This window comes from Alligator mississippiensis, chromosome 4 (assembly GCF_030867095.1).
Source record: "Alligator mississippiensis isolate rAllMis1 chromosome 4, rAllMis1, whole genome shotgun sequence".
In the NCBI taxonomy this organism is placed as follows: domain Eukaryota; kingdom Metazoa; phylum Chordata; order Crocodylia; family Alligatoridae; genus Alligator; species Alligator mississippiensis.
The window spans coordinates 35,659,487-35,803,665 of record NC_081827.1 but is presented as its reverse complement, the minus strand read 5'-3'; positions in this window follow the sequence as shown (position 1 = coordinate 35,803,665).

Sequence of the window (144,179 nt, the reverse complement as noted above, 5' to 3'; positions counted from 1 at the left end):
AGGTGGAGGTGTGCCTGCAGTGATGGTGCTGGCGTCTACCCAGCCTCTCCTACCACGGGCGGGTCCTTATTGTCAACAACCTGGCAGGTGCAGCATTATGGCACCATTGCGTTGCGTTGGACCCCACTGCCGGACCTGCTTGAGAAGCTCCAGCGACTGCTTGTGGGTTTCTTTTGCGATGAGCATCACCAGCTTCCCTGAGCCATTCTTTATTTGCCAGTGACCAAGGTGGGCCAGGGCTTGGTTGACCTGGTGGGCAGGGTGGCAGTCTTCTGCCTACAGACCCTCCAAAGGCTCCTCTACTGTGAAGACCTCCTCCCCTGGCGGCAGCTAGCTAATTTGTTTTTGCACCAGGTGGGGGCCCTTGATTTCAACCAGGAGCTGTTCCTTCTGGACCCCACCCTCTTGGACTGGGGTGTCCTCCTGCCCTTCTATTGAAGCATGATATGGTCCTGGTGAGCTGCCTTCTGCCTCCTGCCCAAAGCCAGGCATCTGTGTTTTCCACAGTTACTGCAGGAGCCCCTGGTCCATAACCCAGCCCTGCAGCACACTTTGCCAAGACTCACCTCTAATAGCCTTGTTGACTCCCTCATCCGGTCACATAACATCTGGCTGGGATACCTCTTCGACATGACCCAGTCAGACTGGTTGTCAGCTGAGGCTCTGGCCACCCACTTGGGCATACGCTCAGTCCTCTGTGCTGCCTACTTCCTAAGGCATGTGCAGGCCATTCTCCTGGAGGATGCGGCAGCCACCCTGGAGGAGCACCTCTGAGCACAGAGAACACTCCCTGCTGGGGATGTCCTGGGTGAGCCCTTTCCATCACTGCCCATTGTCCTGGTTGTGGATAGTAACTTACATGGTGGGTCTGCCACCTTACTGGCTCTCCCCGTGTCTCCAGGGAGTGGTACTGGGATCCACTTTGACACACTCGCCCAGAAGGCCCTGTATCTGTGGGTAATTCAGGTCCACCACACCCACGTCCTTGATACTTGGCTCAACACAGTGTGGCAGAGGTATGTAGCAGCACGGGCGCTCATCCCAGCCCACCCTCTGTGGCACACACTTTATGAGCTCCCCATCTCCAAAAAGACTGGTGACCTCCAGTGCTGGTTGCTACATGGGACACTGGCCACTGGCACTCCCGTCCGCCACATGGACCCAGCTACATCAGCAGGCTGTCCCTTTTGTCCAGGGGGAGTGGCGGAGGACCTTAATCATGCCTTCCTTGGATGCCACTCGGCTGTCACAGCTGTTTGCTGCCACAGCGCTTTGCTTGAGGCACTAGATTTGGCCTTCTCGGAAGCAACTTACTTGTTCTCCCGCCCCTATCGGGTAGCCAATGGGGATACCATCTGCCTGTCCAACTTCTTATTTGGCCAAACTAAGATAGTCATCCTTAAGAGCTGCAGGAACTGGATTGCCAGGGCCAGCTCAGACAATGCCCTGCAGCTCTTCTAGTTTTTGGTGCAGGCACGCCTATTGCTGGAGTTTGAGCACGCGGTCCTCCAGCAGTCGGTGCCCGCCTTCCAGGCATGCTGGGCAATTCAGGGGGTGCTCTGCAGTGTCAAGAGTGGCCATTTAGTCATCACACTATGATACTTATCCCACACTTCCTGGGGTGTCAGCAGATATACTGGATATATTTGTTTTTAGACTGTGAGGGCAGGGCTTGCAGGTCATAGCCCTAGATTCTGTGTCTTGTACCTGGACAGTGTTTTATTACTTTCTTGGGTTGATACCCCCTTTTCCCCTCAATAAACCTTTATAAAAGTCAAAAAAGTCTTTCTTTCTGTCTGTCTGTCTGTCTTTCAGAATGACTCTCCTGACACATCAGGCCCAGCAAGTTCCAAAGCCAAACAAGGACAGCCTAGTTTTTCTACAGCAGTTTTAAACAGCCTTTGTGGAAACAATCTGGTAAGAAACACAGCATGACTCAGTATTTAATGAAATAAACCCAAGACTCAAGACCAAAACTGAATTTAAAAAAAAAATTGACTAGAAGTTAAAAAGCAAATTGAATAAACTAGACAAGAACTTGGCTAAATCTAGAACTAATAATAATGGAGCCACAAATCAGTCACTATAAACAAAGCCAAACTATCTCTGTACTTGCTCTAGCATCTAACCAATATGCTAGAAAAAGAAGGAAAAATCAATCTGCAATAAAAATATATTTAAACTGAATGGTGCAATTGGCTACAGGACAATATTTGCTTCCTACATTTTGTTTTAATATGGCCCTTTCTCCTTTTCTACATATGGTAGAATTTATCAGCTGTTTTGAAAAGCTATGCTTTAGTTTGTTCAGAGAAAATATTTTAAAGGGAACTTTTAATGATAATAGCCTGCTTAAAATTTGTGGAAGGTTGGCTGAGGTCAAGAAATAATGGCAACATTGGTACACACTTGACATGTACCATAATTTTATTAAAAATCTCAGAGAATACACTCGCTTTACAAGTTCATTATGTGCATGGCATTAAGACATGAATAGTTCTATTTATATTAATGGGATTCTAACATTGCTTTCTTCTATTTCCAATATCATCCTGTCTTCTATTCCCTATGCCCTACTAACACCATCACCTTATCAGACATCTTGACAGTATAATTGAAAAGCAGTATCAGGAAGGAGGGGACTTTGTGGGGAAAGCTGCATTTCATTTGAGTCTTTCTTCACAACCTCTCTGTTAAAAGGTCATACTTGTACAATCAGATTGAACAAGCATGTTCATCTGTTTCAACAACCCTGGCAGATGTTTGCAAGTTTCTTTTCTTGAAAACTGGGACTATTCCCTTGCCTAATATAACCTTGAGTGATTATTTTTCTCTTTTAGAACAGTAGAAACATCATATTTTAATTTAAAATTTGTCTTCTTATGACCAGATGGCATGCAAAGATTACCTCTATCAGTTTTTGATCAGTAAAAACATATACAACAAACTGTCATGAGCATAAGCATTCCACAGCTCATATTATGCTGCACTTTATTCAGTTACAGCCAAGTCGTTTGGAACAATTACATTATGCCTTACATTTCAATGTCACAGGGTCTGACTTCAGAAGAGTTCCTTTGCTGTTTCATTCTTTTATCTTTAGTTATAAATTTCTGCAATCACCATTTCCAGTGCCACAGTGCTCAAATATCCCCATTCCTTTTGTGCACATTTGTATTTCCAGCACTACTGTATAGCATTTACATCTTATTTCAGTATTTGTCTCCATCCCCATTTTGTTTTATTTACAGGTCTTGTTTCCTTACAGTTATTGCATTCCACTTTTTCTGCCTTTTATCATATAATTTGTTTTCCAGTAATTTCATTTTCTTTTCTTTTCCTTTTTTACCTTTTTTTCTTGGATCAGTCTAGCATAGCCTGCATGATTTAGTACTTACTGTTAATGTTACAAGTTAAATTAGTAAGATATCACATTCAAATAAATAATGCCATCCCGATTGTTCTCCATACCCAGTGAAATATGCTTAAAGTCAGAAGAATAGCTGTGCAGTTTTTGACACCAGCAGTGGCCATGCTAGGAGTGGAGGCTGTGGCACTAGACTGGCAGCTACTACTTTTGCACTTCCCACCAGGTCGGTGCCCAGGGCCAGTGTCTTGCTTACCACTCCTTCCCCTTCTTTCTCATGCTACTGCTTAAAGTAATTATCCACTGTATGCTTGAATTATGCTTGGAGTGGAGTTCCAAACAGGCAGGCAAGCAGACAATCTGATCTAAATTTTACAAATTATTTTTTTATTACATAACAACAGGTTTTCATAACAGGGAGAGATGTTATTCTATCCTCATAATTGTTGATAGTAACTATTCTCTGGTTGATTAAATAACCACAAGTGGATGCAAATTATTAGTTTTGTCTTAAATTAAAAGAAGGATGAATTAGCTAGTCAAAATTCTTGCACTTTAATTTTAGTATACAAGTTAGTGCTACAACCTTCAAATTAAATACATTTAAAAAAAGATGAAGCAATACAGTGTCATCAAAACACAAAATGAGTTCAAAGGTGACTGAATACTCTATTGGGTCACTAAACTGACAAATGTGATAGTTTATCTGTGATAACAGCTGAAGTCTCATGTGGTAGAGCGTAGACTCACTAAATATAGAACGCATTGAACACACAGGACTCAGTGAGAAAATGCTTTCCAAGGAGAAAGAATAAACATGTTTAAAAAGATAATATTGTAAATAATTCTGTTCTGAGTTATAGTATCAAATCAAAAGCTTAATACTGAGTTACAAAGAGAATTATCATGTGTGGCATCATCTTGACTATGGCAGGCAGCAGGACCCAGTAAATGGTGTACTAAACAGGCACCACACCAGGATGCTTGACATCAATTCCTAGCTCTGCTACTGGCTACACTTCAATTTCTCATGCCTGACTTTCCCCATTGTTCCCCAAACAATGATGTATTATACAGTAAAAGTGACACTCATCTTTTCTGTATAGCACTTTGAGATGTAATATGACAAATTAATTAATGATGTTCTAAACAGGTGCTTGTCCTGTGGGCTTTTGCAGGACAGTTAGCTCCATTATTATAGTTTTATAGTCCTGAAAATAAACCAAAAATTCTGTCTTCTCTGGTCATTAGAAGAGCCACTTTCCATTCTGTTTTTTTTTTTGCCCCAGCACACCAGCATAGCTTCCCTTCACACCTTGCTTCTCTTTCTCCCTCCCCCTGTCATTTTCTTCTCTCCCCCCACTGCCCCACCCTGCCTCTTTCTCTTTCCCATCCCTCTGGGAACTTTTAAAGCTCCCAGTGTGTCATTTTCTCATTAGCAGAATGCTCCATGCCTGAACTTCTGTAACAGGGCCAGATACCCCTTCTTAAGGAGACAGACCACCCCATTTCAGGCACCTACTTCTGCAGCATTTTTCATCAGTAAACCTCAGTTTGGTATAGACAAGGTAAATATCATTATACTCATTGTAGAGAAGAGGAAATTGAAATGCAGCAAAGGGAGGTGATTTGCCCAAGGTCACCTAGTGAATCAATAGCAGAGCCAAGGATAGAATCTTGGTCCCTTGAATGTAACATTCCATCTACCTGTTAATACTCCTCTGAGAAGAAATGTAAGCACATAAGCACTAGTTATTACATTGGCACTGGCCATGTCTACACAACAGACTCGTTACTGCAAGTTTATATAAGTTTATACACAACACTCTGGCTGGTAGAGGGGCATGGAGAGCACTTGTGTCTCCCCTCGAAATTGGTTCTGCTGGCAGGACATCGGTGAGGAAAGTGCCGCCGCCGCCATGCTGCATGGAGAAGTGCCGGACCCCTCCCCCCCACCAGACTTAGGAGGCACCAGTCACCCATGTTTAGTACTCTACTGCACAGTAGTAATGAGCTACTGCACAGTCAGCATCTCGTGTGGACGCAGCCCCTGTGTTAGAATAAACTAGGAATAACCATGTACAGAACCTGGCCATGGCAAACTATTAACATTTTTCTATTTCCAGTGCATACTTGGCAGTTTTATTTTACCTTGACCTTTGGTATCCTTCTACAGATGTGTGCCTAAATATTTATTTTAAGGAAAGCAAAAACAAAGAAGGAACAGTTCACTGCCTAAATCTGGTTCTTTAGTTTATCTTCATAGTCTTACTGGCACAGAAGCTACAGAACAATCCTCATGAGCCTTTTTTAGGTTCCTGGAAAGCCAGTGGACTTGCATTCACTTACCAGCTGTAACATTTTTTTAGATTTAAAAATTATGAAAGGGACCTGAGCTAGGATTTAGGGAAATGTTCTTAATAAGAATAATATTATCAGATGGGGAGACCGTTACAAAGGTTGTTGCTATACATTTTATATTCTGCACTCAGATAGTTTCTACCTTCCAGAGTAAAGCTGGTAATGGATGATACTGGTAAGGTGAACCATGGTATTGGTTAATATAATATGCGAACGTTTGAGGTAAAAAATAAAAATTAGGTAACCAACTTCAGAGAAAAAAATATAATTGCAGAAATTTTAGACAGCTTGCTACTTAAATCATGCCAAAGTATTAGCCCAAGAGTCCACCTGTCATTTCATAATTTCCCTTCTTTCCCAATTACATGTCCCTTTCAATTATGTAGAACCTAAATGAACCTGGACCTAACTTGGCTATCAGAGAAGATCCCATCTGGACTTCTTTGGATCCCTTTCAGTTAGGTATTATGTTATGGCTTTTTTCCTCTCCTGTCTTTACTTATCTATCACACTTTCCACAATTAGTTATTTTTCTTCTGGATGCTGTCTTTCTAAAATAGAGATCCTAAACTTCTGTTATTAAATTTCAAATTCATTTGCAAATTATAGGCAACCCACTTATCATATTCTATATTAAAAATACAATCCTGAGTACAAGAAGGACATTTTACTGCTATCAGCATTTTACCTCTAAATGAATCAATCTGTATGCCTATCTTTAGTGCTGCACTGAGTCAGAACTCACTACCTGACATATTCATTGCTTCTTGCCAATCAGTAAATAGAAGCTTGGCACATTGCAGAGAAAAGGGGGTAACAGCACTGTAGAAAGTTCACAACAATAGAAAGTTGTTTTTATCAAATTACCTCCTATCAGAAGAGGAAAGGTCTGAGATCCTGAAGAGAGAAAAAGTGGCCCAGAGCAAATGAGAAGCCTAACTGAGCTCTTTATTGTGTTGGAGAAAAAGAGATGATGAGGAAGATAAAGGAAACTATGAAGGCAAAGACGATGAAAAAGCAATAACTACAGAAGTTTGCATTGTGTTTTACCAAGGTCAAGGCTTTATATCAGCAAACTAAACAATTTTTCCACTTGATAGAAACTGTATCTTACTCTAGGCGAAGAATGCCTAAATTAAGGCCTGGCCTGCAGAGCCATGTTGCTTTGCCCATAGGGCTCATAGAGACTTAGGAATTTGAGGTTGGGGTGAGTGGCAGAGTCTGCCACCAAATCTGGGGGACAGAGCACTTTTGGGGACTTAAATGTAGCGGGCAAGCAACAGATTTGTTAACCCCTATGGCTACTGCTGCTGCTTTCCTTGTCTATGTCCAGACCCAGGCCACAAGGAGTGCCTGGGCAAGTTTGACATCCTTTCTCCAGGAACACCAAAACACTGACAAACAATCCTCCCATCCACATGCTGGGGTAGCAAGAGGTAACTGGGGTAGTTGGAGTAAGGTAGCAAGAAGTAGCTGCACCAAGATAAGACCAGGAATTACTTTTTCTCTATAAAAGGAAAATTTACAAATTTTAAACAGGAAAAGCGCAAGGACAATGAGATGCATAAGACTATTGAATACAATCATGGAGTGTTGGAATCTCCGTTAGTTTGTAGGCCAAACCTGGACTGGGCAAAACACTAGAGAGATCATTCCTATTCTAGAAGGAACATGAACAACATGACCAATTAGTTTTCCATCCTACATTTGTCTTATCTCAAAATATGTCTATAATTGTATTTTTATGTGTTCTTCTGCATATTTTAGCACAGATGACAAATTCTGATGATGAAGAACCTAGCTAAAACTGCAAGTAGGCACCGCCTGAAGAATTATTTGGCTTTGGAAATCCCAACACTGATTATTTGAGTATTGTACTTATTTGGCGGTTAAAGACAGGGAGATCTCTCACACTTGGAGAAGTATCCATTCACTTCATGCATCTAAATGGCAGTACTAATGCTGCATAGCTGCAGTTGTTAGCACTTACGCACAGATTCAGATTTTATTTTGCCCTGCATGCCTGTGTGCATACTTGCTGGAAGCAAAGTGAAAGAGTAGAAAAGCCCCTTTCCCCCAGAAAATTTTGAACCTGCATCCCCTTCTTCCCAAAAGTGTGCTATAACTCTGAGACCATAGTTTGGACATAATTCATTCTCTATGTCTCTGTCTCCTGATACTGTGCACCCTGTATTTAATAGCAATCAGATAAACAAAACTTGGGAAACTTCTGCCTGTAACAGGCTGCCTGTCTTCAGTGTCTTGTAGCAGTGTGCATGCTTTCAGGAGCTGAAGCCCAGCTGCAGTTAGTAAGCAACTGATTGCAGGTTTGCTAGGAAGACTGGTCCAGCTACAGGGGATAATTAGCTGGTCCTTAGCAAGCTAAAGGCTCCCAGGGAAGTCAATCAGGGAAAGATAATTGAGGGAGCTGGAAGACTCAGATTGATGGTGCCAGGAAGCTGAAACTGAGGAGAGAGTTGAGAGGGAGAGAGCTGGGAGCTCAGCTCATGGAGGAGCCTAGGGATCAGGCCAAGAGTGCCTCTATCCCAGAGTGGAGAAAAGAAACTGCAAGTGAACCTTTTCTGTGATTGGAGGGACTAGTTGAACAAAGGAGAGCGTGGGCAGGTGGTGGCAGAACCATGCCTGAGGACTCTCTTTGGGTCTGGGGAAGGCCCTGTGTGGTATAAGTTCTTGGCTTACAGACTGAGGTGTTTCTATTGACTCCTGCCAGTAATTCATTTAATTCCCCCTAGAATTTTCCCCAGAGTAATAAAGGCACTGGGAAAAGATGGTAAGCAAACTGGAAAGGCTATGTATTTTAGCTAAGCAAATCCCTGAACCTGCTATATAATCCTATTATGATTAAGGGCCAGTTAGAACCCAGGATCATCTCCTATCCTGGGGAGCATCCATTTGCAGTGCCACACACCCATTGAATTGCTTCTCCTCCTGACCCCACATCTCCCTTGCTTGGCTGCCCAGGGGTACATCTTCAAGAAAAAAGCTGGTGCAGGCCCTGGATAATGCCTAATCCATGACCGGTTGATTAGAGCACAATGCTGGCAAGTGGCTTATTTAGGTTGAGAGACAGACTGCCCTGTTCCTTTGATGAGTGTCTTAATTTCGAGGCGCTTGAGCCAAAAGAGATTCCAAACCTTAAGAGTTATTAGATCTTGCCTGGCTACAATTTTAGAATTTTACTTGGTCTTACGTAAGTACTTAAGTGAGCATATGTCACTTCATAGCTGTCCTGCCAGAGCACAATGCTTTTGAGCATGTTCAGTGAGTACATGTACAGAATCAAATTACAAACCATGCAAAAAGATAAACTGCAGTTATATAGCTGTACACATGCCATGTAGGTGCATAAAGTGGATTTAATACTCTTCAAAATAGACATTTTTATGGAAAACTAAATTGCCTGGAATTGAAGTATAGTCATTTCTTTAGAAGCTTGAAATGAACAAGGTCTTCCCTAAAACTTGGTCCTTTTAAGTTCCAGACCAGTTTTATTTATCTAGGCTGTACTGAACAGAGGTTCACAAATGGGAATGTCCAATCAAGCAGAGCACATATGGACTGTAAAGACAGAGTTCCAGCTCTACCATCTCTTTTTTGCTCCACCCTCCCCACAGCACATTTTAATTTCTAGTTTTCCTTCTGAATTTTAAAGTAGGGTGGTTCAGCCAAAAAGTAAGGCAGAAGAAATAAGCATATATTATTAATTTTACTGTAGGGATGCAAAGGGTAACAAGAAAGGTTTCTACAAGTGTGTCGGTAGCAAAAGAAGGATCATGGAAAGTGTGGGTCCCTTACTGAATGGAGGAGGCAACCTTGTGACAGAGGATGCAGAAAAGGCTGAAGTGCTCAATGCCTTCTTTGCCTCAGTTTTCACAGGCAAGATCAACTCCCAGACTAGTGCACCTGGCAGCAGTTTGGGGAGAAGGTGAGCAACTAACAGTGGTGAAAGAACAGGTTAGGGACTAAAAAAAGCTTGACATATACAAGACAAGGGATTGAATGGGATGCATCTGGGGGTGCTGAGGGAGTTGGCTGATGTGAATGCACAGCTGCTGGCCATTATCTTTTGAAAACTCAAGATGGTAGGGTGAGGTCCTGGATGATTGGAAAAGGGAAAATATAGTGCTTATCTTTAAGAATGGGAAGAAGGAGGATCCAGGGAACTACAGACCAGTCAGCCTCACCTCAGTCCCTGGAAAAATTATGAAGCAGGTCCTTCAAGACTCCATTTCTAAGCAATTGGAGGAGAAGAAGGTGATTAGGAACAGTCGGCATGGATTCACCAAGGGAAAGTCATACTTGATCAACCTGATTGCCTTCTATGATGAGATGACTGGCTCTGGGGATGTTGGGAATGCAGTGAATGTAATAGGCTTTGACATCAGCAAGGCTTTTGATACAGTCTCCCACAACATTTTTGCAAGCTGAGGAAATACAGTTTGGATGACTGGACTGTAAGGTTAATAGAAAACTGGCTAATGCATTGTGCTCAGAGGGTAGTAATCAATGGCTTGATGTCTAGTTGGCAGCCAGTGTCAAGTGGAGTGCCCCAGGGGTCAGTCCTGGGAGTGGTTTTGGTCACTATTTTCATCACCGACCTGGAAGATGGCATAGAGTGCACCCTCAGCGAATTTGAAGATGATACCAAGCTGGGGGAAGTAGTAGATCTGCTGGAGGGTAGAGCTAGGATTCAGAGTGACCTAGAAACATTGGAGGATTGGACCCAAAGGAATCTCATGGGTTTCAACAAGGACAAGTGGAAAGTCCTGCACTTAGGATGGAATGATCCCACTTACCAGTACAGGTTAGGAGGACTCTGGCTGGGCAGTAGCATTTCAGAAAATGATCTGGGGATTACAGTGGACAATAAGCTGTATATCACCCAGCAATCTGCCCTTGTTGCCAAGAAGGCTAATGTCATCCTGTGCTGCATTGGTACAAGTGTTGCCAGCAGGTCAAGGGAAGTGGTTATTCCCCTCTAGTCAGCACTGGTGAGGCCACATTTGGAGTAGAGTGTTCAGTTTTGGGCCCCCCACTACAGAAATTAGTGCTAGGGGTATGTGATTTATGAGGAGAGACTGAGGGAACTGGACTTATTTAGTCTGCAAAAGGGAAGACTGAGAGGGGATTTGATAGCAGTTTCCAGCTACCTGAAGGGGGTTCCAAAGAAGATGGAGCTAGATTCTTCTCAGTGGTGGCAGATGGCAGAACAAGGAGCAATGGTCTCAAGTTGCAGCAAGGGAAGTTTAGGTTAGATATTAGGAAGAATTTTCTCACTATGAGGGTAGTAAAACACTAAAACAGGTTTCCAAGAGAGGTTGGGTAACTGTCGCAGGAACACAAATGGGAGGACCCAAAAGGCTAAGGGGGGAACCCCGGAAGCAGAAGTTGGGGGAAGAACAGAGCAAAAAAAAAGCAAAATTAAGAAAGTGTACTCACCCTCAGCGAGACCCGTGGCGAAGCAGGAGCACCAGACGGAACCTGCGCAAGCCATCAGCCGCGCTTTCATACAGTTGCGGCCGGCCGGTGATGTCAGCGGCAATTACCGGCCGGTGGGGATAAAGGGGACGGCCCACAAAGAGGTGGGGGGCAGATGCCGGAAGAAACCCCAGCTGGAGGGGTATACAGGAGGCTCGGAGTGGAGCGAGCAGTACAGGAAATGGCAGTTCCCAACAGAGGAGGATCCGATGCCTCACGCGGCAAAGGCGGAGTCGCTGATGGCGGCGAAGGTAAACCCGCACTCGGGCAGGAGCTCTGGTGCGGAGAAGGGAGGGTCAGGAAGACCAAGGCTGGAGAGACCCCGAGCCCAGCAGCCACCGTGGAGAAGGGGGAGGCACTAATCTTCCCCCCAGACTCCAACCAGGTGGGATGGTGGAGGGATTTGGGGGACCTGAAGGTACACCTCAGGGAGAGCAGCATTGCCAAGAAGGCCCAGAGAGAGGGCAACATTATTGAGAAGACCCAGAGAGAGGGCAACAGTATTGAGAAGGCCCAGAGAGAGAGAAACATTACCGGAAAGACCCAGAGAGAGGGCAACATTACTAGGAGCCAAAGGGGCAAAGGCGAGAGAGACCAGGGATAACCCTGAGGTCTCACTACCACGGGAGGAACTTTAGATAGCCCCTAAATGGGAAAGGGGTGCTGGGAGGATAGGAGTGGGCCCTAGGAGCCGGATGTGAGTACTGAGGGATACCTCAGGGGAGGTAGGAACATGCGGTTCTGGTGGAGGGTTTTTTTGTAAAGTATTTTGTGTTTCCCCCACGTCTGGAAGGGTTGGGTATAGAGGGACGAGAGGCAAACCGGGGGAGAGGTGAGCCTCAGGATTAGGAGACATCAGCAAAGAACACCAGGGGCCTGAAAGCCAGGAAAACATTAGGCATCCATCATGCGGGAGAGTGGCCGCAAGACCAACAGTGGCCCGCCAGGCTGGGTATAGGGCAAGGTAGAGGGGAGGTGGAGCCTCACAGAAGACCGCCAGAGAAACAAGTGGCCCATGAGGGACTCACAGCAGTACCGAGATCCCCCCCACTGTAGTAAGATTCAAAGTCGTGGCAGGCAAGATAGGGGAGAACTGCGTCACGAGTAAACACCTCCTCAAAGGACCACCTGCAACGCCAAGGCAGATACCTGTGTACACCCATATCAAAGCCGCTCAGGACAAGATGTTCGAGGCCAGGTGGGCACACTAACCTTCTTGGAAGTTTTTAAAGATGCGTAGCTGGGATGATACAGTTGGGGTTGGTCCTGCTTTGAGTTGGGGGTTGACCTAAATGATCTCCTGAGGTCCCCTCCAACTCTAGTTTTCCCTGGGTTTATGATTCTATTCCATTTGAAAGACAATCAGCCTTCTAAGTCCTCTTGAACATTTTTTTATTTTTTTATTTTTTTTGCTATTTGTATTCCTCCTTAGGAACAGTATACAGGCAAATGCTAGGAAAAAAATATGCACCAGATTTATAAACTGAACTTCCATATATAGGACCATTGCAATCGCACTTTTTTTTTCTATCAAGGGATGGTATATCTTCTCTGGGAGAATAATAGTATTTTTTAGTAGCTCATCATAGAGGAACAGCAGCTCCTTTGAGACAATGAAACAGACCTGCAGAACTGGGTAATTCTATTAATGCTTGGTCTTTAGTATTCATTCTCTCTTCTAGTTTTGCCTCCATGTGACCAAGAAAAGGGCCTACCTGCTTTATAGATATTTGCTCAATTACTGTAACGGGCACTAAATGCATTTGGGGACCCAGAGGTCTAACTGTTGTAGTGTCAAAAATAGCTAGTTTCCTTTCCCAACTCTTTCACAATCAGTGAATTAAATTCCATAATTACTGAAGCCAGATAAAGGACATTAAACTATTATGCTGGGATCAAGCACTCCTTTAGTTTGACCATAAATGACACAGAGACCAAGACACTAGAAAAAATTCAGACCCTAAGTTTTTCCTCTCCATTACTTCCAGGTCTTAACAGATAGTTCGGAAACAACAAAGAACTGTTCTGAAATTACTGTAATTTCAGAACAGGTGATTGTTAGAGCCAGGTTCATAATTCAGTGTTATCAACACCCACAGCCAGGAAGAAGATTATTATATTTAAGTCTCAGCAACTATATATTTAAAAAACAATAATATTCATGATTTTAATCAGAAGATCTATAATGCAATTACCTGAACCTTAGAACAATGAATGTTATATGTTAATGTCAAGAAACTGAATTTGAAGTTCATACACTGTGCAGTATCACAAAAAAAATCAATATTGCATTACCCAAAGGCACTGATGAATGTATTACATCTGCTAGAGGTAGGTAAAAACAGATTTTACAAGGCAACATCTGTGCTTATTAGTTTACCTGATTGAATTGCTGAGCCTGATAACATGACTACTTGCAGTAGTGAGATACCCAAAAACCCATGGGATAAAGGATGGAATGGATACGAGAGTGAGCCAAAATACATTTTCGAAATTAAGGCAATAAGTGCTTCAAACCTCACATGGCATAAAGGAAAACAGAAAGGCACTAAGAATCTTTCTTTTCAGTCAACCTAATATGTAATTAACTTAAACAACTACAGACAATAAGTTTACAGCTCGCCTCTTAGAACCACAGACTTCCTAGCATTAACACACTACAGCTACATTTAGAAAAATATAAAATCATAGCACAATCCAGCATAAAACAAGTGACTTAAAGCATTTGCCAACCTCCTATGTATACCTTGTTCATATTTTATGGCATGGTGACTTTTGAAATAAGGAGAATTAAAATAGGTGTGATGAGTGTGCATTTTTAATCTGAATGTTGAAAAACTTGTATTTGCTTTATAGTTTAACACATATGTCTGCTCTAAATTTAGAAGAATGTATGCGGGTTAATGGCCCTGACTTTTAACAGAGGTTTTTATATATTTTAGATATTTTATCTTTAGAATTTTGGAAGTGTCTGTTACTCTGACAAGTGCATACCCTAGGTTACAAGAAACACTTTTGAAAATAGGAAAATCTTAAAAAATCTTAAAAAATCCACCCCCCCCAAAAAAATCATATTTATGCAATGAATACAAACATGGAGGTGGCAGATGAATGATGTGATATTCCTTATTTTTATCATAACTTTATGGAGATACATTTGTCATGAATTCCCCATAGGAGCACTTTCTTGGGAACCTAGTTGTATAGTCTCTTAGAGAACCTGCTGAAGCCAGGTTTTGGTGTAGTTTCTATAATGGGTGACCCTCTGGCTCTAAACCCTGCCTTTTGGTCATGACCTTCCACCTAGTTATCCATTTCCACTCCCTGCCCCACTTTGCTCCTGAGCTATCTTGTGGTTTAGCTCTGGGAGAGGGACTTTACTTTTTCAAGGGGTGGAGTGCACCCAAAATCCTAGAAATAAAGTGGTCAGCTCTTCTTAAAATAAAACAACCTTTATTGGTCTACAGTAGTACAATGTGCAGAATCCCTCTGCCCCAAAGCCCAAGTAGTTTCTGTCAGGATTAAACATCTGATTGTTCCCTCTGAAGTCTCTTGGGTTGCTTTCCTCCTGCCCTTCTCTGTTTTTTCTTGCCTCTAGGCATCACTCTGGTCAGGATCTTCTTTCAAGTTTACTGTTCTTCTTTCATAGGCCTCACAGTCACCAGAAAAAATAGTCTCCTCAGGTATTTGGTTGGCATCTACTTGATATGCCAACGTAGACCAATTAGCTCTTTGTTATTTGATGAGTCATTACCAATTATGCTGGTTTACTCTGATTTTAAAAAATAATATCACAAATTCTCTGATAAACCCCCCCAAATCTGTTATTAAAATTAAAAGCCCTCTGCACCCTCCCAATGCCTCCCCCAGCCCTGCTGGTGCCCCTCACTGCCCCCACAACAGCCCCTCCACCCTACTCATGCCTCTTACCTTCACCCACAGCCCCTGCCCCCCAGCCCTGCCAGAGGGGTCCACCAGCTGCCAGGGCTATGGGGCCAGGAACCCAAGTCTGCAGCTCTCTGCCCCCGACAGCAGGCAGCTGCAGCAGAAGCAGCATGAAGCCAGCTCCCCCACTGCTGCTGCCTGCTTGAGTGCGGGTGGGGCCAGCTCCTGGCTCCCTCCAGCCCTGCTGGTGCCCCCAGGCATGACCTGCAACTCCCCAGCCCTGCCAGAGGGGCCCCCAGCCCCCTGCAAGCTCCACTTACCTCAGGCTTCAGGAGCGAAGAGTGAAGCTGAGCTGAGCAGAGCTGTGGCTGACTGAGAGACTCAGGTCCTGCCCTTCCCCCTCCCACTTCCCTTCTGGGCAGGGCTGGGGATTTCCCACCCTGTTTGCAAACAGCTCTTGCAGGCTGGAGCTCAACCAGACTGCAGAGCTCTTTGCACAAGCAGGGAATCCACAGGTTTGTCTGATAGAAGGAGAAATCTGTGTTTTCTCTGATAAAAGGGGGAAATCCATGGTTTTCTCTGTTTTTCCATGGGAAATGGAAAACCCAGATCCCTGGTCATTACCCACTAATATAACACTTAGGCTGTCTTAACAGATCTGTTTCTGAACACAATTGATTCATCCTTTCCCAGGGTACAGCTAGCCAGAGAAATTGGAGCATGCAAACTTATAATAATATAAACAATTTCAAGCCACAAATGTTACAACAAATGATAGTTTATCATATTATCTAATATATTATCTAAAATAAATAGAATAAATACCAAAAAGTGAGTGCTGAATTCTGTACAGTTAAAGAGACAATGGTGAATCACTGGACACTTGGAGGGGTGGGAATATGGGTCAAAAATTTCTGCCCACTTTTTCACAGGGGTACTCGGGTGTATGGAGTTAATGAGAAGTAGGTGGAGGGGATGGGAGAAGCTGACCTTACAGTTTCTCCACAGCAGGGTGATTCTAGTTTCTGGAAGTTACTGAATTTGAAAGGAACAAGATCTCTTCTTAATGCTTCCCTTCCTCCTTGTCCCTGGGAGGAGTCAAGCTGTGGGCAAGTGCATAAGAACTCATTATCCTAAGAGAAAATCCTCTGGGAGTGACTTCTACCTGTTTGGAGTTGGGTTATTTTTCTCCCAGAAGTGCCATTTTTGCTTTGGGGGAACAAAGCTGGGCTGCCTGTACATTTGTTGTTTCTACCATGAGAATTGCCACTCTCCTGGTAGAGCTGGTATGTCTGTACATGGCCTAAGTGACAACCAAACACTACTCAGGGATCTTTTAGGCTCTGTTCTGCCTCCTTATGCACATAGACAAAAGTTTAAATCTTGAATTATTAATTTAGATTGCCAAAGCCATCAGGAAAGCTCTTGGGCTGAATTCTCTGTGAGTATCTAAATGGCAGTTTTCCAGCTACATAAATGGCATTTTTGGCACTTACGCACAGTTTGTTTGTGATTCTATTACCATTTCAGGGTTGATACATAAGTGTTCACATAGCTGCTGAGCATACACAGTAGACTACATCCTGGCCAGATAGCTAAACGACTACATGTGTACATATGCTGGACATGTATAAATCACAATAACACCTGATGTGTGGCTTATGATGGCTAGAGAATTATATTTAGAAATTTGCTCTTAGAAATTGGCTAGGACTAGAATGATGGTTTGGGGAATGGCAAGGGTTAATTGGTTTTTAAAGTCTGTTTGTGGTGCAGATTCACATTCTCAGCATTTTAGCACCCAAGGATCTGAAACTATCTGACAGACAGGCACATAAATCCAGGGAAATTGGAAGCATGCAGCAGCAAAAGAAGCACTAGGAACCGATAGCAAGAACCTATAACTACAGAATTAGCATCAGGTCACAACAACCAGCTGTAACTTGGTGAACAGCTCCTGGGATCCCAGTTTTGGTGGAATGACCGAATTAGACCAGGAATGACCACATCACATACATACATCTTAATTTGTTTAAGAAACAAAGAATTATGCTGACAGGGCAGAACATGAATGGTATGTCTACCACAGGAAAACCAACCAATGGTATCCAGAAATGTAGAGTCAGTAGGAGAAATAGAATACAAAAGGTGGGATCCTGAGGCCACCATGGGTGGAAGGCACACCACCAGCTTGTCTTGCCCACCTCACCAGGGGGAAAGGGGGAGAGGGGGAGGCATAGACCCCTGCCCTCCACCTCCAAAGCTGCTGATGTCCTGATTCAAATAAGAACCACGAGGTGGTGCTCCCATACCGGCTGGATGTACCATCTCCTTGTGAAACCCTAGGGCTGGTAAATGAGTAGGACTGTATAGTCATTTTCTTGCTTTGCTTGCATTGGTCTTATTTGCTATCGCTGTGTATCAATAAAATTTGCCTATTTTTAAATAGAAGGGGTCATGGTCAGTCATTTGGAAAGGTTGAGGCCACCCAGAACAACGTATGCAGACTGGTTCATAAATACAGTGTGAACAGCTTAATAGTTAAAACCCTCAGCTAGGTAGTAGAAGAGATGCTACCTGATCCTGCTTCCTGGGTAAACACCCTAACCATTCAGGCCTTGGGGCACTTCCTCCTCCTCCATCTAACAGCTGCTAATGATATTGTATCAAACCCCATAACCCAAAGAACTGGTGCAAGAAGCCAGCAAAGGAAGATCCAAATTTTATATGAGGGATGCTGGGGATTAGGTTCACAAGTCAATGGGCTGACAAGAGAAAGAAAAGCAGGTAAATTAAATATTGACAGTAAGGTACATACACTTAGGATCCAGGTAACAGGTAATAACAGTGGGTGCATCTAAATTAATATGCTTTACCGTGGAGCTGATTAATTAACTCTGCAGTAAAGCATCACCTGTCTACATGTGTGCTCCTATTGGGTTGGAGTAAATGAATTAACTCTGCCATAGGACAGTACTGTCCAGCACAAGTACTGGAGGTACTATGGTGGAGTTATTTACAATGCATGGGTAGATGGTGATTGGGGCTGGCTGGGACATGAGGGTACTAGAGTATGGGGGCTTTTTATTGGCTAGCCCTGCACTGTAACAGCCTCATGCCCCATCCAGCCCCACTGCAGCACATTGATATGGTGGGGGAGGGAGGGTGAAGCAGCTCCAGGCTGGCAGGCCGACCCTTCCCACCCCCCCACCCCCCCGCCAGCTGGGGCTGTACTGCCACAGCTCAGCATGCTGTGGTCCCATGCACATGTGTAGAACTCCTGTGCCATAGTTTGTGTGGAATTAATATTGGGTGACACTATGGTGAAATAGCCCAAGAACAAGTAACATGTAGAGAACATTAATGCCATGGCATATACACTTGAGAAACCTTAAACCCTCCCACAAATTTTGGAGGGACTCCCAACTGGCCTCTGGTTTCAAAAACACTTAATTGCTATCTGCCAGGGCTCCCACTCCTGAGCCCAGCTTCTGCAGCTTTCAGTCCTGGCTCTGCCCTTCCTTTGAAGTCTCTGGCCATACTTTTCAGCCACAGCAACCTGCAATCTCTTGCTGTTTTTCTGTTTCTTCCCATCCTCTGCAGCTTTCTAGGAATTGTAGTGCACATTACAGTTCACTCCTTCAGTTCCTTGGAGGCTTATAGGAGCTCTATTTCATGTTGTAACATTACAGTGCATGACAATCATCATTGCAGTCCATTACAGTATATTTTTTCTGGGCAGACTTTTGTGACCTACACACACCCAGTGTATTCATGTGCATAGGTGCCTGGCCAGTTCATGGTATACCAGCTATGATTACATGTCCACTCCACATAAATACTTGAATTGCAAACTGTGTATAAGTGCCAAAATTTTCTAGCCACTTACATGGCTAGAAAATGGCCATTTAGACACACAACTTAAAATAGAATTCTGCTGCAAATCCTTGCTAATCATGAGTAAATCTGCTACCTGAAAATGCAAGTAGCAAATTTACTTTTGATTAGTAACACCACAGTAGCACTCGTATAGATGGCTGACCAGAAACAAATCTGCTCCTTGTCAGCCATCCACCAGGTGGCAGATTTGCTTCCGGCCCCTAGGAGCTGCTTGCTACTGGGGAGGGCTCCAACCCTAGAGCCCGGGTTGGGAGACTAGGTCCCCTTGCCTTGGCAGCAGGGAGCTCTGAGCCCCTCACTCAGACATTGTGAGTGGGAAGAGGCACCTGAAAAATCCTTATCTTCCAGCCCCCGCTCTGCCATTGCGATGAGAGAGAGGGGGCTGGAAAATCCTTATTTCCCAGCACTGGCCCTACAACGGTGGAGATGGTCCTGGGAGATAAGGATCTTCGAGCACCAGTCCAATGGTGCAGAGCTAGCTCTTGGAGCTCCCTGCTGGCAGGGGCTGGAGATCAAACTGGGGAGCTTGTTCCCTGCTCAGGTCTGCACTTGTGGAGCTGAATGGGGAACAGGTTTCCTAGCCTCTGCCTCATGCCCTGATTGAAGCAGAGGGCTTGGAAAGAGCTGCAGGGCTGGGGTGGGTCCCAGGCCCTGATCCGGCTAGCTGCTACCTGCTCCACCAGTGGACCAGGGCAGGGGGCCTGGGACCTGCCCCTTCCCTGCAGCTCTTTTCAAGTCCCTTGCCCCTAATTGGGAAGTATCTGGAACTATCTTTTTTTTTTTTTTTCTTTTTAAATGCTTAGTACCTATAATCATGGCCTCTTTGAAGTTGCTCAGAAAAATCCTTCATCTGAGCTCTTTTGAAAAATTGCCCAGTTCATTTTCAAAGTGAGAGCAGTATATATTTAAAAAACTTAACCAAATTGTGGGAACTGAGCTCTTCCAAAACTGAAGTCATAGACCTCCCCAAAAGCAAATCAAAATTGTCTGAGAGAGTACCAGGATTGGCACGTTTGCAATCAATGATTAAAACTTAGTATCTAGAAGAATCAACAATTATGACAACAGCGGTTGTTTGACCACATTATATAGAATAATAATTGCTTTTTGTATATACCTAATACAATTGCAGAGATGCAAGCTTGCTCTTGCTCTCACTCTCTTGCTCCCAGAGTAGCATGTACACAGATTACATAGCTGCATTGATGTGCCCATCACTTTTGGGTGTCAGCATGTGTGTTCTCAACCACCTAGAACTCTTGTCTTCCTCCAGAATTATCAACTTATTTTTAAATAATTTCACAGCTTACCTTGCTCTCCCAAGGTTTCTTCCCTTGATATTGCATAGTAATGCAGCAAATATGGTACTTTCCTGAGGGAAAGGGAAATTTAAACATGGATAAAATGTCCCAAACCTCTGTGTGTGTGTGTGTGTGTGTGTGTGTGTGTGTGTGTGTAAAATATGTCTAACAGGAATAGTACACATACAACATGACAAGTGTGCCAAAACTCTTTCATGAAAAAAATGTTCATAGCTATAAAAAATCTATTAGGAAAATGAATCATTTTTACTCATGGAAGAGCTTAGTATTCCTCCCTGAAGTACTCATTCTGCTTTCATTTCCTATGCTATTTCCTTCTATTTTCTTTCTGCTCCTTTATATAGAACTTCTATTAAAATATATTCTATTTTTTCTGTTACTGTCTTTCCTTCTTTTAAAGAAGAAAAGCCAAAGAAGCACACAGGAGAGGAGCAGTAGGATATCCAGGAAAGAAAGGAGAGAGAGATGAAACAACACCTTATTCTTCTGCAGGTTTTGGTACTCACTGTCAGTAGGGTACTGATTGCTGTTAGAGAAGTCAATTGCCTCTCTGTGTTTTTTCTGTATTTTTTCTTTTTAACACTTTGAAGCCATGCTTTGCTACATGATGCCTTGTGTCAATAGTGGTCACCTACAATATGTTAAATTAAAGATAACTTGTTACTAAATTAGGTCTGGACCTTTTTTCTTAATGTTACTTGTGCCCCAGGAGGGAAATATCAACAATAAAAAGTACTTGAACAATAAAAAGTACTTGTCGTAGCCTTTCTTGTCCATTTCTGTAAGGTTTATGGATGAGGTTCAATATATAATACAAATAAATGGGAGTCCCATAATATATGGTATTATGTGATTTTCGTGAAGGTCCAAGACATGATAGTGCTGTCACAGTCATTTTCTACCCCATTCATTTCTTGTGATGAAAGTCTTCCTTCTCAAGTCAAATTTAAACAACATTAAAACAAATTATATAAGCACTCATTGCTGGTATAACCTTTCCCCAATCAAAGTCAGTAGTAAAGCCAATTGCTTTTCCAACATCACAGTCATCAAACTCTTGTTTACAATTCTTTTATTTGCCATATTCACAGTGTAAATTTTGTTTTTTTGTTGCCTCACCTATGGTCTCTCACTTTCAGTGGTATCTTGATGTAAACCCTGAGTTGATGTGTTTAAAAAAAAAAGTTAATGCTGTTATCAAATAGCAATTATTTATGCTTACTCTTTTATACAAGTCATAGCCTCTGATGTTTAAAGAAAACCCTTCCCCCTACACCCCAACCTGACCCCAGTGATTAGGGTGACATCAGCAATAAGTGTAATGTTTTAAATGCTGAATGAGGGAAATAGTCTATCAAGGCTAAATTATGTTGTGGTAAATTCAGGCAAAGCTAGGGACATTATAAGGACAGATGACTGAGGATAGAAAGAAAGAAAAAAGGATGTTATTTAAATTTTGGTTTCATTTAATTGAATTGAATTCTGGATTTTTTTAACTAGTTGTGGGCCACATGCTGATTTAAGTAGTGATCCAGGAAGCAGGTTTTAGGCACCTAGAATAAAAAAAGCAATTCAGGATCACTACTGGTGACTGACAAATCCTGAAGGTGCCTGAAATCGAGTGGCACTAGTAGGGGTGTGCAAAATGGGCCATATTCAATTCTGATTTGGATTCAGCCCAAATAAGGGACAATGATTCGATTTGTTAATTTGGATCACTGTCCCCAATTTAATTCGGCCGAATCCGAATCAGAAGATTCGATGCTGATTCAGAGAAACAGTGATTCGGCCATAGACACAGCTTTACATGTTTTTTCTACATACCTCGATATACCAGGTGTGGCTTGTGAATGCTGTGATGCTGGAGCAGATGGAGCATTTCACAGGAGTGCAGGGGGGACCCCTGCATACTTGGCAGTGAACCCGGAAGTGGACTAGAAGTAATTCTGGTCCACTTCTGTGTCCACTGGGGAGTGTGCTGGGGGACTACCTCATGCCCCCCTGGCTTGGTGATTGGCTGTAGGGGGACCCCAGGTGCCCCCCCAGACCAAAGAAGCACCAGTTGCCAAGCCAGGGGAGTATGGGGGTCCCCTAATGCGCTCCCTGGAGGACCCAGAAGTGCTTCTGGTCCACTTCCGGGTCTGCTGCCGAACATGCTGGGGAGTCCCCCGTGCTCCTGTGGGATGGTCCATCCACCCCAGCATCACTGCATTCACAAGCTGCCTGGTATACCTTGAGTTGTGTAGAAAAAACATTTAAAGCTGTGTCTAAGGCCAAATTTCCAAATCTTTCCAAATCTCTCCAAATCAACTTGAAGGGTTCCGATTCGATTTGGAGAAACTAAAGGGTCTCCTGATTCAATTCAGATTTGGAGATTTGGCCACTGAATTGGGCCAGATATCCACTGAATCGAATCAGGGACCAAAGCTTTGCACATCCCTAGTGCCTAGAGTTTGAATTACAAAGATCCATAGGTTCCTAAATCTGTTTGAGGATAATTTGGATTATTTCTGATTTAGCCATTGACTAATACTGTGATTCTCAAACTCCAGTGTTTAGTATTTCTTACTGGTTTCCTACTATGTTTTTGAGCTCTTTGACTTACCCTTCTGATATATTTATCTTAACCGTACAGGGAATTGTCTAAGATTTTCCTTGAATCACCTGCTGGAGCCAGGTACATAATGTTTAAGTGTAGCAATGCTTAATTTGTAAGTACCAAATGTGCCTCTCTGGATCTAATTTTTAATACTTTTTTACATATACATTTTAAATATTTATCTTCTTCAACAAGCAACTTTGGTATTTGCCAAACAATTGTTATGGGACTACCAAAGGGACAGGAACATTGTCGTGATTATTTATTATTGGATGAGAAGGTAAACCAAAGTATTTCAAGCATTTCAAAGTATATCCTAAATATTTCAAATAATGTTTCCTTCACCATGTAAGTAATTATTTCTTTATTTTTATTTTTTCCAGTTTTTAATCACTAAAATAACATTCAAACCAGAAAATGGTATAGGGAGATGTAACCACAGATTATGGGGTCGATTCAATATCTTTTAATGCCAATGGTAAATCTCCTTTTAAAAATAATAAATTTTAAATCCAGCATTCTTGTTTCCATAATAAATAGAGAAATCACAAGTGCTAAGTAGTGATCTGGCTCTGCCTTAATGAGTATTTTCTGAGAGAGATGGGTTTGAATATTTTTGTATGTCCTTTTCTCTCTCTTTCCAAATTGTGGGTTTGCAATTATGTCATGCTTTTCCATTTCCACTGCATAAGAATTGCATCTAATTTCCAAGGAATAAAAACAAAACTAAAGTCTTATTCATTACTTACCAGTTAAATGAAAGTGACTAAATTTGATTTAAAAACCTTTGTCTGTCTTTTTAAATGTGTTGCAGCAGTTGATTGCTTACTCCGTATTCTATTCAAATGTCTAATTCAAATTTGTTACCTCTACACATGCCTATTCAAATAATATACTTTAGAAAGGTATGCAGCCATTTCCTGAGACATCTCTGAAAATCTAATTCAAATCATTATCTCCAGACATGCCTTGGGCTCTTTTTTAATGATTCATTCTTTACAAAGATCAGAGACTTGATACATCTTTTAAAGTTTTTTTTTAAATCCAAATTAACAATTAAAAATCTTGTAATACAATTCTCAGAGCTCTTTCATAAAACTATATTAAGTGCTACTGGCCTGAGTCCCACTGCTGCACTGCCATAAAAACAGTGTAACTCCTTTATCTTCACCAAGACAAAATCTAGATTTACGATACAGCTCTACTGTGGATTATCTAGGGCAGTGGTGTTCAAACTTTCTAGTTGTGGAACGCTTTCATATTGCTTCTCCTGTTGTGGAAGCCCTACCCCTGTGAGCTGGCATAGTCAAGGGACCTGGCCTAGCAATAGCAGTGTACCAGCTCCTGACCTACTCTGCCACTGTCTCTTTGTGGCACCCCTGATGACCTGTTGTGGAATCCCAGGTTTCCGTGTAACACAATTTGAAAACAATTGACCTATGGCATTATGGGCAGACATACTACTAAGAAGAAGCTTGACCAGTGAGATTTCTGAATTGTATGCATTTAATCTAAAAACCTGAGTGTAAGACGTAGTGGAAGAAGGCAGATTAAAGAGGACCATTTCCTCAGTTTTATTAGGCCTGAACCACAGTGGCTCGAAGACCTATTTCCACTTGTAATGGCCACAATTCTTGGAGGTAAGATGCACAACGTTCTTTCAGAAAATGAAGCCCTTCCATGTGGACCTTGCTCTGTGCAGTAGAACATAGAGCTAGTTTATTTCATGTGAATCCAGATCTTTGGTGCTTCAATATTCTTTTTACATAGAAAATACTTTTAAATGAATGATGTTTAGTTGCATCAGGTGGTGAATATTTTATTCTCATTGAAAATTTTTATTAAAGCAATATTTGGATCTTCACTAAAACTTTTCTTCAAAACTAGTCAGGGTTTATAAGAAATGATATTTTGCATGAAGATATTGATTTTTGTTTCCTTTTTCATTGTAGGTTTAATTAGAAATATAGATATAAAGTTGAACTCTTTTTCTGTTTTCTGAAAGCAGAGACTGGCATCTTGGAGAAGTTTACAATAATTCAAAGTGAAGAAAGCTGCTATAGATTATATTAAAAATGTGTAAACAGTCACCGTCCAAACTGACTTTCTTTGGAGCCTGGATATATGGTGTACTACTCTCTTATTTCTTGTGCAATTGCTTTCACTATGATTAATTCTGTAGAAATTGTGTTTTTGTTTCCCCTTATAATATCTGTCTGTGATGTATGATGAATGCATTATGAGGTTAAGACACAGATTTGAGTGAAGGGAGCAATTTTTTTTTTTTTTTTTGCCTAGAAAATCCTGAAAGTGGTTACTACTTATACTTTGTAAATTAACTAACACATTTGTTGTATTCAGGATTCACAAATAAGATGCTAAGGTGAGTCCAAGCTATGCTGTCCTTTCCTTCATTCTTACTTTCCTTTATCTCTTGTTGAATCCTCTTCCCCTACTGTTGTTCTCAGCTTCATGTGGCAGTCTTTCCTCTATAAACACTTACTTCCTGATATGCCAGGTTTAATTGTAAGGTGGGGTAAAATACCGGTTCCATTATATTCAGTGGAAACTATATTGTTAATGTCAGTGGACCCAAGATTTCACTGTAGTATTTGGAGGGTGCAAACATGTCATATGCTTCTATGGCCTAATACTAAGGCTAGGTACAGACATTGAGTTTCTCTTGGGGGAGTTCCTGCTCTCCCAGGAGAAGCCTTGAGTACACAGAAGTTGAGGATTTTTTTCCCAGAGTAAAAATGGCTACTCTAGGATAAAAACTATCTGGAAACAACCAGGGTTAAATCAGACCCAGGAGAGTTCCTTTTAGGGTACAACCTACCCTTCTGAGAGGAGGCATAGTACAGCCCTCCAGCATCCCTGGGTGCTTTAGCATTGCAAGATCTCTGCCCTCAGGGGCATTTGAATATCTGTTCAGGCATCTCTGGGTAAGCTTTTTTTCTACCAGGGGAATAAACTGAAGAGAATTCTCCCAAGTCATTTAAACGTTTGTATACAGCCTAACTCCTGTCCTCCCATAAAGCTGTATTGGAGACCAATAGTGTCTGATCCTGAAAAGGATTCAGGATACCATCACAATACATGTGGTACATGATGGTAATAAATGATGCCTTTCTTGTCATCTTTCCTTGGGTAAACTATTACAAATTGTAACAACCTATTGGAGGAACCTTTTAAACTTTTCATTGGGAAAAAAAAATGTGAATATCTCTAGTTAACAAATTAACTGATCTCTACAGTTTTCTTTGTTACCAACATTTCCAGAGAATGATTTCTCTTTTAGACAAAGTATGAACATGTAGTGATGAAAGGAAATTAAAGACAAGAGACTACTGCTTTTCTTTCATACAAAGGTTTTGACACATAAACAAGGAAGTCATACCATATTGAGAAAAATGATATAGTTAACAACGGCTTTAGTCTACATTTTGAATTTCCGGGCTTTTGTTTGTATTGCATACAGCTGAGGGTGTCATTCTGATCTTCCTTTTCTTATGCTGGTTTGAATAAAGAGTTGCTACAGTAGAATAAGTCTATGATAAGACTGTTGCATGGTCAGAGTTGGATTCTTTATAAGTTCAATTCTTTCACTGTCTCTGATTAGAATCTTTTAATTAAATCTTTAGACATTAGATAAAGATATCTGCAAGACCAGAATGGTCCTTTTATTCCACAGACTATGGATAATGACAATTTCTATTTAACATTATAAAAATAATTCTCTACAAATGAGCTTGAATCAGAACTCAAAATGTTCATTTCTCCCTCCCCACATTTTGGCATTAGTCATTTCACAAAGGATGAGTCTGGAGCTAACTTCCAAAATCCAGAAAAGGTAGTTTTTGGGGTGTTTTTTTTTTGCTTCCTCTGCTCAGAGTAAAGATTGCCTTCCATTTGTGCCCTTACCACATCAAGAATTGTACCCTTACTTTTGACGCTCTTAGTCACCTCCAAAGAATATAAGTACTTATTCCTCACACAGGGAGTGCTCATTTTCTTCAGAGGATGCTATTGCTTAGTTCAGTGTTAATCTCTTGCATGAATATCATTTAGTTCAAATGGTCCATACATGCATGGGGTAACAGGAAACAGCAAAGTCACTTTTACTTCCTGATCCCTTGAGGGGTAGGAAAGGGTGTTCAACTTTGCTTGCACCTGCATGTATCTTCTACTTTCAGTTGGATGTCATAATACAACCATATATGCTTCTCTATATGCCATGAAAGGAGTTATAGAATAAAGGATACATGACATATGGTGTTTTATTTGTGATTTCCCATCCCCTGATAAAGAAAACAATAAGAACTAAACCATATGTGAATGTCCTTCTTAACCTTTGGATGAAATCTTAACTTCTGAACATTCCAGTTAGTTCATATTTATGTGTGGGTAATATACAAGAATTAATTTGCAAGTCAGCTTTGTTGATTGACAACATATTGTAACATTTTGCAGTGCTAAACCAGTGTTTGCAAAATACCATGAATAACATCAATTTTGCTTTTAAGAGTAAGAAGTACTGTCATTTAGAAAATGTGTGACAGTTCTAGTCATCCTGAACTCTTTCTTTAAAAAATGTTCAGTTTTATGAGTAATTACGAAACAACATACAAACAGCATCCAATGGCTTCAAAAAGTTAGAATCCAAGAAAAATTCCTTTCAAATTGTTTTTTTTTCCTAGTAAAGAGCTTGTTCCTGGACTGAAGAAGCTGGGTACTTATCCCCAATCTCAGCAGATAGTTACAAAAGCCTTATCTTTCTGCAGATACTCTTTACCATTTTGGAGCATAAATTATAATCAAATTCTGCTTAGTTTTCCAGCCACATATCTTCCATTTTTTGACACTGGCGCGCACACATCTGTGATCCTACACAGTTTCTGAGCATGTGCAGTAAACAGTATATGGCTCTGCCTATCCTGGGTGTCATAAAATCCCATAAGTGGATGTTTTAGATGGACAATGGCCCTCATAAGATTTAACCTTAATAGTTGACTGGTTAGGACACTTGCCTACTTGCTCACCCTGGTGTTCTGCACCCAGAAGTAGTTTGAATTTGAATCTCTCTGAGTTGCAAACTTAATATGTAAGACAACATGCAAAAGTTTAGGGATTATCCAGCCTCTTCTCCAGCTTTCCTTTTGCACCTGGACCACTGGGCAGCCAAAAGCAGAAACATCCCCACTCACTTCCCCAATAATGTAGAAACTTCCCCACTGCCCTCCATCTAGTGAATAAGAAATGCAAGGTCTAGTGGCTCAGCCTCAAGAGAAGGGCTAGAGAGTGTACTAGCCTTGTTGCCTAGCCTAGTTGTTAGAGGACTGTGCTGGGAAGACACAAAATGAAGCCTCCTTCAGCTGATGGATGCCTACAGTTTTCCTGGGTAAGTGCCTTAACCACTTGCCTATTGGGCTAAATCGTGCTTTGGGAGTAAGCAGAGGGTGCTTTCATTCGAGTGGATGGAGTGGTTCTTGGGCTGCAGGGGGGGCTGGTGCTTCATTCCATGGCAGTGTCGGCTCCCCCCAAGGCATCATCCACCCGCAGACACCCATCTCAGGTGGTCCCAGGGGGCACCCCGCACAGTTCAGGCAGGCAGACTTCAGGAGTGGGGGAAAGGTCAGGCTCACCAGATTTTTTTTTTTTTTTTTATTGGGTGGAGTCTGCCTCACCAGGCTGGTGCCAGGCTGCCTGCAGGGCTGGCTGCACAGCTCCTGAGCTGCACGGAGCCTGGTGCTTCACTCCATGGCTGTAAGGCAGGAAACTAAAACTCCTCGGAGGAGTTGTAAGCATGGGGATGCTGATGCATGAGATGCTGATGTCTGCTGGAATGCAATAATTACCAAGCTCCAGGAGACTCAATTAATTGACCCTGGTCTGAAGAACTATAATTACAGCACATTGGAGCAGCCTCACTGCTCATGTATAGGCACCCAAAGAGCCTACAGATCCATGCACCTGCCCAGATAGAGTGCAGTTTCCTGTACATTCACAGTAGCTGTGTAGCTGTTGATGCATCTACACTATATGGAATAGTATCACAAACTGTGCATAAGTGCCAATACATTATTGGAAGACTGCAATATATGTGTGTAAAATGAAATAGGATTCTACCTTTTGACTTTCTACCATGATTGAGCAGGAATAGGAGGATTTGAACATATCTTAGCTCCTTTCCCATCTTATACATAGAAATCTCAGAGCATGCAGTACTTCTGTTGAGATTTTTTTTCCCTTCCCTGCCAATAATTGAGTTAGCTTTTGAACTATGTCTCTAATTCAGTTGTGAGTTTATTTGAGTTTGACCAATTGCCATTTTTGGGGGGATCAGGAAGGAGTTGTTCTCTCAAGAGAAGATTAACAAGATGTGCTCGCTCTCGCTCTTGCCCCCTGCCCCGTCTCTCTCTCTCAATTTCTGTCTTCTTTGCAGCATCCTTGAGGTCTAGATTTAAATTCCAAAGACTATGGATTGCCTTTGTAAGTGGTACATTTGTAACTGATGTTCATATTTTTTTCATAGCTAGCAGCTGGGGTCCACTGTAGATGAGAGCTAAAAAAAACAAGCTTCCAGGGGTAAACATGACATCTAGAATAATGTTGTTGGACCACTTGCCTGCAAGGAGAAATGGGCCTGAATTTTTGCTGGCTGGGTTATCCTTTGGTTATGTCATTCATCTTATGACCAAGGTGGGGAAAAAGATTCAGAGTCCAAGTGTATTAAGCTGAAGGGGTCCTATGGTACCTCTGAGGCTGCAGAAGCCTAGAAACTTCAGAGACTAATATAATGAAATATGACTATTGGCACAAAGGCCCTAAAACAAACTCATTCTGGAACAAAGAACTGACAATTTTTTTTAATAGTCCCTGCCTACATGTTTATCAGGCATGCTAATAGACTGGTCATTATTTATGATATATATTTTCGCTATAACACTTTTGCCCTATACAATATGTACTTTGTCTTTTAAAATCTGGTAGGTCACTGACTAATTCATTGTTCTTGAGAGAGAAGATGTGTAGGTGCTAAATTGAACTCAAACCTGCTGGACTAATCACAGTGAATTGGAAGAGGAATGAAACATTAAAACCTTGGTTTGAGGAAACAAAACACACATTGCCACCCCAAGAAAAGGACGGTTAGGTGCCTAAAACTTAATGGATTTCCATGATTGGAAAGTAGTATCCCACACTGCAAAATTGACATAATTAAAATATACTATATCAATCTAATTTAATCTGACTTTTACTCAGTTCATTCAAAATAGAATAATTCAATTCCAAAAGAAGAGTATTTAAATAGTTTTATATTTAAATGACAAGATGTGTGAATAAAATTAAATGTATATATTTTGATGCAAATGTGTATTTGGCCTAACTACAATATAGTTGTAGATAAGCTTTGGGCTAGAACCACAAATAGAACATAGATTAGTATTGCAAAGGCAAATTTTAGCCAGGATGTTTACTGGAATTCACCACCCTTAATTAGACACACAGATCCTTACAATACATGGGAAAGTTGTGCCTAAGAATGGGATCCACAGAAGTCAACATACAAGTAGGGAAAAATCAAAACTATCTAGTATGAAATGCTGAGGAGAAGTGAGCCACTGGAGTGTGAGTACCTTAATGACCCAACATGGATTCTGGTTGTTCTCCCTTTGTAGAATAAATATTAAATATTTTACCAGAAGTGCAAGAAAAGGAGACACTGGAAGACTCAACTCAAAATATTCTATATATCAACATTTAAAGATAGGGGATCTAAGCTGATATCCTTACCCCTATTTAATTCAGACAAAGCAGTGCTATATCCTTGGTAAGTACATGGAGGTTGATTTCCTTGCCTCTGAGATCAGGTATTATGAGAAACAAGCTGTGTTCTGAGAATTCCTGGTAAATCAGTCACCACAGCTGAGGTAAAGAGGGGAATGCCTGGTTTAAGGATCTTGCCTGGCTAGAGGTGCTGAGCAGCTCAGCCTGTCAGGGCTTGGGAGCATGTCCACCCATGAAATTTAGGCTCCTGAGGTGCCTTGCTGGTACAAAATTAGGCAGCAAAGAAATATAGATGTCTTGATAGCTGTTTGGGATTTTGAGAATCTAATTTCTGAATATAGTTGCAAATCTAATAAATGACTTCAGCCCCTAAAAGTTAGCCACTGAAACAGGAACATTTCGACACCTACTCTGAAATAAGAGTGGAATCCAGAGCCTGTCACCCTCTATATCTATAGGGAGAGTTAGGTACCTTGGAACGGGATCCAGAACAACACAATTTTTGATTAGGGGCCACTTGAAGTCAGAAGACTCAGCATATATCTTCTTATAGCTAGGCAACAGGGACATTATAAGGCTAGGGAAATCCAATCCCTCAAACTCCTCCTTTAGAACTGCAAAAAGGCAATTCCCTTCACTCAGGCTACAGACAGACATCAGCTTTATGCCACCATAAATATTTTTATGTTGTCACAAAACCCAAATGACATGCCCTTTGTCAATTCACAGTTCCCTACACTTTGTGACTATAATGGCCCTAGTTATAATTTGGTCTGAGCTTTTGCAACTAACATCTGTTCACTTATGGCTGGAGAGTGCAGACAGCCTGGGGCAGCCCATACTCTTCAGCCACTATGAGCAGGAGCTCCCAGGGCTTCAGGGGTCTGATTCTGCGAGACAATAGTCCATGACAGATGTAGATATAAATGAAGCAGATTGGCTGTGCCATGACACATTGCAGCATAGGTGTTCATGCTCCAAAGATAACATCTTTGTGTGGCCTCGGTTCCCACAGCCTATAACATTCTTCTACAGGTTTTCTTTTCAAAGAGCTGAAGAGGGATTTTTTTTTTTCATTAAAAATGGAACCAGAGAAGATGGAGAAAAGAAGGTATATCCTGCTCTTTATATATGAGCCTAATCACTAGAGCAGTCAGCTAGGAAATGAGGGAATGAGACTCTAGTGGAAACACTTTGTAGTCCTTCTTGGGAAGCAAGGTCACTATGCTAAAAAATAATTCAAGATGCATTAAGCCAGAGAAAAAATGTGGGAGTAAGCATAACACTATTTCCAGCAATTAGAACAGTTGCTTGCCATGGAAGAAACCTGGGTTTGACTCCAAGGACATTTTTGCATTTTATGAAATAATTGTTTAATATAAAATATAGAAGCTTGGTAGGAGGTACAGTAACAGCTCTGTTATCCAGTATGAGTGGGGAATGGGGGGTGCTGGGAACTTAAAAATGCCAGTTACCTGAAGCAGGGGTTTTTGGCCAGATGCAGAGTGGTGGGGGTGGCGGTGGCTGCACGCAGAGTGGGGGGGAGGCAGCAGGGGGAGGGGTGGGGCGGGCAGCGGCCGGATGTGGAATGGCGGCAACACAGGGTGGTGGGCTGTGGCACCCCCCTCCCTCCCCCTGGTGTCTGGCCGGCCAGCTGGAAATTCCAATTAATAGAGTGTCCCAGATAGTATAATGCTGGATAACAGAACTTTTACTGTGCCTATTTAGGGAGGTAGAACCTGGAGTTTTGAATACTGGAAGCAGAGAAATGAATTTTAGTTTCTAACTTCCAGGGAAAATGATGCAACCCTAAGCTATGGATGTTGTTAGGCATTACCTCTCTCACGTGTTAAATGCTCCCAAGATGGGAGTGTCCATGCATTAAGGCAGGAAAAAATGAGCTAAGTGTCCCCTGAACATCTCAAAGTTATGCCTCTCTAGGCAAGAATTATCTCCAGCTGGTGTGAGACTAATTGCATTGCAGTAACATCAGCCTGTTTTGCAGAGCCAATAACAGCAATTTGCATTCCTCCAGTATCCCAGGATGCACTTCTCTCAGTACACCTACATAGATGATCTGTCATCCATAATTCTACTGCCTCAGACTTACAGAGAGCAGAGTGAGGCAGCTGTGGGTGGATGGAGAACTTCCAGGGAACTGTGGGATGTGGGGTGAGGCAGGGCTTGCTGGAAGGCTAGAGAGCCAGGCAGCCACAGGGCGGACTTGGTAGGCCTTAGCAATGCCCCTACTCACCACCTCTTTAGTGGCAAGTCAGAGCTGTGCACACTAGCGAGTGCAACTGCTTGCAGCACGCACTAACTTTAATACCACCTAACGTTCCTTATAGCTAGCACATGTGAATTGTAATATGTAACAAAACCCTACTACGTAAAAGGTGGCCATCACCTCAGCCTTCCCTACACTATGCTTAAAAGAAGGTGGTGACCACCACTGCATTTTGTGTCCTTCTGCTGTCAGAGTTTATGTTAGGTGTTATCTTAGAAAAGTGTATAGGATTTCTAATAGATTTAGCCTAAATGGTGTCTTAGGAAAAAAAGTGCTTTGCTTCTGGGGTTAAACATGAGATAAATACTTATCAAAGCTGAGATTCTTATGTCCATGCACAGAATTAATGCTTTAAGACACCAAGGTAAGTTAAAGATTAAACACTGCACCACTTATTTCAGAGTCTCATAATTTAAAAAACTACTACATATCCAGAGGAGTGCAGATGTGCACTATGTGGCACCACAGACATAGGCGGTGGAAGGTTGGAGCTAAAGGGGCTTAGCCTGCCCCAAATGTGGGGCAGCAGAGGCAGTGCAGAGGGCCACAGGGCAGCCTGGGCATGGGCTCCTGGCGTGCAGCAGGGGGGAAGGGGTGCACACAGATTCCAACATGCAGCTGCAGCTGTCAAGCAGCCAGGGTCACAGCCCAGGGGCTGTGGAGCACTGCCCAGTATGGTAGGCGAGTCTGGGAAGAGGAAGAGGTATGGGGCAGGGGCAAATTGAGGCTCCCACAGTGAGGGAGGGAGTAGAGCACAGGCAGGAGCAGGGGCTGAGGTGAATGGGGCCCCAGAGCTGGTCGTGGGACACTCAGAGCCTGGGCGCCTCATCCAGAGACACGGGCAGGAGGGGGCTCCTGCTGCTGTGCTCACCCTGGGGCAGGCATGGGGGGGGCACACGTTTCCTGGATTTGTGCATGGAATAGAGGCAAGCTGCCACTGGGGTCTGGGGCTCTGCGCCTCTCTGCTGCCTCCCTGAGAGCCACGCAATGCTGTGTGCATCCCATTGCTGGGCTGCTCTGCATCCCCTGCCCTCCTCGCAGTGGTAGGCACATGGCATCATGTGGCTCCCAAGCCAGCAGCACTGATGTGCAAAGCTCAATGTACAGTGGCAGCTCACCTCTGACCCACACACAAATCCAGGGGGCACATGTGCCCTCTGCCCCACTCCCCAGGGTGCACACAGTGGTGGGAGCCCCCCGCGCCCCTGGACCAGCCTTCTGGGCTCTGACCGACTCGCCACCTGCCCTGGGGCCCCATTCACCCCACCTTCTGCCCTTGCCTCTTCCACACCTCCCTCCCTCACTGGGGGGCCCTTGATCTGCGCCCCCCCCATGCCCTTTCCCTCTCCCCATGCTCCTTCACTTCCAGAGATTTACCTGCTGAGCAGTGTGTATGTGTGGTGGCAGGGGTGTGTGTGCTCAGCCTATGGCCTCTATTTTGCAGTACAGGGTTGTTTTTTTACCCTGGGAGATCCCCCAAAAAGTGGGGTGGTCCATATTGCAGAAGAATGCACCTTCCAAAACTGGGAGCCTGGCAGGCTGCTGGAGCATGGTGGTGCATGGTGCTGCCACTTTTGCCACCCTGCTTTTTTGGGGAATCTCCCAGGGTCAAATGCCCCCCCCCCCCCCCACACACACACAACTGTACTGCAAGATAGCATTGTGGGGCACACCTGCATGTGCAATGAGTGGTGCTGCAGGTGGGTCTACAGCCATAGGTAGAGGGAGAAAATATTATTTGGGTAGGCTGAACACACAGATCCTGGCTGGCTGCAGCCATGGTCTGGCTGCCCACCAGGCTCTCAGCTGCAAGATTGCCATGGCTGCAGCTCCCTGAGGCCCCCCAAGACCCCAGGTAAGGCTGCTGGGGCCAACACAGTTGTCCCCAGCCTCCTCTACCCGACCCAAGGTAACCTGCCACACACCAGAGCTCGTGTGGCACAGGCATTTGCCGGGACACCTTGTGCCACTGCTACTTGTCTGCAGGGAAACAAACGACCAAGTTTGTCTGGACACAGCCTAAATTAGGATTACAACTTTGCCACAGAAATTCTGTCCAAATCCCACGCTAGATCTTTAAGTCCTTTGTTTGGCTCTAGCACAAGTCCTTTTGTAGATCTAACCCGTTCTGATCAGGACAGCTGAACACCAAACATCAGCAAGTGTGTGTGCTTGTTTGTTCATTATGAGGCAAATACAATAGCGCTGGGTAAGGGAAAAGGTGCTAAGTAGCTCATTGTGATTCTGATGAGGTTCTGGCACATTCAGAAGCATAATGCAAGTAAATGACTTTGTATTGTATATTATAGCTTTTATCATCAGCACATCAAAGAGACAGACAAATTGTCCAGCTGTCTCTGTAGTATGCCCAAGTGTGCTTTTAGTAAAGGAAATTGTTTATGATTTTTTATTTGATTTGTTTCTAGCAGTGCTTAATTACAGTCCTTATCATTTTCATTTAAAAAATCATGATCCAGAGCTTAAAAATGAACTACTGAAAAGTTAAATTTAGTAGCAATGACGTAAAATAATAAAACAGGCAAAGTTTTCAAACTGAAACAATCATTTCCTTTAAACTTTTGTTGTATATACTAATTCCACCACTACTGGCCTTTTAGAAACTGAAAGGAGCATATCTACCCTGCCTTATGAATTGCTGATCAGATCCCAATATGATCAAAGTCTCTAATCTGCAAATACCTGCCTTTATTTCTGCAGAACACAATATCAGTGTTTAATTTTGTGTTGTTACATGCAATATACAGGAGTACAGGAAATGAGCAGGAGTTTGGGAGGAAATTATTATTTTTTGTTTCCATTGAAATTGTATCATTTAGTTTATCTTGAAAATGTTAAAATTATTTTGTGTATGCTAGTTATTTTGAAGTTACAGCGGGCCATGGTCAGCAGTATAAGCGAGTTATAGACTACAGCTTACTGGAAACAGTGACACATTGCAGTCATGGACCCAATACAATATCTCATCTTCTAATAGGCTGTCTAACTGGTGGACCATATGTAACCTGAAAGGAGCTAAGTTGTGGCCCCTAGGTTCTCATCCTGCTGCTGCTCCTATCACCCCAGCTGTAACAATAGTCATAGTCTCCTGGCTCCCCTTCCCTCTTCCAGTTGCTGCTACTTGTTCCCACCCCAATAAGATGGGGTTGTACAGTTCAGGGTGGGGAGCAGAGTGAGTCTGAGCTGCATGTGAGATGGAAGAGCAGGGCCTCATGGGGAAGAACAGCATACATGCACAAGGCAGGAATAGGGAGGGTGCGTAGGTCAGCAATGGGGGCAACAGAGGGAGTGTCTGCATGGGTGTGCAGAGCAGAAGGGAAAGCATCCCAGTGACGTGTTGCCTGGTGTCCTGATGCTTGCTTGGTGCAGCCCAGCCCACATGGTGCACAGTTCCTGCAGGTGTGGTCCTGTGACATGTGGCCCTCAGGGAATTATAAGTTGGATAGTCTTGTAGTAGTGTTTAGGTCAAAACCACTTCTATAAATGGCTTTGCATCACACCAGTGATAGAAAGCTGACTTAGAGCAAGATCAAGAAGCTGAGAGAAGATGTCAGCTGTCCATGCTGCTTTAACTCACATGGAAAAATACATGTTCCACAGAGCAGCTTTAAGATCAAGGAAATGAACAAGTACAACCTTTTCACTTTATTCAAGGTTCTCCAAGCAACACTTAGCTGCAGCTGAAGACCTAACCCTTTGTGTTAGTAAAATATTAATTATAGCACTGTGATAAATCAAAGCAGATAATTTACTTGACAGATTAACCTCCTCTTTTGGTAATGGAATTCATTAATTTTGAGGCCATTATGATTGTCCGGCCTGTTGCATAGCACAAGTCATGGAATTTCATTCAATAAGTCTTGTATCTGGGCCACAACCATATTAGGATTGCTTCACATTTGCTAATTATTCAAAATTAACTTGGAGCATCTGAGGTTTTACATTCTCTCTAAATTGATTAGAACAGCCAATTATTTTGATATCCAACTTTTGATCAATGTTGGTGAATCACAAGTCAGAGAAAGTTATGCCTCATAACTACCGTTTTTGAAAGTTATGCTCACATAGAACTTTGGTTCACATAGAACTCAGTGCGAGAGACCGACCAGGGAGATCTCATCAGAATGTTCTGTTTTCTATCATTCTGCATTTTATTAGTATACATATTTATAATCATGTATAAAGTGTATACATGCAGAACATGCTTGAAACATAAAGGGTAGCATTCGGTTCCCTTCTTTGAGATCTAAGTGGCTCTTCTTTTTTTTTTTTTGGTCATCTTTATGGTATTTTAGCCAGTTACACGCAGATGGGAAATCTTCTTGCCACCCTAAATCTGCTCACATAGACAACTACAACTACATATGGACATAGATTGGGCATGCAGTAGTATACAAACTGGTTGTGTATGTGCCTGGGTATAGGTATGTGCCTCATGTGGATGTGTGTTGGTGTTTAAGAACCAAAATATAGTCTAATGACTAATGGGTATAAGACCCTAGAGGAGGACAAGGCCTCCTCATGTTTTGCTGCAATAGCTGAGGGCCTAGAGCACACACCTAGGAAACCAGCGACCCACACTTTTGAGAGAAACCCACCCTTTGGCTTGCTTTCTTCCTCCAGGCCCCACGTGTCTCCACTGTGTGTCCCAGGGGAGCAATTTCAAAAGCAATGTTGGACAGGGAACTAGATAATACTATAGTTAGAGTGCTGAACTAGAAATCAGAAAGGCTGAGCTTCATTAAGGCATAGCAGGGTAGCTGTACTCCCAGGGTGACCATAACACGAGGCAGTGCTGTCTCCGGCTGTGCTGATTGTACTGGCATGGTCAGCTGCTGCTCCAGTAGAATCTCCCCGCCCCACTCAAGTGATGTTACCAGAGTTCTTGGCAAAGGGGCCAAAAACCCTGGATCTTCAGCTTCCCTGTGGGGTGCCCTAGCTACTCAGCTGTTTAGGAAAAAAAGATGGCAAGGCCCCCTCTTTCTCCATTTTGTTACTGGTGCATGCCCCGGTATGAATGTACATAGGCATCTGTATCCCCAGGAATAGTATTAGAAGGGGAAAGAAAGACGGGAGTAGAAAACCACTCAATATGAGTGTATTACATATAGTCAATTGCCCTGGTTTGTGTTGAGTTTGAAACAATAGCTACTGTTAGGAATTGCCTCATTCTTTTCAGTGATACAATCACATCATCATTATTAAGTACCAGTCATAGAATCAAAGAAAGAAAGATCAGAAGGGACCTGTTGGATCATCAAGTCATATGACATAAGAGAAGAGATGAGAGGAGGAGGTAGTGTCTACATTAGGAACACTTTACATTTATTGGAATATATAACACTTTATATGCTTTATTATAATGGCAAAGTGCTTCTAACGGGTGGAGCTAAGCTGACCGTTGTTGCTTGTACTAGTACAATTAAAAAAAAAACCTATGAGGAAGAAATCTGTTCTTGAAAAAGTATATTTCTGCCAGTGAAAACACATCTGTACTGAGACTTTCTTTGGGCCCCATACTGTTATGTTAGTCATGCATTCAGGTCATGTTTCTGATCAGTGCAGCTGTGCCAGCAAAAACCTGAAGATCAGACCTGGCAAAGTAATTTACAGCAAAGTGTGGGTCACATCACAAAGGATTATCTAGGAGGCATTTAAGATCTGGAGGCATTAAAATCAGGACTTGGTTACTGGTTTGGAGGCACAGCTAGTTTCATTTTCAGATGAACGACACATTCTCAGTCTTCAAAAATTTAGGAAGCAGTTGTTCAGGGAAAGTTTGTGGTTATGGAGAAGTAGTAAATTGAACCCAAACAGTAACAACAGATCAGCATTTAATATTTTGGAGTTGGGAAATGTGTTATTTGCTTCCTAAAATGAGCTCAGATTTCATCTTGGCTTCAGGGTCCTGGGACAGGTTGTTTGCTCCCAATGTGGGAAATATGTTCTATTCAGCTACCTGTGAAGAAGATAGAAGAATAGAGAATACCTTCAAAGAACAGGGATTTAAGGAGCTTTTGGTGATGGTATAAGTTATATCTTACCACTTCCCTAGATCTGTAGTAAATGACACCAGTCTTTCAGAAAATTGCTTCACTACACACTTTCCCTTGGCCATCTCATGATGGCAGCTACCTTGTATCCACACAGTTTCCTGAGTATTAAAGACCAAGGGCTCCTGTATCCTTTCCTGTAGTTGGTGGTTGGGTTACAGTTGGTTCCTACATGAGGAGACAAGATCATTAAGTTGTCACTTCTCTTTCTATCCCCACAGGAGAGATCCATTGAAGTCTCTTCCACTCATACTGCTCCTGTTAGAGTCTTATTAAATCTACAGTTTATATCTCTGGGGAACTGAAAGAGATTGAGGAGGGCGGGAAAAGTTAAATTACATTTTACATTAGTAAAATGACAGTTTGGTTTCTGCATCATTAAAAATATTCTTTCACCTTCTCTGTTACAGAGGTCATTGCTTGTCTGAACAGAAAGAGAAAAGAAACTGTCTGAAGTTGCTTAAATAACAGCAATTAGAGAGCAAACTGATGGGGATATGTTTGGTAACAAGCAAGGAAGTGTTGATCATTATATGAATGTGAACACAAAATATTTTTCCTACGTTTGTTGATCTAATTTTCAGTTGCAGGGATAACTGTGTGCATGGTGATAGGAGTATAATTGGGCAGCACATCCCTTATTTTCAAGTTTATGTATCAACTCTGTTTCTGAAAATAGTTCTTCTTTTGAATTTAACGTCTTTGCCCTAATTGTATGCTTACAAATGCACTGTAAAGATCTAGCTAGAACCATGGAGAGATGCCACTCACTTTGCTGTACCATGTATAATCACAGCATGTATTTAAAGAAAATTTGCATTTTATAAATATGAGGTACAGTGAGTCCTTTTTAAATGAGCAAACTATCGTGTCCTACATAGGAGTAACTATAAAGCTTGAAGCCAGATGCAAAACTACCATTTATTTCAGTAGCGCAAAAGAAAATCTTAATTGGAAAAAAAATGTAAAGATGAAATGTCAGTGGAGTAGACCGTTGAATTGCTCCTCGGGTATTTGTAAAGTGCACTACTTGGTATGTTCACAAGGGGTATCTTTGTTATGTCCTTAAATGTGCTTTGGCTAGATTAGGAATTGTCATAAACAGCCTGTCAGAGTGACTACAGTTGTAGTGTCCCCCCTCCCACCTCTTTAAATTTATGCATGGCCCTTAATTCTAGCTACTTAAGAGTATTTGACACTCTTACTGACTTTTTCCAAATATTCTTCTCAACAGTTCATGAACATGAACTCTGCAAGGAATTGGTAGAATCATGAGGGAGCTCCTTTTCCTCCTCCAGCACAGCTGAGCTGTCTGAGAGCAGTCATTGACTGTTGCTGGTGGACGTCAGCAGCTAATTACAATACCCTTCCCCCTCCCCCCCCAACCCACAAGGTAAGAAGGAATAGAGGGAAAGAATTGTGACTTCTGATGGAGGAATGCTTCTCCCTGGAGCAGTGCAGGGATATTATTGTCCAGAGCTATATTTAAAGTGCACCTAAGGTCCCTGAATGTGTTGGTCGATGTTCTGGTTTTTACTTATACGGTTCATTTTACAAAAATGAAACTAGGATATTAAGACAAAAGAGGCCTGAGGTCAAAGATAAAGCCACAAGCTGAATGGACCTCAGAAATCTATAGTAATAGTGTGATTGGTTTATGTTGTATGAGATACAGTGAAAAGCTGAAGCAAGAAAATGTGTTTCTTTTTCTTTTTTTAGATAGAAAAGAAGCATAGTTGTTGTTAGGGAATAAGTGAATCTCAGATTACAATAAAACAAGTATCTTAGTAACAGATTTGTGAACAAAGAAAGTGGAATTTCTTTTTGAGTACAATTTGCAGAACATGGTGAGCACATGACTGCTCAGATGCTGCAATTTCTCTTCTTTGCATGAGAGAAAGAGGCTTGAATAATTGCAAAGATTCTTATATAGTATGACCGGTAGTGCTGGCTACCAAAAGGGCGGTAGGAGTCCATACAACTATAGGTTTCCAACTGCTACCAGCTTCTTAAAAAGAGAACAGAAGAAAAGCAGAGTATCCTTGAAGTAAACAACAGGTTAGATATGGCAGAAGGTAGGGCAGGGTGGTACCTAGTCTAAGTGATGTCAGAGAGAAGGCTTTGTCGAAATTAATCCACCTTCTGTGGTGAAGAGAAGGCCATACAGTGTGAGTAATTGTCATCTCAGTAGACATGGAAATGGTCAGCTAGGTTAGGAAGGAGGAAATTAATTAAAAGCTAAAGGAGAAGGTGAAAACAAATTAACACTAATTTACCACAAATTTAAGATACTGAAAATAAAATTCACCATGATACCAAAGGGCACAGGGAAAAGAGATTTTTTAATTACCTATATACCAACCTCTAGGAACCTTTGCAATAAACAAGAAAAATTGGAATGGCTCATTTATAAGCCATGGCAGGAGCTATTTTATGGTGGGATATCATTGCTAAGAACCTACTTAGTAAGGACTGATTGGGCAAAAAATAGAGGACCTTGGTTCTCTCATTACTTGCTAGTCAATAGGTGTGTCTACACGTGCATTTGATGTGGGAGCAGTCTACTTGTGAGTAAACTATTCATGAGTAAATGCTCCCAGGTAGGCATCTATATGTGCAGGGATCTGGGAGAAGATTTGCTGTTCCTAGCAGCAAACTGCTTCCACTTCCTAGGGCCCTCCAATAGGCCCCTACTGCCACCAGAGGGAACTGGAGGCTCCAGCTGCAGCTGCCTGCAGCTTGAGGCCATCTTTAAATGGCAGCTCTGCTTCCTGCTCTATGTCCAGCTCTGTTTCTGGCCAGGAGCAATGTAAAGATCATGGAAGCAGCGTGCAGCAGCAATCGTGCCACAGCCTCTGCCTCCCTGCACCATGGCTGCTCCTGCCTCCACCCCTGGCAGTGAGGCTTATCACCATGGGCTCATGCTGGCTGCCATACTGGCCCAATTGGCCCACCGCATCAGCTAGCTGCCAACTGGCCCATGGCCATCTGGGCCCTGTTGGCTCCTGCATACACAGCGACCACCTGCCTGACTCCACTATCCCAGGGCCGTCACCACCATGCAGCTGCTGCCTGGACCCCATACAGCTGGCTGGACCCCAGCATGGATGCCGATGATGGGCTCCTGGATGCCACTGCTGGAGCTGTCCTCTCAACTCCTGGGCTTCCGGACCTGCTGCCTCTGGGCCCACCAGGCCAGGCAAGACTGGTGGCTCCACATAATCCTGCTTTTCTTCAATTCTCTTTTCAAGAAACTGGTAGCAGTTGGAGTCCTGGGACATGAGAAGTAGTTGAAGGCATTCTGTGTGACCTACCCGGACCTGCTGCAGCAGCTGTGTCCACACCTGGGGCAGCATGACACGAACATGCGGCCACCCCTCCCCACAAACAGTAAACTACATTACTGTGCAGTAAAGTATCTCATGTAAATGCACCCATTGATAACTAAGAAGCAAATTACCTTAAATGCTTATTGCTCAGATTCTTAAAAAGTCACAAAATCCTTAGATGCAGGTGTAGCAGTGGATGTAGTCTTTCTGGACTTTAGGAAGGCCTTTGACACCGTCTCTCACCCCATTCTCATTAAAAAACTAGGAGACTGTGGTGTCGACACCTACACAGTCAAATGGGTCACTAACTGGCTGAAAGGCCGCACCCAGAAAGTGGTGGTGGACGGGTCTTATTTGACCTGGAGGGATGTGGGCAGTGGGGTTCTGCAGGGCTCAGTCCTTGGGCCTGCACTGTTCAACATCTTCATCAGCAACTTGGATGAAGGGGTAAAAAATACCCTGTTTAAATTCACAGAAGACACTAAGATGTGGGGAGAAGTGAGCGTGCTAGAAGGGTGGAATAGGCTGCAATCAGACCTAGACAGGTTACAGGGGTGGGCAGATGAGAACAAGATGGGTTTCAACACTGGCAAGTGCAAGGTACTGCACCTGGGGAGGAAGAACCAGCAGCATATCTACAGGCTGGGGAACTCCCTTTTCATCAGTGCAGAGGCAGAAAAGGATCTTGGAGTCATTATTGATGCCAAAATGAACATGGGCTGACAGTGTGGGGACGCGGTCAGGAAGGCCAACCGTACCTTGTCATGCATCCACAGATGCATCTCAAGCAGGTCCAAAAAGGTGATCCTCCCACTCTATAAGACACTGGTCAGGCTGCAGTTGGAGTACTGCATCCAGTTCTGGGCACCGCACCTCAGGAGGGATGTGGACAATGTGAAGAGGGTTCAAAGGAGGGCCACCCACATGATCAGGGGGCAGCAGGGCAGGCCCTACGAGGAGAGGCTAAGGGACCTGAACCTGTTCAGCCTCCACAAGAAAAGGCTGAGGGGGAATCTAGTGGCCGTTTACAAACTAGTGAGGGGGGGACCAGCAGGTATTGGGGGAGTCCCTGTTCCCCTGAGCACTACCAGGAGCAACTAGTAATAACGATTACAAGCTGGCAGAGGGTAGATTCAGGCTAGACATCAGGACGCGCTACTTCACTGTCAGGGCGGCTAAAATCTGGAACCAGTTTCCAAGAGAAGTGGTGCTGGCTTCTACCTTGGGGGTCTTTAAGAAGAGGCTGGATGAACACCTTGCTGGGGTCATTTGACCCCAGCATTCTTTCCTGCCATGGCAGGGGGTCAGACTTGAGGATCTGCTTAGGTCCCTTCTGACCCTACCAACTATGAAACTATGTAAGATGAGGTTGTAGTTCATGAGTGGTACAGACTACCAAAACATACTAGGGGACAGAATGATTTGGTCTAAAGTGTACTTATCTATGATGTATATGGAAAAAAGCTACTTTATTATTGAAGAACACTAGTCTGAGTGGATGCATCTACACATGCCATTAAGGCAAACAAATAATCTCCAGCATAGTTTATGCCAGAGTCCATTGCTTCTGGGCACAGCATCTACATGTGTCCCCAGGACCACAGAACTTTGAGCCAGAATGGAGTAGCCACAGATTGGCAGGGGGCACAGATGGTCAGCCCCAGGCTCTGGGTGGTGGTGTTGGGCAGCAGAGGGGCTGGCTGGGGCATGGGGCATGGAGCATGAGAGTGCTAAAGTGAGGGGCTAGGCAGCAGGCAGCCTCCACACTTTAGCACCGTTATGCCACAGCCAGCCCCTGTCACCATCTATACAAGCATTTTGGTGCAGTTAAATACTCCACCATAAGATAGTACTGTCCATGAGTTTATTAATTTACTGTGCCTAAATGGCATACATGTAGATGGTAACATTTTACTGTGGTGCTAATTACTGTACTACACAATAAAACACACGTTTAGATGCACCCAGTGACATGTATTTGAGGATTACCATGCTGCCAAGATGGAAATGTCTTTGGAATTCCTAAAATTATACATGACAGCTTACTAAGTCAAAAAATATTGCATTGAACAATTATATTAGACCTTTCAGGATAGGTTAAGAGGAATGTATAATAGGGCATTTTAAAAAATAGCTGTAATTGAGGCAAGTGCAATCATTATTTGGTTGAGTTTTTAATTTTTTTAAAGAAAATAAAGTACAATCCAGTAATATAGATAAAACAAAGACTTTAACACAGCTGAAATTACAAAGCTGAGATGACTTGGGCACATCTACATGTTCATTAGTGCGCCATAATTATAGTACATTCAATTAATATCTGCGGGTGGTTGTACACATGAGGGGGGTTTCGGTCCCCTGAATTGAAATGGTGGGTTTTTACTTTGTGGGTTTTTAATTGTAACCCATCATTTCAACTTAGGGGCTTCTGTCCCTGTAACAGAACAGTGACAACCCACCAACAGCTCCTCCCCCTCTCTCCCCCCACCACTGCACATGGACAGGGGGAGGGAATGGCAAGGGGCCTGCTTTTTCTTTTCTTTTTTTTTCTGGCAGAGCCTGCCTGCCTTTTGCATAGCCAGGGAGTGAGCTGCCAGTGGGCCCTAAGTTGTGGGGGGCCCCAGTCCTTTCCTCCACAGTGGAAATGCCTCCCAGGTGGCTCTTGCCCACTAGCAGCCCACCTGGGCAGCTGTGGGGACAGCTACCACCATGGAAGGAAGGCCTGGGGCCCTGCAGCTCAGGACTCACTAGCCATGGAAAAGGTGTACAGGCTTCACTGGAAAAAAGAAAAGTGGGACCCTGACTGTTTGGGTTTTTTTCCTCTGGCAGTCTCTCCAGCTCACAGACAGCACCCAGCCCCATCCAACAGTACATGGGATGCTGGAAACCTGGGTGTGAGCAAGCTCGGGCTTGGCAGGCTTCCAGCACCCAATGGGACAGTGCAGGAAGGTGGTAAGAGGGTGGCTAGGTGTGCTAGTGGCTGGAGAAAGCAGCAGAGATGGTGCATGAGGCACTGGAAACCTATCAAGCATGAACTTCTGCAAGCCCGCCCAGGCTTCCTGCACCCTGTGCACCATTCCCACTGCCTTCTCCAGCTGCTAGCACCAGGGACATCCCTAGTGGGGGGCAAATTGGGGCAACTGCCCTGGGCCCTGTGCTTTGGGGGGCCCCATGGAGAAGGGCAGAGTAGTGGCAGTGCGGAGCTGGGTGGAACACCGGGTCTGCATCCAGCCGCTCACTACTTCCCTCCCCCTACTGCTGATCCTGCCACTGCCAATGGCAGTGGCAGCTTCTTCAGTCCAGGGCCCATGTAATCAGAGCAGGGGTGGAACCTTGCATGGGCTGATTTGCTCCAGGCCCCACACCCTGCTCGGGTCAGTTCTGGCCAGCATACCCATGTAACACGTACACGTGCACATTTTTTTTATCCATAACAGGACACTTTGGCCTGATCAAACTAAAATACATCAGAGGAGGTCTAAGTTGCCACGCTCAAATAAATTTTTACACGAAAAAAAATTGTGGACCTGTATATGGTGACACCACTTTATTAGACATATGACAATTTCTTGTCACTTTTTCTCATGTGTAATGGCCCCACCATTACGTGTACAAGCGCCTTGTAATAGCAGATCCTAACTGAATGTGCCGTAATCAGCACTACTGGTCAGTAGTGCAGTTGAATACTTTTTGTGTGACATGTAGTGCTCATTGGACTAATCTACTGCTCATTAGCAATGTTTTTGCCTGCTGTGCTAATGCACAGTAAAATTAGTCCAATGAGCATTAAGTATCTTGTGTAGATGTGCCCCTTATGAACCAAATCCATATGTAGAAAGAATTTAAACAACACCCCCCCTTAATAATTGTGAATTGTTTAGGAAAATTTTATTAGATGCCCCCAAAGCCACAATTCCATAATCAAGAAAGGAAGTTCCACTGGTTAAAAAAACAAGTGTGTATAGAAAGAAAGTAACTGTAGATAACTACAGTAATAATAAGAATATATATGCTAAATGAAAAAAAAAAGTTGATGATCATGGATAAAGAGTGAAAGTTAGAAATGGTAGAGGATTGATAAGGAAGCCAAAGAGAGGCTTCCTGTGCAAGTGATTTGTGGTTCAGGGTGACCTGGAAAGGATTTTTACCCCAAATCTTTGCCTAAACACTGCTCCTTATTCCCTGCTGAGAAAGCCAGGACATGGCATTGCCTGACCTGAAGCTCACATTTTTGCATGCCAGCCTGTCTCCTGACAGACCCCAGGCCTGTGTGGTCTGTTCATTGGAATAAGGAGCTGTGTTTGGGCGGGAATTAATAGTGAAAATCTTTTTCAGATCACCCCAAAATACACATCGCTGCTACTGGGAGCCTCTCCTGAGGAAGTCTGGACAGCAAAGTTCAGAACTGTTCTGAGTAGGTTTGTTGTTGATGTTGTTTTGTGTTGGTTTTTCCCCTTGAGTATATTAGGAACAAAAAGGAATGCTAGGAATAATACTGATTCATTACAAGATGAAAATGATAAAAGAATCAAGAAAAATGCAGAAAAGGCAGAAATGTTCAATAAATACTTCTGCTCTACATTTGGGAAAAATCCAAAAAATGTAATCACATTATGCAATGATAGCAATGAGGAGGAGGTACTTTCCATTCCAAATAGAACTAAGGAAAATGTTAAACAGCAGATATTCATGCTATATATTTTTACTGTTTAGCATTAGATAACTTTAGCATTTAGATCCAGATAACTTATATTTAAGAGTTTTGAAAGAAATGGATGAGGGGTTCTTTGAATTATTAATGCTAACTTTCAATAACACTTAGACCACTTAAGAAGTTCCAAAGGGCTGGGGGAAAAGCAAATCTTGTGCCAATCTTTAATAGCCTGTAAGCATTACATCAATTCCAGGAATAATAATGAAGCAACTAATATAGTACTCAATTAATAAAGAATTAAAGGGAGGTAATAAAATTAATGCCATTCACTCTGCATTTATGGATAGTAGATCTTTGTCAAAATAACATTTATTTTTGTACTATTGCAAATGTGGTTGATAGGCATAACAGTCCGGTACAATATACTTCTTTGATATTACATGATGCTTTTATTGAGAAAAATAGAAGAATATAAATCAACACAACATAGGTTAAATAGATTAAGCACAGGTAACTGATATGTCTGAAAATGTCATTCTAAACATAGAACCATCATTGGCCAGGGGTGTTCCTTTTGGTTCAAGAAATACTGGCTAGGCATCCCCAGTCCTTGCTTTCTTTAAACATTTTATCGTTGAGCAAGGCACATAATCATTACTGATGAAGTTTGAACATGACACTACCATTGGGGAATGATACATAATGAAAAGGAAGGACCATTGATACAGATCAAACTAGATTGCTAGGTAAACAGAAAAGGAATTGTGGCAGTAATAGTGGTAATCAACTGAACTTGAATTCCCTATCTTGCACTGTGCCCCTGAAGGCTAACGTGATACTTGGAACGCTGAATAAGGATATTATATTATCTCTGTATTTTGGTACGAATGTGACCTGTAGTACTGTGTCTTATTCTGGTATAAAGAACTGAGCAAGCATATTCAGAGAAGGAACAAATGACAGATGTACAGTCATATAGCTCAGTGCATTCCTGGAAGCTATTTGATGCTACAGCATATATCTACAGATTTACAGACCAGAATAGAACAGAGTTCAGGCAACAAGTCATGGGAATGATTAAAGTACTGTAAAACATTCCTTACTGTGAAGGAACTTGATTTGTTTAACTTAACAAAGAGAAAGCTAAAGGGTAATTTGACCACAGTCTGTAATTATCTATATGGAAAGAGAAATTATATGATGAAAGTTTATTCAGTATAGCAAAGTTATGAAATGGGCCAATGAACAAAGCAAAACTACTGGGGTCTAGGGTCTTTCAGGTCAAGCAGAAGGGCAACTAAGGAGTTTGAATACCCCCAGGGTAGATGGCTACTAACCAGAGAGTTTGGGTAACAGTTTTTGACTTAGGCACCAGAAGTCTACCTAAATTCATTTTTAGACGGATAACTTCCTTTATGGATCTGGCCTTAAATAATTGGTTTTGTTTTGTGGGGTTTGGGGTTTTTTTTTTGTTTTGGGGGGGTTGGGGTGGGTTTAGAATCTAAGAAACCTGATTACATTAAGTACTGCAGTTCTGATCAAAGCCTACAAGAAAGAGTGGTAGAAAACTCAGAGGGACCTACAATTTTTATATCATGAAACATCAATTTCTTCCACTTCGTAGATTTGGCCCACTGAGCTAATGGACTGGTGGAGCATCTTAGGATCTTTACTTCATTTATTTTCACAGCGCTTCTATGAGGTTGGAAAATACTATTTATTCCAACTTTACAGGTGGGAACTATAACTAAGGCGTAGAAAAACTAAGTGGCTTATTTATAGTCATAAAAGAAGGATCTGGCAGCGTAGGGACTCAAAATTGGCTTTCTAAATTCTAGGATTATACTCTTTGGTCCATTTCCCTCTCTTTTTTAACTTGACCACTCACTGTACCTATAAGTGGTGGTCAACCTTTTTAGACTCGTGGCATTCCCTCATTTGGCTCAAAGCATCCCTCAGAAAATGCCAGCTCTTTGTTTTCACTCTTTTTTTTACTACAGAAAAATAATAGATAATTCTTGTGTTGCAAAGAACTCAGAAAGACCATAGCAAGTCAGAATGTTTTGACATTATGGATTTTTACTTGAAATCCCTGGGTTTATTATGTTGGTACATCTAACATTGCTAACATTGCGTGGCACTCCCTGGCACCCTTGAAAGCATCTCAAGGCACACCAGAATGCTGCTGCATCTTTGTTGAGAACCACTTACCTAGTTAGATATGCAAGATGTATCAAAGGAAAGATAATTTCAGCACAGTAGTATTGATCAGAGGTAGCCATGCCCATAAGAAACTAGATTGTACTTTTTCACACCCTTGCTATCTACTGACTGGCAATGTGTCAACTCAAGTACATATATCTTAAGATGTATATACATATATCTTAAGATATAGATAGATAGATAGATAGATAGATAGATAGATAGATAGATAGATAGATATTAATGGACACCAGGACTGTCATAGCCAGGGCTCATATCGTACAGGAAAAAAAATCAAATCAAATCTGTGGGAATTTTTAAATATTCCACATATTTGAGTTGAGACATTGCCAGTCAGTAGACTATAGATATAGTTTAAACATTCTACTATAATAATAGCCGTAGTCTGTCTATCTGTCCGTAACACTTTATTCACATTCTGATTGGTTGTCTCAGTATCCAATCACAATGCTGACTGAAACAACCAATTAGAGTGCTGCAAAAACTTTCTGGACAGGAGGCGGTGGCGGCAGCATTGTGGAGCACCACTGTGATGGTAGGGATGGAGGTGATGGAGTGGGGTGCTGGCTGAGGGTGATGGACCCTCGCTGGCCCTGGTCCTGGCAGCAGCAGCATGGGGTGCTGGCTGAGGTGGATGGAGGGGACAGCGGGGCAAGCTTCCTGTCCCCCCTGCTCCTGGCAGGCAGCATTCCTGACAGGCATTTGGCTATTGTTTAAATAACATACTTCCTCCAGTATACTAGGATTTTAATACCTTAGCTAAATATACATCTTATTCTATGTAGAGACCTTAATGAGTGAATGAGTTAATGACCTTAATGAGTTAAGAGACTATAAAACCCTTTGAATCAGTTTAATTAACCTTCTTGCTAAATTTTATTCCTTGCTTTTATGTATTTACATATTTATTTTGTGCTTAGCAACCAAGACATCTAGTAGCCAGATCTGCATTTTACCATGTTTATTTCAATTTCACATTTGACCAAAAGCATTTAGAAGAAGCACTTATTCAAAGGTTCAGGGCAAAGGAGAATGAGGGGGGGAGACAAAGAGATTCAGTCCTGTTTTAATGCTTCATTTAAGAGGATAAGTCCTTGCCTACTACATTTCTGTCAGAACAGCCTCACTGCAAAAATACAAAGCATTTATTTTTAACTTTCATTAAAAATAACTTTAGTGACTATTTCTTGATTTGTACATTTTGTACTGGCAAATTAACTATTTATGCTCTTACTGAGTCGTGAAGGCTTTTATTATCTGCAAAGATCACAGTGCGTGGTTTATGAATAACAAAATGGGACTTGCACAGACTTTTATTCGGAAGAGAAGTGGGTATACAAGTAGGCCTTTTCTGTTTTGCTTGTACATGTGATTTGTTAAACGGTTAATGCATTTTTCAGGGTCTTTTTCTGCTGTCATTTTTCAGGACTTCCAGTGCTACTCTTTTTAAGTTATATCATCATAATGTCACCTGGGAGCATGCAATGGGTCAAATTTTCTCACTATCATTTTCTTCTTCCAATGTTTGAGTAACATGCCTTTGTGGGGTTATTCATTGTTAGATTACCAGAACTGTCTGGGCCTTACAAGAAGAGCCATGCCAATTTGTTACCAGTCAGTGGTGCATTTTGTTGTAACACAATGGATAAAAAAGTTTTGTGCTAATTAAGGATGCTCACGTCTTCACAGCTGATGCAGTCAGCAGTACATCTACTTCTAGAAGTGGTGTCGCATTAATCACTGAGATCTGAGCATGAGTATTTCCATGTTCGTGCAATTATTATTGCAGAACAATAGCTATGCTAAGCCCAGTCTTCAAGCTAAATAATAGCATATATAAATGATGTGTCAAACTCCATTAACAGCCTGTCACAGCAGAAGCTAGTGCAGATCCTCACAGAATGGCCCCCAGCAGAAAAGAAAAGACAGGTTTGTTGTTGAGAAAGGGATCCACAGACAGCAAATGCAGTATCAAAACAGGGGTTAGGTTAACTGGAGAGGCAACCATAGAAAAGAGCAGGGGAAGAATTCTTGGATCACAACCTCTTCTATAGTGCCCTTAGTATAATTAAGAAGTGTCCTCTTCAGCTGAATATCTGAGAGAAGTTGATGGTGGAAGCTTCACCTGTCCTCTTCAAGATTTGAAAGAACGGGGGTGCACTTTTGATTTGAACTACCATGCAGGATGTGAGCAAACAATTCAGTGAATTTTCTGTTCACAAAGGCTAAGAAGGTTATGAAGTGTGAGGCAGAAATGCTCTAGCTTTCAAGCAATGAATGAATAGGGTGAATGGAAATGAAATAATTGTTCAGAGTAATCTGGTCTGAAATCTAACCTGGCGGTGTCTGGGTGACCCAGTGGTGCCTGGGGAGGGTGCCCAGTTGATTTTGAGGTGCTTGAGTGGGGCGTTTGAGTGACCTAGCAGTACCTGGATGACTCAGCGTTGCCTGGGTTGGGTGCCCAGGTGACCCAGCAGTGCCCAGGTGCGGTGCCTCAGCAACCCTGTGGTGCCCAGATGTGGTGCTCAAGTGGGGTACCCAGGTGACCTGGTTGTGTCTGGGTGACATGGCTGCAACCCACCAGGTCACCCTGGCATCCCACCCAGGGAACACAGAGACACCTGAGTACTGCGGGTCACCTGGGCATCGCAGATCACCCAAGGAACAATTACCACACACACACACACCACCACCAGTTCAGTCCTACATACACACACATACTCATTGCCACTCTATTAGCACACACACATACACATACCCACCACTCCATTTCTATACATTTTCTACCATTTCATTCACACACACACACACACACACACACACACACACACACACACACACACACACTTGCCACCACTCCATTCCCCCAACACACACTTTCACCCATATTCCCAATCTAAACACAGCTTCATGTTCAGTGGTATGTGCATAGCACACAGGCCGCTGTCATTGGGCAGGCTGGCACTCAAATACTGGGCTTCAGGTCAGGTAGGGGCCTGCCAAGGTTTCCTCAAGAGAGGCTTCCTGTGCAAGTGATTTGTGGTTCAAGGTGACCCAAAAAGGATTTTTACCCAAAATCCCTGCCTAAACACTGCTACTTGTTCCTTCCTGAGAAAGCCAGGGCAGGGAATTGCCTGACCTGAAGCTCACATTTTTGCATGCCAGCCTGTTTCCTGACAGACCCCAGGCCTGTGTGCTATGTACATGGCCCCCAAAAGCAGGGCCTATGGAATCTTATCTCAGTATCTGAATTAGGTTTTTGTTTTTTTTTTACCCCTTTGTCTATATTTATTACTCGTATGCCTTTCCCTATGCTGCCCCCTCTCCTCCCTCTCTCCCTGACTTCTGCCTTTCAGATTGTATTCTAATCACTTTGTCTATTTGATACACTGTTCTGTGCATGTCCTTTCACAGCATCTGATGAAATGAGCTCTTGCTTACAAAAACTCATGCTACACATCTCTGATTTAGTTAATCTACAAGGCTGCCTTCTGCCTGACTTCAGACTAACATGGCTAATTACATTTCTCCTGAGATTAAAATCTGATATTTAACAAGGCTGCTGTGTCTGATCTTGTTTTTTTTAGGCTTGGTCAGATTCCATTTTCTCCATCAATACTCAGATACTACACTTCTTTTTATTTCAGGTCTTCCTTTAATGTATGGGTGTCAGAATTATTGAACAGTGCAATCTTTACAAATGCCCAGATGGGATAGATGCAATCCACACACTCAGCGATCATACCAAACAATGGCTCATAGATTTGGAAGTTGATATTTGACTCCAAACAAAAGAAGAAGTGGGACCCTGGAGCTGTGGGCCAAAAAAAATCCTTGGGACATGCCAGGTGTTTATTAGGTCCCTACTGGCTGCTAGTAGTATTTCAATGATCTGATCTGTGTTGATTTGTGTAATTTATTATATGGATCATGTAGTAACATTTTTTTCATCTCTGAATTAACTGATGTATTTCTTGAAATGGGTGCCAATATTCAATGAGTTTTTCTTAGAACATATATATGTGAACTGGCAAGATTATAAGGAGATTGCACAGGGCGCCTCAAAAAAGTACAAATAACTCCTTGACACAATAACATATTCCAGAATGTACTTTTTCTTTATTTGTGCCACAGGCTTTAAGGAAGCTATTTAAGAATACCATGCAGTTGGCCCAATAAAAGTTACACGCACAAGAATTCTCACATCTTTAAAATACCTTGGAAATTTTAAATGTTCCTTATGCCTTCAGCTAGCCTTAATCACAAGTTCAACTGCACAGCCTATAGAGGGCAAGAGACATTTCAACTAATAAAGTAATACTCTGGTACAAAATAATTTTGCCTCTCAATCTTGGTACACACTATAGCTAGAATTAAGTCTTTGTATTACACTGGAAATAATAGGATGCTGCCATGTCTAATTCTTAAGTCTTGAGACCTTATATTTATTCGTGATTCGGTGATGGCTCTTATCTGACTAGGTGACTGCAGTTTTATGGAAGAAATTCTACAGTTGGTAGAAGAAGAAAAACATTGTTTCAGGCATTCCCCTTTTAATGACAGCTATTTAAACCTTGTCAGAGATTGAACGGTAAAGTGATCGCCATGAAATAAATTAGGTTCAGATTCTGCTCTCTCTCTAAGATCCCTATGTGGCACTTATATTATATTCCTGCAAACTGCGCATGTCTACACCACTGGAGCAGTTCCTCTTTCCCTTCCCCCTGCACAGTACCCCCCTCATCTGTTCCTACTTGTTTGCTCCACCCTAGAAATGTATCACTGAAAACCACTCAGGGTAGGTTTCCCTTCAGATACTCAAAACCCTAGTCTGGGAAGTGCTTGAGACCATCTCCTGGGGATGACCCCAAAGCAGCTGAGCTGGAGCATAAGACCAGGAACAGGTGGGTAAAGCACACTTGGGAGCATCCCTGCCAGGCCAAGCTGATACTGTGGTGTAGCCATAAGTTATTAAATGTGATCTTATTCCACATGGCAAAATTGCCAAAATTCTAAAATGCCTCAATTCCTTATGGATCTCCATTTTGGCTTGTCATGATACAATACAACCATTTGGCGTTTAACATCATCTAAGCTCTCTTCTAATCAAATCCCATGTAGGAACACATATAAATTGGAAGTTCCCCAAACCTTATTTGGAAAAACCTTGTTTAATGCACCAGGTAAGTGCTTATGGCAGGGGTGGGCAAAATACAGCCCATGGACCAGCTCTGGCCCACAGAGGGACTTTGTCCAGCCTGTGGTAGATCCCTTGGTCCAACATGACCCAGGCACCATCTGGCCCATGGTGTGTAGTGGGGCTGGGGCAGCTCCACAGCTGCAATACATTTCTAGGCAGCCCAGATGATAGCAGCTCCTTCTGGCTGCTGCCATCACTGGCCACAGGCAAGGACCCACACGTACAGCCCTAATCCTGGCCCACCCTGGGGAGGTTGAGGGATCTGGATCTCTTCAACCTTCACAAGAGACATCTGAAGGGAGACCTTGTAGCCATCTATAAGTTTATCAAGGGAGGGCAACAGGGAATTGGGGATGCGCTATTTACCAGAGCTCCCCTAGGAGTAACTAAGAATAATGGGTGGAAACTAGTGAAGAGTAGATTCAAGTTAGACATTAGGAAGAAATGTTTTACAGTAAGGGTGGCCAGAATCTGGAATGGGCTTCCAAGAGAGGTAGTAGTATTACCTAACTTGGAGGTCTTCAAGAGGAGGCTTGATACTCACCTGGCTGGGGTCATGTGACCTTGGTCCTCTTTCTTGCCAGGGGCAGGGGGTCAGACACAATGATCCTTTGTGGTCCCTTCTGACTCTACAATCTATGAATCATGACTCCACTGCTGTCACTGCTGCCTCTGGGCCACCCAGTGGGGCAGTGGTGGCAGTAGAGCAGAGGCACAAGTCAGCCCAGGCATGGGTTTCAGGTGGCTGCAGCAAGGAGTTGGCCACTTTTCCCCCATGCCTAGCAGCAGCTTCTGCTGCTACTGCTACCACTGAATGTGGGCAGGGGTTCCAGAGCAGGCATAAGGTGTGCTGGTGTCAGGGCTGGGACTATAAGCTCAGTCGCTGCTGGGTGCTGATGCTCGTGGCAAGGAGGAATTGCAGGGCACGCAGGATATGGGATATTGTGGGGGGAGAGGGGAACTGACTGGCTTGTAACAACTCCCCAGAACTCCCCGTGGGCCCAAATAATTACCTGTCCTGGCTTATTTATTCATGCAGTAAGTGGGAGACCTCGGATCTAGGCCTACTTCACCCAGAAAGTTTTAAACCAACATCATTACTTCTTAGAGGAGTGCTCTAAGTACCAGGCCATGGTGGAGAACCAACTGGGCAGCCAGTAGTCGAAGATTTATGCAATCAGATGCAGAGCCCAGAAGGCACCCTAGCTCTGTGGGCAACTGAGGTGTGTACTACCTTGCAAAGAAGCGAGCCCTAGCTTGCTGGCTTTTACTTGAAACACCATTGATGCATGCTGCATTTGCTAGGCATTGGAAAGAAAGTATATAACTATCATTGGTGGTAGGGAACGGACTTCTTTATAGGGTGCTACATTTTCTCCCCTGAAAGTTGATCATTCTCTTTTACATTTTGCATAACTCAAAGATGCTGCCTGGCTCAGTTAAAAGTTAAATGATGCTTTCTGTCTACTAGAGGCACTGGTTATGGTAGATGTCTCCCTTCTGAGGAGCTAGATCCTCATAGGATTTCTCCTTGCTTAACTGTTTAGATTGAGTTAGACACACTTGGCTAAGGCAATCCCTTGAAAGAACAGAGAGCTATGTATAGGGAGAATAAAGACTTCCTCCCTGGGTAGATTAGAGACTTTCTCCCTTGGGATATAGAATCAAATAGATCTCCCTGTGACAGATTGTGCTATTGTTGTATAATATTTGTGGGTTAAATGTGGCTTTTTTGTGTATTTTTTGTTTGCATTAATGTTGCATTTTTCAGTTTCCCTGATTTTCCTGTACAGTTTTATACTCTGGGAAAGAACTAGTTAATGTACCTCTGGAGTAGACTTGGACCTCTGCATTAAGGGGCTGCACCCAGATGAGTGCAAGCATTTGGTTCCCTGGAGACAAGTACAGCAGTGCACCTTGCACTGCCGCTAGTTGTCCCTGGGAAATGCCCATACCATGTGTGCTTTGATGCAAAGCAAGTTACCCTGGGAGCAGTAGGGAAGGCTGGGGCCAGCACTGTTCTGGACCCAGCAGCCTGACCTGGGGTCCTGGGAGGCTCTCAAGGCTGTGGCTGTGGTGATCCTGGCCCACAGTCACAGCACAGCTCTGGGCAGCCCAGCTCCACTATTCAGCCACACACACTGCCCATGCGTGTGCTGCTCCATTCTTTTTCACACTTTTTTTGCCCCCTGGTTATCCAGGGATAAAAAAAAAAAATGCAGAAAAAAATAAAATGGAGTAGTACATGTATGGGCAGTGCACTCTTGCAGCATGGAGAACAGCTGACTGTGCAGTTTGTGGCACTGCAGACATGTTTGTGGTACAACATATCGCATAGCCATGCTCATCTGGATGTGCCCAAGGAGTCTACATATATGCTTCAGAGTGGATGGGGAAGTGTGGGTGCTGTAATTAGAGAGGCTTTCAGAGCCACTTTAATTAAAGCACCTACAGCATCATGCATTGTGGCAGTATGGGAACTCCCTGACCAGCCACAGTGCTGGTTTCCCCACCTGCCTCTGGGCATGTGCTGCCCACCACTCTTTCTTGCCATGCCTTGCTGATATCTAATTAGGATGTTAATTAGGTGGGAGGCTGCCCATTCTTGCCGCGATGCCAGGGGGTGTTAACTGCAGCTCCGTTCCTCCCCTACACCGCAGCTCAAGCCTTGCAGATGGCATCCAGGTGACAATGCTCCCAGACTACAGCCGGACCAAGCTTAGCCCTCATTGTCAGGCATCAGACACATGCACATTCATACCGCCTTCCTCTCACTAGGGTCTCTCACACTCCAATCCCTCTCACAGGGTCTCTTTCATGCCTCAACAACTTATAACGCCTCGGCCCCTTTGGCCATAGGCTTTTTGTAGCTCACACCTTGGATGACAGATATACCATCTTTTGGGCCTCTCCTGTGACCCTCGCCGGGGTAGTGGCCAGCCAATTACCTGACCGGTGCCAAGTTTACCCTGCCCCCTCCTAGGGCAACTCTATACGCTCAGACATACTGGGCTCCCAGCCCTCTGGTTTTCCCCTCACTGGAGTCCTCATCTCCATCCCCCTCATTGAGGCTCCTCATCTCTGCCCCCCTCACTGGGGCCACCCACTCACTGCATCCATGGGGCTTCTCTTGCTGGTGGGTCTCAGGTGGCCGTAGCCATGCCTGGCCCTTTCTGGGTCTTACACCCTCCCTGGGCTCAGGCGGCTCCAGCTGTGACTGGCCCCCCTTGTACCCACAATGTTGTAAGGGCTAGGGGTTAAGGCACCCCAGCCCACCTTTCAAAGGGTGGTAACTGGCCTGGTATTTCCTAGGGACTCCTGCACCACTGGGAGCCCCACCAGACCACCCACTCCCGGCAGGATACAGTTTTAGGTCATGCCTAGGACCAGGAGCCTCCAAGCCATCCCCTACAGCTCCCACCATTACCTCCAGGATGTTGTATGCAGCATTACGTCCAGGATGCTGTACGTTTTTGCCTGGCCTGCCAGCAGTGAACCGCTCTTTTTATATAGGCGACCAGCGATATAAAATGGCCGCCACAATCAAGCACCTGCTGGCTGCTTAGCTCAGCTCTTAAAGTGGCAAGCACCAACAGTGCCCTGTCACTTGTATATTCAGTGTCCTGCACTTCAAAATGGCAATGGGGGCACTATAACTAAAGCTTGTTCGATGAGCTTTAGTTAAAATGCCCTCACTGCCATTTTGAAATATGGGGATGCTGAATACACGACATGGAGGCTGTTGGAGTGCATTGATTAGCACACTCCAGCAGACTCAATTAATTGAATCCAATCCAATGCATGTTAGCACATGTTGTAGCAGAGTTCTGTCACATGTATATGTGCCCTTAATATCTCAGGGCATTTATACACATATGTTTGTCTGCTCCAACACCCTGGAAATCCAGCATGTTGGAGCAGACTCGGTTAACTGATGCCACTGGTGCTGCATTGATTATATTTGTATAAATGGTGAAATGCACATGTATGTCAGTGCTAAGAAAATGGTGGCAGTGCACTTTGAAACTAAAACACCTTTGATGTTTTTGAGTCGAAAAGTGCACTGCCACCCATGTTTTCAGCACTGACACAGATTTCACAATTTATACAAATGCATGTGATGCAAAACCAAGCGCTTTAAAAAGTGCCTGGCACTGTGTTGTATACATGTGTGCATGTGCCCTCAGCTACTAGGGAGTAGGCCCTTAGGGATATATTTGGGCCAAGCAGAAGCTAAGTCCTCATGCTGTGAGACAACTTACGTGCCACTAGACCGGTGGTTTTCAATCAGGGTGCTGTAAGACCCCTCAAAGTTTGACAGTTCCATCACTATTCATGTTACTGCTGCTGTTGTTGATGCTGCTGTTGATGTTGCAACTGGTAGAAGTGCCCACATACACCTCATGCAGAGCTGGACTGGGAAGTGGCTGTGGCATTCGGGGGCACTCTTACCTGCATTAGGTTTATCTCTTGGATGCTCTTCCTGGAAACAGAGGCAGGCGGGCCAGCTCCATCTGGCAGCAGTGGTGACAGAGCAGCTTGGTCATCTCGCCAGGTGCCAGGGGATTGGAAACTGGCTAATGTAGTCCTAATTTTCAAGAAAGGGAGGAAGGAGGACCCAAGTAAATATAGGCTCAGTGCTCGGGAAGATCTTTGAGAGAATCATCGAGGAGCACATCTGTGGGGGCCTGCAGGGGAGATCATGCTCAGAGGCAATCAGCATGGGTTCATCAAAGGTAGGTCCTGCCTGAACAAACTGATTGCCTTTTATGACCAAGTAACTAAATCCTTGGATGATGGTGTCATCATGAACATAGTGTTTCTAGACTTTAAGAAGGCCTTTGACACTGTCTCTCACCCCATCCTCACCCATAAATTAAGTGACTGTGGTATTGATGCCTACACAGTTGGATGGGTAAAAAATTGGCTGATGGGGCACACCCAGACAGTAGCGGTGGACGGGTCATACTCAAACTGGCAAGATGAAAGCAGTGGGGTCCCCCAGGGCTCGGTCCTCGGGCCCACACTTTTTAATATCTTCATCAGCGACTTGGATGAGGCAATGGAAAGCATGCTGTCTAAGTTTGCTGATGACACTAAGATGTCGGACGAGGTGGACACACTTGAAGGGAGAGAGAGGCTGCAACTAGATTAAGACGGACTACAAAAGTGGGAAGATTGGAATAGGATGGGGTTCAACGTAGATAAATGCAGGGTGCTGCACCTTGGGAGAAGGAATCCACAGCATACATACGGGCTGGGGAGTTCCCTTCTTGAAAGCACAGAGGCGGAACGGGATCTTGGAGTCATTATTGACTCCAAGATGAACATAAGCCGCCAATGCCAGAATGCAGCCAGCAAGTCCAGCCATACCTTGTCATGCATCCAAAGATGCATCTCAAGCCAGTCCACAGAGGTGATCCTCCCCCTCTATGACATATTGGTCAGGCCACAGTTGGAGTACTGCGTCCAGTACTGGGCGCCGCACTTCAAAAGGGATGTGGCCAGCCTGGAGAGGGTTCAGAAGAGGTCCACCCATTTGGTGAGAAAGCAGCAGAACAGGCCCTATGAGGAGAGACTGAGGGACATGAACCTGTTCAGCCTCAGCAAGAGGAGGCTTAGGAGGGACCTGGTGGCTGCCTACAGGCTCATCAGGGGAGATCAACAGCAAATAGGTAGAGCCCTTTTCTTTCAAGCATGACCTGGGGTGATGAGGAACAATGGTAATAAGCTGATGAAGAACAGGTTTAGGGTAGAGATCAGAAGGCAATATTTTACAGTTAGGGTGGCCAGAATCTGGAACCAGCTTCCCAGAGAAGTGGTCCTTGCTCCTACCTTGGGCAAATTCAAAAGGAGGTTGGACGATCACCTGTCTGGGGTCTTGTGAACCTAGCATTCATTCCTGCCTGTGGCAGGGGGTCAGGCTAGTTGATCTGTTCAGGTCCCTCCTGACCCTAGCAACTATGAAACTATGAAACTATGGAGGAACAAAGGAAGCACACAGATAAATCTCAATGTTGCTGCATTGCCACCACAAGTCCCTCTGTTTCTAGAAGAAGAGTGGGAGGTAGGACCAGGAAGGGCTGCAACAGGACCTGGCACTCTTGCCTATAGTGATCATGGAGTTCAATAAAGACAGTCAGACTTGAATGAGAAGAACTAAACAAGTTTTATTGTGGAGCGGTAAGCAAACTTCTGCAGTCTTTTAGTCCCTCTAACAGTTACTTCCTGAGGGATCATCTCCCAATTCCCAACTCTTCTACATTAGGGAGCATCTCTAAATTATAACTTTTATCATAACATGACCTGCATTAGGATTATCATTGAGAAGAACTGAGGTAAGTTGAGGCAGTACAACAATGGGTTGGTGCTGGTAATTTCAAAAAAGTTATGGAGTGGTGCCTTGACTGTAAAAAAAGTTTAAGACTCATTGCACTAGGCTTAGATTGTTATGAAATATCCTTACCTATATTTTGCATTACAAAATGAAATTTCCTCTGACTGCTACCCTTTGGCCAGATCACAATAGTCATAAAAGATTTTTATGCCAATAAAATCTTGATTCTTGAAGAAAGTAATTAAAAAAATGCTACATCTCTTGCTTAATGCCCTTTTTAACCTTGATAATATAAACTTGTTTCATTTTCTTGTAGGCTCTTCTCATGAAGAGATGAGATGCCAGAAACCAATAAATGCCAAACAGCCAACTATTTTAGTCCCTGATACAATTCTGACATGTGAAACTATGAACTTTCTAATCAATAGAGTTATGTAGCTCATTGAAGTCTGTTTATAATATAATTCATTTTAAACTAAAAAAGAATTAATATTTTTCTTCAAAAGTTTCATTTGAGTTCCCCCAATCCTATTAGTATTTTAGAATCTATGCATAGGATAGCACTAATTAAATAATAAACTCCCAATAAGGAAAAAAAAAACCTATTTGCCTGGGTTTTTTTTAAATTGGACAGGTGACTTAAATATGAGAACCCAATTAAACATGGACATTTAAAATATAAAATTAGTTTGATAACTTCTCAAGCCATTTTGAAGAGTTGTTTCCTTTCTTTTACACATGTAAACCCTGCTGTGAAAGGAAATTATATAATTTAATATATAGATACTTTAGGTTTCACAATTTTCAGTGTCTTGGGACAACATATCTTTAGCTTGTTGCTGGTAAAAATTTAGCACCTCCTAAGATACTTAAGGTATGTCTAGATATCTTTATCTATTTATACCTCTTAAGATGTTGATCTTCATGCTTCATGACTGGAATGACATTGGGGCATTATGGATGTGACACTACAATTAATAACCTACAGCTAATTACAATTAATTGCCTACAATTAATTTTGCCTCCTGTATACATATTGATAATTTTAACATAGTGTTTTGTATGAGTGCTTAAAAATTGCTTGGCCTGATTCAGAAGTAGCAAAGTAAGCAAAATGGTAACTGTATGAGCTAATGCTAGTATTAGTAAACATTGTAATTCAGAATAAATCACATTTACACTATGAATGCAGTATGCACCAATTAAGCAACTAAATTGTAATCTGCTTTTAAAAGTTATACTGCCTGTTTATACAAAAGTGGTATTAGAAACTATCAATTTAAGTTACTAGAAGGCTTAAATGGTTAGTGCTTGCAAAGAGTAACACTATGCACTTGCAGTTTTGCTATTCTTGTCACAGCAAATGTTGTGCCTACTAAAATATAAGGACCTGAACAGATGCATATAGCTTTGCATATAGAAATGTGTTCTGCCCTTGCCGTGCCTGGTCTTATTTTTTTTACCAAAGTTGGAGGCCATAGGAACGGATGCAGATAGCTTTAAATACTACTTCTTGGTTAGGTTCAAGTTCACTGTACACTACTTTATTATTTTGATTGCACCATCATAACCACATAATTAGAACTTACAGGGCTAATTAGAACCTACATGTGTCCCCACAATGCCATTGTTATTGTGCCTTTTGGAAGTGCTAAATGATGCTGCAGTTACAACCCATACTGTACCGTGCCATTGGTGCACGTTTATTTTTAGCTGCTACATCGCTGTAGCAATGCGCTATAACAAGAGAGCATGTTGCTACAGTGACACAGCTGCAGTGTCATGGGTTGTACCCACGGACACTACGTTGTCATAGCATGTTGCTATGGCTATGAAGTGTCTCATGTAGAGGTGCCCACAGACTGGTACAGGAAAGCCAGAGTTCTGAAGCCTTTTTCAGTTTCTTATCTCACTCTGTCCACTAAACCAAACCAATTTTCCATTTCTGTTTTTACTATAGTGACACAGAGTTGCTAGAGCCAAAGGGTCAAAATGAGAGAATCAGGACTTCTAAAATCAAGAATTTCTTTTAAAATAAGGAGTTTTAAGAGGGTTTGTTATTGTTCTATTTCTTTTCTGGCTCCTGAGTCTTTAGGGTTCATGTTTCCAAGTTGTCTCCCCACCATGAGGGTTTTTCAAATTGAATAAATGAACTCCAGGAGCTGAGGATGTAAAGGAAAACAGACACAAACAACACAGAAGCACTAAATACTATAAGAAGTACAAGCTCCCCCTCTCCCTGCCCCAGTTCTGGCAACGACAAAAATAAAAACATAGACAGGTCTAACCTTAGAAATCCCATTAATTTCTTACGTGGAACTTCCATAATAATTACCAATGGTTATTCTTAATAAAAGATTTTTGACATGCTCAACTTGAATTGCCTAGAGCAGAGGTTCCAAAAGTTTTTATGCTGTGGCCCAGGAAAGTGTGGCCCAGAAGTGGCTGCAGCTTGGCAAACTGTGGCTCAGCAGTCACAGCTGACCGTGGCCAGAATTTCTGGCCTGAAGACAGATAAAGATACCCCCACCCCGGGTGCGAGGGTGGGCCAAACTCTTCACTGCCGCGGGCCCTGCATAAGGAGCTGCAGCCTCTCCACCCAGCTCCAGGGGGGCCACAGTTTGCCAGTCTAAGGCCACTTTCAGTCCGGCAGCCAACTGTGCTGCGGACCAGCAGCTAACCTGCTGTGGCCTGGCACCAGGCCATGGCTCGGGGATTGAGAAGCCCTGGCCTAGAGAGCCTATATAGCATGTTAAACTTGCTTGGTCAACTTAAGTCTCTGGACTTGAATGCCAGTCCATTCTTTTTAGTTGATTGTTCATGATGCAAAGATGGGTTTGACTTCAGTTTGCACTAGGAAGTTGTTAAAAATATGGAAGGGGGGTGGGGGGATTTCTGGCTACTGGGCAGCACCTGAACATTCAGATAACAGCTGTCCTTCAGGCACTGTAGACACAATTCCTTCAAATTCTTTTTTTTTCTTTCAATACCACATCCATTTTACTGGGCTCTCTTGAACAGCAAGATTCTTTGTTCTAAGTCGTCAACATTTCTGCAACCTAAAATGTCCTTAAACTTTAGCACACACTACATTACAATGTGGTCTGTGAACTATGCAGGGATTTTTCACAGTTCATTCACTATATGTCGCATTTGTTCATAAAATCAATGTTCCCTTATTAGGATAAAAAACTATTTTGATGTTCTTTTCAAAGTTAGCTACATTAAGAACAAAATTCTCTTTTTGTCATAATGTAACATTGCAATATTGATACAAAGTTACATATCTTTAAAAAACCAGAAGAAAATAAGGGGATTATATTATCTTTATAATGGTCAAAACTGATCCAGTGTAACTCACTTTGGCAGATTCTTCTGATGTATTAACAAAAACCTGAAATGCATTTCTTCCTTTTGCTTTCATTACTCTCTGGAAAAGGTCCCTAGATAGTGAGTTGGAGAAAAAGCATATAAATTTCCTGACAAGATTAGAAAATCGCTTGTGTTACTGAATATGAACCTCACCAATAACAGTTCCCTGGACTATGTGCTAGGTAATACGGAAGAGAACTGCACTCTCATTAAATTAAACTGGCTCATTATTAAAGCAACTATTTAAAGGTCTGCTCCAGCTCCAGCTTAACATTCCTAACCATTGCACACAGACAGATTTCCTGCTGACTCCCCAAACTCTTCCTCTGAAACTTGTGATTCCTCACATGTAGATTGCTAAAATGGCCCTAGCAGCTGGTTGCTTCTCTCTTTTCATCTACTAGTTCTTAATTAGACAGCCTCTGAGTTCTGTGGACCCAGAACTCACTGGGAAAATCACAACTGACTTCAGGGACAAGCGAGATGTCAGCAAAGAATTCAAACACCTTGCAACTTGAGTTTCAGACAAGAATATTAGTAGCTTTCTATCTAATAGACTGCTTATCTCCAAGTAATAGACTAGTAGCACAGTATGAATCAACTCTGTCTAGTTTCATGGACACATACAGCTTGGTTAACATTAAGAAAATATACTATAATTTCTCATGACATGAAGATTTGGACATGCTATTATTAAAAATAACTGCATAGACCAGGAGCAGGCAATTATATGGGCTGGAGGGCCACTTAGGGAGTTTTGGTGAGCTGTTGTGAGCTGGGGCATGGCTGCTGATTCAGCATGCAGTAGCTCACCAAAACTCTCCATGGAGACTGACTCAGGATCCTCGCAGGCAGGGCGTGTTTGGTGGGGTGGATGGGTTGGGGCCATCCATGCAAGGAGCAGAGTTTAGGAGCAAGATGGGCAGGCAGGACTGGGGCCAGGATCATGAGGTGGTGACAGCATGGGGTTGGAGCCCAGGGCAGAGCTGCCTCCCAGTGCATCACCTATGCCCACACCTCGCCCTGTTCTCCACACAATGTGGGGCTGAGGCCTGGGGGCAGGGGGCAGTGGGTTGGAAATGAGGGGCACTAGCAGGGCTGGTAGGGTAGAGAACTGTAGGTCAGGAGTGGGAGGCACTGGCAGAGCCAAGGGGCTCTGGGTCAGAAGTAAGGGGCACCAGCAGGTTTGGGGGGAGGGAGGGGAGTGTGGGGCACCAGCAGGGCCAGGGGCTCTGGATTAGGAGTGAGGGAAAATGGCATGGGCAGGATCAGGGATGCTCAGCACCACAAAGCAGCAGGGGGTGGGGAGGAGGAAGAAAGCCTCAGTGAAGGAGGGAACTCTGATTTTCTGATTTAAAAAAACAAAGTCAAATGTCAAAATATGTGGGTATTAAAATTTATTTTATTATAATGATTGAGGCACTGGTAGGCTTCCAAATTGCTTTAAAGTTGTAAATATACTGGCCGTTACCCACTAACACCTTCTCATAATGTGTGAGGAATCGTACTATATCTTCATTTAATTTTTTATGCCACCATTCTTAATCCAGTGGCTAAACTGTTACTGTAGCTGGGCCTCTGACATAATTTTCCCTTTTTAGATTGCCCGCAGCATACTTTTAAGTTTAGTAACTATTCAGCAGGGGGCTGGTAGTAGGACCCAGGTCCAATCCATTCTTTTGGGTTTCAGCTTGTATGGAGCAAGTTGTGGGGAGTGAGGTGGAGAGGGGAGATGAGATAAAGGCTGAGAGGGGTTGAGAGGATTTTTTTTTTTGATCAGCCTTTTACTGTTTCCTCATCTTGTACTGCTCTATCCAGTCACATTTGTAGTTCCCTCGAAGTCTGCTCCTCTATTAAACTGCATTTTATTGGCACCTTCACCATTCTGAACTTGGCTCTGATCTTCTGCATGTGCGGCCTGTGGGTATGTACAAGTGTTACATTTAGATTGCTCTAACTGAGGTTAGGGTTCTCTAAATACCTGAGTGTGCAAGCATTCACAGGGCTTAGTTTGCCGTAAAACTGGTACTCGTGATCTAAAATTTGTTCTCATCAGTCGAGAACTGATGTTAGGTCAGCATGGGGTTACCCTTACCTAGTGAGGGTTAATCCAGCCTACCAATGTTTGCATGAGTTCCCAGTACAGTCCCAGGGCATGGAAAGCCCAGCCACTCCCCACAGTCCTGGGACTGTCCTTTTTTCTTTTTAATCACTCCTGTCCCCTGCCCCTGACCAGACTATTTTTACTTTCTGATTAGCTCTACCAACCCCACCTTGCAGACCCATCAGCTTCCCCCCAATTTATTTGTCTTTGGCTGCCTGAACTTCATAGCCCTGGGCACCTGTACATGTGATGGGAGTTTAGTCCTTCAGGGTTGCATTCTATGCCCCTAAATTGAAACAATGAGTTTTTAATTGAAACAATGGGTTTTATTTTTCCAACACTGCATATACATCATTGTCCTTGTGGCCACAGGTGCCTGCTGAAGGTAGAAGTAGCGAAGGGCCCAATTTATTTTTTCCAGTGGATCCTACCCACCTCTTCAGCAGCTGGTGGGGGGGGGGGAGGGAGGGAGAGCTGCCAGTGGGTCAAATGGCCCCCGAGCTGTGGGGGAACCCAGTCCTTCCCTCCATGGTGGCAGCACCACCCCAAGCCCAGCCAGGCAGGCTGCTAGTGGGCTGGGTGCTGCCCCAGCTCGGAGGCACCCGATCCAACTCATCCCTGAGACCTCCTGGGCTTCCAGCTCCCTGTGTTCTGTCCCCATCGCCTTCTCCATCTGCCAGAACAACCAGCTGCTTTCCTGCCAGCTCGCCACACTGCCCCAGGGGCAAGTCAGTCTGTTCCTGGGCAGCCCCAGGTATCCCGGTGGCTGCAGGCACCTGAGGAAGGCAGAAGCAGCGAGGAGCCTGATCCTTTTTTTCTGTGCAGCCTGCTTGCCTCTCCCGGGGCCAGGGAGTGAGCTGACAGTTTAATGGCTGCAATGTTCCAAGTTGCAATGTTGCAAACTAAACTAAATCAGGATGTGGTTTAGTTTGTGATGATAGAAACACATTTTAAACCCCCAAAACTTATATACGTGGAAAGTGTGACACCATTAAGTCAGACAAAGGATATTTTTCATCATGTGTATGTGGTAACATCATCACATGTACAAGTGCCCCCTGACTCAGGGTTGGGTGACTTAAACTAAGCCACCCGAGCCTGAGTCAGGTCCTGTGAACACTTGTTTGCACCCTCTCTTGCTGCCTCAAACTCCAGTTTATGTGCTCTATTTAACACAGAAACCTATCTCAGGCCTCAAGCAATCCACAGCTTACATAGAGGCAGTTCCTAGTCTATCAGACATCCTGTTCCTTGGGGAAGCACCTTGTCTGCCTTCTTCCCTAGCCAGGCCTCTACCTGTGGGCTTTCTCCCTCTGCAGCCTAATAAGACCCACCAACTATAGCAGGCCAGGCTAATGGAACAGGTTTGGCCAGCCCCAAACCACTGCACCTTGAAAAGCACAGGCTACCTGTTACAGTCTACCTGCAGTGCATGCTCATTAGGAGGATGCTGTAAAATCCGGCCTGAACAGAAACAAACTTAACAGCAGAGGAGTAAAATTAATTAAAGAACAAAGGTTTTAACAAGTACAATGTTTTAGAACACTGCTATTCTCCCCCCCCCACACACACACACATCATTGCGCCATTCACTGTTCTAATTTTCCAAGAATGAACCAAGTTTCTAAAGTAAATAGTTTGAGCTAACAATCCTTTCTATTCTAAAACTGTTGTTTTACTATCTTCACTAAATGACCTGTCTCAGCATACTCTCTAGTGACAGAGAAAAAGTTCAGCACTGACATTTGCCAGGCCATGAAGCAGAGATGTCAGTCACCCATTATTCACTGTCTGCATTGAGCTATACAACACAAACAGCAGAGCGATAGCAATCCAGTTCATCACTTAGCTATTGCGAAGCCCACTTACACATTGTGTGACGGACTGCAGATTGAAAAGAGGCAGTTTTCTCAAAGGACAGTATTGATGACTTAGCCAAAAAATCCACTCTTTTGTAACCGCCCACTCAGTAATAAAGAAGAATTTGTAACATGGTGCAGAATTAACTTCCCTTGCAGCTGGAATAGCTTTTTGAGTCAATGCCAGATATTTTGCTGCATCCTCTTATAGAAATAGTCTGTTCTGAGAGCATCCTTCTCTTAGAAAAGAGACACATCTTGTAGATGATATAAGATTAGTTTAAACTAATGTATGGTTTATCTTCTCAAAATAGGTTGTTAAGGATTTAGCGCCTTTTCCTTTTATATTTAATTATTTTTGATTGTTTGTTTTTTGTTTTAATTAAGCAGTGAGCTTTCTGTCCTAAATGTACAGTATTATGAAGCTTGAAAATTAGAGTTGATATGTTCAGGATATCCTGGATGTGTAAAAATTCCCTGCTTCAAAATAAAGGCCCAAACCCCCCAAAATGGAAGTACTAAAGCACAGCGCCATAGTAACATCATCATACCGTGACATAGATGTGCCCTCCAGGTCTCTGTTTTGCCTATCCCAGCATGAAATCAGATCAGGTAACAATGAATTCAGGTCATACTATTCAGAGAATAGGGAAACAAAACCATGAGATCTAACCTGAACTGTGCTGTTTGTACCCTTCTCCATTTACAAGTAAGAATATGTCTACACAGTACAATACATTCTCGGAATCAGAATACAGTGAACTGGATAGACTGCTATGCTAACACATGGGTGCTCTTTCCAATTCCCCAACTGTCTTGTCAATAGCTAGCTTGAGTATTTCTGCATGGTACTGCATTGGCTGTGTACAAAGTGACAGTTGGGCATTTAAGGTATTGCATTTAATGGCAGGATACTACAGAGGCTCAAGAATAAACAAATAAATGAAAAAAAAAACCCTTTAAAGCAAAAAGATTAAATATAGTTTGCAACACAAGAATCCACCATACTAGTTTTTCTTCTATTCATTTGGGAATGTAAATACCAGAATCATTTGAGGCTATATAAGTAGATTAGATGATTAGAGAGAAATGTGGCTAAAAGAAGGACAGAGAACAGAAAAAGACAGCTGTACTGATGGATAGCCATTTTCTATTCCTAAAAGAGCTTATATGCTTATACATCACCTACATCAGACTGCATATACTTGAAAGTAATGATGTAATTAATCCTTTCTTTCTTCTTGGCAATGCTAGAAATTTATTAGAAGTATTACATTCCTTTATAATATGATTAGTAGCTGTTTTCACTTGGCAATGTGTGAATATTATGTGTGCCCTTAACTATTTAATTATACTTTCTGGAAGCCAAAATTCAATTGTTGGGCAAAATCAGATTGAAGCTTTGTTTTGCCTTTGCCCATTATATAGTATAATTTATATCTGTTTAAGGACCTTGGAAAACAAAACAAAAATCACATTTTAGAGTAGTTGAAAATATATAGTGTTTACATTTCAAATATATTGATAATTAATTCTATATAGGAGTTTCTGAAACCTCCATAATTAATAAGGCATTTTCAAATTTTGTTTCAGTTCCAGTTTTACAAATATTTATTTGGTACTGAAGGTTTTTTCCATCAGAATTTATTTTACATTCAAACAATATTTTAAAATAATATCTTCATCTTTGAATTCTTTTTTTTCCCTTTAAAGGCATAGGCTTTCCTAATTTTACAGGGGTTTCCACTTTAGTAGGAAGTTGATTTTTTTTCCCTGCCAGATTGTGTCTGAGATGGAAAAGGGCAAAATATGTTCTGTGGCAGTAAAACAATTCCCTTACTAAATGCTCATCAACCATGTAACAACTTATTGTCAAAGACGGAAAATAGAGATGGGCAAAGTAGAAAGTACTGGAAGTAACAAGTACTGTACATAGTCTGAGAAAATTTATTCTTATAAGGATTTCTGCTCAGTTCTGACAATTTAAGGCCCTGGGTCATTTATTTAAATTAAAAAGTTTAAATTTAAATTAAATAGAAGACTCTTATTTGAACATAGCTTGACCTCTGCACCTTTTGAGTTTTGCTCATGCATAAAGCAAGACTTGTTTTTCTTCTGCAGATATACATTAAAATGCAGTGTGTGTGTGTGTGTGTGTGTGCGCGCGCGTGCTGGGGGGGGGGGGGGGTTGAGAAGTTCAAGGCCAGCCAAAGGACCTCTGTTTGTTAAGGGAACTGTTGCTCATTAGATAGAGGACTCGCCTTGGATGTAATCACTGAAGCCCAGACTAGAACTCATTACTCCAAGGAGAGTGCCCTAACTATGAGAATATAAAGTCGTTTTTATCTCTTTATTGTCCTAATGATTATTTTAGTATTTGATAAAAAGTGGAAGAATTTCAATAGGAGATAGAGATAGGGAGAGAGAGAAAACTACTTCTCAGAATACATGATCACTTGGTGATTAGGGCACTCCCTTTGAGTGTGTGAAAGATGATTCAATTTTCTTTGGATTTTCTACATGCAGTTTTAGTAGTTTAACCACTAGGGTATTAGGTATGGGGCATTATCTTCTCCATTATTTGACAGAAGGACTTGTCTGGCTTAGGCACCTAACTGTAGAAGAAGGGTTCTCCCATGGTGGAGGATGGGACCTGTGAGAGGGATATTTCAAGCCTTTCTCTTGAGTATTTCCACTTGGCTGGCCTGGGAATTCCATACTCAGTTTATTGTCTTCTATGAAACTCATTCTTGTGCACCAAGATTGGTGTAAACTGCTTCTCTGCTGCTCCTAGAGGTACATGTTTCTGACTATGGTGTCATCACCTGCACCTATTTGCATGGATCAGACTTGGAAACATGGTGAATTCAGTCTACAGGCATCTCCAGAGAGTGCTCTTAAGCAAACTCCAGAGAAGTGCAGCTATGGAGGTATACCCCTGGAGTGATTTTCCTGCAATATTTCCTGATTTTGCCAGTGCAAACAAGTTTGGGCAGGATATGTTCAGAGTATGAACCTCTCAGTAGCCAGGGTAAGCTGTAGATATACCATGTATTATATAAGAAGTCTGAGTGTAGTTTGGGGTTGTGCATTCAGCTACATTACAGAGTGCCTAATAGGTAAGTTGAATTTAAATCCTTTGTGTGTGTGTGTGTGTATTATACTTACAGGCACATGCACACACACACACACACACACACACACAGGCTTTTCATAGTTAGTTGGAAATAAAAGAATACAGAAGAGTTTTATTCTTATGCTGTACTGTTAGGGACTTCAGAGCTATGTCAGGAACCAGAACTTCCCTGTTCCCAGGGACACACTGAGCTACAAAAACCTCACATGTGGATTGCACAGTTGTGAGTCAGAGAGAGAAAGAGTCTGAGACTCAGCAGTTGAGTGCATAAAGTCAGGGACTCATTTGCATGAAATCTCTTCATTGGAAGCTGCTGCAGTTCTTCACCACACTGCTTACTTTGTCCTGCTGTTTCTGCTTCCAGAAGGCTGCAAATAGTATGCATTTCCCTGCGGCTTTGTGTGTCAAGCACTGCCAGAGGCAGGATGCTATTCTTAATGGACCAACAGTTAGTTCCAGTATAGCAATCCCCATGTTCCTAAGACTATATAGGCCACGGAGAGTTTTTTAAGAAACAATAAATATTTCTATGTACCGGTTATATATTTCTGATCCACTGTAACAGTAAGTTCCTGCTGAAAGACTTTTCAAGTCTTAGAGTTCTGGTAGACACATCAAAGCACAATACAGTTAAAATGAACAGGAACTGGTATTTGCCTGCTAAGGCTCTTTATTTTTGCTGGTAAACATCTTAAAGTTTATTAGAAACTGCAGCGATATAAAACATATTTATAGCCAGTTTTGTATGGAAGTTGAAACATATGGGAGACAAACTATAGGGATCCTGGTTTAAGTAAAACAACTATAATCATAATTGTACATATTGCTAAAAATGTCATTCAGTTTCTAGAATAACAGAACTCTTGCCTAAGAGAGGCTGTCAGAGGCTAATAATGATCATATCTGGGTGGTCATCAAAGGCTTTCTTCTCTTTGCAACCCTACAATGTTTCTTTGCCAAAATTCCTTTCATTGGATATTGGTAGGTTTAAATAGTAGTGATATAGCCTGCTGCCTCAGAGAATGTAGGACCATTATAGGTATTGCCAATCTCACTTAAGGTGAGCAAAGATAAAATTAAAAAAAAAAAGGCATGTTACTAATTTTCACCATTCCAAGAGACTGACATTCTTTGTAATGTTATAATTAGTAAAAATGATATAATTCAATGCTTGAAATTTTAATTTATGCTTACACAGCACTCCTAAAACATAGGGGTCTCTAGGTAGTAAAAATACTTTAACTATGGACAATTTATTTATGCTAGCAAGAAACCTAATATTCAAAGGGGTCTACCTTCATCACTGATTACATTTCTGCCCTCAGACTAACATTAGGAAAAATGCAAAAGTATCTGGAGATCTTTAGCTTTTGTCTGGAGTTGATGCCATGCAGCATCTTCTCAGAACCCTTCAGCATTGTAGATATATTTCATTCTAACTGTTATGATGCTTTAATCTACAAAACGTGCAATAATTGTTTTTACTTAGGGCAGTGTCATATTCAACTTAACACTTACAATGTGCAGTTAAAATGCAAACAGATGCATGTTCAAACAGTTTAGCATGTGTTAAGTGCTCTTACGGCATTGCAAAGTTGTTTCCTTTCTGGAGAAGGTATCTCCTAACATATCACCACATTCCAGTGACTTGCAACTGTTGCAAAAGAATATGTAACAAGGTCCTTAAAAAGCCAGGATATGTCCTGAAAGATACTAAACAAACGGTTTAAACCTTTATTATTACAGTGCTACATAAAGTAAGAAGTCATCTGAAACAAGTAATAAATATATTGAATTTCACAAGAGAATATGAGGAAAATAAGTTACCATCAAACTATTCTCATACAGGTTCAAAATTTCCATTGTAGCTTCAGAAGCTATACAATTTAGGTATTACAGCAGTATGATGGAGAATCCAAGGAATAGCCCCGTGTGTGAGTAAACCACCAGGTGTCTGGTGTACTCTAGGGTAGTTTCCAAGCCAAGATATAAACATTATTAAATAAAAAAAATGCACGAGTAAATTAAACCCTAAACCTGATATATTAATAACCAAAGGTAGCTCTAGGGTGCTGGATCTTCCCCTTGGCTAATTCAGAAAACTCTTCCCTATCCCTATTACATTATCCTTCCCAAAAGAAGAGAGAGGGTTTTGTTTTTTTTTAATTGCTGGGTGTGTAATCCAAGTGCAAGGAGAGGCATGGTTTGGGGAAAACATTATACATGGCCTAACTAGATGAAAGCATGTTGTGTGAACCCCTGAGTATGCTTGAAACATAGAGGACAAAAATTTATACAAACCAGATTTAGGTAATTATCCATTGATCATGCTGCTCCAGCAGAATGTGAACATGGCAATATAAATAAAGCTTCCTGCAAGCCAAAGGAAAAGATGGACTGTGTAGTGTGCTCTGAAATGAAATAAACTCATCTGCTATGGGCCAACATAGGAAATTAATTCCAAGAAGCCCCTTTTTATTGTGGGAATGGAGCTCTAAGTCAGGTGCTGATCACAGCTGTAGCTGTTTGCCAAAGGGTCTTTTAAAATCTGCCTCAAAAACAAAGACATCCAGTATAGAACTCAAGACACACTACCTAACAAGCAGGTTGCATTCTGTCCTAGGTTCACTTTTTAGGTAGAGCTAAACTTCATTGATTTTCAAATGTGTTGAGTAACTTGAAAATGGGACTTAGCTGGTTTTCATACTATCATGCATAAACCTGTGTGACACAGTTGACCAGTCTGATCCTGAGAACAGAAGTATGGGTGAAGTTATAAGCCCCAGATTCAAAGGAAAGGGCATGATCATCTGACTAAAAATTGTAAGACCAGTGATGCCACACACTCCCTATAATTGCAGCTGGGAGTCTAGTCAGTTTTTTCTGGGTACTAATCCAGCTGACAAAAAATACACACCTTTTTCAGAGAGACTAATATAATCTTAGCTCTAACTCCAGTTTACTTCCCCCAAGCAATCAGCACTTCTTATAACCTCCACCAGATGCAAAATCCTGTGGTCTACTTTATCTGAATTAATGAAGGAGACACAGAAAACAATGCTTCCACTGTATATCGAAAGCACTTCAATCCTTGTCTCTCTGCTCGGTTTCCCAAAGACCTCATATATGTGTTAATAAAGACAGGTGGCGAGATACATTCCTGCAATGTTCCATATATGGAAGGCTTTCTTCTAGACAGTTCTCTACAAGAGGGCTAAACAAGGTGGACTTAGAGTCACTCACCAGCTACTCTACCTGTGCTATATAACCTACAGTGTAATCTTGGGAAATTCAGCCAAACCCTTGTTATCATGTTGAGAACACTACAGGGAAACAATGAATCGTGTCCTGCCTAAAGAACTGGTCACATTCTGTAGTAAGCAGCCTAAAAGTCAAACACAAAGCCAAATTATTAGTTGAGCCTAATTCATCATTTCCCTGTTCTACTGCCACTCTGCCTGATCCATTGACTGGTTGTGGATGAATATGGTTCTGGTGGGTAGAATCAGCCTTGATATTGGTCCTTTGTTCTTAGCTATAAGAAAATTGTCGCCAGAATGACTTTTGCGCTCTCTCCTGTATTTTGGTTTGATGGCTGATCAGTCAGGATCTCTGACAGATGTTGTCTTCCCTGTGGAAACAGAGACAGGATTTACCCTTGGCATACCCTAGCCATTTTTTAATGTATTGTACCTGATGAAAAGGGCTCACTATAGTATCATATATATACACCTATATTTTAAAAATAAAGTTTTTATGAGACCAAAATGAAGAACCCTATTCATTTGCCCAGCTTTAAAATACTGGGCCTTTTCTACCTGAAGAGGTCAGTGCATGGCCACACAGTCTACTGAAACTGCAAGCAGCAATACTGCTAAAGGGATATTTCCATACAGAAAAAGTGCATATGGGTGTCAGGAAGGTCTTGTGGTACACTGCGAATAGTCAGGTGTGGCTAATTATGGCATATCCTGGAATTTTCAGCCTTATTTTGCTGAGAAGCCAGCAAATATTTAAAACACATTGTCAGTACTGCTTGTGGCTTTTTTATACAGAAAATATCCATGCATATTCCAGTAGATTTTGAAATATATAGTTCTCACTGTTGAAGAGAGAAATCTGTAACACTTCCTCTGAAATAAACCCTTATCCCTTTAGGCAGGGAATACTACTAAATTGATTCCCAATGGGTGTGATACACTATCTCTGTCTTTCTCCCTGACTGAAGCATTTTTTTAAGTAGTTCCTCTGAAAATTTGTCTGCACCCTGCTCTGATAGCAAATACAATCTGCCACACTATTTTGCTAGTAGTTACTCACAGCTGTGTATGTAGGCTTCTGTAAAATAGCCCATATGTTAGTTGCTTGAATCTGTAGGTTGGATGGGAAGATGCACTAGAGCAAGAAAGGCAATAACAAAATAGTTAGGACAATATTTTCCCCCTTCTTGCTATTCTCCTGTTGTTGTCTCCTTTTATGTTTCTCTATGAAACTGATGACACGTTCCGTGAGAGGACGTGTTGTGTAACTGAGACAATAACTGTTTTGTATCTGCCCATTTCAGCATGGTGCGATGACTACCAGCAGAGGTGTAAGAAGCATTTTGTGTGCCATGGGTGGCAGCAGCAGCCACTGAAGCAGGAACCACCATTTTTGCATCCCCTCAAAATCAGTGGCTGAGGCTTGTGCTGCAGTCACCTATCCCTAGTTATGCTACTGACCAGGATGTCTAGTTTCAGGTCCTAGAGATGCTTTTGGTAGCAGGCTCTCCAGGCTCAAGTCCTGAGTAGGTCCACATTAACAGTCTTTCTACACTAAGAATATTGAAAAATAATGTTTCTAAGGTCACCAGGTTTCAGGTAAAAGATTCAGGTATGCTGGTCACAAGTTTTTTTTTAATAATTACCATAAATGTCAACTTCAGGGCAGCCCAGCATGAGGACAGTCATGTCTGCCTTGGAATCCTCCACCCATCTTGGCTAAGTACAGGCTGCTCTTGGATAGCTTCTTGCAACTGATGCAATGAACCAGCTCACAGTCTTCAGTCTCATCTCTCTGCTTGTCTTCTTCCTAGCCTTTCCTCAGTTGCCAGCTTCCAGCCTGCTGCTTTTAGTAGCCCATACTTCAGGTAATTTCTCTGGAAAATAAAATATTTTTGAATTTTTTTAATTGATCAGTACCAATGTATTATATTTTTCCTGAAAATGTTTGAGACCTGGAAGAGAAGCTCCAGAAAGGGGTAGAGAAAGGGGAATTAAAAAAAAAAATGAAGAAAGAAAGAGAGAGCAAGAATGACAGCAAAAGAGAAAGAACTAGTAGGAGACAACAGGAATGAGCTGACAGAAACAGAGGGAAAAGAGCTAAATGAAAAGAGCACTGATGAAAGCCTTGAGGAGCTGTCTGTAGCAAAATCAATTAATGAAGCATGGGAGACGGGAACTTTGAAAAGAGTTTCAGGCCAGAAGAAAATAGGCAGGGAAAAAACTGCTGACCAGCCAAAGGATACTTTATTGGTTTTGATTCACCATTACAAGATTTTTAAAAAATGTTCTGCAATATGATTAGGAAGTTTAACTGCATGATTCATTTACTGAACTCAAGTCAGCAATACCTGTACAATGCGATACATATCAACATAAAAACTAACACGCTTATTACCATAACAGGTAGCAATCTTTTCCATCAGACTTCTCATACAATGGGGCCTTGTGGAAAAAAACAATACTTTAAAAAATATGGTTATATGTAGAGTAAATTTATTTTGCTTCCAGGGGATACTAACCATTAACACACATAGGTAATAATGTAGTATATTCATACTTTTTTGTTCAATAATGCAGTAATTAAAATATATATACTCATTATAGATTAATTACACCTTATTGCAGAATTAGTTAACCAGTTATATGCAAGAATATCATAAAATTAAGGGAAGGCACACAGGATATCACTGTTATTATCTTAAAGAATATTTTTGGTTCAGTAATGCATGGGTAAAAGTAGGCTCTTAAGGAACACTTTTTTAAAATTGCCATTAACACTTTGTACATTTTTTGCACTCTCACCTCTTATACAAAATTTGCTTTTTTAGAAACAAATGCTTAGTTGGACAGATACACAGTTATATCTTAATTTATTTTTCCACGTGGAGTGAGAAATTCTTTATATTTAGAAGTTGATTTTTTATGGGAGTTTGCTGAACATATAGCCTTCAGAAGAAAATAGTTGAGCTTTCATGTGCATAAAAGTTTCTGCTGTGACCTTCAACCTGCTGACATGTTAGTATTTGAGAAGGCTAATTTTATTCCTAGAAACTAGGATCCTCCTAAAGGAGGATCAACTCAGAATGATTCAGATGGGAGGTATTTGCTGTGAAGAATTAGGGGCTTAATCTTCTGCTCACTGAAGTCAATGCAAAGCTCCCATTGACTTGCAAGGTCAAGACTTAGCTAAGTCAAGATAATGAAAATCAAGACTGGTCTTGATGTGAAAACAATCTAACAATGTGGCGGTGGAGGTAAGCATGAGATACTCCAAAGTATAATGACTAGTTATTAAACATTTGATGAAAATCAGAAAAAGAATAATATACTGAAACTGAATTCTTATGAAATAACACACAGGGAAATAATATTCTCCATTAGAATATCTTTAGTACTTATTTCATGTATCTAAATTTTACATCCTGATAGATAGCTAAACATTTTTCTATTAAATCATTTATAAACACCTCAGATATACAGCCAACCCGAACACAATATCATAAGGTCCATGTTAGATGTCACCTGAAAAAATGAATAAATGCACCTTCACCAAGTCAGTATTTACTAAGAACAAAAAATTGGGGAAGTGTGGGAAGATGCACATAACTATTAACACATAGGTAATAATGAAGTTTATCTAGTTCTTTATTCCTGTTCAATAATGCAATGATTAATAAAACATACTCATTATAGAATCATTACAGCTCATTACAGAATCAATTAACCAGTTACAAGTACAACAGTATACAATTAAAGAACAGGAAGAATCTACAGGCTTGATCCACAGTCCATTGAAGTTAGAGAAGATTTGCAAGTGGCTAATTATGGTGAAAGGCCTGAATTATACTAAATTTACTGCATGTGAATCTGGGTTGTTTACCTACTGCAATTCTGGTAGTGTTGTTGGTTACAGTTGGCTGGGTTATGCAGGGTGAAATTCTTTACACTGTGTGAACTACCAAAACTCATTTTGAGAAAATCTAATTCTCTTAAATACTGTTAATAGTAAGGACAATTGCTACTTACAAAAATCCTGCTATTACATTTAAATAGATCATATTTATATGCATTATAGAATGCATCCTACTTGTCCTTGATTCTTGCATACAGTACTAATGATGGAAACATGTCAATAGGAAGAAATGGGATTTGGCTGAGCAGCCAAGGCTGCCTCCAAAGCTTTTCCATTTCTCTGGATTTTTCAAATCAGGGCAGAAAATCTTGCAAGAATGTAAGATTTGCAGCTCTTCTTTCCTGTTTGAGGCTAAACAGGCCACAGTAGTAGCTTTTCCACATTTTTCTTTTACAGTACTAAATAGAAATGGGACCAAAAGTATCTAAACATTTTCAAAATCAATGAAAGAGAACTAATTTCAAGTTCAGTGTTTGAAGTACAAAATGGTTGTATAGAAGACCAATGCAATAATGGGTTGCTATCAATTCCAAACTAATTTGCCTATGACTACCTGTACTTTGCTTCATTACTTATATAACGTTCCTCTCCCTACATAAATGTTGAGATGTACTTTTAAAATCTGTAGTGCTTTTTGTTAAACAAAAAGAAAGTTTCAATGTGACATTTTTTCAGCACATCCCAGTTTTTAAAATTGATTCCTTATGTAAATAATGAGTGTCAGAAAGACTAGACCTGTAATGTCCAAGTCTCAAGAGGACTCATTAAACTGAGACTGTTTATAATCTTGTCCTTGATGCTTTTGCACAAGTATCATTCTGTCAGTATTCCTAGCAGTTCATTCCACTTTACACTATATCCAGGTGGCCAGACTGCAGAGAATGCATACAGGATTAGCTGTAGTAAAAAGAAAGCAATATGTGTCCTAGAATTAAAACCCAGGTTTCCATCACAAACAATTCAGTGATACTGCTAGTACTAAAACTGACTTGGCTTTTCTATTATATGCAGTGACTTTCAAGGTTTAATATTTTGGCTGTATGAGAATGGCATGGAGATGAAATTTAGAGCTGAGGAATGAATATTGCTTTTTTCCCACTTTAATAAACCGAAATATAGTTTCAATCCATTGAGGTATTCCTTTTTATCCTTCAAGCAATTAACCCTCTCTTCTAATCCACCGCAATGCTGGCCCAGCTGTTGACATTTTTTATTGTCAGGCTAAGTCCAAAAACAGTTTAATTGTTATCATAAAATTCTTGAAGCTCTGTCATCTCAAATAAGAGACTGATGGTATGTCAATCTAGTCAAGTAACATTCAGGGAAATCTATGAAGACATTGATCTGAGAACATGTAAAGACTGAAACAGAAACAATTCTTGCTCTTCCTATTTTGTCTGGATCCCCAGAAAAGAGCTTTGTGATGTCTTTCCTTCCCTTTACTTGCAATGATATTTAACCCATATTTTATTCTAAATATTTCCAATTGCAAAAGCAAAATGTGGTACACATCCTGCTGGTATCAGCTCAGAGCTTAGCTGTAGTTTTGAAGCAATTCTCATTTTTACGTTTCATCATCATCTTTCCATCCTTCCCAAATGTCTCCCCTTTCCTTCTTTTAATCACTTTGTTCATCCTGTTAACTTATCTTTCCTGTTTCCTTACCATGCCTGCTATAGTATTATCTATCAAAACAAACCATTTGGGAATTAACTTACTTTTTGACAATGATCATTGTAGTTACTTTGCCCATATGCTGTATTCCTTTTTCCCCTAATACATTTGGCCTTTTGTTTGGTAGGGTTTTTTAAATCTTTCTTATTTTGATTTCTTTGAGTACAGGACCTTTATTTTCCATGTACTTACATATATGATGTTTTTCCATGTAGTTGTGTCATCTACTGCACTGAGTTTCATTCGTATCTCTGACTTAAGCCCTTAAAAATGAGATTATATATCCCTTAGGAAATATAATTATCACAGTTTATTATTATGATCACTCTGGATAATTTTTATCTTCATATAAATGTCCAATCCCTTTTCCAATCTTCTTAAGATCTTTGCCTCAATAACTCCTGCAAAAATGAATTCCATACTATAATTCACAATGTGTGTTTGGAGGGAAGTACTTCCTTATCTCCGTGTTGGATTTATTCAATTTTACGTTAATTGTCTCTTTCCTTGTTCTTCTGTTCTTACGTAGCGAAAATAGAACTTTCTGATGTTCTGGTTCTCAACATTTTTGGACTTGGGCATCCCTAAGTGGGCTCAAGGAACTCTTCACCTGCCAACTTTGCAGTGCTTACCCCCTTGCAGAGGGGCCAGGCAGGGACAACCCTGGGAGTCAATCACATGCTCTGTGGTGAGGTGAGGGCACTTTAATTAAAGTGGCTCTGAAGGCTCCTATACACGTACATTGAGGCTGCTTCGATGCGCTATAATAACAACGCATCAGAGCAGACTCAATTGATCAAGTCAGTTGGAGGGTGGTGACTACCACACTCCAGCAGACTCCAGCATCACATGTATCAGTGTCCCCGCCCTGAAAAATGGTGGCAAGGGCACTTTATCTAAAGTACAGCTGAGTTTTAATTAAAGCTCCCTGCCACAATTTTTCAGTGCAGGGATGCTGATACACTTGACACTTTGAGCTCTAATTAAAGTGCCCATGCCCCACCTCTCGAAGCACATGTATAAATGCCCTAAGAGCTGCTGTAATTAAAGTGCCTGCAGTGTCACATGTATTCAGTGTCCTGTGCTGAAAAATGGCAGTGGGATTTTGAAATGTGAGGAAATCCCCACCATTTTTAAATGTGAGGATATTGAATACATGTGACACAAGGTTGCTGGAATCCGCTAATGAGCATGCTTCAGCAGACGTGCAGCAGATTCAATTAATTAAATTTGCTCCGATTTCTTGCAAGGCTAATCAGCATGCATTGGAGCAGAGCTCCATCACTTGTATAGATGGCCCTCTAGCCTAAGGTTACCTGCTTAGCTCATCTCCTTATCTCCTCATACCTCACTTATCCCTTCATAATTCATGGCACCTTGCAAGAAATCTGGTAGAACACTAGTTGAGAATCACTGATCTAGTGAATTATTTTTTAAAAATGTCACGTCCGGTATGCCTCTACTTTCAATGGTAATTTTTTTCACTTTTGGCACTTTTCTTCAGCTCTGCAGTATCATTATTGAAATGGAATAGCTAGTGTTACATATGGTGTTTCAGGTGAGGCTTTACCTTGGATTAGGAAAAGTACATTGTAATATTATCTATAGTCTCTACCATCTCTTATGGATCTAAACACCTTCTTAGTGTTTTTTACAACAGCTGCACAATTAACCATCTACAGTAGTGCTCAGGCCCCATCTTGGTTGATAGCAATTAAATTAGAACACAAAAGTACAAGAAGCTTATTTTTTTTCCATCAAAGGTGTACCACTTCTGCATTTTTCAGCATTGCATTTAAATTACTATTGTGCTGTCTATGCACTTTGCTTGGTTTGATCTGTAAAAATGTTCAGTCTTTCTTTGTCCTGACTAAACAAAGTTTGTTAAACAGCAAATTTTGTTTCTAACTTAGTCAATAATATTAAACAACATGGGACCTAGTATAGTCCCTTGAAGCACCCTTGTCATAATCTTCTGCTACAAAGTATTTGGCCATATAATCTTACTCTGCATTTGTGTGTCTATAAGCCATTTTTCAACCATAACTACTTTTCCATTTACCCCATGCCTACTTTTCTTCCCTAGTACTCTTTTGTTCATGAGCTTGGTGATGGCCCTTAGAGTCTAGATAAATGGAGTTAACCAATTCTCATTTAATTTGCATGTTCAAAGTGTCCTCAGAGATATGTGAACAATGGTTCCTTGCCAGTGACCATTCTGAAGAAAATGTGTACCATTTTGAACTATAAATAAAAGCTATGTTATTTTGTTTCTAATGATAACTTCCATCAATTTACATAAATATCTAATAGGTACTGGCCTATAATTCTGAACATCAGCCTTAAGTCTTTATTTAATTATAGGTACAATAATAGTGCTACCCTATAACAGTGGCTCTATGAGATCTAGTCATGATTAGTGATGTTGGATACTAGCATAATATAAATCATAAAGCCTATAGTTCTCTGCTCCACTAGAGAATGGGGCCAGGCCAGTTACTTCTGGACTTTTCCATGATAAAAATAAACTACATAGTCTCATGAAAGATCATTCACATTATATAAAATATTTTTTTTCCTATGCAAGAATGGAGAACTATAGAATCTTTTTGTATGTTTTATCCAGAACCCCTGGTGATTGTTCAGTTACAAATGTATGTGAATAGCATATTTCTCAGAACGTGTAAAAATGAATGGATTTATTTCCATGCAGGTTTTGCTATAGTTACATTTGTAAAAAAAAAAAAAATGCACAGAACAATGTGTCAGGCAAGCCGAGTGATTATTAGAATGGAATTAAAATTAGGAAAATTAAAGATTACTAGAAAATATGGCTTCAAATACAGTTTTAAAATTCAAAACAATAAAAGAGGAAAAAGAAATAACCAGGGTTAATTATTGAAAGTAGTATAAGAATTTCCCCAAATTACCCCATTTTTATATCATGGGAGCAACAAATGATATGACTTATAAATCAAATAATTCCTATCATTACCTAATAACTATTTTTTAGAAGCCTGAAATTAATAGAGCCTCACTATAGTAATTAATAAAACAGACTCAGTACTTTAAAAAAATCCTGCTAAAATTTAAAATATAAAAATGAATAGCATGGAGGGACTTCTGAAATGAACTTTGTTCTATCTAAATTGTTTCATGTTGTTTATAAACAGCTAAGACACATTTTTCAGCTTCAGTCAGGTGGCTTTGAAACTGCTAAACAATAGAAGCTTTCGGTGTGGATTTTCAAGTAAAGTCCTTAGGAATCAGGAAAACAAATATCAGGAAAAAGAAGGCTTCTTTTAGCAATGCCATTTCTCATAAAAAAAAAAAACCCAAACCAATATTCTTACGTGAATCTTGAAAATATGGAATTAGCTTATGCTTGCTATGTACTGGCAGTGTTTGTTTTTTTTTTAATAATGTTTACTTTATGAAAACAGAATAATACATTTTTCCCATCCCAGAAAACAATGGGGTGAAATGGAGAATGACCCACGGCAAATGGCAAAATCATTATAAGGAACTCACCTGAAATGAAGGAGAGCAAAGGCTCAAAGTCCCTGGTCTGAATCAATCAGAAGAGTGTCTTGAACTGATTCAGACTAGGGTCTTGAATTTGTTCTCTCTCAGCCTGGTGAGTTCCCTAGTTGCAACATTACTAAGAGAGGATTCTTCTCAATTTATGTATAATAGAGAAATAGACATTGGAGAAGTGATTTACAAACTGAATCTTCCATATTCCTTTTTGAGTGCCCCAGCCAACGATTTATTAACTATACAATGTAAGTCTTAAGTCTCCCTCTAGACTTGGCATGGACTGGAGAAACATTTCCTAATTAAAGTTTAAACAAAACTGGAATGCTTTTCCAAAAGTTTCATTTTCAAAGAAACGTACTTTTAAAGGAAAAACCTTTTTTTCTGGAAAACACCCGGACTACATATACCTCTTTATAGCAACTTATATTTCTTCTGCATATGTAAAAGGGAATAGTTTTTAAATGTTCAAGCAACACATTACATAGTTAATAGGACTTCGCTTGAATTTCTTTCAGAAAACCCAAGAAAGAATTGCCAACTACTCTTGGGTTAAAATGAGAAAATTACTAGTATTCTCAGTAGTAAAGCATATTAAATGGATACTAAATGGGGCCAAGATTTAAAATTAAAAAAGGATACCTAAAGTTAGGTTCCCAGGGTCCAATTTCCACTTATATTTGTACAGCATTAGTGTGACAGAGGGCAATCCTGGGGCTGGGTCTCAACCTCGGCCTGCCTACCTGTCTAGGTAGGGCAGTCTACCCAGTCTTGGCTGCCACCACTAGCTGTTCCCAAAACTGGTGTAAAAATGTGGGAGGCTGCCCATTTTAATGCCCCAATGCCAGGGGACACTGTACACGACTCTAACCTTCCCTTATTGTGTTTTATGCCTTGCAAATGGCATCCTAGAGTTGCTCTTTGCTCCAGCCCAGGGCTGGGCCAAACTCAGCCCCTTGCCAGGACGCATGCATTCATCCTTTCACTCCACCCCATCGGGCTACCCCTCATTCATACTACCCCTCTCTCACTGGGGCCTCTTGCACTCCACCCTCTCTAACTGGGTCTCTTACATGTTGCCCATCACTGGGCCACACCCAACCTGCCCTTCTCCCTTGAGTGACCATGTAGTTCATCAGGCTTGCCTACTCACAATCCTTGGCTGGCTGATGCGCAGCCTCTTAGGCCCTCTCATGACCCTCATCTGAATGGTTAGCAGTCAATTTGCTTTGCCCTGGGTGGACCCAAGCCCCTCTATGGGTACCTCATCACTCTAGCCCCCTCAATGGGGCCAACTACTCACCGAAAGTTCTTCACTTCTTACCCAAACTTGGCTTTACCATGTCTGGGGACTTACTGGAGTCTCCCTCTGGCCCAACACATTGCCTCACCATGTCTGAGGACTTACTGGGCTCTCAGCCTCTGGTCCAATTGTGGCCTCAGGTGTCTGTAGACTGACCTTGGCCTAACTGCCCCCTTCCTGGGCCTCCAACTTCTTCCCTCCTACTCGGGTCTTCCACCCATGCCCTCTTGCTAGGGCCTTTACTTTCACACATGCCCTCTCAGTAGGGCCACTCTGTATCTCTGCCCGCCTTTGCTGGGTCTCTGTGGTCTTGCACCCCATAAGGCTCAGGTGTCCAGAGATATGTCTGGCCCCTATACCTGTCCCGAGGTCTGCGTATCCCACTAGGATGTGGGGGCTGGGGTTTTAAGGCACCCCTACCTGCCTTTCACTGGTGAGGTAACTGGCCTGGCATTTCTGGGGGACTATCCCGCCATAGCCTGCCCCACCAGACCACCCTTCCCCAGAAAGGTGCAGATTTTGGTCTTACCCAGGACCAGGAGCCTCCTGCTATCCCCATAGCTCCTGCCCTTACTTCCAGGGTGTTGTGAGCAGCAGCTCAGCCGGGTGTTGTTGCTCCCCAGCTGCTTGCAGCAGATTATTGGCTCAACCCTGTGGGCCTGGATCTAAAATGGCTGCCTCATCAGGCTGTCCTGCACCTGCCGGTTGCCTGCTCTCAGCCTTAAAGTGGCAGGCATCTAAAGGTGAACTGCCACAATTAGTGGAAAAGTGGTTATAAAATACTATTGTCCTATGTTAGCATCGTATCTCCACTTTGCACCCACTTTTAAAGGTGTAAATGACAGTGGGAAATCAAAGCTCTAAATCCTTATTTCTTCATGTAAGTGAAGCTCATACAGGCTGAGAGCCCTGGGGCTCTTTAGCCTGGAAAAGCGCAGGCTCAGGGGTCATCTGATGGCCACCTACACGTTTATCAGGGGTGACCACCAGTATCTGGGGGAATGTTTGTTCACCAGAGCACCCCAAGGGATGATGAGGTCGAATGGTCACAAACTACTACAAGATCGTTTCAGGCTGGACATAAGGAAGAATTTCTTTACTGTCCGAGCCCCCAAGGTCTGGAACAGCCTGCCACCGGAGGTTGTTCAAGCGCCTTCATTGAACACCTTCAAGATGAAACTGGATGCTTATCTTGCTGGGATCCTATGACCCCAGCTGATTTCCTGCCCTTTGGGCAGGGGGCTGGACTCGATGATCTTCCGAGGTCCCTTCCTGCCCTAATGTCTATGAAATCTATGAAATCTCATAGCTTGTTCTAAATGTAATGAGGACCAGAAGAGATCCAAGATGCACTAAAGATATGGAGAATTGATAGGTGAATTGGAGCAAACTTTATTGTCTCTTCTGTTTGTGGATATAATCCCCCATGTCAGTACATAACAATCTATACTGCACTGATATTTTATGAAAGACTTTGTACCAATATCTGGAAAATTAAAGTATGGTACTTCACATCTATAGTTTGTTAGGGCACATATCTGTAAATAATCTTCATATTAGGTTATTTCTTTGTCATAAATGGTGGGATGTGAGTATTAGACACTACACCTATTTCTTTCCCTCTCCCAAGCCTTGAACACCACCATTTTCCAAAGATTTCTATTTCATACACTTATTTGAAGGAAAGAATTTGGCCTGATGTAATAAAACAGTATTTAATAAATAGACATGAAATATGTAAACCTTCTGCTAAGAATAATCTCAAAACCCAATAAAAATAATAAACAAGTCAGCTATATTAATTCCTAAATACATCACATCAACAGTATCATATACAACTTGAATGACACAAATTAAGGCATATTAATTGGCCGGTTACATTGCAGTGCATTAGTACAAATCCCAAAATGCAACACTTTCAGAACTATAATGCTTGGCTGTTAAAAGTAGAAGTAATATTTAAAATAAATAGGTTTTAAGCATACCCAGAAAAATGTAGATTGCCCAGCTGTATATGTTAAGATTAATTCTACCATTCAAGTGAACATAAAGAGACCTTGTAAACAAAATACTCTCTGTCGACACTAACAATTAAGACTCCAGTTTTGAGTCCATATTGCTAAAGTATTTTTAACTCTAGCTCATGACCTGCCTTTCATTAACAGGAAAATATCTCATATGCAATTGAAATATTTTTCACCCAGAAGCAAAGATCAAATTTACACTAGATTAAGGAATAGGAAAAAACAGTCTCTCTCAGTCTATTAGCAGTATTAATTTTATGGCTACACACCTGCAGATGGTGCTGTTCAACAACATTTCCTGAATAAAATCAGATGAAAATGCACCAGTTGGTCTAGTCTTTGATCTTTCCATTATATATTGTCGTCTGGTACATGTAAGTCTTATACATAAAATGTCTCCATGGGTGAAACCTAAGATAGGTAGAAAAAATAATTGCAAAAATATAACATTTACATATTACAGATAGAAGATATTTCTCCCTTTAATTGCCATACTTTGTTAGCAACTAACTAAAGACTGCAGTATTTTTTTTTTGTGCATAAAATAACATCTTCACACTATTGTCTGTGAGGTAAGCACTAAAGAAGGCTTGATTTTTAGTACTTTTGCATTCCCAACATGCTATAGCACGTAGATTTTTTTAGAAAATTTGTTCCTGAAAAGTATTATGCATGGGTTACAATAAAGAATTCTATCGCACTATGATGGAGAACATTAAAGTATTGTTCCACATAGAGTGAAACTTCCAAAGACTATACAGTGCCAGAGCTAATAACTGAGAGCAACATATACAGACAAGGTGATTATTTCATCAGTCTATATTTGCTTTATTATTCTTCTGAGGATATTTTTTAAAAATGTGAATGAAGAAGTCATTACTTTTAAAACATGAATCATTTCTCTGTACACATTGATACTGTGACTGTTAGTGACTGTTACAGAAAACAAAAACTTTCTAGCATTTTTGCACAAAATAATATTAACACAGTTGGCCGCATGTCTAGGGGACATTTTTGTTCATTGTAGTGCATTGGAGTTTTGCCTTTGGCTTCAATGGGACCTAGATTTCACACATTCCAAGAACAACAGAATTTTGCTTGAAATCAGTAGGATGATTAGAATGAATGATTTTAGGGGTCAAAATATGCCTTACAGGAGGAAAAAGAAAGAGCCAAGGGTTATCTGTTGGTGTGGTACTTTCTCGAGCTAAGGATTCCTTTATTTTGTGGGAAGAGTGAGTTTTCAGATTTGAAAGTAATAGATATTATGTAATTCATTTGTCTCCTTTCTTCTTATGGATTAATCTAGTAGTGGAACATTTTTCACATAGTTCTCATATTTGTGTGACCACTTGAAGGCATAATGTGGCATTCTTCACGTCCACTCTTGTCTAGCAAGGTGATGCATGTTGCTCAGAGGCAGCAATGTGAATACATTTTACAATGTGCCTAGTATTCTCATAGTGCTACATTATATACAGACCAGTCACCAACAAATAGTTTCAGGAAAAAAAAAAACTAAGAAAAAGGCCAGATCTATAATGGGACTTGGTGGCAGCTCAACTATGCCTAAATTCTAGACTTCTGGCTCCCGAAGTAGAAGTCACAATGCAAAATTAGTCTCCTAATTTTTCTATATATTTCATGGAAAGAATTAGGAACATATGGAAGCGAATCAGAACAGCCGCAAACCAAACAGAAGGATGCCTATAGTAAGTGATAGGAAGTATCTCAGAGAGCCATATGCCTGTAATCCTCTCCGCTGTTTAGGTGCCTGTCCGCAACTCTGAGCTAGCCATCTATATGAGACTGGAATTTAGTCTGAAGTCCACTTCTTAGTTAAGCACCTAATTCTTTCGCTTTGGTAAGGATGACTGGCTCACTACTTTTTTATTCAAGCATAGTGATGCTGGTACAAACACCTTTTATATAATACTGTAGTGGTTACAGCACTCAGTCTCACTCATGAAGTGGGAGACCCCACAACTCAAGAGCATACCCTCATCCTGCAGAGGCTATTTTTAGCTCTCCAGTTAAAGCTGTGTTTTCTTGGAGAACAAAATGTAAGAAGATTCCTGGGACCAGAGAAAGGAGAGAAAGGCAGCATCACTCAGTAGGCTACTCATTGGGGTAGCCAGTGAGGAAGGGAAGGAGTATCTGTAATTTAACATTATAAGACCTAGAGGCCCTTGGCTGCTATCTTCATCTATTTCCCTCTGTTGCACTCCTTCATCCTCCAGTCAACCACATTTAATTTCTCTAGGTCTGACTCTACATCATCTATCCATCTTTGCCTTGGTCATCCAGGTAGCTTTTTCCCCTCTGGCACCCCAAGAAGCACTTTCTTTGGTGTCCAGATAACTGTCATGCTTTCCATGTAGCTCAGTCACTTTAGTGTAGTTGTTGTTCTCTGATTTTCTGTGTCAGCACTGGGTCTCTGTACAATTGATATAACTAATAGTTGGTTCTTATGTGCCATTCTTGTCTTTTGGGATCATACTGTGCACCAAAGATTTTCCATAAAATCTTCCTTCTAAAACAATCTATTAGCATCTCATTTGTTTTTGAAAAAGCCAGGTGTGACTGCCATAGTCTTTATACGGCCGTATTATGATTTTATAGACTCAACACTTAATTTTACTTTGGGTTAAACTGGAATAATAGGACCTTGTGCAAGTAGGCTCTATTTCCTGCTTCTATTCTTCATTTAATTTCTTCCCTTAAATTACTATCCAGTGCAATAATAGAACCTAAATACTTGAACGGGGTCACTTGCTTAAAATTTCTGTTGTTTATTGGTATATGATGTCCCGAATGTATAGCTGCTCTATTTATAACTAGATACGAAGATCCCTCAGCTTGACACTGTCTGGCTTGGGAGACCCTTCTAGTAGCTAAGCTAAGCTACTGCTGGCATAGCTCTCAGGATCATAGAGATACAGAAGCCCCATCACCACAACAAGGTATAGATACCATCAATGGAGTGGTAGGGGGAAGACTTGATTTCTAATCTTTGCTTTCAGGGGTGTTTATACATTTAATATTAAACAGTCATTGGATACAATGCAGTAATAGTGACCTTATTATATATTCTTTTTTAACAACTGTATGAATTTGTGGAGTGGGGAAACAGGATTCAGCCCTAGAGTTCACAAACCTTTATCAATTACAATTTTGCAATTATGTTTTTGCTGCTTTGTCTTTGTAACCACATTCATTTATTATTTGTTCTTATTCAATGGCATTTTTATTTGATACTGAGCCAAATTTTCAGCTGGTGTAAATGGATAGAAGACTACTTTGTTAGAGCACAGAATTTAGGCTTTTGTCTACATGGAACTCGCCTGGACCATGAGGATGAAAATCAGAATAGGGAAGGACCTAGTACATGGGTGATGTTTGTACTTTGTTATATGAGTGTAAGCTGAAAGCCTTGCAAGAGGCAGCTCCCATGAAACATTGCATGATAGGTGCATCTACACATTGTCCTATGGCAACATAGCGATGTGCTACATTGCCATACGGTGTGCTATGCAGGTCTACATATGATCTCCAGCTATGTTGCCGTACTTGTGTGCTCCCCAGATATAGTACACCGCTATGGTGATGTAGCAGGGAAATCTAAGTTTGCACTGCCTGCATGGCACAGTAATTGCCTATACTGCACTGTGCTTTAATACTTGTAAAAGGAAGTACTAAGGCATGATGCCATAGAAGTGTCACCGGATGGCAATGTGTATACCTGCCCAATTTTTCTCCAACTACAGAAGGACACAAATCTCTGAATAGGATCAAGGTAATTTTAAGTGCATTAGTGCATACACATGTATGTACATGTTCCTAAAAATAAATAAATAAATAAATAAATAATGAAGTTGAACTACTGAACTTTGCATTTAAGTTTCATTGGATAAAATGGATGGAGAACAGTTTTTACCTCATTTGGAATAACGGTATAAGCTACAACCAGGATCTGATCTTTTTTAGGGCAGTATCCATTTCACTGAGTCACAACCCCTCTGTGGCTATAAGCAGATGTCACCGAATGAAACAGATCAGCTGTGCTTGGATGTCTGGGCACAACTAATCCATTTCACTGGGTGAAAAAGTCATTGCCTGTTGTCCTGCAGGATCAAAGCCCTGCTGTGATTCTGTAGGAGAACATTCAATGTCTCTCTGGAAATGGGGCAACCCCAGGGTTTCCTCATTTTTAGAGATCTGCGTAAGTCTTGGTGTAGCAGCATAATACACACACCTAGGGAATGCCTTTCCAGGGGATCCCAGAGAGTGCATCTACAAGTGGGGAAACTAGGGATCCTACATTTGAAGAGGTACACTCCCAAGTCAGCATGATATGCATGCCTAGGGAAGACCCTGCTGGGGGATTCTTGGGGTGCACCTCTGCAAATGAAAGAACCCAGGCAGACACTCCTAGGCTTTAGAAGCCCAATCCTGTGTGCCCTGGGAATAGGTAATTTCTAGGGTGTGCAGTATCAGGCCCTTGAAACCTTGGGTGTGCCTGCCTGGAGGGCTGGAGAGCACAGGTAGCTCCAGGCTGCCTGCTCTCTCTGGCTCCAAAGCAATTGGACATCCTCTGCAAAAAAAGGAGAGGTACAAATCTATTGTATATTACCTATTGTTTCTATCAGGCATTTGTGGTTCAACAAGGGGCATGGATGCTTGTTTATTTGGGTATTGTGCCCCCATTAAAACAAAGGTGACATCTGTTTCTAGTCTAACTTCTTCACTCTTTCTATTCGCACATATCTCCCTTTCTTGGCTGCCTAGAGGTCCAGCTTCAAAAACGGGGCTCTAGAAGGGCCTAGAGATGCCTAACGTGACCTAGTGGTTAAAAAAGTTTGCTGGAATGTCAGAGAAGAGATGCATTATATTTTATTTCCTTTTGATGAACAGTCATTAACTTATACGTCCTTTAAAGGAATTATTAGCCAGTTTTACTTTTGATCATATCATCTGTTCTAACTAATCTCATTGCTTGTAAAAAATAAAACCAACCAATTAATGTTTGTAGTTATCTTCTTTGGGGGGGGGGGGAGGGGGGACCCAAAATAAACTCCAACTCAAACATGTTCTCATTATCTGTTTAGAGAAGGGTACCAGAAGAGAAAATGATATGACATTTGTAGGAAGCAGTGCCATACATCAAACAACAATACATTTCAGTTCAGTTAGGTGAAATGCCAGAGCAGGTTTCTGTTTATGTTGTGTAAATGACAACCTGCTCTGTCCTGACAAAATGCTACTCTGTCAGTGTGTTTATGTATTAAACATACTGTTCAAATGGTTTTTGATCACTTAGGACAATATTTAAGTAGAGTTCTTTTCAAAATTTGAAAGCAACATTTATAGAGATTGTCTTTATTTTTAAAAGATTTCATATTTTTCTCTTGTTATACATTTTATGCACATATTTAAGAAAATATATATTATGTTTATGTGAATATCAAGACAACTAATTCTGATCAAACCCAGAAAAAATGAATAAAATAACTAATGAGGATTTACGAGTAGCTTTATGAATATTATTAATACTAAGTATTCCAAACTGAACTTTGCCTTTGGGCTTTGCCAAAGCCACAATCAGCAGGCTGGTGTTTGATGTAGGGAAGAGAAAGGACAGCTTCAGAAGGTCACCAAGGTAACCCTGATCATTAGAACCTGGAAAACGATATCACTTTGGCAGAGTGGTAAATATTCTTGCTGTTTAATTAGCTAGAAGGTGCCAGCATGGCATCATAGGACTCTCAGCTATTAGGTGACTTGGCAGGGGAGTGTCATCTGATGGTAGTATTGTATTCATAGCTGACAACTCAAAGCACAGGAGTCATAGATAAAACCCTAAAAGGAATGATCCTGAAGAATAAAAATCACCTACAACACAGTCAGCTTAAAGATGATTACAAACATCTCAACGTGGTTATTGAGGAGCTAGATTAGTGTCTCAGTCTGCACTAGATAGTAAACCCGAACAAACCAAATAGTAAAACTTCTATGACAGGAATAGCCATCAAGAGTGGCTGTGATGTCCCCTAATGGCCAAAATATCTGTCCAAATCAGCTCTTCAGGACAACCTCCTTGCTATCCTTCCTGCCATGCCTTGATGTAAATTGTATTTTACCTTGGGAGGTGGTTCCCCAGGGTCTCCAAGGGCACCCACCAATCCCCACTTGGCCTAGCTTCACTTACTGTTCAGACCCCAGTCCTGTTCATGGCAACGGATGCAAAATCCACTACCTCTCTGTGCCCCAAACATACCTGTAACTTACTAATTTATTGGGACCTATTCCCCCTATCTATGGACTCAGGCACTACCTTGCCTTAGGGGCGTTAATCATAGCCTCCAGCCTCCCCCATAGCCATGACCATAATTCACAGATCTTACTCTTGATTTGTTTCTCCAGCCTACTAGACCCCTGGTACTATCAAGGCACTATTTGTTTCTTTGGCTGTATTATCCCTACCTTGGCTGCAGCCAGATGTCCTCATTGCCCCTACAGCCACAACCTCATCCTCTGGTTACACTGAAACAAATATGCAAGCAACCTGCTTGAAATACAGCACTCTGCAGTTGGTTCCTTCCTACCTACCTGGAGTTCTGTTTGATTGGCCTATTGGTCTGTAGCTAGCTCCCAAGTAATTACTTGCAGCCCTTTAGCTCCCTGGCTGCCTACTCTCCTGCAGCTAGCCTATATTCAGCTATCTGCACCTGCCTGTGAAGATTTCTGCTAGTTTCTATCTCAAAGTAACAGGAGCCTCTAGCTCCCTGCTACACCTCTAAGAAAACTATTTTTGTGGCCATAGTTGTTTGCCACAACAAGATTCTGACATCATGGACAAGTTCATGTATCATTCAGAAGTGAAGGTGAATGATGGGTGTACTTTGTGAGACCTCATGGTGTCTGTGCCTGGAACAAATGCTTCAAACATAACATAAGAAATAAACATGAAGAGCTCCAAATGGCATTGACAAGAAGATGATCAATGTGTCCTGAAATACAGTGGGTGAGCACAATATCCCTATGCTGGAACTGCTCAGCTGTAGAAGTCTTATTAGATCACAACCACTTTTTGCCAGCAAAGTGCATTTGAAGAGACACTGTGAGAAGTTTAAGCTATGAAGGCCAGGTAGATACAATGTAGAGGTAAAGGAAAGATGTGAAAAGAAGAGAAAGTTTGAGTCAGCGGAGAATTTTAGCAACAAGGAACAGCTACAGACCATGCACACTGTGACATGGTACTGGAGTGCACCTGTCCATTTAAAAAGGCAAGCATCCTGAGAGGCACCTTGCAGGTGGGAAGGGGCTGATTACAGCTCACCTGCCTGGAAAGGGCCTGGACTTGAGACATATAAGCCCATAGACTGAGCTGGTGAGGTAGTCCAGCTCTGGGAGCCATGAAGAGCTTTGCTCCTCTAGTAGCAGAGCAGCAGGGCTTCTGAACAGACAGTGAAACCGAGTAAGTAACTCTGCAGGCCTGGTAGCACTGGAAGTTGCCTGGACAGGGAGAGTCTTGTTGATACAGGCAAATTATATTGGTTTTATGTTAGACCCAAAGGGTTTGGGATGCCTGCCACAGGCCAAAGATGATTTTTTTTTTTTTTTTATTTAAGTTGCACCAATGGTTTAGCTTTGGCCTCTGCTAAGGGCAGGCTCAAAGCATCCTCAGAGAACCAGTAACCCAGAAGCTCCCTGGGGAGACCCTGGGGGTCCAGATGGGGCCACTTCCAGACAAGAATAGGGGCAAGGACCCAGAATCCAGGCGTAGAACAGTGGGCCTTAGCTAAGGGACCAGGCAGAGTAGAGGGCCAGAAGCTAGGAAGATAGAAATGCCGAGAAGGGAAGGAAGACCTGAGGTGGCTTGGAGACTTAAGGAAAAGTTTCCCACCTGACTGGTGATTCAAACCACCTATGAGGCATAGGACATTGTGTAGGGGAGGTTCGGAGCCACGCAATTACCCCCATAAGTCTGCAGGTTCCCTGGAGGCACAAGTAGGCTGAAAGGCACCATTTTCTTAAGGGCAGAACTGAGGCCAGCAGGATTTAGGAGGGACCTACTGGTGGCTGGAAGTGACAAGGGCTCACTCTAAAACCTGTGGGCAGCCTCCCTTTCTTAAATATCTTAAGAACAAGGTGTGGCAGGAGAGGAATAAAGGGAGGGTACCTTAGTCAAAGCTGGGCAGGAGCCATACAGCCACCAGTGGGCTTGGCAGCTGCCCCTCTGGGCATGGTCCTGTTATAGCATCTTAAAGTTGGCTAACTCAAATGTGCTAAAGTGTAAGAAGGCAGCTAAGTAGCCCTACTCTCTTGTTGGCTGAATGAAGTCAGAAAGCCAAAAGCAAAAGGATACCATCAAGCAGTCATGTGAAAATGTATCAGAAAGTGTATCTATAATAGTCAGGAGGAAAGCAAAGATTAAGGAAAAACTTACTCAAAGAATTGTGCTACAGTGTTAAAATATTCTTAGCAAAAGCCAAGTGGAATGAACCATTCAAAACAGTAGGGCTGACCAGGAAAAGTGCTGTCTTATGGAAAAAGATCGCTCATTGCTCTTAGGAAAGCAGAACACCCTGTAGATTTAGGCTGAATACTCAGAGACAGTAAGTACTGAAAAGACTTAGGAAGGATAGCCTCACCTGACAGATGATGGTTGACAGCACAGTCAGAAAGCTAAAGAGAAACAATACCTAGGAGTAGATGGCATGATAGCAGTCAAGCGTAGCAGGGGACAGTTATCTGATCAAGAGGCAGTTGCAGGTACTATGCAACAATATGTGAAAAGAAGAGAAGATCTCTGAATACTGAGAAAAAAATTAACCTGGAGATACCAGAGAGAGGCATCCTTCAGAATCTCGTAAACTTTAAGTCAATCACATTAAATACAACATCTAGCATCCTTCCTCATGGTTTCCCTTGAAAAAATTAAAACATGGGTAAAAGAACACATTATCTGAGCAGAAGGCTGACTGAGGAGTTGACAGGATGACAGGTTGTTCCAATCACTTCAAAAAAGGCAGTCAGTTCCATATGGTACAGTATGGACAATAACTTGCTATCACTGTTGAAAAGTTTTTTCACAAAGAGATGAGCTTGGCAATTCTGATCAATGGCAAGCTAAGTGACAGCTTCAATACAATAAGACAAGGTGACCTGAGATCTTGTAGCACCTTCCTAATCAACCTTGAGATATTGATGGATGAAGTTATGAATGCCAAAGACTTCAGGATAAATGTACATTTCAAGATCAAAATCTGAAATCTGTTCATCTGCTAGACACACACTCTCATACATATGCATGCTCATAAAGAACACGGAGAGCCACATCAAAGCTCTTCATAGGATTGGCAAGGGATTCATGTATGCATGTAGATAGGACAAACTTCATGATAGCCTAAGGAGGAAGGAAAACAACTAAGTAGGGGGCAGTAAGACAGACAACACAGACTATTTTGTCTACCTAGGAAGTAGGTAAAGACAGATCTCACATTAAGGAGACTGTGATGAGAGTAAGGAGCCCTAGGCTACCTGAATCTGATATGTAGAGACAAGAGAATCTCCAAAAAGCATGCTGCTAGAGATTTTTGTACTCTTGATGATGTTCTGCATGGAGGAGACATGGACCTTCACAGATAGTGATAGACAAGACCTGCTGACTTTTGAAATAAAATGTTGTCTGAAGTCAGCTGGTGAAACCACATCAGAAATTAGACCATAGGATGGATCAGTGAAAGAGAGACACTTTAATGAGGCAATGAGGAAGAAGCAACAGCCATTGGAACACATCTGCCAGACAAAAGATCACCATTAAAGGTTGTTCTTCAGCCTTTAAAAAAAAAAAAAAAAAGAAGTACCATACAAAGGAGCAGACTGTGTAGGAAGTGACTAGACAACATAACATAGCAGTGTTTCTGAGATCTAAAGATGCTAACTGTATGTCACGGCGGGGTCCTTCAGGAGGGCCGTGATCTCCTCGAGGTCCCTCACTCCGTTTCAAGGCCAGCCCAAGGCACCCTCTTATTCTCGCCCACCACGTCTTTGATGTTATATATATATATATATATATATATACATACATACACACACACACACATATACACACACACACAATATATATATAATTGGGAGGCTGCCTATGACCCCCTGGGCACGGCTGTCCCCGTGTGTTCCTGGACCCCCTGGGGGTCTCCCGCTATGGTGGATGTTCCCTGGACACCCTAGCCTTATGGGCTATGCGTGGCTCCTACCACCCCTAATACCACGCCCCAAGCCTCGCAGATGGGAAAGACGTTGTTGGGTCGAACTCTACGCCCGCTCTCCCGGGCCTCCTCTACAATAAGCTAGTCCCCCCTGGGACGTCCCCTCTGGCCACCGGTCTTTTAGGTCCACCGCACCATTACCCTCTCTAGTATGGGCTCACTGCGCTGCTACTCCCCATCCTCTCGGAGCAACCGCAGCACCTTGCCCTTCTCTGGGTTTTCCTGCGGTGCAGGCCTATTACCGGGCTCCTCAGTATGGCCCCACTCTCGGGCTCCTCAGTATGGCCTCACTCTCGGGCTCCTCAGTAATCACCCCTCCCTGGGGCTGGGGTCTATGCACCCCACAAGTGACGCCCTTGCTGGCATCTGCTGCACCTGTCTTGTGCTTCCTAATATGGCGCTCCCCCTCTTTGGGGCTCGCCGTGACCACACTGGGCTTCCTACTAGTTCAATATGGCGCTCCCCCTCTTTGGGGCTTGCCGTGCCCACGCTGGGCTCCCTGATAGAATTGCCCCTATCTCTGGGGCTGGGGTCTATGTACCCCGCACATAACCCGGGGTCTCTATTCCCCGTCCGCAACCCACTGGTTGCGCCTGCAACCCACTGGTTCTGCTCTTTGCCACCAATTGCTCCTGCACTGGCGCGTAAACTGCACCTTCACTGGCGCTGTAAGAATGATGCACCCTCCTGGCGCTAGACCACACCCTCACTGGCCCTGGGGCCTCACACTCCCTTGTGAGTCCCCAATAAGGACACTGCACCCTCCTCGGGCACTAGGGCCCCCACACTCCTGTGGGGCCCTTTATGAGGTCAATGCACCCTCCTGGCGCTAGAGCACCCCACTCCTATGGGGTCCCTATGAGGTACCTATGAGGCCTCCTCCAACCCCTACAGCCTCACCCAAGCCTCCAGTATAATAAACAGAGCCAAACAAACTCAAAGTACAAGCCTCTAGGCTATAACACAACTACAAACCACATGGCTATAACTTAGTATCATGGCTCGAGCCTCCAGGGCTATCATGAGCTATCCGTGGCCTCTAGCTTCTTCCCCCATCCTGGCTGCAGGAGCTCCTGCCTCTCCAGTTGCTGGCAGGGAACTACCAGCCTGGCCTCAGCCCTGGGCTTTATAAGGGCCAGGCCCTGCCTCCTACAGGCAGCTGGCTCCCCTTGGTTGCTCCGGCAACCCGCAGCTGCGCTCATTACCCAGGCAACCCTCAGCTGGGCTCGTTATGTCAGGCCAGGGCTCGCTCACTCACTCCCTGGCAGTTTCTCCTCTCTAGGAGCAGAGGCACCGGGGTGCCCTGCGACACTGTAAAATACAAAACACAACTGAGAAGTAGACAACAATGCATAACTAGTCTTTATGGCTGTTAAAAAAAAGAAGGTATTTTGAATAGGTATATTCTAGTTCCCTTCTAAAAGACCCAAGCAAACTGGTGGTGTTACTCAGAAAAAAATAATGCATGGATTAAAACATACATGGAGTCTTCTCTCAAATGTATACTAGGGTTTACAGTACCAATGACTGCCACTTGATGACTACATTAGGGTTTACAGTACCAATGACTGCCACTTGATGACTACCACTGCTAGCCACAGAACTTAGTTTCAGTCATGATTACTTCATATCATTTCTCCCTGATTTCATGTATTTTAGTCAGTAGTTTCATTCCACTTTAAATTAGGTCCATGGACCATTCTCCTTCCATCTTTCTTTCCTTCTGCTACATCTTCACATGCTACTTCAAAATGCGCCACTGTGGAACACTAGGAAATGTTACCTCTAAAATTTCCATTAACAAGCCTAGGGCTTGCTTGCAAAGCTAAGAAGCTGGTCAGGCCTTATACTTAAGACAGAGTGAGAAAATAACTGCCCACACATCCCCACTCCTCTCTTGCTGGCCAAAAAGCCTTGAATAGTTGTTAATTTTCATAGATAAACATTTCTAAAATAATATTTTATGGATGAAGAAAGTAAGTCCATTAATATTGGTAGAAAGAAAGCAAAAGACCCAACTAAACAGAGAAAAATTCAAATTTAAGGACCAAAACAAATTACATTGATACTAGTTTGTTTGTTCTTTTTCTTTAGAAAGTGGGTCATAATGAAATGCAATGTACAATGCTTTTACACATAGTGATGTTTAGACAAGTGCAATTTTCTTACTTGACATAGGACTTAGTATTAAATCCAAGAACACGCATTTGGCAATACTAAAGAAATGCTTCTTTGGCTGATCTCCAAATCTCCCAATACCACATCATAATAGCATACTAAACTTATTGCTGATGCCCTTCCTAAAAAACATATCAGCTAGATAGCTCCCTGCATGAGTTGCTTCATTAGAGAACATGAATAAATAAATTTCATGGATTTTGACCAACATATTCTCTTTCCTTTGGTTTATAGAAATATGTTTTATAAAATGATTTGACCTAAAAGTGTCTAGACTAAGAGAGTGCACACACATGACAGTTCAAAACACATAACCATTACATATATATATGTTATATATTGTTATATAGAGATGTATATGGACATGTGGGCTAATTGGCCATAACATTTGCTGTGGGGCTTGTTGTTTCCCATCGTTTTTGTGTAGTTACCATTAAAAAAGCCAAACACTCTTCTTCTTATGGAAACTAGGATAAAGTGGTTGAAATTGAACTGCAAAGGGTGAGAGTATTTGTTTTTGTTGTGTGCTTTATACTGTTGTAACCAGGTTCAGGGTCCTTGGGTGACTGTTACTCCCCCTGGTGGCCATGGAATCCTTACCCAGCTCTGGCTCTAGGGTGTTATCCCATCTTACTCACCTGCTATAACTTGATGTATTTGTTTGAATGGAAGGGAGACTGTGTAATGGCTCCTAGAGGAATTCTCAGTTTCTCTAGATGTCAGCTCTTCTGAGCTCCTTCTGGTCTCCACCTTGCCCTCCCTGATGGCCCATCAGTGCCCTTCCCCAGAGTACCTGTTAGCTATAAAGGCTAATCATGGCTTGAGACTTCCCATACAGCCATGCCCATGCAAGTGTTACCAATAAATTATTTTGTTGGGCACTTGGCCCTATCCAATACCAGGGCACCTCAGGCCTCTACACTCTTCTTGGTGCCTCAGCCCCTTTTGATCCATTGGTTCCCTTAACCTAAGCCCACTGTGTCAGACCTGGGTTTGAGGTTCCAGCCCTTGACTGCATAATTAGGCTTTGCCTTTGTTTTATCTTTGGAAACTCCCTTGCTGAGCCTGCTTAGGTTCCTGGACCCTGCCCAGGCCTTGTTTCTCTCCCTGTCATGTGCAGGACCCCCTGGCTGTGTCTCTACCCTTCCTGAGCACTGTGTCCCTTGTCCCTCATCCAGCTCCTGTCCAAGCTGGGCTTCAGCCTTTTTTTCTCTCTCTAGGCTTCAACCTCCCCCTCAGGTTGAAATCCCAAATCAAGGCCCCTAGCAGGGCTGTAAACACTGGCATATCTCTGGCACCTTGCTATGGGTTAAACCCCCAGGCACCTCTCAGGAACCCTGCCCTGGCCTCTGCTCATTCGCCTTTTGGCCATGTCCAAACCACCACTTGAAACCATAACCAAGGAGTAAGCCTTCTGGCAAATGCAAAAGATATGGTTAGAGGGAGATGATAATGTATAGTTTTGAAAACTGAAGTATTGGGTTGGAGAGGAGCTACTAGTGAAGACTCTCAAGGAACAGCCTGGACCAATCTTGCTTAGTATTTTCATTAATGACTGGCAGAAAAAAAAGTAGGCTGTGCTAATGAAATGTGCTTATGATGCAAAAGATGATCAGTATAGCAGACAGAAAACTGAATGAACCTGAGGACTGGTTTAACATAAACAGTATGAATTCAATAGTACAAAATGGAAGGTCATAGGCATGGAATCAAACAAAGGGAAACCCGTACCTGAGTGTATACTGGGAAAGGTATTTTTAGTTGAAATTTGAAGGCCATTGCACAGACTATTAGTGAGAATGCATCAAAAAAGATGAACTGAAAGTGTTGCAGAGAAGGGGTACTAGATGACAAGGGGTATGGAAAGCCTATCAGATAAAAGGAGACTAGCAGAGTTTGACTTGTTTAATCTAGGAAACAGAGGCTGAGAAGGCATATAATTTCTTTCTATAAATACAACAGGGAGGTAAACAACAGGGAGGGAGAAGAGATATTTAAGATTAAGGACAGCGCTGACATGAGAAAAAATGGGTATACAGTGTCCGTGAATAAATTTAGGCTGGAAGTTACATGAAAGTTTCTAACCAGTAAAACAGTGACATTTTGGTAATTAGCACTGAGAGGGTAAGAAACCTAACTACATTTAAAATGGAGCACAGTATTTTTAAAGGGATTATCTAATAGTAATAATAACAATAATAATATTGTTGATAATGAGAATAAATGGCTCCTCAAATTATAACAGAAATGTGACCAAAGGAAACAGCCTGTCAGTACAGTAGCTCCTAACACCATGTACACCTGTGACCACTATGGCATGACCTTCAAATCTAACATCAGTCTGTACAGGCTCAAGAGAAAATACACCACCAGTCAGTAGAATAGCTGCAACATTCACTGACACTTGCTGATGAACAGATGCCAGGAATTTGAAAAGAAATAAAAGGGAAGTATATTAAAGAATATCTCATGTTTTAATAAACTGGAATTGTGCTGTGGGGGTGCTGGTCAAGTTTCCTGGGGTAGCTGGGACAAGTGAGGGAAGGTGCTTTTGAGAGAGAAACTGACCTTGCTTTAGGAAGGAAGCCCCAGTTTATGGGAATTTGATATGGCCCCCTACCTTGATCCCACGCTACCTCCCCTGGGCCGTACTCCCAGACCCATTCATGCTTTGTGGCTTGGCTATCTGGCATTTGCTCTGCAGGCTGTTTGCATGGGGGTGAACCCCTAGGGGTAAGAAGGTCGCACCCCTGGAGCAGGAGGGGTCATTGACTTGGTAGCAGAATCCACCCCCGGCAGTAGAGTTCAGCGTGTGGAAAGTTTGTCCGCACAGAATAGGAGAGTAGGGGAGGGCATAATCCCCCTGGGATGCTGGAGGACTGCAACTTGGGTGGCTTATCTGTAGGGAGTGGCCACACATTAATGGAACAGAGGCTGGATAATGCAGATTAGAGAGAAACCTTCCCTGAAGCGGCATAACTTCAAGCTGCCTAAAGTGTGCTTGAAACTAGTTTCATGTGTTAACGTGTGGACAGTTCAGGGGTTGAGTTCCAGGAGCCACCTACAATTAATGTATAACAAAGACCAAAGAATGGTGGTAAGTTAGTCACTGCAAACCTAGTGTTTTTTTTATGTGAGGATTTCCCACCATTTTTAGAAAGGTAAATACTTATTTATTACTTGAACTAACATAACTTGCATTAAATCTACCATATGCATAATTGGATACTACTGTATGAAGCGTACAAGGTGTAGCATAATATATTTCTAAACTTAAAACAAATCTTTTGTGTGGAGTGGCAATTGCAATAGAACTCATATGTAAAAGCATCCAAGTCTGATTCTCATTTACCTCCAGTATGGGACCACTTAATTTTGCTATGGCAGTGTTAAAGTTTTAAAAACAGTGTTAAGTATTTTATTTTTTTTTCATGTAATTGGGCTCTGAATTTCCAAAGTATGTAAGTATGTTTTTACTAACATTGTGAAAGCAGAAATTGATAGTGATAGTGATTTTGCAATTTGAACTTTTTATTTTTTGAAGATGCCTTTGATCACACATCATGTAGGAGCAGTTGTACTTTTAAATTACATCTAGCACTTGTTCTGCTAGGGTGCTTGTACACATGACATCATTAACATGTACACATGATGAAAATGTCACTTTCTGTAGTTTAATGGTGTTGCACTGTACATGTTCAAGACTTTTGGGGGTATTAAATGACTTTGCATTGTTACAAACTACACTACATCCAGATGTAGCTGAGTTTGTGATAATGCATTGCAGCTCTCAGCTCACCCCATGGCCATGGAGGAGGTGGGTAGGCTCCACAGGAAAAAAATGAATGGACCCCTCGCTACTTCTGCAGGTGCATGCTGAAGGCAGAAGTGGTGAGGAGCCCAATCCTTTTTTATGTTTCCCAGCAGAACCTACCTGCCTCTCCCATAGTCAGGGCATGAGCTGCCAGTGAGCTAAGCAGCCCCTGAGATGTGGGGGCCCCAGTCCTTCCCTCCAGAGTGGCAGTGTCCCCCAGAGCCACCTGGGCTGGCTGCTAGTTGGCCAGGTACTGCCTGATCCAACTGATGCCTTACCCCAAACTGTCTGTGGCAGCACCTGGCCTGCTGGCAGCCTGCTTTCACAGCCCCAGAGGGTTCTGCCACTGGAGAGAAGAACTGGGCCCTTCACAGCTCAAGGGCCATTTGGCCTACTGGTAGCTCACCCCTTGGCTGCAGGCAGGCTCTGGCTCTGCCAAAGGAAAAAAAAAAAAAAAAAAAGATCAGGCCCCTTGCCATAATGTGATGTGTGACAGAAAAATTTAAATGGTGGGTTTTAATGAAAAACCCACTGTTTCAATTTAGGGGCATAAAATTCAACTTTGGGGGTTAAACCTTTGTCACATGTACAAGCACCCAGAGATGCTAAACAGATATTAAAATACATTTTATTTAACAAGGTTCCGAACTTTAATAAAGAGCATTCTTTGTATTTTGTTTCATTCCCTCTTTTCATTCTTTATTTTCCCTTAAGAGAAGGGAGAAAGAGATTTTTAATAATTGTTCAAGAAAAATAAGATAAAAGAAAATAGCAAACATTGATATAGTATAATCTGAATAAGGCAGTTAATTGTAATAGTCATAAATATCAATTCCAATGCAACAAAAATAAGCTATTGTGTAAGGAGATTTAATTATGGAAAAATCTATCAAGTCCAGTTTCTCTTAAAAAACAATAAACATTACAACTGTTCTCCCCCCACCCCACTCCATTGTCTTAGAGCCAGTCTATTCTAAGGAGAAATAAATTGCATGTCCATCCAAGCATACTATATATTCAAAACAATCTCCAACCTCTCTGTGTATTTTTTAAGGACCACTCTTCATTGGAAGGTCAAGGTAGAAGGGTTGAGGGATAAGGGGCTTTCACTAATATTATTTTCAGTTCTGTGGGGATGAATGCCATTTAGTTCCAAAACTTGTCTGAGTTCTAAGAGTTATGCCAGGTATAAAATATGTTCCTTAACATCTGTTCTGAATGTCTTTAATTTTACATGATTGTCCTCTTACTTTCTCATCTCTACTAGACTGAAAACAGTAAGTCATTCCTACAATCCAAATAAGTTAATGCAGTTTATGTTTTGATGCTCAGTAAATGTATTTATCTTAGGGGTGGGTAAAATATGGCCTGCAGGCCAGATTCAGCCCATCAGGCCTTTCTATATGGCTCACAGCCCCTTAAAAAACTTAGAAAATTAATTATTATCTGAACATGCCTGCCTGTCAAAGTGGCAGCAGAACCCAGGAAAAACTGGCATCAGGACCCTGTATTGTGTGAGGCTCACTTTCAGTCCACAGGAGCTGTGCGCAATGGAGCCGGCAGCCCATGCAGGTCATGGGGGATGGCGGGGAGCTCCACCCTATGAAGTTGGGCCAGCTCCACCCCTCTCCCTGCCACCCTGGCCAAGCCCCATGACCTGAACTGCTGGTTTCATTGTACAGGGATCAGTGGAGCTGGTCTTACATGCTGCCACCATCTGAAGCCAAAAACTAGGGTGGGAGCATGGACAGCTATGCACTATGGGACCAGGCAGGGCTGGCCCCGCTCATTGTCCCCACAGGCAGCTCCAGGGATTCACACACTCCAGGAACGGTGAGGACCTCCCCGCCATGCATGCTTTCACTTGCACTCTACCATAAACCCATGCCCTCCCACTGCCCCCACACCCCCTACCTACATGCTTCACAACCACCCACATACCCTCCCGCATGCACACAGTCCCCAACCATACCCCCTTACCCCTTCCACACAATATACAAGAGTAGGACTGTATTTTGGGCTACTATGCAATTGTCTCTAGATACACTATGCAAGCACACATAAATCAGGACAAAATATTTTTAAATACAATTAAAATAAGTTATAGTAGATGTTTTATTTTTTAGTCTATGATTTGTTTGTTTGTTTGTTTGTTTGTTTGTTTGTTTGTTTTGGGAGGGTTGGTTTCAAGATGGCAGCACTCTCCCTCCCAAAAGGAGTACTTCCAGGGCAAGGGGAGGGACTTCTGGTGACAAAGGTCAAGGATTAGAGGTGGGACTTCCATCTTGGGACTGGGGAAAAGGAAAGAGGGCACCTGACAACGGGCGGGGCTACCCTTGTGGCCCTCAACAGCTCAGCACAATCTTTAAAGGGAATCCAAATCTTCCAGGGGCCCATGGCCTGCAACTGCTCACTCCTGACACTGTCGAGGTAGAGGAATACACCCTTCCAGTTGGGAAGCTGGCAGTTTAAAAAACTTGAGATAAACCTCCTGTTTCAATGCCGTGTCATTGACTTTTCTGAGCTCCCAAAACTTTGTGAACAAGGTACTGGAACAGAACATCATAATTAGGGGTGCCTTTTTCACCACTATTTCTTTTGTTACCTGTCAGCTCTTTGTTCCTGGGGAACCTTGGCACGGTACCCAGCCTGTCTGACTCAAAAAGTACTCTTCTCTCACCCCAACCTTTGCCTGAACCAGAACTGATCAGAAGAAGGACTTAGAAAAGGCAACACAGATGCAGTGAGAGACACACCTAAACCCCTCTGGATAAGGGTGACAGGATTAAGGAAACCCCCGTGGTCTCATTTGAATCAGAGATGGGAAAGGGAGACACCTCCGTTAGCATCCAGAATGGACAACAGAGATTCCAAGGCAGGAACTGCATTAACTTTGGGACCAGAGAAGCAGGGGAGGACTACATGATGGGGGATCTCTGCTCCAAATGCCAATCACCCATGTCTTCACACACCCAGCTCAGCATTTATCAGACCAATTCTAGTAATGACTCCTTTATTGGTACACGAAACACTGAATCTACCTGTCTGTATTGTGAGCTCCCTCAGAGAAATGCCACCCATAGTCAGGAGTGATCAGTTTCTATTATCCAGCATATGAGTAATCATTTATCCATTAACAAACCTAGTGTTCTATTATTCATTCCCTACAAAGACCCCTACCTAGGCTCAAATTTCTGTCCTGGTGCTTGGATCCAAAAGTTGCACCAGTTCCACTCCATTTCTGCCTGGAATCCCTTCAATGGGCATGCTGGGGGCTCTGCCTGTCAACAAACACCATGGAACCTTGGAGTGGTGAGACCCCAATGCTCTCTCTCTTTTGTTTAAGCCCACTTTGTAAACCTCAGACTTGGTTCAATCCTTTTCTCTCCTCTCTCTTACTCCAGGCACAACTTTCTAAACCTGACTTTTACTGATCAAACTTGAGCTAGACTTCCCCAAATACCTAATTGAAACTGAGTAATATTGTAACCATTTTGTTTGTTTTTCCTTGTATGACTATTACTACTAGTATCATGATAAGTTTCAAATACCTAGCAATAAAATATTTTTTAAATTCAAGCTGGTTGCTATACTCTCTCTCTCTGAACCCCATTTACTCTTCCTTCTCCTCTACCTCCCCACCTACTTTGTAGCAATGCTTCTCTTACCTAAGCCAGTGATACCTTTAAAGCCCAAAGATCCTGTGGGGTTTACTCATCAATGAAGTTACTACTAGGACACTTATGACCAGAGATTGGGATGTGCTGAGTTTTGAGGTGCATGAGGGTATTAGCTGAAAGTGTTGATTGGATCCAGCCTGCTCAGACGTCCTCTGTTAGCAAGTGTGTATGAGTGTGTAACTGCATTTATTATTCTCTTGTTAAAATAAGGGGTGTGCTGAGCTGGGGCCCATGAGGGTGTCAGCTTGGAAGTGTTGAGCAATCCTGCCCACTCAGAGGTACCCTATTAACCTGTGTGACTATGTTCCATTGATTGTCCTGCTGTGCTGAGCTATGAGCATATTAGGGGGTCAGCCTGTAAATGCTGACTGACCCAGCCAGCTGAGATATATTCTATTGCTGTGCTGAGTTTGGGGTGCATAAGGGTATCAGCCTGGAAATGCTGAGTAACCTGGCCTGACTCAGATGTGCTCTGTTAACTTGTATGTGTGTCTGTGTTTGATTGGTTCGGTAGCTGGAGGAACTTAGTCCCATTGAAACTAAACTCTGCAAGGTAGTTTAAAGCCACTTTAAACTTTAAAGCACTTTAAAGCCAGTGAGCTCAGGTATGTCCTGTCCTTCAGGAGGCAGGATGCAGGATGAGGCCAAGTCCTAGAGAAATGTCCTGTGGTATATGCAAAGTAAGCATTGGTGCATGGGATATCTCTCCATGGACAAGATAAAGTGCTTTCACTGTAGTAGTCCCACTCACTTGGCTGATCAGTGCCCAATAAGAAGGCAGACTGATGCAGGGACAGTCCAATCCATGCAAGGTGAGGACAGACCCAACCTAAGCTCAGCTCCACTATGTGCACACCTGTCCATTCTGGGGCAGCTAGCACTAGGGGATTGGACTGTTATTTACCCTACCCCACTCATTCAGAACAAATCCTAATTCTTACAACTGGGGCTGAAACCTCGGAAGAACCCCCTGCTCCCACAGGGCCTTTCCACCCGCCCCAAAATGGATGAATTGAGAGCTGAGCTATCTTCCACCCATACCCTCACAATTAGCCATAAGAGCTTCAAAGCCCTGTATGCTTTCCTAGGCCTACTTGTCTGTCTATTTCAGGGCTGGGAAGGCCTCAAGAGGCTAAGGTATGAGTATAGCTGTGTTTCTGCTTCCTGCCAAGCCTCTCCTGCCACAGTTGGGTTCTGATCATCAACAACTGTGCAAATATCACTGTGACACAGGTCTGCCACCTAGAGCCCGCTGATGACCCTATTCAAGAAACTCCAGAAGTTTCTTATGGACTTCTGGGATATGTCCACTGGCCCCGGTGGTTGTCCCCTGCTTGCTTACCACCAGGGGTGATGAGTAGGGGGTGCACACAGGTGCACATGCACCCCCTGAGCATGGCAGTGCACCTCCTGCAAAAAGGCACCGTTGACACTGCCTGTGGCATCTGAAGGCAGTTAGCAATCCCTGCTGGGCACTGCTGCCACTGCCGGTGGTGCCTACAGGTGGTCACCAAGCCCTGGTCAGTGCTTGCCACCACCCCCCAACAATATCTGCGGTGTCTGCAGGAGCTCCCCACGCACCACCGCTGTGCTTCCACCACAATGCTTCCACTGCTGCCAGTGCAGCCATGCCTCCCCAGCCACTGGGGGCATGCAATGTTCATGCTCACCACTAAGGGAGTCAGGACCTGATTGATCTGGTGATCAGGGTGGCTGCTTTTGGACCAAGAGCTTTCCAGTGGCTGCTTTTTGGTGGTGAGCCTTTCTCTTGGTGACAGCTCATCTATGAATTCCTGTGTAAGGAGGAAAGGCGAAGGCCTCAGTTTTGATTAGGAACTCTTCCTCTTGGTTCCTAACTGACTCTGCTGGGATCCCCTCCTGCCCTTCTACCACTCACAGTTAGCCAGTCTTACACAGGCCTGGTGGGTCTCTTCCCACCTGAGACCCAGGCTAGATGCCCAGAATTCCATAGCTGCTGCCCCTGGTCTACTCCCTGGCCTTGCAGTGTGTGGTACTGAGCTGAGCCTCAAGAAGTCTCATTGCCTCCTTGGTCCAGTCACCCACCTTCAAGCTAATCTATCTCCTAGGCCTAGCCCAGTGCACTTGGCCCCTGGCAAAGGCCTTGTCTACCTGGCTCGGGCTTTGCCTCTTGACTGAAGTGAAGGCTGCTCTGAAGGACCACTCTACACAAGATGAGCCCTCTCCAGTGGCAGTTTTCTGGACATACCATTTTTCTGGCTGCCTGTCACCCTGGCTATAGACTGTGACAAGTGGCAGGCACAGTACTCAGTGGGATCTGCTTTGAGATCCTGATTAGAAAGGTACTGTGCATGTGGTAAACCATGCCTGTGTCCTTGCCATCTTCCTCTTCACTGCCACAGGGCCTGAAGGAAACACCTAGCAGAAGTGTCATAGCAGATCCACTTGACTTTGTTCACCCTATACAAGCCTGCCTTCCCAGAGGACTGGCAGCCTCCAGTGGTGGCTGTTGCACAGGGTTGTGGCCATTAACAACTTTGTCAACTTTGGCTTCAATCTGACAATGTTGGTGACCTCTTCCTTCTATGAAGGTAACATGGAGGAGATGTTCTTCCATGCCGTCTTTGAGTGTCCTCTGCCTATAGCACTCTTTGCCATCCTCAGTATCCTATTTGGAATACTGAACTTGGATTTCTTTGAGATTGGTACATTTTATCCATCCTGTACCAGGTAGCCACAGAGAATGTGATTTGCCTGGCCAATTTTCTGCTAGGCCAGGCTAAAATGGCAATTCTGAAGAGCTACAGGAACCAGTTTGCTGGGGCTTACTCTGATGATGCCCTCCACCTCTTTCAACTCCTGGGGTCAGCATGTCTCCTTTGAGTTTGGACACTGCACCCAACAACAGAACATAGACCAATTTGTACTGTGCTGGACCACTTAGGGGGACTCTATAGTAGAATATGGCTAGCTAGTTCTTATTTAGTACAGATACAGGATGAATAGTGTTCCTTTAATGAACAGCCATGAATTATGTTACAGGTTTCCCTTACTTTATGCAGTACATTCATTCCTGGAAAACAGCGCATAACTCGAATTTGCATAAAGGGAACCCACTTTACAATATAACAAATAAGGATATATTCCAAGACCTCGACTGTAGTGACCCCCAAACCCATTTCTACCACTTTTACAAGACAACTTTGGTACTCACCAACAGCAGACAGTACATGTAAATACAAGGAGAGATGTAGGAGATAAGCTAGAGGGACACTTAGAAGCCATAATGAGGATGACAACTACAGAAACATATGTTGTAGACAACGAGTGAGAAGCACAGATCCACGCAGGAGACTATATTTTGGTGCACTTCACTCCCACAATACACCGCACGAAGCAGCTGACTGTGGGCTTCCACCACACCAATCGCATAAAAGTGAATTTACCTGGCATATAACGAATTTTTGGTATAAAAAGGGTCATCACATATGAATGAATTTGCACAGACAGAACCCACATAAGGCAAGGGAAATCTGTATTCTCAAACCCTGCTCTGAAGAAAGAATGAGGGATTTCCTTATTGGCTTTTCTCTGAGGCTTGTCACCATATTATCTTAATACTTTACAAATATTAATCAACTTATTTTCACAATCACCCCCCAAGATGAGTGAGTATTTTTATGGCCTTTTTACAGATGAATGGAAGCAAAGAGAGATTAATGTCAAAGTATGTTGTAGCAGAAGTAGGGATAAAATCCAACTCTCTCATGCAATGCCGAGTGGTTTCAATCTTGAAATCCCCTGACCATAGGCGAATGGTGCCTTCTGAGTCTGGGGGCGTACCAACGGGGCATGACTGGGGAGAGGTCTCCCAGTGGCTAGCCGGCAACCGGGGGGGGGAGGTCCCCGGTGGCCAGCTGGTGGCACGGCAGCAGCGGAAGTGCTGGCAGAGCCAGTTTTTGGGGGTGCACTATTGCTTTCCTTGCCCCCCTACCAGCCAGAGTGCTCACTGTCGGGGGGGGCACCAGCATTCTCATGGGGGCATGTGCTCCCCCATGCCCCGCCTACGCATTGCCTATGCCCCTGCCTCAATGGCTATGTATCTTTCAGTATCTTCTGTAGAAATAAAGCAGTGGTCCTACAGGCAAAAAATTTCTTTGCTGTACTATCCTGATTCCATTCCAGACAAATCATCCCTGTATAATGAATAGCGAGTAGAATTCCGTGGAAAAATGTTATATGATCATTAAAGTAAAGACTATAACAATTACATCTAGACTGGATTTTTCAGATGGACAGCTTATTCACTGAAAATTCAATGTTGCAATGACAAAAGGGTTTCCTCCCCTGCCCCCCTCCCCCCATCATTTTTGGTTCAACTTGGAAAATAAGCAACTTATTCCTTTTGTGATTTAAAAAAAAAAAGAAATCTGTAACAACTCATTGAAAATTTACTAAAGATATACTGATCATTTATTAACCACTTATAGACTATATATGACTGAAAATATGTAACACTGAGCAATGTAAAACAATTGAAGTAATTTAACTATCATTCTTAAGCAACTGATAATAACATGCAGATTAGTTGGTATTTAATACATACACATCTGTTGAAATAGAGAGAAATTTTTTATTGCTGATGCATATGTGCTATATTTTGTCTTGATTTTCCTTCTTCTGGAATTCATTTTAATTCTCAGGAGTAAGGCATTTTTCTGAATTAGCACTTGACATTTGCCTTTACATACGTAATAGATATTTGAAAATGATCACCTGTCAACACTAGAGCACCACTACTAGAGACTCACCCTTTTTTTCCCCTCCTAAATTTACCATTTTTATTAGATATGCAAATAACTTCGCCTGGGAATTTTAGCAGCATCAAAGGAAGGAAGAAAAGAATAAGCCCTTGGTATTAAAGAATTGTCAGTTTTCAACCTACTTACCTGTTACTGTAATACTAAAGACATACAAAAAAGGATATTTAAAGCTTATGATTATATTAATTCACTTTATTCTCCAATGAGTTTCACTTCATAGTTGAAGGACACCAATTTATAACTATAGATAGAGAAATAGATGTTAGCTGTTGAAGATGTAGCTTGATGAAAATCCCATGATGCTATTTAAAGAACAGAGTGAATTAATCTTTAACCAACTATTTTCAACATACCATCGTTTGTCTAACACTCAGAAGAAATACCTCCAAGAAAATTGTCTGTAGATTTTTTTTCCCTCATGTATAAAAGATTTTGTTTTCTGTATCTGAGTAAGTCTGAAGGGAGAAGTGTCTCTCTGAAAACAGTTGTCATTTTGGAAACAAACAAAAATATTCCATTGTGCTTTATATTCCCTTTAATGTGTTATGTTTGATGTTTCTAAGCCCTCTTAAGCAATTATTTTGCAAACCTTTTTGGAATGGGAAGACAAGGATTACTATGAATAGTATTGTAGGGTCATCTTTATCACTGAGCATTAAATACCTTACTTAAACATCACCAGAAATAATTGTACACAAGATAGGCCTAATTCCCAGTTACTCCATTTCCAGGCTTAGCGCCTCCATTCCAAGCACTTACAGCTGCCTTTATGCTTCCCCATAATCTCAGGCTTTCTGGGAGCCTTCCTGTTTTTTAAAAATAAATTAGAACAGCTTCATAGCTATTTTAATTTGCGTTCTGTCTTTGTCAACAAAGGTTACTGGCTACCAAGGGTAGTCAAAATATAGTGTGCTCCAATAAAGCATCCTCTTTTTTTCTTGATAGGTCCCTTCTCTGTTAGGAATATAGGGTCTCTCAGGCCATCACATCCAGTTTCCTACCTTCTTAGGTAACCAAAGAGTCCAAAGCATACTCTTCTCCATATATCACTCATATGTGGGAGCAGGGCTGACACTGGGCTGCTCAGGGAACTTCTTTATCCTATGGGTTAACCTAGATTAGGCTCTTTGCATCTCCTTTTCAGCTTCTTTATGAGGATGGACTGGCATTTCTCTGGTTACACTGAAGAGTCAGTTCCATAAGAGTCTAGCTTGATAAGCGTGCTCTTCCAGCAAATTGTTAGGTTTAGGTGAGTCCCTTATCAGAACCCCTTTGTCTTTGCAGGTAGAGGTAGCATGAGTGAAAGAATAAAGTTTTATTCTTTCACTCATGAAAAGTGAAAAGGGAAAAGTGGCAGGGGAGACAGTTGGCAAGAGGGGAGGGATAGGCATGGTGGGTGGAAGAAGGAATGAGGCTAGGAGAGATGGGCATAGGCATGGAGAGGAGGCAGGAAGGCAACGGGCAAGAGTTGGGGGTTCTTGCCCCTCACGCTCCACCATGATTTTTCCTGTGGTGGGCAGGATAAATTTAAGACAAAACTTCAAAAATTAGATTCTATACCTGAAAAATTATAACAAATTTATATTTTAACAGGTATAGAATCAAATTTTTGCAGGCGGTTATCTTAAATTAAAAATTGTCTCAGATTGAAGTAAATAGGGTGTTTCAAGTTTCTTTCTGTGTAGCAGTGGTTGTCTCCCATGCATAAAGCTAAACTTTTCAGTAGAATTTCTGTCTCTGCCATGTGTTCAGCTTGGCAAATTTCAACCTCCTCCTGTCTTGGTAGCTCTGTCCCAAACAGGCCCCCAAGTAGGGAAAAATAATTGTTTCAAGGGATAGCCCAGAAGTTGAACATTGATGGTTCCAGATTGCAGTGTTGATGCCTTCTCAGTAAAAGTCCTTAAATGAGCTGTTGGCCACCTTTCCTGGGCAGAACAGCTGTCTACAAAGTATTACAATAGGTTGCCCTTCGGCAAGTTTAGACATGTTCAACATATAATGCAAATGAAGTTCATAATTTAATACACACATTTCCCACTCTGACACACCTGTGCCATATGTTCCATCTCCCCTCAAGAAGAACTCAGTTGTCCATTTATTTTGTAAGCTCTGGGGAAGGCATTGCTTATTTCTAAACATCTATACGGATCATAGAATATCTGTGTTGAAAACATTCACTCTTGTTCTACCTCTGAAGATATTTCTGGCTCTGGCAATGCTCTGATTTAAATGTAGGAGAAATCACTGAAAGTGAGAGTGAGACAAACTGAAACAAGTTCTATGAACATACCTATTTTAGGAAATGCTATTGCTGCATTAATATAAATGAGAACTGCCTCCCCCATCCCTAAAATGGAACAAAGGAAGTTCAGTGTACAAATATAATATCTACAGAATACTGTTTTTTCATCATTAAATTTTAGACAAAGAAAGCATTTCCATGAGCTTCAAAGAAAGTTGGCCAGGAGAGGATATAGCTAAGGCAAATGTGATTTCATCAATTTACTGTCTTTCTTGTAGTTGAAGTCATGATGTTGACTAAAGTGGCAAGATAAATGCATGCCCTCCAGCTGAATTTCTCTTGCAGGATGGCAGAGGGAGCTATTATTTTTATTGGCTATACCATTTAAATTAACTTAGAGTGTGAACTTAAGATTCAGGGCTAAGTTTCTAAAGCATACACCAGAAACTATGTCATATTTTCCAATTTATTTCCAGATTTATGCATGATTTGTTGCTCTGTATTAGGAAAGGTATCTCATTAATTTGACTTTGAACACTTAAACTCTTTCTTGAGAGAAGCATACCATATTTCTAACAAATAATATGTATGTAAAAATTAGTCATCTGAGGAATGAATATTAGCAGAGAAACAAATGGAAACAATCAAAAGACATGTTCAAGAGAATCATTTTAAATTGCTGCCATTGTACTGCGGCAGTTCCTTTTCCAGGTTGTTCTGACCATTAAGAATTACAGAGTGTAACAAATAAGTGGATCAAGTTCTGCTTGATTAAGGGTAAAAGCATAATTTGCCTCTGAGGACCATCGACAGTAAATAGATCTGCATACTCACTCTCACCATCTTATTTTACTAGTGCTAAGATCAGAAAGTACTGCAGCTGATGAATATCAAATGAATAGAATTTAATCACTTTTCTAGAAAATGGGTTTTTGATTCCTTGTTTCATGTGGACAAACTACTTAGTATGAGAGAAACAGTCCACTACTATACAAGTTCCAGGACTGGGACCTACGTATTAATTGGTAGCAGAATTAATTTTCCTCATAGGGAAAACACTTCTGGACCATAAAACAAGATAAATGACTTGGTCATTTTCAGGGAGGTAGTCAGAAAAATCTGCCAAGAAAATAGTTAACCATCACTTTAAACCTATTATGCTAGCCAAGTGAAAATGGGATTTCTGTCCTAAAAGAAATATTAAATTTCAATACTGTTTTCATCACAAGTTAATCTAAAAATTTGAAACATTGAAATATTATTTAAAATAAAATGTTTATAAAGATTTAATCAGAAATGGCAAAATGTTTGATTTCAAAATTTTAAATCTTAGCAAAATATTTCTGACTTAGAACAATAAACCATATCTCCCAGTGGTGCCACATTACCTTATGTAAGTTATAGTTCAGCTGCCTTTACCTTCTTTTCCCAGCTACGGGCATTGATCATAACCACAGTTACATGACTTCCGTAAAGCACTATACACAGCTGGATTAGAGGATTAGAGGCAAAGATTACATTCCATCACAAGCAGTTTAGTCTAGCAAGGGAGACTAAAACTAAAAATCCCGAGAGTCAATGCACCAGCATGAGAGACAAAATTTAATATTAAGATGATGCAAAAGGAAATATTTTGGATTAGTCAACTTGAACAACATTTTACTCCAAGATATACAACCTAAAACAAGGTATTTAATTTGGATTTTCATAAAAGGGAACTGAACCCCCCCCCCCCCCAAAAAAAAAAAAAGTATACAGCAGCTCAATTTTCCCTTGGAAATTTAAATTTTCCTAAAATTGCAAAATATTGCATAATATTTCAAAATATTTTCATGAGAAATTTCCAACTACCTGTAATAAGTATTTCTGATAGCCTTTGACAGCTTCACTTGAGAACTGGGGCTCCACTCTACATATACAAAACTGAAAAAAAAAATCTTTATACATTATACTTACAGCAAGAGAGAAGTGGTAAATGAAAGCAGGTGAAAAGAACAGGAAGTAAGGTTAAATGTCAGGAGCACAAGGAGGCATTATATAACCTTCATATCTATGTTTATATGAAAGTTGTTTATGGATGGGAATTCTGACAAATAAGGAAAATTTTCTTTTGTGTCATCATCTCTTCTCTTATCCCCCCTTCTGTTTTCTCCTTCTGTTCATGTCTCCTGTTTCTTCATCCTTTGTTGTTTCCCTTCTCTTTGTTGTTGTCTACCACTCTCTATTTGCCTGCTTTATACTTCTCTGCTTTCATGCTCTGACACTGGATTGTAGCTAAGTGGATATAGCCCAACTTTTGCTGTAAGGAAGTCAGTACTTCTCACATAAAGCAGCAACAGGGGAATGTGGTATAGATGTTTCTGGGTGTGAATAGGAGACAAGGAGCAAGAATATACTTCATGCATTGCTTTAGGTACTGCTCTGTTGTGATGATGATGCTTTTGCTCTTTTTGGTCATAGCATTTTTATGTTTTCTACAACTGTATTCTAGAAGTAAGGGATATACATATTAATAGATATATTTCAGACAGTGGGGAGTACTTAGGAGCATGTATTTCTTGAGCCAAATCTTGTTATTACTGAGTATGGCAAGAGGTTCATAGCAGGAGGTACAATTGTGGGCTCACACATTAGATCCCATTGTGCCTTACTGCCAGTGTAGAGGGGGAGGGCGATCCTGCAGTAAGTGTATGGCTCTCAAGCTTTTCCTTACCCTGGACACCTAGGGATTGCAGCAGTCACAATCCCTAGGACCCAGGGGTTTCACACACCCATAAATCCTAGAGATTACAGTAGCCATAATCCCCAGGGTCCAGGGGCTTTATGCTGGGCAAGATGCATCCTAGTGCTTGGGAGCTCTGTCAGCTGATGAGTTTCCCAGCTTCAGGGGAGACTCAGGTATGTGTGCAAATTAAGGCTTGATAGCAACCAGCTATAAAGTTAGTCCACATTTCAAGATCTAACTTTATAGCTTGTTGGAGCTATTTGTGTGATAGCTACTTTGCATGTGTAGCTGGTCTCCAGGTAATTATGTCATTAACTGTTAATTGTGCAATACCTGTTATGTGTAGAGGGGCCCTGAGGTGGCACTCTTCCCACATCCCTTTGCATATCTACCTAGATTTCTAGAGAAAGGAACGGATCTTTTAGGTGATATCTTTTATTGGACCAACTGCATGGTTGGGATAAAGTTAGACAAACTTTTGAATGCAAGGGATTCTTCAACAGGTCTGAGGAAAGACATAGGCACAGCAAAGATTAAAAACAATGGGTGAAATTGGAAAAAGGAAAAATTCCCAGGGATAGCAGTCAAACAATTAGCAGAAGAAAAGGATTTGATTAATCGGAACTCAAGGCCTATCAGTAAGAAGAAAAGTGTCATTATCACCTGTAGTGTGAAGGAAGAATTTTAGGAAGTAGTTTAAATTAGGGCATTCCAAAACATCAGTATCAATATTCAGTTCTTGGTTCTTAGTATCCAATCAGCTTATTTATTTATGTTCCCAAACTCCTCCTTTCAAGATGTTTAATAGGTTTCACTTGAGCACAAGGATAGTGAGGTTAGAAAGGGAATTGTTCTGTGAAAAACAATGTGCACTACTGGCATTTTTGTGTCTCTGCCTTTCCCATTGTTTTCCCTGTGAGAATTCATTTTGGTGTGTAATTTCTGTCTAGTTTCACCCACTTGAGTTCCCTGAGTGCAAAGGGGAGAGCCCTGCAAAAGGAGATGCTAAGGCTTCACCTCTGTGCACAAGCTGCCATTGCAGTGGCAGAACATAGTATACTTTCACAACAGCTATAGTAACTACCACTGTTGATCACATTTCCCTGAGTTCTCCTGCAGACCTGATAATATAATATAATACTTCCCTTGCCTACCTGTCTAGAACTGTGCCTGGTAGCCCACCTACAGGATTGCACACTAGCTCTGTGATTTATTTTTTGTGTGGAAATAACATGTTAGTATGGAGATTCCACTTTTATGTGATCATAACTGCTATTATTCAATTGGATAAGCAGCATTTGTATGCGGCCTTAATCATGAGCATTTTGGAAACTGGCAACAAGCACTAAGTACAAACCTGTCAAATAGCTGGCAGGGGATTAACTTTGACATCTAATGACATGCCAAAGTCTGACAGAATAAGAACTCACCATATATCCAATGTCAATCATTCACCAAGTGCCACTTCACATGATTATCCTGTTAGTAATGATACCCATCTGCATTGGCATTCAAAACACTGCTGAACTTTGAATTTGAAAATGAAAGTAAATGTATGAAGGAGAAATATCTTTAAATATATATATATATATAAAATACACATCTTTCATAAGATCTACTGTCATCCTTTTTCATGGGGATGCTGAATTTCATTATTGACGGGTTGGCCGATTTTTACCAACACAAAACAACCCAAACACAAAAGGAAGTTTCTCAGTACCTGCTGGATACATCCCCAAATCAAATTTGACTTTATACATTGTTTCATTGTAAGGGACTGTGATGTAGGAGATTTGGTAGAATAGTTAGACTACTGAGAGGAAACATGGGCCTGGGGCTGGGTCAGATGATGGGATCCATATTACCAAAACCAGAGGGAAATCCAGGGACAGAGTCAACAACCCAGTCCAGGTTCAGGATCCGAGGATCAGATGTCAAGTACTAATCTGAGAGATACTCCACAAGGTGAAGTGGCTTACTGAGGTTTTACTGAGACTTATTGCAGGTGTGGCTGCTGAGATACTTGGCCCAGGCTGGCATGGCTGATCAGAGCCCTTGATGGGTTATAATTACACTATAATCACCTAGTACACCCATAGTTTCATAGTTTCATAGTAGCTAGGGTCAGGAGGGACCTGAACAGATCATGTAGCCTGACCCCCTGCCACAGGCAGGAATGAATGCTGGGTTCACAAGACCCCAGACAGGTGATCATCTAACCTCTTTTTGAATTTGCTCAAGGTAGGGGCGAGGACCACTTCCCTGGTAAGCTGTTTCCAGATTTGGCCACCCTAACTGTAAAATATTGCCTCCTGATCTCTAACCTAAACCTGTTCTCCATCAGCTTTTTACCATTGTTCCTCGTCACCCCAGGTGGTGCTGGGGAGAGAAGGGCTCTTCCTATTTGCTGATGACCTCCCCTGATGAGCCTGTAGGCATCCACCAGGTCCCTCCTAAGCTTCCTCTTGCTGAGGCTGAACAGGTTCAGGTCCCTCAGTCTCTCCTCATAGGGCCTGTTCTGCTGCTCTCTCACCAAATGGGTGGCCCTCCTCTGAACCCTCTCCAGTCTGGCCTCATCCCTTTTGAAGTGCGGCGCCCAGTACTGGACGCAGTACTCCAACTGTGGCCTGACCAATATGTCATAGAGGGGGAGGATCACCTCTGTGGACCAGCTTGAGATGCATCTTTGGATGCATGACAAGGTATGGCTGGACTTGCTGGCTGTGGTCTGGCATTGGCGGCTCATGTTCATCTTGGAGTCAATAATGACTCCAAGAGCCCTTTCCGCCTCTGTGCTTTCAAGAAGGGAACTCCCCAGCCTGTATGTATGCTATGGATTCCTTCTCCCAAGGTGTAGGACACTACATTTATCTACATTGAACCCCATCCTATTCTCATCTGCCCACTTTTGTAGTCTGCCTAAATCTAGTTGCAGCTTCTCTCTCCCTTTGAGTGTGTCCACCTCGCCCCACATCTTAGTGTCATCAGCAAACTTGGACAGGGTGCTTTCCACCCCCTGTCCAAGTCACTGATGAAGATGTTAAGCAGTGCGGGCCCGAGGACTGAGCCCTGGGGGACCCCACTGCTCACATCTCACCAGGCTGAGTACGACCTGCCCACCACCGCTCTCTGGGTGTGCCCCATCTGCCAATTTTTTACCCATCCAACTGTGTAGGCATTAATGCCACAGTTGCTTAATTTATTGATGAGAATGGGGTGAGAGACCCTAGATCTTTTCCCTATGATATTCCCAACTGATAAGGTTTCAGTCTATAGTTGAAATTCTTTTATTAGTCTATCTGTGCATGGTCTTCCTCTTTATATTACTGAATTTCATTCCCTTTCTATTATACTGATCTTTAAAGTTATTCAAACCTTCTTGTGTTGTATCGCCTTTCCATATTGGTGATGCTTCCTAATTTTGTTTCATAAAAAATCATTAGCACAGTCCTACATTGGCAAGTGGCAAGACAGATGCCCCTTGCACTGGCAAGTAGCAAGCCAATCTCTAAGGGTTCTCATGTGGTCCCAAAGCCATGTTGAATTTAAGGCATGATGGGAACCAGCCATAAAGTTATTACACATGTCCTGTTTGTTTTATTTTGTCCGTGTTTTGTTGCACTTTTAATTGTATAGACATGTGGCTGGGTTACTACTTAAGACTTGATTAACTTGTTAGTTAGGTGCCAGGGCCTAAGGCACCTAATTCTGACCAATCATACAATTAGATTCCTAAGATCAACTCTTTTTCTCTCTCCGTTTTATTCCTGGAGAGAATATATGGCTTCCCAGTCAATTGATTTTCAGTGCATTGCATAAGGAGCCTAAGCAACTATTTCAGGCTGAGACTTCCATGAAGTGCAGAGCACTGCAAGGACTAAGTTACTTTAGGAGCTGATATGCAACTCCACTTCAGCAATCTTCAAAGTAATAGTTTCTACTAGTGTCATGTGGAAAACAGTTTTACTATACTAGTAAATAGCTTTAGTGAAAACCTGAAGTAGTAACAGATTGCAAAGCAGTCAAGTAAAGTAGAAGAAATAGAGCTTAAGGTAGTAGGAGGCCTTGTACATTTGTAAATATTAAGTATCCATCTGTTTTTACAAAAGAAATCAAATCCTTTCCTCAATCATAAGCTGGAAATGTGATGGCACCCAGCCCATTCTCATTTGTATATGAGACGTTTGGCCTTAAAAATGTTGACACCCCTAAAGCATAGAAGACTTTTTGAAAAATGCAGATTCATTTTTAAACTTTTCACAGAGGAATTTTAACTGACTGGCTTCTAACTCAGGCTTTCAAATCTCACACATGAAGCTGATTTCAAGCCCAATGAGGTTCTTCCATTGACTTTAATGGACTTTTCACTTTGCTCTCCATGTCCCCTTAAAATAGAAAGAAAGAGGACCCTTACATAGCAAGGAAATAGATGCTACATATTCAGGACTTATTGTTTTTGTATTTGCTTTGCACATAGGAGGGTTTTTCTTTAAATGAGACCTTTCTTTTTTGTAGACCAACTTGTCTTTCTGATAGATCCTACAGAGAACAAATCACAGCATAATGTGTTCCCATAGCAATAACTGTGCTCTCACAAATTAAATACTATGTGCCAAATTCACCACTATTTTAAGGGAGTTTAGCCTGCTTACGCTGATGATGTATTTTGTTCTGTGACTTCTCCGCAGGATCAGATGATGGGAGGGAGTCAGCTAAACTCAGAAGTAATTTTAAACCAATTTTTGCTTTAAATGTGAATTCATAGTACTGTTACAATATCACCAAAGCAGTAGCATAACTAGAGGTGGGTCAGAAGGGTGCTTACCCCACGAACCAAGTTAGGAGGTGTACCAAAAATTTCTGTGCCCCAGCAACACTGCCGTGCTGAGAACTCCAGAACAGTTCCTGGATGCTGCTGCTTTAAGATCAGTGTGGGCAGATCACATGTGGCAGCAGCAGAACAGCTAGGGCTGTGTAGGAGTCCCAGCATGGGGCTGCTGCTCCCTACCCCTGCTCTTGGAACCCAGGGCCCTGCCATCAGCCCTTCATAAAGAATTTGAAAGAACTGACACGGTTGACTGCCATACATACCCCTGGCACTAATTGTCACTCAAACTGCAAAGGTTCTCACGCTTGTATTTACCCATTCCTCCAATGTGCCATCAATTCTGCCTTCATCTCAGTTTAGCCAATCAGTCTGCTCTTCATTTAGACCTTAAGGTTCTTTGTTTCTGTCTCACCATGGACTGGTAAGGTGCGCTGGACGAGGAAGGGAAAAGAAGGGAAAGGCGTAGAGGGCAGTATTATTGCTCACATGAGGGGAGTTGGCAACGCCATCCTGAGTTCTTGGATTCTTCCTGAGTTCGCTCTTGTCTCCCCTCTGTAAGAACTGTTCTTAAGGAGTAGTGGTGAAGATGGGGAGATTGCTGTCTGCTTCCAGAAGCAATCCTGATTGTCTTGTGTTCTCCAGGAGATGGGGCTGTCACATAGGCAGTCAATAAAAAAGGATTCCTCCCCAGGAAATTACACCAGAGGTTGTGGCTTCTTAAGTTATTCTGGAATTGGCTCCAGTTCTGTTCAAACTTGACTGAATCATGCGGAAAATCATGAGTTGGCAAACCCTGTAATTAGCAAACACTATAGAAAGACAGGTGTAATACATAAGTATGTAACTGAAACTGGGATCTGTGTCCCAGTGCAAAAATGCCTTTTAAAACTGTTACAGCGCAGTTTTATATAAGATTCTCCAACAAAGTTATGTCACCTAAAAATTGTTAATGATTACTAATCTGTTTTTCAATGCCATTCTTTTTGTTTCCTGCTTTGCCTCCAATGAAAATGGAAAACTGTAGGAGCTTCAAAATTACAGAAATTTCTTTAGGGTTTACTGTGTCATATAAACAAGCAACTTTGTATCACTAGCAATTTTCAATAATTATAGTGTCGAACTCAAGATGCTATTGTTAAAGGTCTATCAGCACTTCTATAACACCATAAACTGCTCTCCCCCTTCTCCCCCCCCCCCCCCCCCCGGCTCGATAAATTCATTATAACCAAAAAACAAAACAAAAAAAACTCTGTCAGGGCTGGCATTTTGCAGTACAAATTCCTAGCCTGAAATGGGGTATTTTTTGTAAAACTTCAGAAAATTGTTTTTGTTCACATGGAGAACTGGAACATATTTGTATTCTTATATTAATAATTATATGCTCTATCAATGTGATATTAACTTGCCTCAATGCATGCAATTGGATCAAAGAAGATTGCTACAGAAACAGTCTAGGTAAGGAACATCTCAACAAGCACCCAAACCTGGGGATAAGACTATTATGCAGAGGTTGAGAAAAGGGAAATCAAATTTAAACTATTCTAAGGAGAGGGGGGATAAAAATGGTCGAAAGATACCTATAGGCTAATGAAAAGTCAGAGTTCTGCAGCAAGACAACCATAACATGGTTTTAAAATGTGGGTCACCAAACTAAGTTAGGTCTACCCATGAGTTTAAAGAGTGCCCATGTAAGTAATAAGGTATGTGTATTGGTGTCTGTTATTTTATATCTATTTCTCCAAGTATGGTGTAACTTTTCATACCCTTTTCATTTTTTTTTGCTTCTCTGTTTCTTCATAATATAGCCTGTTATAGTCTGGCTTTTGAAGGGAAATCCTAAATTATCAAGCCAGTGGGCCTGCTGGGTATCACAGTTGCTATCTGAGGATGTAATGTAAAAGCCAAGTTGGAGAATGGTTGGATCATGGAGTCAGATCTCAATACAAAATGGGATAATGGACCTGCCATTTTTACAAATGCTCTTCTTATATTCTTATTGAACAGAATGGTGGGAGATGTTTCCTCTGGCATCTTTAAACAAATAATGGTGGATACTAGGACATTGAATAGGGGATAGATCACTGTAGAGTAATCCAGTTCAATGACTGCTCTTTCTCTATAGCAGTCATTTCTGTCACTGTTGGAGACAGAAGACTGGGCTACATGGACCATTGATCTGATCCAATATGACAGTTCTTATATTCTTATGCTCTTAGTTGGGAACAGAGAAAAAGTACTCAGAAGATGTGCCTACCCTTATCCTATTCCACAGAACAAACTGTTTCAGCTCCACACATTCCCAGAACAAAAACATCTCCAGAAGACATCTAATAGTATGTGCAATTGTTCAATAAAAATCATTGAAGTTCAGCTGTTTAGTGCAGTGAGTGGGAAGCCCAACTCATTGAAAAGAGTATAGGCATTCCAGGGTCTGCACTGGTGACCATCCATAGCCAGAGCACCCCCATGAATGCCTTCTGGGCTGCTCTGTGCACTCCCCTGGCTGACAAATTACCAGCCTTGGGCTGGGAACTGCTGGGTGCTCCTGGGCTGGCTTCAATCCTCCAGCCCCAGGGCCAGGTCAGGAGCTCATAGTAGTTCTCAACCCTGGTTGAATTACTTACCGTAACAGAGCTGCCTTTCTCAGAGTATTTGGCAAACAGAAACTTTCTTCCTCTGCTCAGATCACTGTGGTGTTACCTAGTTCATTGCCTTACCAAAGCAGGCAAAAAAAATAAAAACGGAATGAAGCAAACACTTGGAAGGAACTTCAGAAGGCAAGGCATTCTTCCTTCTTCCCCATCTGACCTAGTCAATGTAAAAAGATTACCATGAAAAGGAAGTCAGATAACTGGTTATGCACAGTAATCAACTATTAACATTACTAAACACAAAGCCAACTCTGCATATTGTACTGTACAACGTCATTATAACCCTGCTTATAACAAACTCCTCTTTTAACAAACCCAACAGCAGGAAACTTTTGTTTTTCATTATGATGCAGTAAATTGACTAATCCTTATTATAGTGAATTTCTCCTATTTATTATAGTAAACTCTTCTCTGCATTGCATGATCATTAAAGTGAGGTTTTTCCTGCATTTCTGTATGTGGATACTGTGCCTGGTTTCATCATATTGTGCAACATTTTAAAGGGTGCATTTCAGTTGCGTTTGAAAATGGAACTTTGACTCCTAGACTTATTCCATTCCTTCAAAGTCATAGAACATGAGCTTGGAACCTCATTATGAGCCATAAAAAAGCAAGGAGCTTCTATCCCTGAATGGGAGAAAAAACTATCTCATTATTGTTTATCTACTTTATTTTGAGCAGTCTTATCCCCACTTTTGAAGGTGGCACAGTGGACAGTTAAGATGGAAAAGTAAGTAGGATTAGGAGAAAAAGAATAAACCAGAGGGCAGCTTGTTCAGTGAGGTGGATGTTGTCCTGGGAAGGAAGGGCCAGGTTTTAGCCTGGGCCTCTCTGATGGAGGGCAGATATTTCCCCTTTACTATTTGTCCAGGAATAGGAAATGCAGGGTGCAGCAGGCTAGTTTCAAGAGACTACCTAGTCCATAATCTAGACTGCTTAGTCCATAATCTGGAACACTTCTTTGAGAAATAGAAGATTCAGGTTAATATCACCTCTTGGTCCTTCATTTCCTCTCCTCCCTTTTTGTGTCCTTGTCACAAGGTACTTGACAGAATTTGCAGATTCATTGGAATCTGACAGGGCCACATCATGAATGCTTCAACTATGGCCTCAAACTTGCTACCTCTGGGGCTGTTAACCATGTGCTTTGGTGCCCACATCACCCTATCCTCTGTTATTCTAGTCACTGGGAAAGTGTGTTATTTTAGGGCACTCATTTGTTATCTGACAACCAGCTTGTGGTGCAGAGGCTTTAACGCTGGGTTGGTTATTGTAGGGTCACTAAGACAGCTCATGTTGGTTTCTTATTGTAAGGTTCCAATAGAGGACAAATTTGCTACTGTACAGTTACTCAGGATGTGGGAGCTGCACACACTGGCTTGTTATTATAGGATCACTTGGGCTTATGGCTTGTTATTGTAGGGTCACTTAGGGGCACTGTTAGTTATTGCAGGGGCACTTGGGCTGCATACATTGGCTTTTAATTTAATTAGGGCTGCCTTTTTTGATCTTTGTAGGGGCACACTGCGGGGAGAGGGAGGGGTCGAACATACTGGTTTGTTGTTGTCTGGTCCCTCAAGTCACTGGGTCTAGTAGCATTATGCTTTCGTCAGTGGATTTCTCTGGCACTCTTCACTTGGCCTCTCACCACCAGGTTGCAGTACTAGGCGGCGTGTACCAGCTGGGCTTCACAGTTGGGTGGCAGGCAGGTGGGCATGCCTGCCACCCTCTCTGTGAAGCAGGGCACATGTGTGGACCCACAGTCAGATACAAAGGCAACCAGCATGTGCTACTCAAAGATGACCAGGATGCTGTCATGCTCTGTGCCTGACATACTCCATGAGAACCACGGCATTGCTCAGCCCAGCTCATCCCTATGCCATACTGGTTAGTGTCTGCCCACAAGTCCTGGGAGATCTTCTCAAAGTCCAGGTGACACTTCTTAGTATTCTCCACTAGGGCTGTGTGAAGCTTTGGGTGGTGATTTAATTCAGAGGAGATTTGGCCCTATTTGGTGGCTGAATCTCTGAATCTGAATCAAATGGGAGACCAATTACAAGGTCCAAATCAATTTGAAGCTCTCCAAATCTTCAGAAAAGATTTGGAGGGCTTCGATGATTCAGAGAGTCCCCAGTGGCTGCATCAGGGAGCTGCAGCCAGACTAGGAGCTGGTAAGTAGGGGCAGAGGAGGGGGGGCTGAAGGGGAGAAAGGACCATGGGGGGACCCCTGCCTGCTCCCCCAGCCCCCCTGATCCTTGACTACTCCCCCAGCCCCCCCATGGCTACCCCACCTGCCCCAGCCCCTGATGCTTTAAAAAAAAGCCCAAACTTACTGGGTGCTGCCAGGCAGGGGGGGCTTTGCCATGAGCCCCCTGACCCCCTCACTCCCCCAACTCCACCATGGCTGCCCCGCCCACCCTGGCTCTGGACCTTTAAGAAAAAAAATGAGGAAAATCCTGGGACTCACGGCTCCTGCAGTGGTCTTGGGGCTTCAGGGGACTTGTGGAAGAGCCCCCCCATGCAGCACAGGGCTCACCCCCCACCATCAGGAATGGTGAGTGCAAGGTTTTTCTTCTTTTTTTTTTTTTTTTCTTAAAGGGCTGGAACTGGGGTGGGCAGGGCAGCCATGGGGGGGCTGTGCATGGGGCTTGTGCAGAACCCCCCATGCAGCATGGGGCAGTGAGGGGCAGCAGGGATTGCCCCTCCACCTGGCAGCACCCATTGAGTTAGGGCTTTTTTTCCCCAAGTGCCGGGATCTCGAGAGGGTGGGGCAGCCATTGCTGGGCTGGGAGAGGGGCAGAGAATGGGCCTGGCTGATTCAGAGATTCAGCTGAATTGATTCAGGCCAGTGATTTGAATCACTGAATTGAATCACTGTCCCCTGAGTCAGCTGAATCCGAATCAAATACTAACTGCTTTACACAGGCCTATCCTCCACCAACTTGATGCCCATGGCACCCACCCCATGCTTCAGCTTCATGACACCTAGGAAGGAGAAGTGTTGGACAGATCACTCCACATTGGCCTGGCTCTCCAGATACCAGCAGGAGATGGTATAGAGGGTAGTGGAGGGCCAGTCTGAGTGCATGTCTTTACACTGGCACAGTAGGAGCTGGTGGGTGTGGCTTTTTTGCTTGGGCACCCACATGGCAGCTTGTGAGGCTGCAGCACAGGCCTAGCTGCTTGCACACTAGAGCCATCAGCACCATGCAGTCAAACCAGTATGAGAGGCAGCCACCAAGGTGCTGGCCCCCAGTTCTGCACCAGCTCCACCACACACTGGGCATGTTACTTGTCCCACTCATGGTCCGTGCTATCATTGTCAGCTGGGAGGCAAAGTGTTTGGGGTCCAATCCCACCAGATGGATTTTTAGCCTGTAATCTATGGCTGTCTCCCAGACTAAATTTTTGCTGACTCCTCCAGTCCCAATCACCAGCATATGCTTGCCCCACCATTAGGCAGCACTGTGTATACCACAGCATCATCTCTACCAGAGGCTGGGACAGGTCACCTCTTGGCACCCCGACTGTCTGGCCGATGGACTTGAAGAGAGTGCAGGTCTCCAGGCACAGCTGGCAGTTTATCTCCAGGGCCACCAACTGCAGTACCTAGTCTGATAAGGTCAGCAGAAAATCCACACCGATCTCATCAGTCTGGGCTTTGTGCCCCCCCACCTTTGTTCTGCTGACAGCTCTGCCTCTGTTTCCATGTAAGCCGTCAAGGCAGCCCTGACCTTCTGCTTGATCTGGGCATAGATGACTGCCATTTTGGCCTCTTCTGTTATGCCCCACTCCTGCAGGTTGCTCTTCAGGCTCTGGGGCACTGTTGTTTGGTGCTACAGGGGATTATCAGCCCATCCCATGCTGCACACCACCTTGGTCAGCAGAGGCTGTGCAAATCCAGATTGCCAGATTGGGCCTTGGAGATATGCTGCCTGGGAGGGGCAAAGAATAGAAAGGAAAGGGGGCAGAAAGGTGGTAAGAGAACAGATAGAGGGAAGTTAAGAACAGATAACAGAAGACAGCAAGAGGGAGACGGGATAAGAAAGGGGAACGGAAGAAGGGAAGGGACAGAAGACAGAAGAAAAATGAGTGAAAAGCAGAGGAATGGAGGAGTGGGTAGAGGTGGGGCGTGGAAGGAGATGGAGAGAATCAAGGAAAAGGACAGAGAAAAAATGGTGTCAGGTGTCACAACCAAATTAAGTAGTGCCCATGTCACAAACAAGTAAAACCATTCAAAACAGTTTTTTTTCTGCACTAGGTTAACTAAGGGTTAACAATAATGATAGTAACTGCTTTTTTGCTGCGCATGTCAAAAAGAAATTTATAACTGCGACACCAACATGAAATAGAACGTAGCCTTCTGTGCTGTACATAAATCATTATAACTGGTCAAAGAAAACAAGGAGTAACCCTATGATAACACCCTAGCGAAGACCACTATACAATTGGCGATTCTAATTAAATTTATGATGTGGCGAAAAGCAATTGGCTATTACACCAATAAAACCCGTCTTCACTTCCGTGAAGTGGGAGACCTCTGCACACACACCTAAAAAACCTCTGAACGTATGCGTGAGAGTAACTGACAAATTGATCACTTGTCAGTTTCCCCCGTCTCAACCCAATTTTCAGACGTAAATCGATGACCTGCCGGCCCGACCATTTCTCTGCTCGACCACCAAACTCTTATGCAGACTGACCTACGACCTACGAACCTTCAGCTATAACTAACCAAGTATATCTGACCTCCGTCTTTCAGCACCTTGACGGCGTGAGTAAATAATCTTGCTTTGCAACCGATAAGCGTCCACCTAATTAATTCCACTCCAAGAGTCACAAGTACCTGCCTGACGGCCTTCTAAGGCCCCGGACCCTTATCTGCCCAGGTGGGAGTCAGGGAGAGCTGCTGGCCGGCTGCCCTGGGTCCCGACATCAGGTTTCATGCAAACTAGCCACATGGAGCAGCCTCCTCTGCCTTGAAAAATCCTTGATGAAAGGACAGGCTAGAACCCAGACGTCTCCTTTTTCCTCAGCAACTGCCGAAACACTAGGTTTTTGGGCAAGCATATGAAAGAATATTCTTTCTCCATTTTATCCATCAGAGATATGTTTATAGGACAACTCTTATTTCATCACAGATGGAAATAAAATCCAAACAGGAAGTGCTACATGCATTTAAATGTGTGGAGGTGTAAAGGATCTGTCAACTTAGACCCCTATGCAATTATTTATGGAATTAAGCATGTTTGAGTGCATCTACACAAGATGCGTTAATGAGCATTAGCTTAATTTAATGCACATTACGGATTCACATCTATGTTATGGATGCGCGTTTACATGTGCATGCTCTTAATGTGCATTAAAATGGGGAAATTAGGCTAATCACACCTAAATTCGATACTTGTTAGACATGATTATTTAAAGCACATTACCGCATGTGTAGACATGACCAGGAACTAACTTAAATGCTAGGTCTGCTCATCCACTAGGGGCACGTGGCAGAGCTGCAGGCTAGGTATTAAGCAAAAATGTTTCAAACAAAAGATATGAAAGAGAATAGAGAAGGTGAAGGGGGAAGGGATTCTTCATAAAGAAAAAGAATACAAATGACCTTCTAGTGCAGTCCGTATTCACCCTAGTGAATCTCTGTACACTTTAGTAGTCCCATTCTCAATAATGTAAGTTGTGTTTGTACACTCAGACCAATACTATAAAGCTGACACATAATCAAAATCAGATAATTTAAATTCATACTTATGTGAGTAATCCTCATTAATGTAATCAGTCCCATTAAAGTCAGAGGCTCCTCGTAGGAAAGAAGGTTTCCTGCAAGGAAATCACCTTCCGTATCTTTCTTTCTTTGTGTCTTTGTTTCCTTCTTTCTTTTTTAATTTGTTATGGTCTCCAGGCAGAGGAGATAGAAGAGGTATGCTATTGCAAGACCAATTCTCCCTTTGGGAACAGATAGTTTTACAATGATTACATGGATGACATGATTAGTGCTTTCATAGATCCCAAAAGAGAACTCAACAACTGGAACTTTTTCTACTGACTGATGCAAAGCCAGTTAGTTTAACTAACATGTCAAATGAATGCAAAATTGCCTTGTGTTCCTTTGGGAAGGCTTTATTGTGGGCATATACAGCTGTCCAAGAAAAAAAAAAGGTCAAGTTCCGTTAACATAATCTTTTCAACACGGTCAATAAAAAGGAGTTTTGCATAATTCTTAACAATAGAAGGGCCCTTATATATAAAACATATTCCAAGGCCAGAAAGTCATAGTTTGTTACCTTCATATTTCATTCTGGACTTTATAGTGCTGCCTAGCTTGACTCCCTACATAAGATATTACATTTCCTGTCCATTAGGCCAGAACTCCTGATGGCTGCTACTTTCGATCAGTTACATTTGTTTAAGCTAAGACTCAGAACTTTCTTTAATGAGATCCTGGATTGTACTTTTAATTGAGACAGGTTTTTGCCAGTGTCAGAGCATTTATTCCCCCCCAAAATTCAAGAAATATTTATCCCTCAGTTCAACTTCAAAGTCTAGTCCTTAGAAGCAGGGGTATAGCAAGGTAGCTCTCTGTGTTAGGCAGCTGAGGTACATGGGGCAGCACTAAGCTTCCATGGTGCTCATCATAGCAGATTAAAAATCACTGGTGGTTATTCTTATACCTCCTCAACAAAGACAGCACTCAGGGCTGCTGTCCTAATCACTGCCTCCCACCCTCCTTTCCCCCACCTCGGCAACTACAGTACAGTTTAGAAACACTGACAATTTCTGGGAAATATAGGCCTGCCTCCTATATGAGAATCTGCTAGATATCCATTAGTTCCCTAATTTCTACATCAAGACTTTCCAGTCTCAGCTGGTGCTATTCATATTGTTGTTACAGAAATATTCTCTATGACTTAGTATCTTTGGGAAGGTGTGTAGGACGTATTTATTTATTGTCTACCTCATTTGGATGTCTATATTAAAGGCAGATCCTGCTTCATACAACAAACTCTGCTGTGAAAATCCAATTTTAACAGGACTGTGGGCCTTAGCATGAAGCAGAAGAAAGTGTATTTGTATTATTTTACAATTTAATTTCTTTAATAATAAGGTCCATCGATCCAGCCAACCCAGAAGAAAAAAAAGCATTACCCAGAATAGAGATGAACATTTACATCCAAGGATTTGGCAGAATTTACCGTGTTGTTCAATAAGAGAAAATGTTTCACTTTTCCTTCAAAATGTACATAACAGCATTTTCCTTTTCAAAAAAGTAGATTTGAATTCTCTTGACTGTGGAAGGTATTCTAACTGGGGAAAAAAAAACTTGGAAAGCAAGACAATGATAAGTGACAGTGCTGCCCCTAGTCTGCAAGCAGACTGAAGTACTCATTGTAGCATATTTGTGCACCTCATTACTTGAAGGAAATCCTTAGATAAACATAGCCAAACTTTTAGATTTATAAAATTTTACCATACTAAGGCTCAACAGTGGAGTCAGAATGTAAATAAGCCTTATATATGGAAATGCTTATATATATGGAAATATAAGGGTAGTTTAAAATGTTTCTTTTGAAGGAAACAGATAGGTCTTGGCCCCCTGTTTTCCAAACTAAAATGACTTATGCTTATTAGTGCCATTAACAATACTAACCAATGGCCCTGCCCTGCCCTCTTTCCAAACCAGCCTGCTAGTTGTGCAGAGTTCATACACCATTAACCAACAATGATGTTTAATCTCTTTGACTTTTTCCCCACCCCAGCAATTGTACACCACATGCTAAAACCATTGCTTAAGAATTTCTTGCCACCTTACATCTTTATACCAATGCGATTGCCATGCATAGGGTCTTACCTCTCTTCCTTATCACAGCATGGCACTGGAACTTTTTAACCCCCTATAATCTGGGCTCACATGGCTGCATGACTAACTGCATGTTTTAGATTGTGTCATCATAAACTATGTACTATGTTACTACCATGCATGGGGTTCCATATTCTCTTCCAACAGTACAAAGTACTGTAAATAACTATGATTTTTAACATTTTCTTATTAAGCTGCATGTTCTTTAAGGGAGGTATCAATTTGTAGCCCAAGAGCCAAGCCGTTCCAGCAGACATTTTCCACTTGTGACAAAACACCTTCTGGAGCTCCCAGCAGGGATTTCCATTTCTGCAGTACACCCACACAGACAAATGACTCTGAAGTACACTTGAGACTTTCATTAGGATAGCACCTCAAAGACCACTAATAGGCAAGAGACTTATATTGCATCACCTTTTCAGGAGATCTCCAAAGGGACGATATATACTGTAGTTAGGCTCCCCTAATCAGGTGTGCTGAGACTTGCTTGCCTTGATGTCTTTCTCTGTTACTCCTCATCTACCTTATGTGTCTTCTGGAACATGGCAGGACTGAGTGGCACCACAGACTAATTTAGAGGCATACACTTTTTGAAAGCAACAGCTTGCTTATTCAAATGCTATGACTGAACAAGAAGGGAGCTGGGGTTCTAAATACAAAATAGTAATTTATTATTTATTATTCGTTATTTAGAACTCCTTCTCCCTGCAAGGAGAAGGACTCATAGCAAGGATTCATAGCATCTGAAAAAGTCACCTGTTGTTTAAGAAAGCTTATGCTTCTGAATTATTACATAGGTAACACTCTATATTATAAGGTACCACTCTACCCTGTCATCTGCCTAAAGAAATATAAAGTAGATAAGGTTTAACAGTGAAAGACATCAAGACAAACAATAATTTGAATGTGGACCATTTGCTATAATGTACCTTGCTCAGTTTCATTCCTGCTCAGTTTTATAGTATCTAATGAAGTAGGTTCTCTACAAAAGTATATGGCTCTCTGAAACAGTCTATGAAGGTATCATCCTGGACCGCCTTTTCCTATTCCTGCCCAGCATACCTATTTAAGAACCCTATGTTACAATGGATTTCCTTGACATAATTATAATTTATTGTATTTTCTACTGGCATTTGGAGTCTCACTTGTGTTCAATTTTACTTTTTCCATTGTTTGATGTTAAAGCCTGGGATTAGTAATGTTATTGCCATAAAATCATGCACTTCTCTGAAACACCCTCTTTTACATGTCTTAGCTCACCAACTGTAGTACTTTAATATCGGTATAGTATAACTCAACAGTACTTGTAATACTGTTAGAGTACTATTATGAGAACACACTTCCTATTCATTCCAATTTACTTCCAATTTTAAAGGTGCTAGAGATGATAACATTTTCCTTGCTTTTATTTTCCTCATTTGGGTTTCATACACAATAACTTTAAAGCCTATCATATCCTTAACATTTGGATCGCAAATTCAATTATTTTTTTTTCTGCTCTAGAAATAAGGTATTTGTGGTTATTACAGTTTTGTGTTTGTTAATAAAAATAAAGTGAGGAAAAGTTCTGAGGAGTCAAGCCAGAATAGATGGAATGCCAGTCCTTAATTCCAAGAGGAAGGATGATCTTTTGACCAAAGCCCAAAAGCAACATAGAGTCTAACTCTAAGGTGACCTGGAAAAGTATACTAGATCTGTCTGGGCCTCTGTTTTTCCATTAGTGAGACTGGCTTAATAATATTTCTTTACTCATAGGGCTTTTAGGAAGCTTATTTAACTAATGTTTTAAAGCAATTTTTTTAAAGTTTAGATGTAACAGAAATGGAATGTAACAATGAATAAATTAGGTCTTGAGGAGATGAGTGCATGTCAAGCAAAGAAGAACAATAATCATTATATGAATATTTGTCAAATTTCATATTTTGGTGACATGCAAAAGCAGGTAGCAGATTTAAAACATCATTAAAGTTGCACATATCTAATATAATGAAGAATGTAGTGAGATGCCTGATGTCCTCTTGACCTTATTTAATATTATTTCTCTCTGGAAGTAGTTTTTTGCACATGCAGATTAGTGTAAATATACATAATGGACTATTACATTAAAATACATGTAGAATATACCTGCTGACCTTAAAATAAAACAGTTTTACAAGAAGCCCATTTTGAATTTCCTATTTAATACTGATCTGTAATTTCACTTACTGTTTCAAATGAGCCTGTTACTCTGTATGATGTATAGTATGAACATTCACAGGAAAGCCTTTTTCACAGGGATGGTGACATGCAATACTTTGAAAGGCTGGTAGAGAATTAGTTCATTATTTGTGTGGATAATAACTAAAATTACTGATGGAGTGGTGGAATCTTACTAGTTTAAGGTCATGATGTTGTTAATATTTTGAGGAGAAAAAAGAGTTTATTTGTAATAACATTTCTACTGTATTTTCCCCAGTATTTATCTGCTGGTTCAAGAAGATATTTTATGTGTAATAAAGATACACTGGCTAAATACTTGCTCGTTGTGAGTAGTACCATACTATAAGTCAGGGCTGTCCAAATGGCCGCCCATGGGGCACATCTAGCTTATGTGGTCTTAATGTGGAGCACCTTGGCTCGTGCCTGGCTGCCACTCCCCCATTACTCCTGCTGATGCAGTGGCCAGGGTTTCTGGGGTAGGGCAGCATGGTGGGAGAGGGCCTGGTGAACCTATTGCCCATGTGATAGCAGGGGAAATGGAGGCTCACACCACCTCTGCACTAGTACTGTACACTGGTAGGGGGGGCTTGCACTATCCGAGCTGTGGTGGACAGTAAGCTAGGGGGCCTTGTGATGTTCAGCTGACAGCAGATTTGGAGTGGCTCATGCTGTATGCAAGGTGTAGAGGCATCTGGTCATGTGGTGGGGTCTCAGGGAGCCCTGAGGCATGTGGCCTCCATGGATGCTGTCCTCATGGTATGTAGACTAGGGCTTGTAACCCGTCCAGCATATGGTCCCCAGCTGCTCCGAAGTTGGGCAGCCCTGCTGTAAGAGGTCCTAATGACCTCAGTGAAGGTATCTTTAGTATACTATTCAACAAAAGTGAAACTAGCAAAATTGAACTCTTGATGGTTATTCTCTTTTACAGATCAGCAATGATAGAGCTTTTTAATGAAATCCTAGATGGCTGATACATATCTTCCTATTGACTTTAATAAACTAGGACTATGCCCATTATAATCTTGTTTCTATACTGCTTTCATGTCTCCTTGATATTTACTGTAACTGTATAACTTTTAGTTTATAAATCTCTATGATCCTTTCTTTATGCAGCCATGGTTTCTAATGTCTTACTCTATTAATCAGTAGGAAGAAAATTCTCAATATTAAAATATAAAAATTATGTCACTCTAGGAAAGCAAATGCACCAACTAAAATAGTAATTCAGTCATGAGTTTTCTAAGAGGTGTTCCCATAATGACAGTACACTATGCATATTTTATGCAAAAAAGTATCTTGAGAAATAAACACAGCAATTAAATAGTATTTTTTGTAGTTTTTCTCTATGATTTTTACCTGGACTGTTGTTCCACAGTCCCATGAAACAGCTTCAATCATCTGCAATCCTCTCAACCTTTCCAAGCTAATGAATAAAAGTTAAAATTTGTAATTACTAATGTATGAATGCAATTAGAAGAGTTACATTAATAAAATATGAGACTCATTTTTTATGAAAATAGTCCAGAAGTGATAATTAGGTGGAGTATCAAAACTGCTGTAATAATTTTTTCACATTGCAATTATTTAGCCATTCTAAAGCATACATACTGTTTAAAACTGGTTCATCTTCTTATGAACCATTTTAGAATGTTAACTAAGATTGAATTGGAAAGATTGATTTTAAACTTAGGAACTGGAAAAGTCCAGGGTATTGAAATGGTTATCCATGTAATGCAATGGGTTAGGGCCTGGCAGCTGCAAGTTTACTATGGGGATAGAAATATTTCATTCTTGTTTACATAGGTACAAACACACACACACACACACACACACACACACACACACACACACACACACACCCCTACACCCACAGGCACTGGCTGACCTATGGAAGCTACACTTTCCCACCAGAAAAGCCCCCAAATTATCTGTCAGTTGAGCCAACTATAATGGAGAACTATTTCTTCCTAGTTTGATGCAGCAACTATGTAACCAATGGAAGGATTTTTATTCACTACTATGGAAGTGGGATCAAACCCAAAGACAACACTCGTTCTCTATTTATTTTGATGGGTATCAAAATAGTTATTTCACCTAGGATGGTTTAGTATTTTATTAATTTATTAGACATGAGATGTTTTGAATTACTTTTTTTGCAAGAAATAAACAAACCTTGAGGAGCATGACATTTCCCTATAAAATAAGAGGGACAAAAGATTTGTTACTCTATAGACATTAGGGGGCTGGAAAGGACCTCAGAAGATTATCAAGTCCAGCTCCCTGCCCCAGGGGCAGGAAGTCAGCTGGGGTTACAGGATCCCGGCAAGATAAACATCCAATTGACTCTTAAAGGAGTTCAGAGTAGGTGCTTGCACCACCTCTGGTGGCAGTCAGTTCCATGCCTTGGGGGCTCATACTGTAAAGAAGTTATTCCTTATGTACAACCTGAAATGATATTGGAGAAGTTTGTAACCGATTGACCTTGTCATCCCATGGGGCACTCTGGTGAACAGGTGTTCCCACAGATCCTGATGTACACCTCTTATATACTTACAGGCAGCCACCAGGTCCCCCCTGAAGCCTGCTCTTTTCCAGGCTAAAGAGTCCCATAGCTCTCAGCTTCTCATCATAAGACTTGTTTTCCTGCCATGTGATCATGCTCTGGCTCTCCTCTGGACTCTCTCAAGCTTCTTCACACCCTTTTTGAATTGTGGAGCCCAGAACTAAATACAGTACTCCAGCTGTGGCCTCACCAAGGTCAAGTACAGGGGGAGGATGGCATCCTGGGATTTGCTAGAGAAGCATCTATGAATGCAAGCCAGAGTTTTGCTCAGTTTTCTGGCTTCAACATCACATTGGTGGCTCTAGTCATCTTGTGGTCAATCATGACGCCCAAGCCCCTCTCATCCATAGTGTTAGCCAGTGTAGCACTGCCAAGCCTATAAACATGCTGCAGGTTTTTCCTCCCAAGGTAGAGAACCTTGCATTTTTCGGTGTTAAATACCATCAGTTTCTCATCTGCCCATTTCCTGAGCCTGTCAAGGTCAGCCTGAATTGTCCCCCTGTCCTCAGGTGTGGATGCTTTACCCCAAAGTTTGGTATCATCGGCGAACTTGGCCAGTCGCCTGACTCCAATGTCCACATCCTTAATGACAATGTTGGAAAGAACAGGCCCAAGGACAGAACCTTGGGGGACCCCACTGGTCATGATGTACCACAATGACTGACTTCTGTCAACTACCACTCTCTGGGTCTGACCTTGAAGCCTATTCCCCAGCCAGTGGACTGTGATGTAGCCGAGGCCTCAGTTGGACAGTTTTTCTATAAGACGATCATGGGATACCAGGTCAAAAGCGTTTTTAAAGTCAAGATATATGATGTCAATCACTTCTCCCTTGTCCAGGTGATATGTCACCTGGTCATAGAAGGAGATGAGATTGGTCAGGCAAGACCCACCTGCAACAAACCCATGCTGGCTATCCCTTTAGCCAGTTTGTCAAGAATGGTCTTTTTGATAATTTGTTCCAAGATTTTCCCTAGAATAGAGGTCAGGCTGATGGGCCTGTAGTTCCCCTGATCTACTTTCTTCCCTTTCTTGAAAATAGGTAACACATTGGCCTTCTTTCAATCTTTGGGCACTTCACCTGAATGCCACGAGCTCTTGAAGATCCATGCCAGTGGCAGAGCTACAATGCTTGCCAGCTCCTTAAGTACCCTGGAGAAACCCAGCCCAACAGTACTCCAGTCTTCTCTATGTTGCTATAATGTTTAGCAAATTCCAAACATCAGATGAAGTTTGGGATCAAATAACTAAAAGGGTCATATGTGAAATATGTACAAAATTAAACGTGAAGTCACTTTTCTCTAGATGCGGAAATTTAAAAAATAAATAAGTTGCTATAGCCATACCAAGCATTAAAACTTTATTGTGAAGGAAGGACTGAGATAAATAGCAAAAGAGAGAGAGAATCATAGAATCATAGAAAATTAGCATTGGAAGGGACCTCAAGAGGTCACATCTAGTCCAGCCCTGTGCTCAAAGTAATACCATATCAAACCATATCATCCCAGTAAAGGCTTTGCCTACCCAGGTCTTAAAAAAACCCTCTAAGGATGGAGATTCCATAACCTCTCTGAGTAGCCTGTTCCAGTTTTTTACAGCTCTCTGTAATAGGGTGCTCCTCAGGAAACAACTTGGTGTCCACTTGTAGTGGGGCTGTACCTGGCTACCTAGTCTGGCCCCTTTGTTCTTTCTCTCTCTCTCTCTCTCTCTCCTGCCATTCCTTTATGTTAACTGAAATGTTTTTTCAAGAGGCTGACTTTAAGGAACCTAATCCTAAACTGTATGCACCTTGTCTCTCTATCCTGCCCCCTTTGCCCCTTCTTGTCAGTGGGTATATGACTGGCCCTGCTGGGCTTCAGTCTTTCTTACTTCTCCTTCTCTTTGTCCAAGCTCATGCCAGTCTGAGTTCTGCCCTCCTCCCGGCTCCCCCCTAGTTTCTCACTCCCCAAACCATCAAAGTAACACCCAACAAAAAAATACAGAAAAAAAAAATCTCTGTACACTGGGCCTTCTGCTCTGGAGCCACTGTGGTCCACCAAGTGTTGCCATAGTACTAAGCATAAAAACAAAGAAAGAAAAGGACAGCAAGCGGGCCCACACTGGGCTCTCTAGAGAGTCTGTGGTCCTTGGGGTACCTCACTTCCCTGGGCCCCTCTGGTGCCATCAAAACCAGTTCTTAGTCTGTTTGGGCATACTTGTCCCCATCCCCACCCCACTACAGGTTCCTGTGGGATGAACATAAAACTGCCTTCCAATTTTGGTATCCCATTACTGGAGCCTTCCAAGGCACAACAATGAAGTGAAAAAAGGAAAAAAGAAACGTGAAAAAGGAAAAGAAAGAAAGAAAGACTTTGAGACTTTTAACAACTTTATTTCACAAAAGATCAGGTACAGAAAGCAAAAAAACCATCAAACCACACCAAAGAGAAACCATTCCAGGACATTCAGAACATCACACCGTGACAAACACCTTCACAGTAATACACATCATGTCTAACTTGCTATATATAAGCACCAACTAACGGACGGGGACCACCGCTCAGGCTCAGAACCAGACTAATTAAAGGGAGTTCACGGGACTGCTACCCAGTTTCACTCGCCTAGGGCGTCTACACGGTCGGAACTTTTAAAGCCGTCTCTTCTCCCAACCTGAACATGCCATATATATAGCCCTCCAGAAACGAACAATTCCACCCTTCCCTGTCCCATAGTACACGTACAAAAATCTTCAACATCTCATCCCGAGAAAATAAACAAAAGCAGCCTGGTGAAGGCCCAGGGCACGGCACAAGCCGGAAGCCACAGTCCGCCACTGCGCCTGCCCGGTCGCCCAGACCGGTCAAGACATCAGAGCGCGTATTTGAGATGGCCGTCCTCCACATGGCACAGCGCTCCCTCAAGGGCCCAGAGTGCCTTGAAGGTGGGCACCCCCCGCCGGAGCACATCATGCTCAAACTCCAGCAAGAGGCGCGTCCGCACTAGGAGGCCGAACTGCCGCGGGGCATCATCTGAGCAGGTGCCGGCAAGTCGGTTATGGCGGCTCTTGAGGACAGCCACCTTGGCCTGGCCCAGCAAGAAGTTGGCCGGGCAGATGGCGCCCCGCTCAGCTGCCCAGTACGGGTAGGAGCATATGTAGGTGGTCTCTGAAAGGCTCCTGCCCAGCGCCCGCAGCGGCGGCTTGAGGGTGGCAAAGAGCAGCCGCAGGCGGGGAAGGCATGAAAGAGATCCTCCTCCACACCCCCAGGGCAGAAGGGGCAGGCCGTTGAAGCGACGGGTCAAAGTGGGATGCAGACGTGCCAATGGCTAGGATGCCGTGCAGCAACCGCCACTGCAGGTCGCCAGTCTTCTTGCCAGTTGGTGGCTTATACAATTGCGCCACGCGGGGTGGGCCAGTGGGGAAGCCGGTGGCCCCAGGCGCCGTCGCCACGGTGTATCAGGGTGGCCCGCCAGCACCTGAGCATGGCAGACACAAACCACCCAGGCATACAAGCTTCTACGCAACAGAGAAGCAAAGGGACAACCCGTGTCACTATCAGGAGGCATGGGGAACCGCAACAGAGTGCCCGGCCCACTGACCAACTCTGCAGCCACAGCCAGGGTGACCGGCAGCGAAGGAAAAGCCTCGCTCGTGGCATCCGTGGCCTGCGGGATCTGGCGCACCTGGAGATGTTCGTCCAAGACAGTCGCCGCTACTGGCGGGAGGGCGGTGTGGATGTCATGCAGGAGATGACCCATGGTGCAGACGGAGTGCACGCCCAGCCATGCGGTCAGCGCCTCGGGAAAGATCCAGGCTGACCGAGCGTGGTCAAGGAGATGGTGCAGGCAGAGGACATGCGCCTGGATGAGGGTGGCTGTGAAGCTGGCAGAGGCCAGGCTCGGCACGGAGCATGACAGGGCTGAGTTGTGCACCAGAGGCTCCCTCAGCAGCTGCGGGAAACACAGTGTCCAGGCTCGAGGCTGGAGGCAGAAGGCAGCCTGCCAGGCTCGTACCACGCTGTGATAAAAGGCCGGAAGCACCACCCAGTTCAGGAGCATGGGTGTCAACAAAAAGAGCTCCCGGTCAAAGCCAAGGGTGCCGACCCTCTGCAGGAACCAGCACGCCAGTTGTTGCCATGGCAGCTGCTCCTCGCTCTAAAGCACTCGCTGAAGGGCCTGCAGGCGGAAGGCCGCCACCCTGCTCACCAGGTCAACCAGACCCTGGCCCCCCTTGGCGACAGGCAGGTAAAGAACGGCACGCGGGAGCCAGTGGCACCCATCCCAGAAGAAATCTACCAGGTTGCACTGGAGTCTTTCAAGTAGATCCGGTGGGGGGTCGAGCACGGCGCACCGGTGCCACAAGGTCGCTGCCGCCAGGTTGTTGATGACAAGGACGCGCCCCCGGTAGGAAAGGCTGGGCAGGCACCAGCGCCACCGCTGCAGGCGGGCCTCCACCCCCTCCTCGAGGTCATCCCAGTTGCACGCCATGAAGGTCAGTGGCCCCAGGAACACGCCAAAGATCTTGAGGCCCTCGCGGCATCATGTGAGGCCTCCCGGCAAGTCCGGGGGGGGCATGCCAGTCCATGCGCCAAGCAGCAAAGTATCGTTCTTGGCCCAGTTGATGCGGGCGGAGGAGGCGTGCTCATAGGCACCCTGGCAATTTGCCAGGGCCTGCACGTCTTCCTGAGTGTTGAGGAAGACGGTGACATCATCCGCATATGCCAACAGCCGGAGAGGAGGGCAAGTGGATGGACCCGTGGCCAATGGCAGGGCCACACCACTCAGGCGGCGTCGCAGCGTGTGGAGCAGCGGCTCTATGGCAAGGTCATAGAGCATGCCCGACAGCGGACACTCCCTTCTTGGGCAGCAGGGTCAGCACCGCTCGGCGGCAGCTGATCGGCAAGATCTTGTCGGTGAGGCTCTCCTGGAAAACACGCAGGAGGCTGGGGCCGAGGAGAGGCCAGAAGGTCTTGTAAAACTTGGCAGGCAACCCATTGAGGCCCAGGACTTTGCCGGAGGCGAGGCCGGCCATGGCGGCCGCCAGCTCTTAGCGGGACAAGTCCCGCTCAAGCTTTCTGGCCTCCAGGGCATCGAGACGTGGTAGGCCCTCGTGGAGTTCCCGCGTGGCCTCAGGGCATGATGGCTCGGCCGCAAACAGGTCATGATAGAAGGCGACAGCATGTTCACGTATTTCACCCGGCTCTGTAATTACCCAGCCCTCAGGAGTCTTGAGATGATCCAAGACTTTGCTTGCTGCCCTCCACCACTCCAGATTGAAAAAGAAGCGGGTCGGGGTGTCAGTTTCCACCAGCTCCTGGCAGTGGGCACGGATCCTCGCACCATGGGCCCCACTCTCCGCCAAGTCGCGTAGACATTTCCTGCAGAACCGGATGCTCTTGCTCAGTGCTGCGTTGCTGCCAGCGGCCAGCAGAGTAGCCTCGAGCTCCGCCATGTTCTCCTCCAACTCCCGTATACGTTGGCACGTCTCGTTCGTGGCCAGCTGGGTGTACTGCTGGCAAAAGGCTCGGATCTGTACCTTGCCCACGTCCCACCACAGCTTCCAGGAGGAGTGGCTCGGTCTCGCAGCCTCCCACCTCCACCAAAATTGGGCAAAGCAGTCCCGGAAATAGGAGTCCTGAAGCAGGCTGACATTGAAACACCAATAAGATGCCCGTGCACAGGCTCTCCCCGGCAGGCTCAGTTCGCTGAAGGCCAGGCCATGATCTGACAGACCCGAGGAAGTGATGCGGCTGCTGTGCAGGAGTGGCAGGTGGTGCCTGGTGACATAAAGGCGGTCGAGGCGAGCCATGGTGAGACCACCGGCACCCATCCTGGCCCAGGTGTACTGGCGCTCATCAGGATGCAGGGCTCGCCAGACGTCCACGAGGTCTGCCCCCTCCAGGGCAGATTGCAGCTTGCGAGCGGAGGGCAGATGGGGCTCACGCCCTGTGCGGTCGAGCCGCAGGGCAGTGGTGCAGTTGAAATCCCCACCGAGGAGGAGCAGGTCATCATCCTCACTAGCGTCGCGCAGGAGGGCAGCCAAGGTCTCAAAGAAAACAACCCTCTCCTGACCATCGGAAGGCGCGTAGACGTTGACGAGCAGCAGGCGGTGTTGTGCGAGGGTAACACGGACGGTCATCAGGCAGCTGGGGACGACCTCCCGCGGCACCGCCGCATCAAGCCGCAGGTGTGGTGATAAGAGAGTCATGACCCCAGCGCTGAGGTTGGTGCCATGGCTCAGGAACACCTGTCCTCGCCATGCAGCCCGCCAGACCGCCTGGTTGAATCTGTCAGAGTGCGTCTCTTGAAGGAAGGCGACGGCCAGCCTCTTCTGTCACAGGAGCTCCAGGATGGCTTCGCGCTTCACCGAGTCTCGACAGTCGTTGATGTTGAAGGTGCCAATGGTTGTGGCTGCCATGGATGTGGGTGTGGGAGAGGAAGAGCAAAGCAAAGTACGGGTGGAAGAGCGAGCACCCAAGAGCAGAGCAAGGCAGTACAGACAGGTCAAGGAAGGCCTACTGTGTCCTACTCTAGTCGAGGGACCCGCCCAGGTCCCACTCAACTCTCACCCTCTGGGCAAGCTTCTCCAAATGGTAGGCCATCTGGCGTGTGCCCAGATCCTGCTGCATGAGCTTGGCAACTGCCCTGGCAGCCTTAACAAACACTTTGGGATCTGCACACCACTGAGTGATGCGTCCCGCTACGTTCTTCTGCCCCTTAGTTAACTTCAACAAGGACAGGAGTCCCCCATAGTCAGGAGGGACCCAGGGGGGCTCCATCAGCTTGGGGTGGATGTTGCCTAAGGAAGAGCGGTGAGTCTGCACCCCCGGCGGGAGCTCGCCCGCAACTGCAGTGTCGATACCCTTGATGTCTAGGCACATCAGCCGCCTCTCATCGTCTGGGTCAAGGACCAGCTCCATGAGAGCATTCCCTGTCTTCTTGGGAGGGGAGAGGCCATCCCGCTCATGATGCCTCTTGCGAGACTCAGTGAGCTGGACCTCCATCTCGCCAACTTCTCCATCTGATCCTCCAGGCTGGGGCATGACCAAGGGGGCAGCACACTCTCCCGCCACCCCCAAGGCCAGGCCACTAGAAGAGAGGCATTCACCACCATCCCCACTGCCTCCCGACTCCAGAGGCTGGGGGACAGGTGAGGGGAGAGGGACCCCTGAAGCCCCCTCCCCCCCTGCCAAGTCTGCCCCTCTGATGGCTACATCCAACAGGGTGGGTGGTATGGCAGCCGGAGTGGGGTCAGGCTCTCTAGTGAGGTGTCCCTCGGCACTGCCCGAGGAGGGTCCTGACAGGGATGGGGCGTCCTGAGAGGCCCCCTTCATCCTCCTCTCTTTGTCCTCCCTCTTCTTCTTGGTGGT